Source organism: Pleurodeles waltl, chromosome 9 (assembly GCF_031143425.1).
Source record: "Pleurodeles waltl isolate 20211129_DDA chromosome 9, aPleWal1.hap1.20221129, whole genome shotgun sequence".
NCBI lineage: Eukaryota > Metazoa > Chordata > Amphibia > Caudata > Salamandridae > Pleurodeles > Pleurodeles waltl.
The window spans coordinates 755,407,300-755,551,478 of record NC_090448.1 but is presented as its reverse complement, the minus strand read 5'-3'; the positions used below and the strand labels follow the sequence as shown (position 1 = coordinate 755,551,478).

Here is a 144,179-nt window from a genome sequence, read left to right as displayed (position 1 = left end):
GGCATGTAAGAATGTTTTGCGACCGGTAATGCGGTTGCAAAACATTCGTAGTTACCACCAACTTCAAACAGTAAGGGGTCCCCAAGGGAACTCTTCCCCTTTGTGAATGGGAGTGCAAACGTTTTTCAAGAGCAGGCAGTGGTCCACAGACCATGCCCACTCTTATAAAGTGAAAAGAAAACTTTTCAGTTTTCTTTATGTAATGCCTCCCGTGCTGCATTACTAAAAAAAGGATTGCTTTAATTAAAAGCAATCACAGACATGATGGTCTTCTGACCCCAGAAGGCCACCATCCCTGTGATTGTAGCCATTCACAATGGGTCGCAAATTGCGGCCTGCCTCATGAATATTGATGAGGCAGGGCCATTTGCCACCCACTACAAATCACTAACACTGTCAAACACACTGTCAGACATTGCAGTTTGTGATTTCCTCATAGTGAATTGCAAAGATTCGCTATTAGGAAATCGCAAAGATTAAGGGCCACATGTACTAAAGTTTGAAACTGCTGGTTCCTATTGGCGATTCTATGTAAATAGCAATTAGGAAATTGCAATTTTAAATGTATGCAACACTTTTGAGTTTCTTTTGTGATTCCCAGTAGGTCGCAAAAGGACCTATCTCATAACAATTAATGAGGTATGTTGCAATATGCGACCCATTAGGAATCGTAGTCATCACAGGGATGGCGGCCTGCGCAGCTCAGCAGACCCCCATATCTGTGATTGCTTTTTAAAAAAGCAAAAAGCAACCTTTTTTTTTACGCATCCCATTTACCTTAAAGGAAAATGGGTGTGTTTAAAAGGAAGAAAATTAAACAATGAAGATTAATTTTTTAAGAGTAGGCAGTGGTTTGTGGGACCACTTGCCTGTTCTTAAAAAATATTTCCCCCACCATTCTCAAAGAGGAAAGGGTCCCTTAGGGACCTCTTCCCATTTGCAAATGGCTTACCACCAACTTTCTAATAGAGGTAAACTGTGAATGTTTTGCGACCGCATTCTGTCGGGAAATATTCCTACATACCTTTCCATTCAGTATTAGAAAGGGACGCCCTCAACACACCGCTCCCTATTATCAAATTCCAAAACCCAAATTGTGATATGGTAACAAGTTACTAAATCGCAATTTGGGCTTTGAACATCCCAAAAAGCATTTTTTTTGGCGCAAACGGGCCGATTCTTTGAATCAGCCCGTTTGCACCTAGAAAATGCTTGGTACAAGTGACCCTAAACCACATACATCTGGCCCTCAGACCAGTAAATTGAAAAGGCATGGAAGGGTGCATTTGCAGAAATAAGTGGCCTAGCATGAAATTGCAGCTGTCAGGACCTCCAAAAACAAGATAGATATGTTTTTTTAAAAAGAGATGTGGAAGGGCAGCTAAGGGAGCAACAGAGAAACAGGAGGGCGAGACAGCAGCTGCCAACCGGCTTGGAGCAACAGTGAGAATGGAAAGTGAGGGAGCAACAGAAGTGCTCGGTAGGGAAAAGGAATATTGAAAAGCTAAATAGGGTGAGGAAGACTGGGGGAATGGATGAACAGGTGAAGGAACAAGACGGATCGTCGGAGACAGGAATGTGAAGGGTGAAGCAGAAAAAGGGGAGAGAGCAAGACAACACTTGCATTCTCGTAGGGTGCAGAAAGCAAAATAAACAAAATCCTAAATGTAAACAGTGGAAGGATATAAATCATCCATTCAAAAGGATGGTAAAGAAACGATGCTTTTGGAGTTCGGCAAGCAGCAGGAATACAAGTCATCAAATGAGAAGCAAGCGAATAGGATTGACAAGGAAGTAGGGTGATCAATTAGGGGGTTTGCACCATTTGATCCAGAAGATTTCAGAAAATTTAGCATATGTCCTGATTTTCCGAGAGTCCATTTAACACAGAGAGAGGTATGTTTTCATGTGTTTCAGTGTAGAATTAGTTGACAGCTTTTGGCAGCATAGCTTCTACACGAAAACTATTTATTTAACACTGATAAAACCTATGTAAAATTTGCCTTTAATTCCCCTTAGTTGCTCGTAGCATTTTCTATGACTTCAAACTTTACCATTGTGTGCTTTTAGGTTGACACAAAATCATAGTCCCACTTCTATGTTTGTGGAATAATCCAGGTATTGCGTTTTAAATTCTATTTGCTGTAAAAGAACACCAACCAATGAGCTGACCCAAAGCCCACTGTAAGTTGTATCTGCCTATTGTCAAAACCTATAGGTGAGACCTAAAGAACAAGTTACTTACCTTTGGTAATGCTCGTTCAAGTGTATAGCACTGTTTCCTCACCTTTTCAAAATTCCCCAGGCATCGGAGTTGATTTGGAAAATCTCTAACAGTACCTCTCTACTCTGGAATGTGCCATTGTGCTGCTTTGCGATGATGTCATTCCGTTCTGGGAAGTGATGTGTGGAGCCACATTCAAGCGCCACCTACATGTGCAGAAGTCAGTTGCTCTCTAGGATGTCTATGCCACCACAAACAGAGCCCATTGGTAGATTGGCTGTGTGACCAGTGTGCTTATCTCTAGACTTGGGACCTCTTTAGATAGAGAAAAGATCACAGACAGGGGGAGGGGGGCATGAGTGTCCTTGAATCTGCAGCTAGAGTATTCACCAGAAAGAGCGTTACAGAAGGTAAGGTTTTTCTGAAGGATACGTCCAAGTGCAAATTCTTCACTTTATGAATAGGTACTAAAGATGACCCTCTGGGTTTTAGGTTTGTAAACTGGATCAGACAAAAGAGTCCTGCAAGACAGGGCAGGCAAAGTGCCCCTCTTGATGCGCCTGACTATCCAGACAGTAGTACTTTGCGAAGGTATGAAGTGATACCCGCGTAGCAGCCTGCCATTTACTCAGAACAGCCCCTCTGCATGCCAGTGAGGTCTTGGAAGCCTAGGGTCTGGTGGAATGAGCCCATAAGGGGGCTGAATCTTGGCCAGTACATTGCACAGTTTGATGCAGAGTGTGGGAAACTGCACTTTGTTGCAGTACCTCCCCACCCCTCCACTTTTTGCCTGGTTTCTGGATGCAACTTGGACTGGAGTGCACTGGGATCCTGCTAACCAGGTTCCCAGTGCCAGTGTTCTTTCCCTAAAAATTGCAAAGGTAATTGGCAACACCGTTAGCTGCCAACAAAAGTCTCTAGCAAAGGGTACTTAGGTACCCAGGGCATGGGGTACTAAGGGTAGGCCCCTGAGAGCAGCAGCACTGATTTTGCCACCCTCTAGGGCCATGCATCCAGTTGAACCCAGCACTGCCATTGCAGGCTGAGTGCCCCGATGCAAACCTAAAAAGTAAACTCGACATGGCACACTGCCTGTGTGCCCTGTCCACTCCGCACTGCATGCGCTATAGGCAAATCACCCATCTGGCAGGCCTTTCAGCCTTAAGACACGGTGCACTATATTATATGTGAGAGCATAGCTGCATGAGCATTATGCCTCCACTGTGTCCTTGCCAAATCTGGGACATAGTGAGTGAACAGAGCAGCCATTTTAACATTCATGTGCTGGACACTGAATAGTGCAAGATTCACAGCAACAGGATGGCCATTCTGTACCGTAGGTTGTTTGGTATCAAACAACTCAGAAAAATAAAACCCCACTGGTACCAGAGGTGGAATTATTATAGAATGTACCCAGGGGTCACCTTAGAGGTGCCCCCTGCAAAAGCTAACTACCCTGGCATGGTTGCTGACAGGTTCTGGATAGCGTTCCACCACCAGACATCCAATCTACAACCTCTGTGGAGATCTGTCGCTCTGGATTGTACAACAATGCCCTTCCTAGGTGGAGGTGCTAACACCCACTCCCTCAGGAATGTGCATTGCCCTGACGGCAAGCTTCAAAGGGCTTGTCAAATGTGAAACTCAACCCCCAGGCCTGCTGCTAGCACCAGATGGCTGCCCCATTGCAAACCCCCACTTTTGGTGGGAGCAACAATGGGAAACTACACTAAGGATATGGGGAGTGGCCCCACCTGCTATGCTCCACTCCTAAGGTGTTGCCTGCGATGTGGACACTCCATTTCATTTTCCTCCATCTTGGATGGAAGGAAAATAGCCAACCAGGTACCGGGTTGTGACCTCTGCCCACCGGAAGTGGTCACTTAGTGGGTGTTTCCACCCTAACGTAGATGACCCATTGGTCACTACTAGGTTCCCCCTAGAAAGCCCCTTAAATGTAGTATTTAGAGGGCATCCCTAGACCAGGAACTCAGATTGGATGGACAAAAGAATACCAGCACCAAGAAGATCCGAAGCCCGACAACGGTGGACCTGCTGCACCAAAGAAAAGGGGTCAAACTCTGCCTGCTGCACCCAAGACCCAACAATTGCTACTGAGGAGCTGCTGGACAACTGGACAACTCTACAAAAACCCCAGAGGACCTCTAGGCTTTGCAAATCGTGAGAGACCTCCCTCCAGAGTTGAGGTACCACTCTACAATTGCATGAAATAAGCAAGCCAGTGAGGGCCACTTCACTGGCCAGCTGCTAACTCCCAACTGGACTCTGCAGCTGAACCAAACCGCACCTCAACAACTGGGAAGACAAATCCTGCTAATGTGTCAAGTTTGGTAGCACTGCGTCCTCCAGTGGCCAAACCATACCAATACCAGATTTATTGGTCAGCCTGCATCAGATATCAAGAAAACCTGCCCGCCCAGGGCTAAAAAAGGACCACGAGGTAGCCCAAGTTGAGGGACTCCAGAAGCAACCTGGACCTCCCACCAGAGTACCCCCATTGGCCTGTGAATGACCCTGGAACCAACTTATCTCCTGCTTCTAGGGACATCCTTGCGCAGAGCTCTTGGCTCACTGATTCGGCCAGCACCGGCCACCCTGTGCCCTGCACCTAAGAACCTGCTGTGCCCTAAAGGTCCCCCACCCTTTGCAACCTCGACACTCCAAAGGGACCCAAGGACCCGTCTTTAAACTTACCTGTGCAGCGCTTTTGCAAGTGGTCCCTCGCAGTGACCCTGCACCAGCTCCAAAGGCCTTCTCCAGCTGCTCCCGCCAGAACCGGGAAACGCCCAAACTTCTCCAGCTCACAGTGTCTGTGACAGCCTACCGACAACCTCGACCAACCTGCAAAAGAAGAACTTGGTAAACCAACTGTACAATTTTATATGTAATTTTTATAGTTTGTTTACAGTCTCCTCCAAAATCTGGAAGTAGTTGGAGAGATTCCCTGATGCACTGGGACTCCAGATCCCACTTCACAGCCTCCATGTATCAACTGTCATGCTTGACCAGCAGAATACAGAAGGCTGAAAGTCCCACCAGCCTCAGAGACATCCTCAAAGAAATCCAGGACTGAGGTTGAAACATCAGGATCATAACCGAATGTACTGGGTAATAAGCTCTGGAGGAATGGCACCTCACCTTGTCCATAATAACACCGATGAAAGGGAGCATATGTGCAAGAGTCATGTATGACTTTGGTATGTCAATAGCGAAACCCAAAAATGTGAAGAGGTCCTCTGTTTTCTGGAGGTGTGTGACAATTGTCTGAGGCAAGTCTGCCTTTTTCAGTCATTGAGGCAGCTGAAAATTTGAACCCCTGACATCTGAAGGTAAGCTGTTACCACCACCAAATTTTTGTGAATTTGTGAACATTTGAGGGACACTAGTGAGGCCAATGAGGTTTCTAATTTCCTTTTCAAATGATCATCGACCTATTGGTGTTTCATCACACTGCTCAAGTGGGTATTAGTGGCCTCTGGGGGAAAGGGCTTTTGAATAAAATGCTATGTCAATATCACTTCATGTTGCAGGACAAACGAATGCTAGTAGGATACATAGGGGGTCATTATGACCCCGGCGGTAAAAAAACACCTACTGCTGCGGCGACAGCCGCCAAAAGATCGTCACCGCGGCTACCAGCCGTCCGCCCGATTATGACCACAGCCGGATTTCCACTAGAAGGATGGCGGAAATCGGGCTGTGGCCATGCCGGCAGATGGTGGTAAGGTGGCGCTGGTGCCAGCAGCAGCACCACGCCAGTAGACCGCCGACGGCCGTATTATGTGAATTATACGGCCTGGCGGTGTCCTGCTGGCGGACACTGCTGCTGGCAGCAGCACACCATCCCGTCTCCTGCCGGAGGACCCCCTGACCACTGGTAAGTCGGGTGCTCCGACAGGGGAGGGGGGCAGGGGTGTTGTGTGCGTGTGTTGAAGTGTGGGTGTATGTCTGTGCATGCGTGAATGCAGGTGTGTGTTGCGTTTTGTGTGTGTGTGCATGTTTGGGGGTGTGAGTACGTGTATGTTGAGTTGTGTGAATGTGTGTGTGCGTGTATGTATGTAAGTGTGTGCGGATGTGTGTGTGAATGGATGCATGAATGCGTGGATGAATGTGGGAATGGATGTGTGTATGCGTGTGTGCGTGTGTGAAGGGAGGGACGTGTAAGAGGGGGGCTGGAGAGGAAGAGGGGTGGGGGGAACCTGTGGAGGGGAAGGGGGTGCAGAAGACCCCTATCAGTTACAGGGAAGGGATTCCCTGTCACTGATAGTGCCTACCACCATGGTTTTCGTGGAGGTGACGAAGCCACGAAAACCATGGTGGTAGGCGGGGTCATAATCCCGCAGGCGGCCAAGTGACGCCCGCCAGGCTGGAGATTGAAGTCTCCAGCCAGGTGGCCATTACCGCTGTGGCAGTCTGTGGTACATTGGCAGTTTGGCTGAAGCCAAACCTCCAATGTCATAATATGGAGGAAAGTACTGCCAGCCTGATGGCAGTACTTTCCTCCATATTTCCACCGACCGCCGGGGGCATAATGAAACCCATAGATTTTTCTAGTCTTGTTAGCAATTGTCATGGAAATGTCCCAAAACACCACCACAAAGGGATTTGTGGTGGATGCAGAGTCAGCCACCCTCAGTCAAGACAATCACAAAGCAATTCTGAAGGGTATTTGATTAAAGATTCTGTTCAAATGAGAACAAGACAGGTTGGTAGGCATTTAACTTCTTCAATGTTAGATACTATTCCAGCTCCACTCTATTACCAGACTTTGCAGTGGAGTAAATGTATCTACCTCTGGAAAGATCGACTATATGTGAAGCAGGACTCCCCTCGCCGAGATCACAGAAAAGAGTTCCACTGGTGACCAGGCGACCTGGAGGCTCAAAATGACAGACCATTTTTGGAAAAAAGCTGGACCTAGTTCTAAAATCAAATGGCAGGTGGTCAGGGCGGGGAGTGAGATGTAGCAACACCGCGACTTGGAAAGGTAAGAGTCTGGCCAGGGATCAGGTGCAATATTACATTCTTCTGAGGATGGACAATGGCTCCACAGTATAGCACTTAAAGCTTCTACGTGGAAGAAACTTACACTCCTATTTGAGCTGATGAAAGATTGTTAACATTCCTGCCCGATATACAAGATTGTTATACTAGCAGAGTAGCTTCCACACCTATTCATCTTAGTTGTTGATTGGAACTCAAGTTACCGATGACAAGGAAATGACTTAGGCCCTCATTAGAACCTTGGCGGTAAATGCCGCCTACCGCCGTGCTGACGGCCGCCAACATACCGTGGCGGTAAACTGCTACGGGTATTATGACCCACACAGAGAAATCCGCCACTATACACACACCCACACAAGTCCGTGATAAAATGGCAGTACCAAAACCCACACCTTTACGCCAACAGGAATACGCCCACAGTATCAGGACCCACGAATCACCGCTGCGGTCTTTCAACCATGGTAAACCATTGGCGGTACACAGCGCCATGCTCAAAATACACACACTTACAAAACGACACCATATTGGACAATTCAAACTACACACACTTGACACACATACACCCACCACACCCACACACTCAGACCACTATAAAACACACACCCACATTACCCACAACCCTTTCAATGAAAAAAAAGATAGCGAATAGAGAGAGAGACAAGCCAGGAGCACCCATTCAATCGGAGCCACAGAACACCATCACCCATACACCATACATGTACCTCACAGCACACACCACAACACATCACCCCACACATCCTCACACATACCACTCACTCCACATCCATGGCACCCCAAAGACACCCCAGGTTTTCAGTGGAGGAACTAAGGGTCATGGTGGAGGAAATCATCCGGGTAGAGCCACAGCTATTCGGATCACAGGTGCAGCAAACGTCCATTGCAAGGAAGATGGAGCTATGGCAGAGAATAGTGTGCCTGTAGACAGCAGCTCTGCATGCCTGTATCACGATGACCAATCTGGTCTATCAGGGACCTCTGGAGAGTCGGTTACCCTGCCACAGTCCCATACCACCACAGAGTCTCACCCCTCAGGAAACACCACCACAGCACCCACCCAGCGGGCCCATACCACTGTCCCCAGGAAACGTCAATCAGCAGTGTGTCCACCACTTCAGGGACCCTAGGCAACCCCACAAACACAGGACAATCAGGGAACTGGGGTCAGTGGCAGTGGGCACATGGTTCAGGGGACAGAGGCACAGGACAACAGGGAAGCTGGGAGGACTGCTGTGTGACAAGGGGAGGACAGGCCCAGGGAACCCACTCTCCACGAGGCACTCACCAACACCCTGGGAGCATACCACCATTCCCAGGAGACCATGGGCCAGATACTGGCCAAGGTGCAGGAGACCCAGCGGCTGCAGGAGGGACAGTACCTGGGGATCAGGGAGGACCTTAAAGACATCCACACCATCATGGTCAACATTGCAGAGGTGCTGGGAGACATGACCAATACCATGAGGGAGGCAGTGGCACAACAACGGGCCCCTGACACGAGCCACACCGGTGAACAGCCCTCCACCTCTGCCAGCGCTAGTGGACAAGAGGCCCCGGCACTAGAACAACAGGCCACCAGCACCCCACCCCCTGCAGAAGGAGAAGCACTCCGCAAAGGGTCCCTGCGATCCAGGCAGAAGCGAGAGAACATTGCCAAGACCCCCACCAGGAAATAGGACTCTTCTGATTGTCACCCTTCTGTCCCACTCTGTCACCCTGTCCACCTTGAACTGCCATTACTCCCCTTCCTATTCCCCATTGGACAATGTACCTGTGATACCAAGAGACTGGACTCTAACTGGACATTCCTCCACCATTACTCCAGCACATTGCACATCCCCCTCTACATATGAGCACTTAAATAAACACCCTTAGAACAAATACAAATCTTGAGTCTGTCAAATGATTGAAATATGTATTAGTACAACATTCTGAAAACATTGCAAATCTTATGTACAGTATTTTATACATTGGTATGACCTGTAGTGGGCTGCAGTAAACATACCAGGAGCCAGAGTGGGGCACAGATATCTGGAAATAGAGATGCCAAAGGGTACAGTAAGTGGCCATAGACATAGGGAAATCATGCTGCCATGTACAATGTCAAACAGAAAACTGAAAAGAAAAGTGAAGTTACAGTGTCTTGCCTGTGTGTTACTGGAAGTACTGCTGTATATTATTATTTCTGTTGTCAACATCTTCTTCCTCTGCCTCCTCTTCATCACTGTCCACAGGCTCCTCCTCTGCCACAAGACCATCTCCAGGCTCATCCTCCTGCAGAAAAGGCACCTGGCGTCTCAAGGCCAGGCTGTGCAACATGCAACATGCAACGATGATCTGGCACACCTTCTTGGGTGAGTAGTACAGGGATCCACCAGTCAGATGGAGGCACCAGGACCTGGCCTTCAGGAGGCCAAAGGTTCTCTCAATATTCCTCCTTGTTCGCCCATGTGCCTCATTGTAATGTTCCTCTGCCCTTGTCCTGGCATTCCTCACTGGGGTCAGTAGCCATGAGAGGTTGGGGTAACCACGGTCACCTGCAAATATCGAGGGACAACTGTTAGACACACACTAACCCTTAGGGGCAACCCAATACCCAGACACCAACAAAAAACTGGGTGGGGACCTTGGGCTCACCTATTAGCCACACCCAGTGCCTCTGGAGTTGAGCCATTACATATGGGTTGCTGCTATTCCTCAAGATAAAGGTGTCATGCACAGAGCCAGGATACTTGACATTAACATGGGAGATTGACTTGTCAGCCAAACACACCATCTGCACATTCATAGAGTGATAGCTTTTTCTATTCCTGAACACCTGTTCGTTTCTCCGGGGGGGGGGGACAAATGCTACATGTGTACCATCAATGGCACCAATGATGTTGGGGATATGTCCCAGGGCATGAAGGTCAGCTTTCACTGTGGCCAAATCCTCCACCTGGCGGAATACGATTTAGCTGCGCATGTGTTTCAGCAGGGCAGACAACATTCTGGTCAACACGTTGGAGAACATTGGCTGAGACATCCCTGATGCCATGGCCACTGTTGTTTGGAAGGAACCACTTGCCAGGAAATGGAGCACTGACAGGACCTGCACTAGAGGGGGGGATACCTGTGGGCTGGCGGATAGCTGACATCAGGTCTGGCTCCAATTGGGCACACAGTTCTTGAATTGTGGCCCGATCAAGTCTGTATGTTAGGATAATGTCTCTGTCCTCCATTGTCGCCAGGTCCACCAGTGGTCTGTACACTGGAGGATGTCTCCATCTCATATTCATCCTCAGCGGTTGAAGCCTAGGGAGGAAAACAGTGAGCCGAGGGTCATACTCACACATCAATTGCAATAAAGATGCATCTCTTTATTTACAGAACCAGTATGTGAATCCGAGAGCCAGTTGATGTGCTAATGTCTGCTGTGACGCAGTTAGGTGCAATCGCCTCTGCCCCCTGAAATGGCGGCTGCCTGACCTGTGAGGAGGGACAAGTGGAAAGAGGTAATTCCGTTGGCGTAGTGCGCCGTTGCAGTAGGCGGTCGATGACCGCTGCGCAACTTTGCATTGGTTATCATTGGGCCCTATGGGTTCCAGGAGCCAATGGCGAAGTACGCCGGCGGGGACGGTACGCACCGCCGCGGACGTGACCGCCATTTTCTGTCTGTTCACTCACTTGCTACCTGACCTTCAACAGGAGAGGACCTACACTACACGTGTTGCTGTGACCTGTGTCTGGAAGCAACAATGGCCATGTGTCTGGGGAAAGGGCCCCTGCCATCACTGCAGAGGAGTTGGAGAGACTGGTGGATGGGGTCCTACCCCAGTACACTTTACTCTATGGTCCTCCAGACAAACAGGTGAGTACACTGTGAGCATGATGCGTGAGCCATAAATGTATGGAGTGCTGTGTGTGTAAGCCACATGTGCTGAGGTGTCCTGGGCAGAGTGCTGCATGTATGGTGGCTAATGTATGCGCCTTAGTGGATGGGAGGGATATGGTGGGCCATGAGTGTGACGGTCCGGACGGTATTACTAATCGCTTTTCTGCTGTATTTTTCCTGCAGGTCAGCGCCCATCAGAAAAAGGGTATTTGGCGTGCCATTGCCAAGTAGGTGCGGACCCTGGGGCTCTTTGACAGGTGGAGCACCCACTGCCGCAAACGGTGGGAGGACGTGCGCCACCTGGCAAGGAAGACGGCGGAAGCCCAGCTGGGGTTGGCCTCCCAACGAGGAAGGGTTGCCTGTCATACCCTGACCCCCCTGATGTTCCACATCCCGGCAGTGGCCTATCAGGAGTTGGATGGGCGCTTGAGGGCATCACAGCAGCCAAAAGGGAGTGAGTACAAATTCAGATTCATGAGTTGGCACGCGTTAAGGTTTTACCTGGGTGGGGGATGTGGACTGTGGGTGCCCCTAGACCAGGGCGAACATGGCAGGGTAGGTCCCTTGTTGGGCAGGCTCTGAAGCACTCCAAACTCAATGGTGTTAGTGGGTATCTACTACTGGGCAGGGTCATGTGGGTTTCAGGTGTGCAGTTGATGGCGTTATGCCATGTCCCCCATGGGCTGGTGACTAGCATTGTAACTGGTAGTGCATGGCCTAGTGCATAGGGCAGCTCCCTGTGTGTTGTGTACGCCAACTGTAGTGCTGTTGCTGGCATTGACCAAGTGTAACCTCTGTCTCTCCCCCCCTTTTTGTTTTGTCACCCTGTCCTTGTGTGCATTAGCATCATCTGGCGGAGGAGGAGAGGCACCGACAACGGAGGAAGATGCATCCCACATGGGCCTGGAGGCCGAATCCACCGAGGGTGAGGGCACCAGTGGGACGGAGGGCGAGGGGAGCACCACGACGGAGACAGGAGGGGACACTACAGACAGCGACTCCTCCTCTGATGGAATCTCCCTGGCGGTGGCAGACACCTTTGTGCGCACCCCAACAACAGGACACCCGCCACCCCCCCCTACCAGCACCGCCCTCCCAGCAGCCCCTCAGCGTGTTTCCTGTGCCCGCTCACCCAGGAGGGTGGGCATCTCCTTCTCCCCAGGCACCTTGGGCCCTGCCCCAGTCAGCTCTGCTGCCCTCAGTGAGGAGGCTATTGACCTCCTGAGATCCTTCACTGTTGGGCAGACAACCATACTGAATGCCATCCAGGGTGTCGAGAGGCATTTGCAACAAACAAATGCATACCTGGAGGGCATTCACTCTGGTGTGGCGGCCCAACAGAGAGCATTTCAGGCTCTGGCCTCCACACTGATGGTAGCCATTATCCCTGTCTCTAGCCTCCCCCCTCCAACTTCCTCTACCCAGTCCCAATCCCCTCAAACCCAGCCTATCCCAAGCACACCTTCAGACCAGTATTCACCTAAATCAACACACAAAAGTGGCTCAGGCAAACACAAGCACCACACTTCATCTCAGAGGCACTCACACACGCACCATCATCATGCAGACACACCAACAGCCACTGCCTCCACTGAGTCCCCATCCTCCTCGTCCTCCATCTCCCTCTCAGTAGCGTCTTCTCTCACACCTGCATGCACTACATCCTCATACACTACCTCCATCACCAGCACACCCATCACTACACACCCCTCACTGGCAGTCACCACCCCCACATCCATGCACACGTCCCCTGTGTCCTCTCCCACTGTGTCTGTGACCCCTCCTCTCAAAGTACACAAATGCAAGAACACACCCACCCAACAGACATCCACCTCACAACAGCATCCAGCTCATGCACCTGCACCCAAACACAGCAGACTGACACCTCCTACAACCACTCCCTCTTCCTCCACTCCCAAACCTTCACTCTCTTCCTACCCCAATGTCCCTAATAAGATTTTCCTAGCCAACATTGACCTGTTCCCTACCCCCCTTCCTTCCCCTCGGGCCAGGGTGGCCAAAACCCAGCCCAGCACCTCAGCCACCAAGTCCAAGTCCACGTCCACTGTGGTTCCTGCAGCTGTCAGAGGCTTAAAGGGGGCACTCGTCAGGCCAGCCACCTGGCAAGATGAAGGAGGGGACAGCATCCACTAAGAGGAAGGAGCCACAACCACCCAGCAAGGCCACCTCACAGACTCCAGCTGCCAGACCCTAGGTGACACCCCCATCTGCCAAGGGCAGGAAGGGGCACAAAACACCAGCCAAGGCACTTCAGCCATCGGAGCATGCAAGTGAAGGCCTGGTGGCTACCAGCATAACTGCCAGGCCTGCCACCTGCACCGCGGCCAGCACCGCCACCTGCACCACCACAAGCACCACGCAAGCACTGCCACCTGCATCGCCACAAGCACCATGACTGTCAGCAGCAGCAGCCCTAGTGGGCAGCCGTCTGAGGCTGCAGGAGAAGGGCTGGAGCCTCCCCCCACCACTGGCAGCACCGGCACCTCCACCGCAGCCAGCACCGCCACCTACACAGCCGCAAGCACACTGGGCACAATGCCCCCTCCAGAACCAGTGGAAGAAGCCATCCACTTGAGAGACTGTGGCCTTGTACTCCCCAGGACCAGGCAGTGGACAAACCACTGACTTGAGAAATTGTGGCTTTGCACTCCCCAGGACCAAGCAGTGGGGAAACCACCCACTTAAAAGACTGTGGCCTTGCACTCCCCAGGATAAGCAGTGGGCAACCCACCCACTTGAGAGACTGTGGCCTTGCACTCCCCAGGACCAAGCAGTGGGCAAACCACCCACTTGAGAGACTGTGGCTTTGCACTCCCCAGGACATCGCTGTGGGCATGGAGCCCCCTCCAGGAGCAGTGGCGTTGTACCATCTTGCGGCTGAGGTGCCCCCCCTTCCCTGTCCCCCTGAGGTGCCTGTATGTTTTCAACCTGATGCCCCTGCAGTGTTCTCTCTGTTTTGAGGCAGGAGTCAAGTGTGGGCTTGGCCTATGTGTATGGCCCAGTGGGCCACGGACTATTTTTGTGTGGACATTGTCTCTCATTTTGTATATATTGTATATATTGTACATACTGTTTATTTATTTATGAACGTATTTCTCTTGAATTCTAATGTTACACTAATTTGACTCAATTCCTTTTCTCCTTGCGTTCTTCCAGAGGGTTACGGGGTGTATATGTAATGTTGTTGCATGTGTTTATGTGTATGGTGTTGGGGGTGAGGATGGGGGTGGGGTTGGGGATGTTGCATGTTGCGTGTGTGTGTCACTCTCTTTTTCCTCCTCCCCTACCCTGTCTACTAGGTGCTGTACTCACCGTGGTCGTCGTCGCCGCCGTTGGTGCTCCTGATATATGAGAAGATACACCAGTATGGGCAGATCATGCAGCTCGGGCTCCATGGCATCCTGGTTCTTCGTTGAGTGTCGATAGGTGAGTGCTTTCCCTTCCAAGTACTGTTTCTGCCGTGCTTTTGTTGGCTTGGTACCGCCCCGGAAAAGCTGGCGGATGGACGTGTTGTAATGGGGTGGGCGATACATTGTCTTCCGCCTGTCTGTTGGCGCTGACCGCTGCTGTGTTTGTTAGTACCACCGTGGCAGTCGGAGTGTTAAAGTGGCTGTATGTGTTGGCGGTTTCCACCGTGGTCATGATCCCATTTTTTTTACCGCCGGCCTGTTGGCGGTATTACCACCACTTTAACACCGTCCGCCAGGGTTGTAATGAGGGCCTTAGTATTGGTTTTCAGGATCTTCCAAATTGTCATGGACATGGGAGGGAGAGGTGCTACCTGTACTGCAGGTCCCTCTTTCTTCCATGCCTCACTTGATGCAGGTTATTATTTGAAACCTAGAAGAACCCCATATATGCACAGTGGAAAACTTCCTACACTCCTGCATCCTGGGGATAAACAAAGAGTAGCCAATCAGCTGCTTGAGTGAGTGACTGCGCCTGTCTGTAAGGGGATGTCTGGGGAGGGTCTATAGGACCACCATTTCCCCCTCGAGAGGGATACCACAAGGAGGCTCACTGACAGTGTGCCACCTTTTTTGTGGTGTACTATCAGTGTGCCTCCTGAGAGCTTCTTTGCCTTTGCACCAACATCTATAATACAGCGTGGGCACAGAGACAAAGAGATTCCCTCATTTGCATGGCATCCTCTGATGATAGCGCTGGTGCCTTATGTAGGAGGCTGCCCTGGCTTATAGTGGGTACCTGATGGTACTTACACCTTGTGCCAGGTCCAGTTATCCCTTATTAGTGGATTAGTAGTGTTATAGCAGCTTAGGCTGATAGAGGTAGCTATAGCAGAGCAGCTTAGGCTGAACTAGGAGACATCTAAAGCTCCTACTATACCACTTATATCATATAGCACTATATCATAAGAATCACAATACTTAGAGTTACCAAAAATAAAGGTACTTTTTTTTAGTGACAATATGCCAAAAGTATCTCAGAGGATATACTCCCTTAGGAGGTAAGTAAAATACACAAAATATACACACAAACCAAAATCAGGTAAGTAAAACACTTAGAAAAGCAGTGCAAACACTGTAGAACACAATAGAATGCAATAGGAGACAATCGGCCTAGGGGCAACACAAGCCATATACTCCAAAAGTGGAATGCGGACCACAAATGGACCCCAGGCCTAGTGTAGTGTGTAGAGGGTCACTGGGAGTGTAAGAAAACACTAAGGGTGTCCAAGATACCCCACCCCAAGACCCTGAAAAGTAGGAGTAAAGTTACCCTACTACCTCAGAAAGACAAAAAAGTCGAGATAGGGGATTCACCAAAGGCAACATCTGACTGCAAAGCACTGAAGATGGATTCCTGGACCTGAGGACCTGCAAAGGAAGGGGACCAAGTCCAAGAGTCACGCAAGTGTCCAGGGGGTGCAGGAGCCCACTAAACCCCAGATGAAGGTGCAAAAGGGCTGCCTCCGGGTGGAAGAAGCTGAAGATTCTGCAACAACAGAAGGTGCCAGGAACTTCTCCTTTGGTCAGAAGATGTCACACGGCATGCTGGAGGATGCAGAGTTGTTTTCACGCAGAAAGACCACAAACAAGCCTTACTAGCTGCAAGAGTCGCGGTTGAAGATAATGGGTGCTGCCAGGGCCCAGGAAGGACCAGGAGGTCGCCCCTTGGAGGGGAAGACAGAGGGGGCCCTCAGCAACAGGGAAAGCTGATGCAGAAGCAGGCATCACCCGCAGAAGCACTTGAACAGGCGTTCAAGAAATCTGGGCACGGTGGTCATCTCAATACAACAAAAGAGGGTCCCACGAAGCCGGTGGTAAACTCAGCGAGTTGAGCAATGCAGGATGGAGTGCTAAGGACCTGGGCTGTGCTGTGCATGAAGGAATCCTTGGAAAAGTGCACAGAAGCCCTAGCAGCTGCAGATCACGCAGTACACAGGATTACTGTCTGGCGTGGGGAGTCAAGGACTTACCTCCACTAAATTTGGACAGAAGGACCACTGGACTGTCGGGGTCACTTGGATCCAGCTCTTGTTTTCCAGGGACCATGCTCATCAAGATAAGAGGGGACCCAGAGGACCGGTGATGCAGAAGTTTGGTGCCTGCAGTAGGAGGGGGAAGATTCTGTCAACCCACAGGAGATTTCTTCTTGGCTTCCGGTGCAGGGTGAAGGCAGAAGCCCTCAGAGCATGCACCACCAGGAAACAGTTGAGAAAGCCGGCAGGATAAGGCACTACAATGTTGCTGGTAGTCTTCTTGCTACTTTGTTGCAGTTTTGCAGGCATCCTGGAGCAGTCAGCGGTTGATCCTTGGCAGGAGTCGAAGAGAGAAGTGGAGAAGAACTCTGGTGAGCTCTTGCATTCGTTATCTGAAGAGAAACCCTAAATAGCCCTCAGACGAGGATTGGCTACCTAACCAGGTAAGAGCCTATCAGGAGAGGTCTCTGACATCACCTGATGGCACTGGCCACTCAGAGGTCTCCATTGTGCCATCACACCTCTGCATTCAAGATGGCAGAGGTCTAGGACACACTGGAGGAGCTCTGGGCACCACCCCTGGGGTGTTAATGGACAGGGGAGTGGTCACTCCCCTTTCCTTTGTCCATTTTCACGCCAGAGCAGGGGCTGGGGGCTCCCTGAACCGGTGTAGACTGGCGTATGCAAGGAGGGCACCATCTGTGCCCTTCAAAGCATTTACAGAGGCTGGGGGAGGCTACTCCTCCCCAGCCCTCAACACCTATTTCCAAAGGGAGAGGGTGTAACACCCTCCTTCAGAGGAAATCTTTTGTTCTGCCTTCCTGGGACTAGGCTGCCCAGACCCCAGGAGGGCAGACACCTGTCTGAGGGTTGGCAGCAGCGGTAGCTGCAGAGAAAACCCCAGAGAGCTAGTTTGGCAGTACCCGGGGTCCATGCTGGAGCCCCGGGGATGCATAGGATTGGCACCCCAATACTAGATTTGGCTTGGGGGGACAATTCCATGATCTTAGACATGTTACATGGCCATGTTCGGAGTTACCATTGTGAAGCTATACATAGGTATTGACCTATATGTAGTTCACACGTGTAATGGTGTCCCCGCACTCAAAATGTCCGGGGAAATTGCCCTGAACAATGTGGGGGCACCTTGGCTAGTGCCAGGGTGCCCTCACACTTAGTAACTTTGCACCTAACCTTCACCAAATGAGGGTTAGATATATAGATTACTTATAAGTTACTTAAGTGCAGTGTGAAATGGCTGTGAAATAACATGGACGTTATTTCACTCAGGCTGCAGTGGCAGTCCTGTGTAAGAATTGTCTGAGCTCCCTATGGGTGGCAAAAGAAATGCTGCAGCCCATAGGGATCTCCTGGAACCCCAATACCCTGGGTACCTAGGTACCATATACTGGGGAATTATAAGGGTGTTCCAGTGTGCCAATCATAATTGGTAAAATGGTCACTAGCCTGCAGTGACAATTTTAAAAGCAGAGAGAGCATAAACACTGAGGTTCTGGTTAGCAGAGCCTCAGTGATACAGTTAGGCACCACACAGGGAACACATACAGGCCGCAATTATGAGCACTGGGGTCCTTGCTAGCAGGATCCCAGTGACACAGGCAAAAGCAAACTGACTTATAAGTAAAAAATGGGGGTAATATGCCAGGCAAGATGGTACTTTCCTACACCTTATGTGTGCCAGCACTTTCTGTATAACAGAAGGGGCCACACATGTCTGCGGCCCCTTCTGTAGTACTAAAGTGCCCTGGGGTGCGAAAAGCATGCACAAATGCCCTTTGCACCCCGGCGACACTTTGTGTAACATGGCTCCATATCGGTTTCTCTTTCCCTCTTTCTTTTTTTGCATTAAAGTTTATGCTTTTCTGTAATTCTGATTGGTTTGATAACCATGAAAGGAAGTAGGTGTCATTAATTTACAGTAAGAATAATGAGAATAAGTTACTGGTAACAATTCTTGATGCCCCTGGTCAATCTATATTAAAACCTACTCTCAGACAGCATCCTAACTTTCCAGAGTTGGTACCCCCTAAAAATGTTGCTACAAATATAGAGGCTTATTTGAGATTGCCTCTGAAAAAGACTTGTAGGTCAAAAATGAAGTCTCAATGTTTAAGGCCTACGATTCTTGACAAGGTGGCAGCTACTACAGTTCTTGATCAAAAGACAGTTATGTATCTGACTAGAGGTGGTTGGGACCCCAGAAAAGAAGCAGACAGTGTGTGATCAGCTTGCTAAGATAAGTTGCTGGGTGCGATTGGTCCTCAGGCTAGGTTCCTAAGCTTAAGCCAAAGAGGGAAGCATACTGTCCCTGATATTCTTTCCAGATGGGCACAGAGAGTGATCTGTTTCTTGGGAAATACAAAGTCAGATATCTCTAAGGAAAGATGTAAAAGACTGTTAATCAAATTTGATTTGAAATTTATGAAACTTTTCACTTTGGAAACAGGCCCACGTGAATAGGGTTTACTTTTTGGATACCAAATTATCAATGAGGTGAGCAAATATGACCAGACCCCTTCCTCAACAGATAAGATGCAACCCGCTTTAGAGTAGGCATGGTTTTGCATGGGCCGGCAGATTCAAGGGTTGATCTGTGAGCCAATTTTTCTATAATAGGTTCCAATGTGGCACGCAGTTCCCTCGGTAACCAGCGCTCTTTGTCCATCCCTCAGCAGAGAAGTGGAGGCCACGTGCTCCTCAAACCTTTTCAAAAAGTCAAAGGAGAGTTGAAGTCTCCCAAAGTAAGCATTGTTTCTTCCTTTCCTATTATTACCGGAGGAAGAATTGCACATTTCCTTCAAAACAAGGTCCAAATTTACAAAGATTCCTGTGTTCTTTAACAAGTTCATGGGCATTGAATAGATTTCTTTTCTGTCCTGTTTCAGGATTATTTTCTAATTCCTGTCTGATTTTCTGCAGAACACAGAGACTTAGGGGGTCATTCTGACCTCGGCGGTAAAAGGCGCCTACCGCCGGTCAGAAATCCTCCATAATCCCGCCGCGGTCGCGGAAACCCGCCACGGTCATTCTGACCCGCAGAAGGCAAACCTCCGAAAATCCGACCGCCACAACAGACCGCCAGACCAGCGGTCGGCGGAAAGGTGGAGGTGACCAAACCTCCACCGTCACGCCAACAGAAATACGCCCATCCCATTACGACCCACGAATCCACGCGGCGGTCATTCAAACGCGGTATTCCATTGGCGGGACACACCGCCGCGGTCAGAATACACACAAACGAACAAAACTCAGCCACATTGGACGATTTGAATCCCACACACCTGATACACATACACACACCACTCCCACACACACAATACAATATAAAACACACACCCACATCACCCACAAACCCCTACGCCAAAAAATTCGTCAAGAAGGCAAGAGCGAGACACCAGCATCCAAAAAATAACAGCCACAGCCACTCAACACCATCACCCACACACTATCCACACACAAAACAACACACACCACCACACTCAACTCACTTAAATACACATACTCCACCCCACACATCATACACACCACCCCATGGCACCCCAAAGACAACCCCGCTTCACAGACGAAGAACTCAGGGTCATGGTGGAGGAAATCGTTCGGGTAGAGCCCCAGCTGTTCGGCACACAGATACAATACACCAGCATTGCCCGGAGGACGGAGCTATGGCAGAGGATTGTCGACAGGGTGAACGCAGTGGGACAGCACCCCAGAAATCGGGAAGACATCAGGAAGCGATGGAACGACCTACGGGGGAAGGTGCGTTCCATGGTATCCAGGCACAACATCGCCGTGCAGAAGACTGGCGGAGGACCCCCACCTCAACCCCCACAATTCACATCATGGGAGGAGGAAGTCTTGAACATCCTGCATCCTGACGGCCTCGCAGGAGTCGGCGGAGGAATGGATACTGGTAAGTTGAAGCTTCAATACTGCTTCCCCCCCACCTGCATGCCAAATCAGACCCCAAACCTCACCCCCATCCTCGAACCCCACCCTCACCCCCACCCCCATCGTCACCCCCACCCTCACCCCCACCACCATCCTCACCCCCACCACCATCCTCACCCCCACCCCCAGCACACCTATTCCCCGCCAATGTCTCACCATCACAACCCACACATCCCAAAACCTAGGCCTGCATGCGTCCACTAAGCATGGACACCCATCACCAAAGCATGCCCAATGCATATACACATCCCCCCCACAAGCCACCCTCACCAAAGCCCCCACACACGAATGCCAGCACTTGGGGACACGAGAACCCACAGATACACCCATATGCCACACATTGAAACTATAACCATACCTCTATACCCCTGCAGGACCCGACCGTCAACACACCGCGGCGGAGGGGCCAGAATTCTCCACACCCCCCACCCAAGAGGCCGTCAGCGATGACAGCAGCTCTGTCGACCTGGACACCGATGACCAGCCCGGACCATCGGGGACCTCTGGACAGTCGGTTCCCCTCACACAGGCCCAGGCCACTACAGACCCAAACCCCTCTGGGAACACCAGCACAGCTCCCACCCAGCGGGCCCATGCCTCTGTCTCCAGGGCGCGTCAATCTGCGGTGTGTCTACCACTACAGGGCACCCAGGATAACCCACCACCCCAACAACAACAGGGACCTGGGGGCAGTGGTAGTGGGCACACCGGCCAGGGGGCAGAGGCCCAGGGAAACAGGGGAACTCGGAGGGCAGCTGTGCGACAGGGGGGGAGGAGAGGCCCAGGGAACCCACTCTCCACGAGGTCCTCACCACCATCATGGGAGCATACAACCGCTCCCAGGAGACGATGGCGACGGTACTGGCCCGGTTCCAGGAGATCCAGGTGCTGCAGGAGGAACACTATTGGGGGTACAGGGAGGACATCAGAGCCATCAACACCACCCTGGTTACCATGGTAGGGCTGCTGCAGGACCTCGTCAACAACAGGGCGGACACTGAACAACACCCAAGGGCCCCTGCCACTAGCCTGGACCAAGAACAGCCAACCACCTCCGCCGGCGCTAGTGGACAGGAGGCCCCCGCACAGCAGCAGCCCACCAGACCCCCACCTCCTGCAGGAGAAGAACCACCCCGCAAGAGGGCCCTGAGATCTCGCAAGAAGACAGAGTAGGATGTCAAGACCCCCGCCAGCAACGGATACCACCTGATGTCATCCCACTGTCCCACATTGTCACCCTGTCCATCCTTGAACTGCCCATGCTCCATCTCTCCACAGGCCTCTGGACAATGCACCTGTGTGACTGTTACTCTGGACTCTGCCATGGACATTCCTTCACCATAGCCCCCACCCACTTGAAACCACCCATCCCATTTTGAGCACTTAAATAAACACCTATTTTGCACCAAAATATCTGGAGTCTGGCTGTGATTTCAATAGATTGTAATTGACATGACAGTGCAAATATGTCCTTGTACATGGTGAAGTCAACAAACAGCTGCCACAAAGCTGTAGTCCATGGGGAAACGAAGCACAGGACTCGTAGTGGGGACCCCAGATCTGAAATAGGGAGGGAAAAGCCAAAACTCAGTCATCATACACTGGGGGAAATAGACAGGCAGCAGAGATGCTGGAGAGTAGTTAACATTTACTAAATTATCTTTGAAATGTTACCTGTGTCCTATTGGAAGTACTGTTCAATGATTCTGTCCCTGTTGTCTGTTTCAGCCCCGTCGTCTTCCTCCTCGTCACTCTCCTCAGGTTCCACCGCTGCCACAACCCCACCGTCTCGACCATCCTCCTGCAGAAAAGGCACCTGGCGGCGCAAAGCCAGGTTGTGAAGCATGCAGCAGGCCACGATGATGTGACACACCTTCTTAGGTGAGTACATTAGGGATCCACCTGTCATATGCAGGCAGCGAAACCTGGCCTTTAGGAGGCCAAAGGTGCGTTCGATCACCCTCCTAGTACGCCCATGGGCCTCATTGTACCGTTCCTCTGCCCTGGTCCGGGGATTCCTTACTGGGGTCAGTAGCCACGACAGGTTGGGGTACCCAGAGTCCCCCACTAGCCATACACGGTGTCTCTGTAGCTGTTCCATCACGTAAGGGACGCTGCTATTCCTGAGGATGTAGGCGTCATGCACTGACCCTGGGAATTTGGCATTTACATGCGAGATGTACTGGTCAGCCAAACACACCACCTGGATGTTCATTGAATGGTAATTTTTTCTGTTCCTGTACACCTGCTCCCTGTCTCTTGGGGGAACCAAAGCCACATGGGTCCCATCAATGGCACCAATTACGTTGGGAATATGTCCAAGGGCGTAGAAATCACCCTTCACTGTAGCCAATTCGCCCACCTCAGGGAAAATGATGTAGCTCCTCACGGATTTCATCAGGGCAGACAACACTCTGGATAACACCTTCGAAAACATGGGCTGAGACATCCCAGAAGCAATTCCCACGGTTGTCTGAAATGACCCACTTGCCAAGAAATGGAGTACTGACATGACCTGCACCAGAGGGGGAATCCCTGTGGGTTGGCGGATGGGGGACATCAGGTCGGGCTCCAGCTGGGCACACAGTTCATGGATAGTGGCACGGTTAAGACGGTAGGTCAGGATAATGTGGCGTTCTTCCATTGTCGACAGGTCCACCAGCGGTCGGTACACGGGAGGATTCATCCGTCTCCTCGCCCAACCCAGCGGACGGTGCCTAGGAAGGACAACATGGAGCACACAGTCAAGCAACCCACAGGTACGTACTCACAGCTAGCACAGTAAACGATTCTCTATGCAGTGAATGGCGTGTCTGAGTGGCTATGCAAGGCCTAGGCCTGTGTGACGCAGTTGAAATTGAGCCATGTGGGCCCTGGAAATGGCGGCTGCCTGACCTGTGAAGTGTGACAATGGGATGTGAGGTCAATGCGCTGGCGTGGCACACCGCGGCGGGCGGCGGGCGAAGACCGCGGCGCAAAGCCGCATTGGTTAACATTGAAGCCTATGGGTTTCAGGAGCCAATGGCGAAGGGCGCCGGCGGTGGCGGGACGCACCGCCGCGGTACGCACCGCCGCGGACGTGACCGCCATTTTCTATCTACTTATCCACTTGCGACTTGAACTTTCACAGGAGAGGACCTATACTGCAAGTGTTGCTGTGACCTCGGTCTGGAAGGGACAATGGCTGCTGCGGCTGGGGAAAGGGCCCCTGCCTTCACTGGAGAGGAGTTGGAGAAACTTGTGGATGGGGTCCTCCCCCAGTATGCCCTACTCTACGGTCCTCCAGACCAACAAGTGAGTTTAATTCAATATGGATTTGGGGCCACTGGCTGGCTTGGGGGCCTGGCGGGGGGCATGGCGGGGGGCCTGGCGGGGATGGGGGGCATGTTGGGCCTGGCGGGGGGCCTGGCGGGGATGGGGGGCATGTTGGGCCTGGCGGGGGGCATGGCGGGGGGCCTGGCGGGGATGGGGGGCATGTTGGGCCTGGCGGGGGGCCTGGCGGGGGGCCTGGCGGGGATGGGGGGCATGTTGGGCCTGGCGGGGGGCATGGCGGGGGGCCTGGCGGGGATGGGGGGCATGTTGGGCCTGGCGGGGGGCATGGCGGGGGGCCTGGCGGGGATGGGGGGCATGTTGGGCCTGGCGGGGGGCCTGGCGGGGATGGGGGGCATGTTGGGCCTGGCGGGGGGCATGGCGGGGGGCCTGGCGGGGATGGGGGGCATGTTGGGCCTGGCGGGGGGCATGGCGGGGATGGGGGGCATGTTGGGCCTGGCGGGGGGCATGGCGGGGATGGGGGGCATGTTGGGCCTGGCGGGGGGCATGGCGGGGGGCCTGGCGGGGATGGGGGGCATGTTGGGCCTGGCGGGGGGCCTGGCGGGGGGCCTGGCGGGGATGGGGGGCATGTTGGGCCTGGCGGGGGGCATGGCGGGGATGGGGGGCATGTTGGGCCTGGCGGGGGGCCTGGCGGGGATGGGGGGCGTTGGGCCACTGGAAAGGAAAATGCTGAGAAACTTGAACGTGGTATTTCTCCCTCCCTGTACGTGTCACATAGGTCCGCGCCCATGAGAAGATCGGGATTTGGCGTGCCATCGCCAAGGAAGTCCGGACCCTGGGGGTCCACCATCGACGGGGCACCCACTGCCGCAAGAGGTGGGAGGACATCCGCCGCGGGACCAAGAAGACCGCCGAGTCTCTGCTGGGGATGGCCTCCCAACGTAGGCGGGGTGCCTGCCGTCAACTGAGCCCCCTGATGTTCCGGATCCTGGCGGTGGCCTACCCTGAATTGGATGGGCGCGTGAGGGCAGCACAGCAGACACAAGGGGGTGAGTACAAGCATTATCTACTCTGTTGTCGCGCAGTGGAGGTGTCTGGGTGGGGGAGGAGGGCTGGGGGTCCCCCTAGGCCAGGGCGATATCTGTAGGCTGGGCACCCCCGTAAGCCCCTGTGTCCCCAGCCACCACCCTCAGTAGTTTGTCAGTACAGCCATCCCTGGGCCGTGTCATCCATGGGTGCAGTTGTCAACTCTAGGCGTGTAGGGCATGTTCCACGGAATGCGTAGCGGACCCCAAGTGCGCAACTTAGTGCAGGGGGCATCTGTGTCTGTCATGTCCGCTAACTGTACCGAAGATCCATGTACTCAATATCCCTTTATTTCTCTCTCCCCCCCCCCTTTTTGTTTGTCTTTCTGTGCTTGTGTGCATCAGCATCATCAGGCGGAGGAGAAGTGGCATCGGGGCAGGAGGGAGCTGCATCTCACATGGCCCAGGAGGGCCATGCCACAGAGTCAGACTGGACCAGTGAGACGGAGGCCGAGGGGAGCTCCACGACGGGGACGACTGGACCCTGCAGCGACACGGACACGTCCTCGGAAGGGGGCTCCCTTGCGGGGGTGGCACCATCCGTGCCCCCCGCCATTACAGGTACAGCCGCCACCCAGCGCACCATCTCCGCCCTCCCAGCAGCCCCTCAGCGTTCGCCCCGTGCCCGCTCTGCCAGGAAGCCGGGCATCTCCTTCGCCCCAGGCACCTCAGGCCCTGCCCCTGTTACCCCCGCTGCCCTCAGTGAGGAGGTCATTGACCTCCTCCGAACGCTCATTGTTGGGCAGACTACCCTTTTGAATGCCATCCAGGGGGTGGAGAGGGAGGTTCATCGCAGCAATGCGTACCTGGAGGGCATTCATTCGGGTCAGGCTGCCCATCAGCGATCGTTCCAGGCTCTGGCCTCAGCACTGACGGCAGCCATTGTCCCTGTCTCCTGTCTGCCTCTACTAACTCCCTCCTCCCAGTCTCCTGTTCCTCTGCCTGTCCCACCCACACCATCAGACCAGCCTGCACACACCTCAACACCCAAGAGAAGCTCATCCAAACATAAGCACCACAGATCACGCAGACATTCACACACGCAACATTCCGATGCAGACATGCCAACAGTCACTACCACCTCCGTGACCCCCACCTCCTCGTCTCCCTCCTCCCTCCCTGTGACGTCTACACTCACACCTCCATTCACCTCACCATCAGCCAGTGTTTCCATCACCAGCACACCCTCCACTCCAGTCCGCACACGTGCAGTCACCACCCCCACTGCCAGTTACACGTCCCCTGTGTCCTCTCCCACTGTGTCTGTCACCCCCTCTTCCACACCACACAAACGCAGCCACCCACCCACCCAACAGCCATCCACCTCACGACAGCCTATCCCTCCTGCACCTGCACCCAAAGACAGCAAACGTGACTCACCTACAACCACATCCTCTCCCTCCACTCCCATTCCCACTGTACCTACCACTCTCCTTTGTCCCAAGAAGCTCTTCCTCGCCACTACTAACTTCTTTCCTGACCCTGAGCCCCCCCCTCCTTCTCGTCGGGGTAAGAAGAGCACCTCAGCCACCACCAGCCCTGCAGCCCCCTTGACAAGGGTGCAGGGGTATTGGAGCCCGCCAGCCCGCATGTCTGGATCTTCGCCCAGCAGCAAGGGGACAGCCAGCCCACCCCCTGGGAAGAGGAGCAGAAGGCGGAAGGGTCGCCGCAGGAGCCCGCCTTCTACATCCCCCCCCGGACACCACCCAGAGACAGTCACCAGCCACAGCTCCAAAGGGAGGAAAGGGCCACAGGCCCACGACTAAGGAGGGCAAGGGCAGCAAGTCGGAGAGGTCAGGCAGCAGGCCTGCTGCCCAGGAGGAGCCCACAACCCCCATAGCCGCTGCCCCGGGAGGAACCGGCACAGCTGCCCCGGGAGAGCCCACCACCCCCATAGCCGCTGCCCAGGGAGGACCCAGCCCAGCTGGCCAGGAGGGCCCCACCACCCACAGCCCAGGTGGGCAGTGAAGGAGCACCATCCCCGCTGCCCAGGAGGGCACCACCAGGAAATTAGCAGTTGGCCATAGACCGTCCGCCGTCTCAAGAACCGCTGAACTGGGCCCCGCCGTCTCAAGAACCGCTGAACTGGGCCCCGCCGTCTCAAGAACCGCTGAACTGGGCCCCGCCGTCTCAAGAACCGCTGAACTGGGCCCCGCCGTCTCAAGCACCGCTCCGCTGGGCCCCGCCGTCTCAAGAACCGCTGCACTGGGCCCTTCAAGGCAAGGAGCGCTGAACTGGGCCCCGCCGTCTCAAGAACCGCTGAACTGGGCCCCGCCGTCTCAAGAACCGCTGAACTGGGCCACGCCGTCTCAAGAACCGCTGAACTGGGCCCCGCCGTCTCAAGAACCGCTGAACTGGGCCCCGCCGTCTCAAGAACCGCTGAACTGGGCCCCGCCGTCTCAAGAACCGCTGAACTGGGCCCCGCCGTCTCAAGAACCGCTGAACTGGGACCCGCCGTCTCAAGCACCGCTCCGCTGGGCCCCGCCGTCTCAAGAACCGCTGCACTGGGCCCTTCAAGGCAAGGAGCGCTGAACTGGGCCCCGCCGTCTCAAGAACCGCTGAACTGGGCCCTTCAGGGCAAGAACCGCTGGCCCTTTGGCAGACGTGGCAGGGCAGGATCTATCTCGGGCAGGGCTGCAGGATGTCCCCTGGCCAACTTGCCTCCTCCAGTGGCAGTGGGGTCTGTTATGGACTGTATGGACTGTGGCTTTGCTCTCCCCAGGATGGCCCAGTGGGCAGGCCACCCACTGTATGGACTGTATGGACTGTGGCTTTGCTCTCCCCAGGATGGCCCAGTGGGCAGGCCACCCACTGTATGGACTGTATGGACTGTGGCTTTGCTCTCCCCAGGATGGCCCAGTGGGCAGGCCACCCACTGTATGGACTGTATGGACTGTGGCTTTGCTCTCCCCAGGATGGCCCAGTGGGCAGGCCACCCACTGTATGGACTGTATGGACTGTGGCTTTGCTCTCCCCAGGATGGCCCAGTGGGCAGGCCACCCACTGTATGGACTGTATGGACTGTGGCTTTGCTCTCCCCAGGATGGCCCAGTGGGCAGGCCACCCACTGTATGGACTGTTTGGACTGTGGCTTTGCTCTCCCCAGGATGGGCCAGTGGTCATGGAGTCCCCTCGTGGATCTGGCGTCGTGTACTCAAGTGGCTGAGGTGCCCCCCCTTCCCTTCCCCCTGAGGTGCCTGTCCTATTTTCTTTCTGATGCCCCTGCAGTGTTCTCTCCGTGGAGTTCTTGTCGTGGGACTGGGCCTTGCCCCTTTGCACAGGACCCCTGTGATCCACGGACAGTGGTTGGACTACATTTAGTAGCTGTATATATTTTGTACATAGTTTATTTATTTATTGGGATTACTGGTGTACATATTTCAATATATCTGCCCGTTTATGATCTCTTCTTTTGGTCTTTGCATTATTTCGGAGGGGGGTGGTTTGTGGGTTGTGACAGTGATCTGTGGGAATGCATTGATGTGTGTGTTGTAGTGGGTGTGGGTGGGTGGGTGTGTGCCGGTAATCTTTTCCCTCCCCTGTGTCGTAGGTGCAGTACTCACCGATGTCTTCCGCGCCGCCGGGCGTGCTCCTGGTATATGAGCAGGAATAGGAGTGCGGGGATGACCTGCAACTCTGGCTCCATACTGCCGGAATCTCGCGTGGAGTGCGTAGAGGTGAGCGTTTTCCCGTTCGTAGTCTGTTTCCGCCGTGTTCTTATCGGCGGTGCTCCCGCCCCGGAAAAGGTGGCAGATTGGTGGGTCGTAATAGGGTGGGCGGTACATTGTCTGCCGCCGGGCTGTTGGCGGGAACCGCCGCGCTGTTTGTTTGTACCGCTGTGGCGGTCGGAGTGTTAAGTTGGCGGGCTGTGTTGGCGGTTCCCGCCAGGGTCAGAATTGCATATTTTAGACCGCCGGCCTGTTGGCGGCTTGGCCGCCGCTTTATCACCGACCGCCAGGGTCAGAATGAGGGCCTTAATATCAAATAAGTGTGCGATCTATTATCCAAAATGGCATAGAGTGCTGTTTTCCACATTCTAAGGAATAGAAAAGCATTATTTTCTTTGTCAGAAAATGAAATAAGTTTCATCCAGTTATACAGTTGAAACTTGAAAATGAATTTATATCCATTTGTTCTCTGTTGTCATTTCAAGATGAAAAGCATTGTACTGCTAAGAGATATACTTTTTCCTGGGAATTAGGTGGTGAGGTTGGATCCCAAATCTGTCTACCTCACAGTTCCAATTTTCCAGGGCCAAAGGAGGATTATTCAGTTTGTGAAATATTCAAGGTGATGTTCCTGTACTGGTCCTAATCTACTCTCCTTGGTGCTTTACTATGTTTCTCAAGCATTTGCCTTGATAAATGAACCAGGATCTCTAATTAGAAATCATATTAGAATATTAGATTATAACAAATGTTCAATACAAAAACATAACAAAAAAATAACATCTAATCAAATTCAAAGTTGTTTTTTAAAGTGGCATTGAGGACAAACATACTGGGCGCATGTAAATTGTGACACAGAGATATTAAATACATTATATAAGTGCACCTTCAATTGATACATTATTTCACAGCCATTTTGTGAACATGTATAGACCATGGGCTTCCAAAAAGCAACCCAAGGGCCTTCTTCCTTCTGTGTCAGTCAAACATGCACAATGTGTGTAACAGGTAGACCACAATAAATACACATATATACATTCCCGTTTCAGATATCTGCACAGAAATCCGGGTCCACCTGTTGCAGTTGAACATTACATGAGTGGGCCAGTAGGCCACCACTACTGTGACACAGATAAAAAAAGGTTTTTCAGACTGGGATCACAAAAAACTAGGCATGCTGCAACCACAGACCTACACACTTGAACCTGTGACAGGGAGTGTGGTCTTCAGTCACTCTAGAGAACGTGCTTAGTGCATCCCTTTAGGTCAAGGATAGCTCCAGGACCCCCATCACCTAACAGAACAGGTATAGGCCTTAGCACACACTAGATAAGCTTGAGGCTAACTATCCACAATAAGAAACCGGATACCCCCACAGGAACACTCACAGCAGATGACACAACTGTACATCGTGAGAGGACATTCCTATCACAATATGCACACACTTTTTGAGCTTCCTGCAGGTTTGTTAGTAATTCACAGTTTCACAAACCAAAAGGCAAATTGTGCAATGCTACTATTCATGGACAATTTCTCAGCACTCAGGTAAGGGTGGTGTAAGTCCAGACTACTAGAAGAGATGGCAAATAACTTTTAGTATTTCTGCCTCTGTCAAGGCAGAATACCTTGTGGGTATTCACAGCTCTGTTGCAGATGGCATTCACATCATCAAAGGGCCTACAGAGATTGGTGTGTGGACCTGAAAGTTTCCAAGAATAAAATTGCCTTTGAGGGCCACTCTCTATAGATCTAGATGCTTCCATACTGAATTTGCAATTGGGTCATTTCTTCAGTTGCAGACTAGATCCAGAAGCATTGGCTTCTGATATTTTCTCACAGAATTCGTCTGCATGTCACCTCTAGGCTTTTCCGCCATTTGCCACAATATGTAGGTGATTGACTCATATTCGGAAATAGACAGAAGAAGTAGTTGTGACTGCTTTTATTTGAAGGTCTCAGCCTTGGCTCCCTCCCTCTCCTGGTGTTGTTCAAACACCTTTGGATAATTCTTCCAACTTATCCTCAAATGTTATTGAACTCTTGAAGGTTTAGTTACATGTTTTTTTTCCAGGCAGCTCCAGCTGATATTAGGGGACTTTTTAAGGCATCCTGGTCCTCCTTTGGGCATTCAACAAATGCTTCCAATCTCATCCAACCACCTTGAGATGCAGGAACTTCCAAGCTTCCATGTCAAATTGAAGACTTTGCACTGACTTTTGCTTGGGAGGGAATCTTGAGCCCACTTTGGCAAATGTTGCACCAGTTCTAAACTTTCTAGCCTCTATGGCCTCCAAAGAAAAGTCTTCCCATACTATTAATGGGTATAGGTCTGCTAGTTCTGCTGGAAATGAACAGGTTGACAATAAGCTACTTGAGGAAGATCTGCAAGTGTGCTTGTTGTGAAAGGGTTTTAGATATTATAATGTTTCTAAATCATATTATTCTTCTCTTTTTATCTATTCTCTTCTTCTTTTCTTTTCCATAATGAGTTGTATAAGCCATTAATCACATTCTGCTGAAAATTCCTATTTTTCCTTGTCCAAAATTACATGTTGTATGCAGCCTAAAATAGTATGTGTCCAGGTTCGCTTGGTTAAGAATGTGTTCTTCTCAGTTGTTGATTTCTTTTGAGAAGCCTTTCAATCCTGCCACCTCTCCCAAATTGGCAAGGTGGGTCAAATGGGTAATGCTGCTGCCAGGCATTAATACTAGAAATGTCGTGGCATATTCAGTTAGGGGTGCATTGGCCTCGAAAACCTTTTGGACCAGAGTAAGGTTTAAGGAAATAAGCTGAATGGTCCAGAGTGTCTATGCAAGTTTTTCTGTAATCTAGTGGCTCTTGTTTCATTTTTACGTTCTTGAACTACTATAAATGCGCATAATAGAGCCACCTTCCATGCAAGCAAATACTTATTTCCGAGCTATTTATAAAAGGGAACTCCTGATTTTGTTAACAACACAGATGTGAATATTGTCCCTCCTCCTTTGGTTTCATATTTCTCCATTTGTTGGCAATGCTGTACAATAATCTGTGCTTTTATGTCCTCCCAATGGATATAAATTTGTGACGTCCCTAACTGTTCCTCTTTCTTCAGTGCTCGTCAGTTAAGTCACTGCCTGCTTAACTTTTCCTCATTCACGTGATTTTGAATATTTGCTTTGTGGTGTAATTAATTAAGGTCCTTTATTGTCTTATATAAAATGTTTGGTATTATCTGCACAGGTAGTAGGCATTTGCCCGAGAGCAATTTACTGATAGCACACGGGTCCTGAAGGGGCGCTATTTGCACTGACTTCATTCCTGTCAGACATGTCAGGGCAGGTGGAGGCAACTTTCGCCCACGTGTTCCGGAGAAGATTCAGTGAAGTAATTCCCTTTGGGATTCCCTCGCGGGTTTTTCTCCTGACCACAACTCGCATTTTACACTGCTCAGAGTTTTTTTCCCCTCATTGCTGTATGGCCCTAACGCCACCTGGCAGTGAATACATTCTAATACAACACACATGGTGAACTAGCATTTGCAAGGGGGCTGCCCAGTGTACTATTATCTGGACGTAATAATATTATTTTACTGTTGTGCTCACACCCTCATATTAATATGGATCAGCCTAGTGACCATGAATATTCCTCTTTTCAAGAGGCAGAGGAAGAATAGCCTCCCTAACGTCTTCCTGCAGGGGTAGACCAGGCAAATTCTCGAACAATTTCTAGAGAGCTGGCCCCTCTGCATGATAAAGTAGATACATTGGCTAGAGTATCCCAGGGGAGTTCACTAATCCTTCATCCTTAGGTGCAGGCCCTAGTGGAACTGCTGAGGGTGGAAAAAGCATTCAAGCATGACGCAGGGCACCTGAAAGGTTTTGGAAAACTTGGAAAGCTTCCGTAAGAGTGCGCGCACGCTAAAACATGTATCCTACCCAGGAGGAAGATAACCCCAGAGAACTAGTGATACAGTCGTACCAAATCTATACCCCAATAGTGGGGCTCACTATAGAGGGGAGGGTGAATTGGATGAAGACAGCCCCTCAGATGAAAATGGGGACTCGGGCAGACCATGGCACCCGGGATCTAACTCCCTTGATTCCCTAGTTGGGGACGCCAAACCATCATATATGTTTGACCCTAAAGATATATATCACCCCAGATCATCTGAGTGGACACCAGACCAAAAAGTAGCAGATTATGGCCCTCATTCTGACCCTGGCGGTCGGTGATAAAGCGGCGGCCAACCCGCCAACAGGCCGGCGGTCCAAAATATGCAATTCTGACCCTGGCGGGAACCGCCAACACAGCCCGCCGCATTAACACTCCGCCCGCCACGGCGGAACAACCAAACAGCGCGGCGGTCCCAGCCAACAGCCAGGCGGCAGACAATGTACCGCCCACCCTATCACGACCCACCAATCCGCCACCTTTTCCGGGGCGGGAGCACCGCCGATAAAAACACGGCAGAAACAGACTACGAACGGGAAAACGCTCACCTCCACATACTCCACGCGAGATTCCGGCAGTATGGAACCCGAGTTGCAGGTCATCCCCGCACTCCTATACCTGCTCCTGTACCAGGAGCACGCCCGGCGGCGCGGAAGACATCGGTGAGTACTGCACCTACGACACAGGGGAGGGAAAAGATTACCGGCACACACCCACACACCCACACCCACTACAACACACACATCAATGCATTCCCACAGATCACTGTCACAACCCACAAACCCCCCCCTCCGAAATAATGCAAAGACCAAAAGAAGAGATCTTAAACGGGCAGATATATTGAAAAATGGACAGCAGTAATCCCAATAAATAAATAAACTATGTACAAAATATATACATCTACTAAATGTAGTCCAACCACTGTCCGTGGACCACAGGGGTCCTGAGCAAAGGGGCAAGGCCCAGTCCCACGACAAGAACTCCACGGAGAGAACACTGCAGGGGCATCAGAAAGAAAAAAGGACAGGCACCTCAGGGGGAAGGGAAGGGGGGGCACCTCAGCCACTTGAGTACACGACGTCAGATCCACGAGGGGACTCCATGACCACTGGCCCATCCTGGGGAGAGCATAGCCACAGTCCATACAGTCCATACAGTGGGTGGCCTGCCCACTGGGCCATCCTGGGGAGAGCAAAGCCACAGTCCAAACAGTCCATACAGTGGGTGGCCTGCCCACTGGGCCATCCTGGGGAGAGCAAAGCCACAGTCCAAACAGTCCATACAGTGGGTGGCCTGCCCACTGGGCCATCCTGGGGAGAGTAAAGCCACAGTCCAAACAGTCCATACAGTGGGTGGCCTGCCCACTGGGCCATCCTGGGGAGAGCAAAGCCACAGTCCAAACAGTCCATACAGTGGGTGGCCTGCCCACTGGGCCATCCTGGGGAGAGCAAAGCCACAGTCCAAACAGTCCATACAGTGGGTGGCCTGCCCACTGGGCCATCCTGGGGAGAGCAAAGCCACAGTCCAAACAGTCCATAACAGACTCCACTGCCACTGGAGGAGGCATGTTGGCCAGAGGACATCCTGCAGCCCTGCCCGAGACAGATCCTGCCCTGCCACGTCTGCCAAAGGGCCAGCGGTTCCTGCCTGGAAGGGCCCAGTTCAGCGGTTCTTGCCTTGAAGGGCCCAGTTCAGCGGTTCTTGAGACGGCGGTCCCCAGCGGAGCGGTGCTGGAGACGGCGGGGCCCAGTTCAGCGGTTCTTGCCTTGAAGGGCCCAGTTCAGCGGTTCTTGAGACGGCGGTCCCCAGCGGAGCGGTGCTGGAGACGGCGGGGCCCAGTTCAGCGGTTCTTGAGACGGCGGTCCCCAGCGGAGCGGTGCTGGAGACGGCGGGGCCCAGTTCAGCGGTTCTTGAGACGGCGGTCCCCAGCGGAGCGGTGCTGGAGACGGCGGGGCCCAGTTCAGCGGTTCTTGAGACGGCGGTCCCCAGCGGAGCGGTGCTGGAGACGGCGGGGCCCAGTTCAGCGGTTCTTGAGATGGCGGTCCCCAGCGGAGCGGTGCTGGAGACGGCGGGGCCCAGTTCAGCGGTTCTTGAGACGGCGGTCCCCAGCGGAGCGGTGCTGGAGACGGCGGGGCCCAGTTCAGCGGTTCTTGCCTTGAAGGGCCCAGTTCAGCGGTTCTTGAGACGGCGGTCCCCAGCGGAGCGGTGCTGGAGACGGCGGACATTCTATGGCCAACTGCCCATTGCCTGGTGGTGCCCTCCTGGGCAGCGGGGATGGTGCTCCTTCAATGCCCACCTGGGCTGTGGGTGGTGGGGCCCTCCTGGCCAGCTGGGCTGGGTCCTCCCTGGGCAGCGGCTATGGGGGTGGTGGGCTCTCCCGGGGCAGCTGTGCCGGTTCCTCCCGGGGCAGCGGCTATGGGGGTTGCGGGCTCCTCCTGGGCAGCTGTGACGGGTCCTCCATGGGCAGCAGGCCTGCTGCCTGACTTCTCCGACTTGCTGCCCTTGCCCTCCTTAGTCGGGAGTCTGTGGACCTTTCCTCCCTTTGGAGCTGTGGCTGTTGACGGTGGCTGGCTAGTGTCCTGGGGGGATATAGAACCCGGGCTCCGGCGGCGGCCCTTCCGCCTTCTGCTCCTCTTCCCAGGGGGTGGGCTGGCTGTCCCCTTGCTGCTGGGCGAAGATCCAGACCTGCGGGCTGGTAGGCTCCAATACCCCTGCACCCTTGTCAAGGGGGCTGCAGGGCTGGTGGTGGCTGAGGTGCTCTTCTTACCCCGACGAGAAGGAGGGGGGGGGCTCAGGGTCAGGAAAGAAGGTAGCAGTAGAGAGATAGATTTTCCTGGGACAATGGATAGTGGTAGGTACAGTGGGAATGGGAGTGGAGGGAGAGGATGTGGTTGTAGGCGAGACAAGTTTGCTGTCTTTGGGTGCAGGTGCAGGAGCGGGAGGCTGTCGTGAGGTGGATGGCTGTTGGGTGGGTGGGTGGCTGCGTTTGTGTGGTGTGGAAGAGGGGGTGACAGACACAGTGGGAGAGGACACAGGGGACGTGTAAATGGCAGTGGGGGTGGTGACTGCACGTGTGCGGACTGGACTGGAGGGTGTGCTGGTGATGGAAACACTGGCTGATGGTGAGGTGAATGAAGGTGTGAGTGTAGACGTCACAGGGAGGGAGGAGGGAGACGAGGAGGTGGGGGTCACAGAGGTGGTAGTGACTGTTGGCATGTCTGCATCGGAATGTTGCTTGTGTGAATGTCTGCGTGATCTGTGGTGCTTATGTTTGGATGAGCTGCTCTTGGGTGTTGAGGTGTGTGCAGGCTGGTCTGATGGTGTGGGTGGGACAGGCAGAGGAACAGGAGACTGGGAGGAGGGAGTTAGTAGAGGGAGGCAGGAGACAGGGACAATGGCTGCCGTCAGTGCTGAGGCCAGAGCCTTGAACGATCGCTGATGGGCAGCCTGACCCGAATGAATGCCCTCCAGGTACGCATTGCTGCGATGAACCTCCCTCTCCACCCCCTGGATGGCATTCAAAAGGGTAGTCTGCCCAACAATGAGCGTTCGGAGGAGGTCAATGACCTCCTCACTGAGGGCAGCGGGGGTAACAGGGGCAGGGCCTGAGGTGCCTGGGGCGAAGGAGATGCCCGGCTTCCTGGCAGAGCGGGCACGGGGCGAACGCTGAGGGGCTGCTGGGAGGGCGGAGATGGTGCGCTGGGTGGCGGCTGTACCTGTAATGGCGGGGGGCACGGATGGTGCCACCCCCGCAAGGGAGCTCCCTTCCGAGGACGTGTCCGTGTCGCTGCAGGGTCCAGTCGTCCCCGTTGTGGAGCTCCACTCGCCCTCCGTCTCACTGGTCCAGTCAGACTCTGTGGCATGGCCCTCCTGGGCCATGTGAAATGCAGCTCCCTCCTGCTCCGATGCCACTTCTCCTCCGCCTGATGATGCTGATGCACACAAGCACAGAAAGACAAACAAAAAGGGGGGGGGAGAGAGAAATAAAGAGATTTTGAGTACATGGATCACCGGTACAGTTAGCGGACATGACAGACACAGATGCCCCCTGCACTAAGTTGCGCACTTGGGGTCCCCTACGCATTCCGTGGAACATGCCCTACACGCCTAGAGTTGACAACTGCACCCATGGATGACACGGCCCAGGGATGGCTGTACTGGCACACTACTGAGGGTGGTGGCTGGGGACACAGGGGCTTACGGGGGTGCCCAGCCTACAGATATCGCCCTGGCCTAGGGGGACCCACAGCCCTCCTCCCCCTCCCAGACACCTCCACTGCGCGACAACAGAGTAGATTATGTTTGTACTCACCCCCTTGTGTCTGCTGTGCTGCCCTCACGCGCCCATCCAAATCAGGGTAGGCCACCGCCAGGATCTGGAACATCAGGGGGGTCAGTTGACGGCAGGCACCCCGCCTACGTTGGGAGGCCATCCCCAGCAGAGACTCGGCGGTCTTCTTGGTCCCGCGGCGGATGTCCTCCCACCTCTTGCGGCAGTGGGTGCCCCGTCGATGGTGGACCCCCAGGGTCCGGACTTCCTTGGCGATGGCACGCCAAATCCCGATCTTCTCATGGGCGCGGACCTATGTGACACGTACAGGGAGGGAGAAATACCACGTTCAAGTTTGTCTGCATTTTCGTTGCCAGTGGCCCAACGCCCCCCATCCCCGCCAGGCCCCCCGCCAATCCCCCCGCCAGGCCCAACATGCCTCCCATCCCCGCCAGGCCCCCCGCCATGCCCCCCGCCAGGCCCAACATGCCCCCCATCCCCGCCAGGCCCCCCGCCAGGCCCCCAAGCCAGCCAGTGGCCCCAAATCCATATTGAATTAAACTCACTTGTTGGTCTGGAGGACCGTAGAGTAGCGCATACTGGGGGAGGACCCCATCCACAAGTTTCTCCAACTCTTCTCCAGTGAAGGCAGGGGCCCTTTCCCCAGGCGCAGCAGCCATTTTCCCTTCCAGACCGAGGTCACAGCAACACTTGCAGTATAGGTCCTCTCCAGTGAAAGTTCAAGTCGCAAGTGAATAAGTAGATAGAAAATGGCGGTCACGTCCGCGGCGGTGCGTACTGCGGCGGTGCGTACCGCCACCGCCGGCGCCCTTCGCCATTGGCTCCTGAAACCCATAGGCTTCAATGTTAACCAATGCGGCTTCGCGCCGCGGTCTTCGACCGCCGACCGCCGCGGTGTGCCACGCCAGCGCATTGACCTCACATCCCATTGTCACACTTCACAGGTCAGGCAGCCGCCATTTCGAGGGTCAGCATGGCTCAATTTCAACTGCGTCACACAGGCCTAGGCCTTGCATAGCCACTCAGACACGCCATTCACTGCATAGAGAATCGTTTACTGTGCAAGCTGTGAGTACGTACCTGTGGGTTGCTTGACTGTGTGCTCCATGTTGTCCTTCCTAGGCACCGTCCGCTGGGTTTGGCGAGGAGACGGATGAATCCTCCCGTGTACAGGCCGCTGGTGGACCTGTCGACAATGGAAGCACGCCACATTATCCTGACCTACCGGATTGACCGTGCCACTATACATGAACTGTGTGCCCAGCTGGAGCCCGACCTGATGTCCCCCATCCGCCAACCCACAGGGATTCCCCCTCTAGTGCAGGTCCTGTCAGTACTCCACTTCTTGGCAAGTGGGTCATTTCAGACAACAGTGGGAATTGCTTCTGGGATGTCTCAGCCCATGTTTTCGAAGGTGTTATCCAGAGTGTTGTCGGCCCTGATGAAATACATGAGGAGCTACATCATTTTCCCTGAGGTGGGCGAATTGGCTGCAGTGAAGGGTGATTTCTATGCCCTTGGACATATTCCCAACGTCATTGGTGCCATTGATGGGACCCATGTGGCTTTGGTTCCCCCAAGAGACAGGGAGCAGGTGTACAGGAACAGAAAAAGTTACCATTCCATGAACATCCAGGTGGTGTGTTTGGCTGACCAGTACATCTTGCATGTAAATGCCAAATTCCCAGGGTCAGTGCATGACGCCTACATCCTAAGGAATAGCAGCATCCCTTACGTGATGGAACAGCTAGAGAGACACCGTGTATGGCTATTGGGGGACTCTGGGTACCCCAACCTGTCGTGGCTACTGACCCCAGTAAGGAATCCCCGGACCAGGGCAGAGGAACGGTACAATGAGGTCCATGGGCGTACTAGGAGGGTGATCGAACGCACCTTCGGCCTCCTAAAGGCCAGGTTTCGGTGCCTGCATATGACAGGTGGATCCCTAATGTACTCACCTAAGAAGGTGTGTCACATCATCGTGGCCTGCTGCATGCTTCACAACCTGGCTTTGCGCCGCCAGGTGCCTTTCCTGCAGGAGGATGGTCGAGACGGTGGTGTTGTGGCAGCTGTGGAACCTGTGGAGAGTGACGAGGAGGAAGACGACGGGGCTGAAACAGACAACAGGGACAGAATCATTGAACAGTACTTCCAATAGGACACAGGTAACAATTCAAACATAATTTAGTAAATGTGTACTACTCTCCTGCATCTCTGCTGCCTGTCTATTTGCCCCAGTGTATGATGACTGAGTTGTGGCTTTTCCCTCCCTATTTCAGATCTGGGGTCCCCACTACGAGTCCTGTGCTTCGTTTCCCCATGGACTACAGCTTTGTGGCAGCTGTTTGTTGACTTCACTATGTACAAGGACATATTTGCACTGTCATGTCAATTACAATATTTTGAAATCACAGCCAGACTCCAGATAGTTTTGTGCAAAATAGGTGTTTATTTCAGTGCTCAAAATGGGATGGGTGGTTTCAAGTGGGTGGGGGCTATGGTGAAGGAATGTCCATGGCAGAGTCCAGAGTAACAGTCACACAGGTGCATTGTCCAGAGGCCTGTGGAGAGATGGAGCATGGGCAGTTCAAGGATGGACAGGGTGACAATGTGGGACAGTGGGATGACATCAGGTGGTATCCTTTGCTGGCGGGGGTCTTGACATCCTACTCTGTCTTCTTGCGAGATCTCAGGGCCCTCTTGCGGGGTGGTTCTTCTCCTGCAGGAGGTGGGGGTCTGGTGGGCTGCTGTTGTGCGGGGGCCTCCTGTCCACTAGCGACGGCGGAGGTGGTTGGCTGTTCTTGGTCCAGGCTAGTGGCAGGGGCCCTTTGTTGTTGTTGAGTGTCCGTCCTGGTGTTGATGAGGTCCTGCAGCAGCCCTACCATGGTAACCAGGGTGGAGGTGAGGGCTCTGATGTCCTCCCTGTACCCCCGATAGTGTTCCTCCTGCAGTACCTGGATCTCCTGGAACCGGGCCAGTACCGTCGCCATCGTCTCCTGGGAGCGGTTGTATGCTCCCATGATGGTGGTGAGGGCCTCGTGGAGAGTGGGTTCCCTGGGCCCGTCCCCCCCCTGTCGCACAGCTGCCCTCCGAGTTGCCCTGTTTCCCTGGGCCTCTGCCCCCTGGCCGGTGTGCCCACTACCACTGCCCCCAGGTCCCTGTTGTTGTTGGGGTGGTGGGTTATCCTGGGTGCCCTGTAGTGGTAGACACACCGCAGATTGACGCGCCCTGGAGACAGAGGCATGGGCCCGCTGGGTGGGAGCTGTGCTGGTGTTCCCAGAGGGGTTTGGGTCTGTAGTGGCCTGTGCCTGTGTGAGGGGAACCGACTGTCCAGAGGTCCCCGATGGTCCGGGCTGGTCATCAGTGTCCAGGTCGACAGAGCTGCTGTCATCGCTGACGGCCTCTTGGGTGGGGGGTGTGGAGAATTCTGGGCCCTCCGTGGCGGTGTGTTGACGGTCGGGTCCTGCAGGGGTATAGAGGTATGGTTATAGTTTCAATGTGTGGCATATGGGTGTATCTGTGGGTTCCCGTGTCCCCAAGTGCTGGCATTCGTGTGTGGGGGCTTTGGTGAGGGTGGCTTGTGGGGGGGATGTGTATATGCATTGGGCATGCTTTGGTGATGGGTGTCCATGCTTAGTGGACGCATGCAGGCCTAGGTTTTGGGATGTGTGGGTTGTGATGGTGAGACATTGGCAGGGAATAGGTGTGCTGGGGGTGGGGGTGAGGATGGTGGTGGGGGTGAGGGTGGGGGTGAGGATGGGGGTGGGGGTGAGGGTGGGGTTCGAGGATGGGGGTGAGGGTTGGGGTATGATTTGGCATGCAGGTGGGGGGGAAGCAGTAGTGAAGCTTCAACTTACCAGAATCCATTCCTCCACCGACTCCTGCGAGACCGTCAGGATGCAGGATGTTCAAGACTTCCTCCTCCCATGTTGTAAATTGTGGGGGTTGAGGTGGGGGTCCTCCGCCAGTCTTCTGCACGGCGATGTTGTGCCTGGATACCATGGAACGCACCTTCCCCCGTAGGTCGTTCCATCACTTCCTGATGTCTTCCCGATTTCTGGGGTGCTGTCCCACAGCGTTGACCCTGTCGACAATCCTCTGCCATAGCTCCGTCCTCCGGGCAATGCTGGTGTATTGGATCTGTGTGCCGAAGAGCTGGGGCTCTACCCGAACGATTTCCTCCACCATGACCCTGAGTTCTTCGTCTGAGAAGCGGGGGTGTCTTTGGGGTGCCATGGAGTGGTGTGTATGATGGGTGGGGTGGAGTATGTGTAGTTAAGTGTGTTGAGTGTGGTGGTGTGTGTTGTTTTGTGTGTGGATATTGTGTGGGTGATGGTGTAGTGTGCCTCTGTGTGATGGTATTCTGTGATCGCTGATGTGTCTCTCAGTGCTTCTTTTCGGATTTTGGTCGAAGGGGTTTGTGGGTGATGTGGGTGTGTGTTTTATATTGTATTGTGTGTGTGGGAGTGGTGTGTGTATGTGTATCAGGTGTGTGGAATTCAAATCGGCCAATGTGGCTGAGTTTTGTTCGTTTGTGTGTATTCTGACCGCGGCGGTGTGTACCGCCAATGGAAAACCGCGTTTGAAAGACCGCCGCGTGGATTCGTGGGTCGTAATGGCATGGGCGTATTTCTGTTGGCGTGACGGTGGAGGTTTGGTCACCTCCACTTTTCCGCCGACCGCTGGTCTGGCGGTCTGTTGTGGCTGTCGGATTTTCGGAGGTTTGGCTGCTGCGGGTCAGAATGACCGTGGCGGGTTACCGCGACCGCGGCGGAATTATGGAGGATTTCTGACCGGCGGTAGGCGCCTTTTACCGCCGATGTCAGAATGACCACCTATGTTGCTAGTAAGAGCCATCAACCCATAGAGAGGGAGGTTAGAGCAAAACTTAGGGCTGAGTATCCCAGACCATCCATAAAAGGGAAGGTGGCAGCCACGCCGGATATTGATGCCAAAATGTGCACTTTTTTGGCATATACATGCGAGACCCTAAGAACGATATAGACCGATCTAGGAGGACATGCCAAGATAAACCTCTCTATGTAGTGGGCCCCCTCACCCAAATTATTCAGATGGCAGAACAATCTAAACAGTCAGGTGTTCTCATGTCTAGAGAAATAGTGGCTGGTTGGGCACAGAGAGCTATCTGCTTGCTTAACAATACAAACTGTGCACTAGAGGCCGAAAGAAGGAGATCCCTCCTCATCAAGATAGACTCACAAGCTTGGTGAGCTTGCAACTTCAGAAGCTGGAGCTGTAGCTCACGGTAACCTGTTTGGAGAACCTTTTGTCAAGGAACTCAATAAATCTGTGGCTAGTTTCTGAGCACTCGACAAGGTACAATCCTCTATTAAAAAAAAGATCTTTCCTGGGAAAATTTTTGCAGGGGCCGGACGAGGCAGGGGCACTTCTCCGGCTGTTCGTATCACCAAGGCTCCTCTAAAGGCCAGTTCAAGAGGAACAACGGCTGGAACAGCAGCCCGCAGAGAACCTTCTACCCCAGCAGAGGCTCCGGCAGAGGAAAGGGCAACTGAGCCAGCAGAGCAAGCGCAAACATGCCGGGAGGAAATTCGGGTAAGCAATATCCTTTCTTACCCTCAAAATCTAGGCGGGAGGCTTCTAATGTTTGCACACAACTGGGGGAAGGTTACAGTGGACCTAGGAGTTCTCCAGTCTGAGGCTACCACATAGAGTTTTATGGATCTCTAGTCCAAATGGTACGCCCAAGACCCCTAGGGCCTCATTATGACCCTGGCGGGCGGCGGAGGCCGCCCGCCAGGATCCCGCCCTCCAAATTACCGCGCCGCGGTCAAAAGACCGCGGCGGGTATTACGAGTTTTCCCCTGGGCTGGCGGGCGGTTCCAGTAAAACCGCCCGCCAGCCCAGGGGAAAACGACCTTCCCACGAGGATGCCGGCTCGTAATCGAGCCGGCGGAGTGGGAAGGTGCGACGGGTGCAGTGGCAGGTCAGTACTTCATCCAAATGGCTTTCTGAGCAATATATTCCTCGTAAAGAAAAAGGACAAGGGCTTCCGGCCAGTAATAAACTTGAGAGAATTCAATGCATGACGAGTATACCGCCACTTGAAGATGGAGGGTATCCATCTTCTAAGAGACATTCTGTTAACAGGGGATTGGATGGTCAGGCTTGATGTCAAAGACTTCTACCTCTTGGCACCCATCTTCCCTCCTTATTGGAGATTCCGCCAGTTTGATTGAAGGGGACAGATTTATGAGTTTCTGGCTCTCCCCTTTGGCCTCACATCAGTCCCATGGTGCTTTACCAAGCTCCGCCAGCAGGTGTTGGAGGTTCTACGCAGAAAAGGGGTACGGATGATCAAATACCTGGAGGACATCCTCCTCATAGACCAGTCCCAAGCTCATCTCAGACACAATCTGACCATGACTATTGTGTTACTTCAAGAATTGGACTTTGTCATCAACAAATGTGTTAGACCTGACAGCTCTAGGTTGGTCATCCCCCAACTTTTTGCCTGCCTCCCTCTACTTTTCTGAGACTACTTTTGCTGGTTTTAGGACTCTGCGCACTTTACCAGTGCTAACCAGAGCTAAAGTGAATATGCTCTCTCCCTTAAACATGGCAACATGGTTAATCCCCAGTTGTCATATCTGATTTACTTGTAAGTCCCTAGTAAAGTGCACTACATGTGGACAAGGACTGTACATTAAATGCTACTAGTGGGCCTGCAGCACTGATTTGCCACCCAGATAAGTAGCCCCTTACCCTGCCACTGCAAGGCCTGTGTGTGCAGTTTCACTGCCACTTCGACTTGGCATTTAAAAGTACTTGCCAATCCTTAAACTCCCCTTTTTCTACATATACATCACCCCTAAATTAGGCCCTGGGTAACCCATAAGGCAGGGTGCTATGTTGATAAAAGGCAGGACATGTACAAATATGTTTTATATGTCCTGGTAGTAAAAAAAAAACTAAATTCGTTCCCCACTGCTGTGAGGCCTGCTCCTTTCTAAGACTAGCATTAGGACTGTCCTCATATACGTTTTGAGTGATAGATTCTGATCTGAAAGGGGCAACCCAGTCATATTTAGTATGGCCAGAATGGTAATAGAAAATCCGGCTTATTGGTGAGGTTGGATTTTACATTACTATTTTAGAAATGCCACTTTTAGAAAGTGAGCCTTTCTCTGCACTTAAATCCATTTGTGCCTTACAGCCTGTCTCCAACCAACATCTGGTCTGTGATGGTTGACAGCTCCCTTGTGCATTCACCCAGACAACCACAAACACAGGACACTCAGTCACATCTGCATTCATCTGCATACTGAATGGGTCTTACTGGGCTGGAAGGGTGGTGGGTCTGATACTTACATTTCAAAGGCCAGTGGTCTGCCCTCACACAAAGGACTGATAACCCCCACCCACAGGGACCCTGGTGGACAGGACAGGGCTGAAAGGGGAACTTGTGTACTTCAAAACCACTCTTTGAAGTCTCCCCCACTTCAAAGGCATTTTTGGGCATATAAACTGGGTCTCTGACCCCACCGACTCAGACACTTCTGGACCTGCACCTGAACTCTGTCAAAAGACAAGTCAGGCTGCACAAAGGACTCGCTGGACTGCTTTGCTGAGAAGGACTGCTGCCCTGCTGTTGCCCTGCTGCCCTGCTGGCCTCTGACTGTGCTGGAAGGACTCTGCCTTCCCCCAAAAGTGCTCTCCAAGGGCTTGGACTGAGCTTGCCTCCTGTTTTGAAGTCTCAGGGACAGCAAAGACTTACGGCTACAGATATCTGTTCACCATATAATGACACACATACCATTCGTCAGAATACAGCCACATACACAAATCCGCCAGCCTAAAGGTCAGTGATAAAGTGTTGGTATCAAAACCCACACCGTTACGTAAACAGAACAACGCCCATCACATTATGACCCACAAATCACTATGGCAGACATTCAACGGCGGTAAACCATTGGCAGTACATACCGCAGCACTCATAATGGACACCCACAGACAAAACAACACCACATTGGACAATTCAAACAACACGCACCTGACACCCATACACACACCACACCCACACCACTATAAAACACACAGTACCCACAACCCTTTATGAATACCAATAAGCGCCACCAGACTGACACCAAGATCACTGCGACAACTAGACAGACACACCACATATACCCATACATCCCTCACGCACCCCACTTCACACACCCCAACACATTTCCCAACACACCCTCGCCAACACATATCACATAACACCCATGGCACCACAAAGGCATCCCCGTTTCACTGAAGAGGAGTTAAGGGTCATGGTGGAGGAAATTGTCAGGGTAGAGCCTCACCTCTTTGGAGCACAGGTGCAGCAGATATCAATAGCAAGGAAGATGGAGCTATGGCAGAGAATCGTGACAGGGTCAATGCCATGGGACAGCACCCAAGAACGGGAGACGACATCAGGAAGAGGTGGAACGACCTACCGGGGAAGGAACGTTCCATAGCAGCAAGACACCAGCTCGCTATCCAGAGGACTGGCGGTAGACCCACACCTCCTCCCCCACAACTCACAGCATGGGAGGAGCAAGTCTTGGCAATACTGCATCCTGAGGGCCTAGCTGGAGTAGGACTGGACTCTGGTAAGCCAACTTCCATCAATTATCACCCCCATACCTGCAATGGTGATGTACGCCGGCGGTGACCCCCACCCTCACTCCCATCACTCGTTTCCATTCCACACACTCCACCATCACATCTCACTAATCACAATGCCAAGCCCTGCATGCTGTACCAATGCATGAAAACCCCTCACAGCCCTGCATGGACAGTCATCATTAAAGCATGCACAGCATAGGGAAACTAACAATCCCACCATATACCAACATACACAAGTAGAAGCTTGCAGGGCAACACCAGCCATAGAGGGGAAGCCAGGGATGTACAATATGTCATATATATGAACCATAACACATCATTTACATCCCCACAGGTACCCCTGGCAATGTCACTGGACAGGAGGGGCCAGCACTATCCAGTCTCCCAACAGAAGAGGCCCACAGTGATGACAGTAACTCTGGTTTTCAGGATCTGGACAATTTACCTGGCCCATCAGACCACTGGACAGCTGATTACCCAAGCACAGTCACAGACCACCACAGAGCCTTCCCCATCAGGAAACAACACCACAGCACCCACCCGGCGTACCCAAACCTCTGTCCCCAGGACACGTCAATGAGCAGTGTGCCCACCTGTACAGGGACCCCAGGCTACACCTCCCACAAAAGACAATCAGGGTCCTGGGGTCAGTGGCAGAGGGCACACGGTTCAGGGGACAGAGGCAAAGGCCAACAGGGAAACTGGGAGGATTGCTGTGTGCCAGGGGGAGGACAGGACCAGGGAGCCAACTCTCCAGGAGGCGCTCTCTGAGATCCTGGGAGCCTATCAACATTCCCAGGACACGATGGGCCAGATCCTAGACAACGTGCAGGAGAACAGGCGGCTGCAGGAGGGACAGTATCAGGGGATCAGGGAGGACTTGCATGCCATCAACAACACCCTGATCTCCATAGCAGGGGTGCTGGCAGACATGGCCAACATTATGAGGGAGGCAGTGTCACACCAGCGGGCCCCTGCCACTAGCTAGTCATCTGAACAGCCTTCCACTTCCGCTGCTGCTAGTGGCCAGGAGGCCCCGCCACAGGCCACCTGCACCTCTCCCCCTGCAGAAGGTAAACCACCCCGCAAACGTTCCCTGCGATCCAGACAGAAGCCAGACACACTTTCCAAGACCACCGCCAGGAAATGAGATCCTCCTGATTGTCCCCCTCGTGTCCCACTCTGTCACCCTGTCCACCATGAACTGCCATTGCTCCCCTTCCTATGTCCCCTTGGGCAATGCACCTGTGCTAAGAACAGACTGAAACAATACCCTGGACTTTCCTCCATCATCACCCCATCCCATTGCACTTCCCCCTCTATATATTAGAATTACAATAAACACCCTTTGATATAAATCGATTTCGAGTATGTCATGTATTTCAAATATGTATTGATTGAAACAGGTACAACCATTGCAAATGGACTGTACATAGAATAAGCATAGAATCAATGACCTGTAGCTGGCTGTTGTGATCACACCAGGAGTATTTGTCAAATCACCAACATCTGCAAAATGAATAGCCAGAGGTAATAGTAAGTGGGCATAAAAGTCCGAAATGTCTGCATGTTAATGCCACACAGAATACAATCTTTGGATGGTATTCTGCATATTAAATCAAGAGTAAATAAACTATCCCATAAGGCTAAACCCTGGTTCTCTCCTTTGTTATTAGAATTGAGAAATAAATGTAAAAAATTAGAAAGAATTTGGAGAAAGAACTACAGCCCCTCTGCCAGAGAATTTTATAGGCAATCCATCAGACTTTATCACCAAAATATGTTCTGTTGTCCACATCCTCATCCTCTGCCTCCTCATCCTCACTATCCACAGGGTCCACTGCTTCCACAGGGGCATCTCCAGTCTCCTTCTCCTGCAGAAAAGGTACATTGTGTCTGGGGGCCAGGTTGTGCAACATGCAGCATACCACGACTATTTGGCAGACCTTCTTGGGTGAGTAGCACAGGGATCAAACTGTCAGATGGAGGCACCGTAACCTGGCCTTCAGGAGGCCAAAGGTCCTTTCTATGATCCTTCTGGTTCGCCCATGTGCCTCATTATAACAGTCTTCTGCCCTTGTCCTTGCATTCCTCACAGGGGTCAGCAGCCATGATAGCTTTGGGTAACCAGAGTCACCTGCAAATATTGAGGCACAACATTTAGCCACACACTATCCTATATGGCCAACACCATAAGCATAAGTCAACATATACTGGGTGGGAACCAAGGCTCACCTATTAGCCACACCCTGTGCCTCTGTAGTTGGGCCATCACATTTGGGATGCTGCTGTTCCTCAGGACAAAGGCATCATGCACTGACCCTGGATACTTAGCATTGACGTGGGAGATGAACTGGTTCACCAAGAACACCATCTGCACATTCATGGAGTGGAAACTCTTACGATTACTGAACATCTGTTCATTCTGGCGGCGGGTACAAATGTAATACGTGTTCCGTTAATCGCACCTATTATATTGGGGCTATGTCCCATTGCATAAAACCCGGCCTTCACAGTGGCCAAATCCTCAACCTGGGGGAATGCAATGTAGCTGCACATGTGTTTTATCAGGGCAGACAACACTCTTGTCAGCACTATTGAGAATATTGGCTGTGACATTCCTGCTGCCAAGCCCACTGTCACTTGGAAAGAACCAGTTGCCTGGAAATGGAGAACTGATAGCACTTGCACAAGAGTGGGGATTCCATTGGGTGGCGGATAGCAGATATCAGGTCAAGCTCCAATTGGGCACACAGCTCTGTGATTGTGGCTCTGTTTAGTCTATAGGTGAGGATAATGTGCCTGTCCTCCAGTGTAGCCAAGTCCACCAGGGGGTATGTCTCCATCTCCTATTCATCCACAGTGGTAGGTATCTAATAGACAAAAGAGTGAGGAGGCTGTCACGAACTGAACAATGGAGCCACAATCTGTAAACATGTAATGGGACAGTGCAATTTGTCAAGTATGTGCCTATTTATCCTGTGACGCAGCATTATTCCATAGGCCAGTTCCCCCCCCTGAAATGGTGTCTGCCTGTCCTGTGTGGAGGGACAGGTGGAAGTGAGGTAATGCAGTTGACGTTGTGTGCCGTGGCTGTAGGCGGTCGGGAACCGCCGTGCAACTCCTCATTGGTTATAATTGGGCCCTATGGGGTACTGTGGCCAATGGTGATCTACGTCAGCGGTGACGGTATGCACCGCCGCGGACGTTACTGCCATTTTCTATTATATTCCTCACTTGTTTCCTGACCTTCTGTAGGAAAGGACCTGCACTACTTGTGCTGCTGTGAACTGGAACCTACCAATGCCCGTGTGACCGGGGAAAGCGCCACAGCCTTCACTTCTGAGGAGTTGGAGAGACTGGTGGATGGGGTCTTGCCCCAGTACGGACTGCTGTATGGGCCTCCAGACCAACAGGTGAGTACACTGTGGGCATGATGCATGTGGCATGAATGCATGGAGTTGTGTGTCAAGGCATCGGGTAAGGGGGGTGGATGTCCTCTTGGCAGTGTACATGTTGTGTGCTGGGCTATGTGTGTGCCAATGGTGATGGAAACAGGAATGGTGGGCCATTCCTGTTAATGGCTGGACTGTTTGTCTAATGGTGTTCTCCTGTCTGTATTGCATCTGCAGGTCAGCGCCCATTAAAGGAAGTGTATATGGCGTGCCATAGCCAAGGAAGTGCGGACCCTGGGGGTCTATGGCAGGTGGAGCACCCACTGTCGGAAACGGTGGGAGGACCTGAAACGCTGGGCACAGAAGACCAGGAAGGCCCAGCTGGGGATGACCTCCCTATGAGGAAGGGGTGCCCGTTGGACCCTGACACCCTGATGGCCTGCATACTGGCGGTGGCCTTCCAGAGATGGATGGGCGCTTGAAGGCATCACAGCAGCCACAAGGCGGTGAGTACAGTGGCTCTCATTACAACTTACGGCTGGTGGGGTGGTATCCGGGTGGTGGTTGTGTGTCAGTAGGTGCCCCTAGGCCAGGCCAGACATAGCAGCGTAGGCCCTCAGGTGGCTAAGTGTCAGAAGGGGAAGTATTGCCTACCTAGCTTGTTAGCATCCACTACTGGTCAGGGCTGCGTGGGTCCCAGGTGTGCTGCAGTTGGCGGTGTGTGCTCCTCCTCATGCCTTGGTGGCTAGCAATATCACTGGTAGTGCAATGCAAAGTGTGTAGGCCTGTACTCTGTGTGTGAGGGTGCTGTGCGAGATCTGCAATCTAGCTCTTTAACCTCTGGATGTATCTGGTCAAAGCTGGTTTCCAGTGAGTGGCGCGCTGCTCTTCAAGCTTCCCTTAGGTTCAATAACTTCCCTGCCTCTGCCTCTGCAGATTCATTTGATGAGTGGATTTCCTCCTCTTTGGATGGTATTCTGCATATTAAATCAAGAGTAAATAAACTATCCCATAAGGCTAAACCCTGGTTCTCTCCTTTCTTATTAGAATTGAGAAATAAATGTAAAAAATTAGAAAGAATTTGGAGAAAGAACTACAGCCCCTCTGCCAGAGAATTTTATAGGCAATCCATCAGACTTTATCACCAAAATATTAAAGCCGCCCAGTCCACCTACTATGGCACTAAAATAAAAAATTCTTCCTGCTCACAGAAGGAAATTTTTCAGATCTTTAAAGAACTCACCATAATCCCCATGCCAGCCCCACCCACAGAAGCCTCCATTGAATATAGCAACCGTTTGGCATCCTATTTCCATGATAAAGTCATCAAGATATATTCTGGGTTCTCTTCCTCCCTTCCCCAGGAGTCCTTAGAAGATCAAGCTATGGACTCCGCTTTTTCTGGGATTTCATTGACTGCTTTTGCACCTCTTACGGAAGCCGTAACAGCCAATTTCCTTCTCAAAATTAAATCGGGCTCTCCCATTGACCCCGCTCCCCCAGCCATTCTTTCGTGGGTTTCAGATATTATTGTCCCTCCTCTCACAAAAATACTGAATCACTCCTTATCTTCAGGTTCTCTCCCTTCATCCTTCAAGCACGCCATTATTAAGCCTCTTTTAAAAAAGCCCAAGTTGGATCCTTCTTTACTGGAGAATTATAGACCTATTGCTCTTCTTCCCATCTCAGCAAAAATCCTGGAGAAACATGTTAACTATCAATTAATCAGTTACCTGGAGAGCCATGATCTCCTCCATCCTACTCAAATGGGCTTTAGAGCTCATCATAGTATGGCGTCAGCTCTCCTTACGGTGACTGAGTCAGCCCATCAACTTTTGGATCATGGGGCTTACGTGGCCATCATTTTACTTGATCTTAGCGCAGCTTTTGATACGGTGGACCACAATCTTCTCTGCTGCAGGCTCTTTGAATTAGGGATAGGAGGTTCAGCCCTGTCTTGGCTCTCTGCCTTTCTTAAAGGAAGATCTTTTCAAGTTTTGGATCAAGCCTTCTTCTCTGAGATTTTTCCATTGACTTGTGGAGTCCCTCAGGGCTCCTCCCTGAGTCCGACTCTTTTAAACGTTTATCTATCTCCACTGGCTAAAGTGATTGCTCCTTATAACTTTTCCTTGGTCACCTATGCCGACGATACCCAGCTTGTGGTATCGCTATCTAGCTCTGGGGACTCATCCGCGGCAATCTTTCTTGCTGTATGAAGGACATTGGAGACTGGATGATTCAATCTAAACTTAAATTTAATGATGGAAAATCTGAAGTTATTGTCTTAGGTCAGTGGTTCCCAAACATTTTCGACCCACGGCTCCCTTGATCTATTGGCCACTGGCTGCGGCTCCCCATTATGTTACTTTTTGTTGGCGGGTGGGGGATGTAAGCCTGGCCTAGGGAGTACATCCATTTTTCTCCCTGAAAAGAATTGGGATGACGCCAATGAAGGTATTGTAATTCTATATATAACTGTAAAAAATAAAAATGTAACAGTTGTTTCATTACAGCATGCATAGGGTTTTTTAGTAAGGGGAAAATATTGGTTGACGGTAACCCTAGTAAAATGGGCAGGTCTCATTTTTATGTAGTTATAACATAACTGTTTAAATATTGTGAAATGTAGAATCCCTTTAGTTGTGTTTAACCACCAGAGGGCGCTCAAGGACAAAATTAAAAAAGAGCTGCTACAACTGAGTAGTTTTATTTTGTACGAACTGGCCCAAGGGCTATAAATAGCTCAGTGGTTCCCAAACTGTGTGCGGCGCCCCTGGCTAGTTTTGATGGCGCACCAGCGAGCCGCGGCGCACAGATTGGGAACCACTGTCTTAGGTAATGGTTCCCCAGCCTCCCCCCTCTCATCGTACTCAGAAGCTTTTAACAATCTTCCTCATCCCAAAGCTCAGGTAAAAAGTTTGTCTTCTTGTTGGATGTTCGCTTGACTATGGATTTTCAAGCTAACAAAGTCTCTTCTACATATTTTGGCCTCTTAAGAGTCCTTAGGAAGATTTTTAACCTTCTACCCTCCGCGGCCAGAGGAATCCTTGTTCAAACCCTGATTCTTTCCCGCCTTGACTACGGGAACTCTCTGTTTCTCAGTTCCCCGGCCTATGTGATAAAGAAGTTGCAGACAGTGCAGAATGCAGCAGCCAGGCTTCTCACTGATCTTCCCAGATATCTGTCTGCGAAGCCGGCTTTTTCAATACTTCACTGGCTCCCTATCAAGCAGCGCATTCATTTTAAAGCCCTGTGCATTGTTCACAGGGTTCTCCATGATAAGGGTCCGATGTTCTTTAGAAAACGGATCCTTATCTACGCCCCCTCAAGAAGTCTGAGATCTTCTTCCTTCCGACATGTTAATATCTCTCGGTTCAAGAGAGCCTGGGAAGCCAACTCTTTTTCCATCAAGGCCGCCCGCCTTTGGAATGCTCTTCCCTCTGAGCTCCGTCATGCACCCTCAGAGTGGCTTTTCAGGAAGACACTAAAAACTATTCTTTTCTGTAGCTAATTTCTCTGGATCTTCCTTGTTTCTGGTAGTAGTCATGTTATGTTAGCGCTGGGATGCCTTAGGGTAACTACGCGCTTTATAAGTCCATAAAACGAAACTAAACTAAACTGTGTACGCCAACAGTGGTGTTGGTGCAGTCATTGACCAAGTGTATCCTTTGTCTCTCTCTCTCCCCCTTTCTTGTTTTGTCATCCTGTCCTTATGTGCATTAGCATCATCTGGCGGAGGAGCAGAGGCACCAGCGACACAGGGAGCTGCATCCTACAGGACCCTGGAGGCAGAGTCCACTGACGCTGAGGGCGCCAGTGGGACGGAGGGCGAGGGGAGCACCACAGTTGAGACTGGAGGGGACAACACAGACTCAGATACCTGCTCCGATGGGAGCTCACTGGTGGTGGCGGACACCTCTGTGACCACCCCAGCAACAGGTACAGCCGCCATCCCCCGTACCAGCACCGCCATCCCAGCAGCCCCTCAGCAAGTTGCCCGTGCCCGCTCACCCAGGAGGGTGGGCATCTCCTTTGCACCAGGCACCTCAGGCCCTGCCCCAGTGAGTTCTGCTGCCCTGAGTGAAGAGGCTATTGACCTCCTGAGATCCATCTCTGTAGGGCAGTCACCCAGGTGCTGGCAGCCCAGATGCAGCAATCTAAGGCATTCCTGGAGGGCATTCACGGTGGATTGGCTGCCCAACAGAGATCGATCCAGGCTCTGGCCTCCTCTCTGATGGCAGCCATTGTTCCTGTTTCAACCATCCTCTCTCCAACTTCCACTTCCCATTCTCATTCTCCTCAACCCCAACCCATCCCAAGCACACAGCCAGACGAGCATGCACACAAGACCACACCCAAGAGTGTCACAGGCAAACACAAGCACCACACTTCATCCCACAGGCACGCACACAAACACCATCCAGTTGCAGACACAGCAACATCCACTATTTCCACTGTCTCCCCTACTCCTCCACCTCCCACCCCGTTATGTCCACACTCACACCTGCATGCACTACATCACCATCCACTACCTTCATCATCACCACACTAAGAAGAACACACACCTCACTGGCAGATACCTCCACAACATCCATGCACACGTCCCCTGTGTCCTCGCCCACCGTGTCTGACTCCCCCTCCTAAAGTACTCAAACACAAGCACTCAGACCCCAACAGGCATCCACCTCACAACAGCATACAACCCATGCACCTGCACCCAAATCCAGCAGACAAACACCTCCAACAACCACTCCCTCATCCTCCACTCCCATTACTCCTCCCTCTTCCTGTCCCAATGTCCCTAAAAAACTTTTCCTTTCCCACTTCCCTCTTCCCTACCCCCCACCGTCCTGCACGTATGGCCAGGGTATCAAGGACCCCCAACAACCACCCCCTCATCCTCCACTCCCATTACTCCTCCCTCTTCCTGCCCCAACATCCCTAAAAAGCTTTTCCTTTACCACTTCCCTCTTCCCTACCCCTCCTCCCCATCCTGCACATATGGCCAGGGTATCAAGGACCCAGCCAAGCACCTCAGCTAAACAGTCCACAGGCACAGTTTTAGCAGCACCTACTTGTGGTAGAAAGGATTCCAGGCCACAAATACTGAAGGGGAAGAAGCCTGCACCAGCCACAAAGAAGGGGAAGGAACCTGCACCAGCCACAAAGAAGTTAAAAGGAGCCTGCACCAGCCAAAAAGAAGGGGAAGGAGCCTGTACCAGCAGCTGTCACAGAGCCCCCACTGCCAGACATGGTTGTGCAGCCATCAGAGAGTGCAGGGGCCGAGCAGGAGCCTACCCCAACCACCACCACAGTGCAGGCATCAGAGGGTGCAGGGGCTGAGCAGGAGCCTCCCACAACCACCACCACAGTGCAGCCATCATAGGGTGCAGGGGCTGAGCAGGAACATCCCACAACCACCACCACAGTGCAGCTGTTACTGCCGGTGGATGCCATAGAGTCCAGCCTCCATGGGTTGCTGTGCGGCCTGCCCCCACCTGAACTAGTGGGTCATCACCCACTCGAGAGACTGTGGCCTTGCACTCCCCAGGACCAAGCACAGGGCATGTTGCCCCCTCCAGAACCAGTGGGGTATTCACCCACTCTAGAGACTGTGGCCTTGCACTCCCCAGGACCAAACACAGGGCATGTTGCCCCCTCCAAAACTAGTGGTGGCTTTTTGTGGTGTTTTCACTGTGTTATGATATAATTTCTGCATAACTACTTTACATATTGCCTTCTAAGTTAAGTCTGACTGCTCAGTGCCAAGCTATCAGAGGGTGGGCACAGGATAATTTGGATTGTGTTGTGACTTACTCTGACTAGGATTATGATCCCAACTTTGACAAGGGTATATACCTCTGCCAAATAGAGACCACATTTCTAACAGAATGGAAATCAAAACTGATACCAGCCCAACAGATGATATTCCTGGGATTTCTCATTGATTCAGTCAAGACATCTCTGAGTATCCCAATTCCGAAGGGCTCCAAAAAACGTAAGGAACTCAAAAAGGTCCTGAGAAGAGACAGAGGTGGTCATTCCAACCCTGGCGGTCGGTGTTAAAGCGGCGGCAAAACCGCCAACAGGCTGGCAGTAAAAAAAATGGAATTCCGACCCTGGCGGAAACCGCCAACAGAAACCGCCACATCAACACACCGCCCGCCACGGCGGTACAAACAAACAGAGCGGCGGTCCCCGCCAACAGACAGGCGGGAGTCAATGTACCGCCCACAGTATCACAACCTACCAATCCGCCACCTTTTCCGGGGCGGTAGCTCCGCCGATAAAAACACGGCGGAAACAGCCATTTCGAAGGGAAAACGTTCACCTCCATACACCCCACGAGGAATCAGGACAGCATGAAACCCGAACTCCACATACTCCCAGCGATAGTCTTCCTGCTCCTCTACCAGGAGAACGAACGCCGGCTCAGAAGACAACGGTGAGTACTGCACCTACGACACAGGGGAGGGAAAAAATTACGGGGACACACATACGCGACACACCCACCCCCACCCTCACCCACTACAACACACACATCAATGCATAGCAATACATCACAGTTACCCCCCCAAACCCCCTGGAAGAATGCAAAGACAAAAGGAAATGATTCTAAACATTGGAATATATTGCAATACAGCCATAAAAATGTATATACAGTACACATCAAAAACTCTTATATACAGAAATGTACAAGTCCGAGCATTGTAGCAGGCATTGTCCGTGGACCACTGGGCCCAAATCACATGGGCAAAGCCCAGACAGGATACCTGACTCCAACGGAGAGAACACTGCAGGGGCATCAGATAGCAAAACTACAGGCACCTCAGGGGGAAGGGAAGGGGGGGCACCTCAGCCAGATGAGTGCACAACGCCAGATCCACGAGGGGCCTCCATGGCCACTGGTCAATCCTGGGGAGTGCAAAGCCACAGTCTCACAAGCCCAGACAGTAGGTGGGCTGCCCACTGCTCAATCCTGGGGAGTGCAAAGCCACAGTCTCACAAGTGGATAACAGTCTCCACTGGTTCTGGAGGGGGCCTGGTGCCCAGAGTGCCTCGTGCAGCCCTGCCCGACACAGATGCAGGCCAGCCCCTGCCGCTCATGGGCCAGCGGTGCCTGCGATGGAGTGGCCAGTTCAGCGGTGCTTGAGACGGCGGTGCCCAGTTCAGCAGTGCTTGAGATGAAGTGCCCAGTTCAGCGGTGCTTGAGATGAAGGGCCCAGTGCAGCGGTGCTTGAGATGAAGGGCCCAGTGCAGCGGTGCTTGAGATGAAGGGCCCAGTGCAGCGGTGCTTGAGACGGCGGTGCCCAGTTCAGCGGTGCTTGAGATGGCTGTGCCCAGTTCAGCGGTGCTTGAGATGAAGGGCCCAGTGCAGCGGTGCTTGAGACGGCGGTGCCCAGTTCAGCGGTACTTGAGATGAAGGGCCCAGTTCAGCGGTGCATGAGACGGCGGTGCCCAGTTCAGCGGTGCTTGAGACGGCGGTGCCCAGTTCAGCGGTGCTTGAGATGAAGGGCCCAGTTCAGCGGTGCTTGAGACGGCGGTGCCCAGTTCAGCGGTGCTTGAGACGGCGGTGTCCAGTTCAGCGATGCTTGAGACGGCGGTGCCCAGTTCAGCAGTGCTTGAGACGGCGGTGCCCAGTTCAGCGGTGCTTGAGATGAAGGGCCCAGTGCAGCAGTGCTTGAGACGGCGGTGCCCAGTTCAGCAGTGCTTGAGATGAAGTGCCCAGTTCAGCGGTGCATGAGACGGAGGTGCCCAGTTCAGCGGTGCTTGAGACGGCGGTGCCCAGTTCAGCGGTGCTTGAGACGGCTGTGCCCAGTTCAGCGGTGCTTGAGATGAAGGGCCCAGTTCAGCGGTGCTTGAGACGGCGGTGCCCAGTTCAGCGGTGCTTGAGACGGCGGTGCCCAGTTCAGCGGTGCATGAGACGGCGGTGCCCAGTTCAGCGGTGCTTGAGACGGCGTGCCCAGTTCAGCGGTGCTTGAGATGAAGGGCCCAGTTCAGCTGTGCTTGAGACGGCAGTGCCCAGTTCAGAAGGTGCTTGAGATGAAGGGCCCAGTTCAGCGGTTACGGCCATGGTGGAGAGGTCATTTGCCACCTGTCCTGTGGCTGGCGGGGCCCTCCTGCCCATCTGTCCTGTGGCTGGCGGGGCCCATCTGTCCTGTGGCTGGTGGGGCCCTCCTGGGCAGCTGTGCCGGGGCTGTTGGTGGCCTCCTGCCCACCTGGGGTGGGGCTTGCGGCGCCCTCCTGGCCAGCTGGGCTGATGGCGGTCTTGTCGGGCGTGCTGCCCTTCCCAGCCTTCCCTGATCGCCTGTGGCCCTTCCCCACCTTGGGCGGTGTGCCAGCTGTCTCCACACTCCCTGCCGGAGTCCTGGTAGGGGTTTTAGTCCCTGGTGTTTTCACCCTCTTGCGCCGGCCACTGCCTATCTTGGGATGTTTCTCCGGGGGTGGGCTGCCCGTGCCTTGGCTTCGCACCAAACTGGCTGGCCCGGAGGGTGGGGCACTCCACTGTCCATGGCAGACTGTGATGACAGGGGCCGGTTTTGTCGTGGCTGAGGTGCTGACTCTAGCCCTATGACATGGACTGGGTGGGGGAGTTGGTGGAAAGAGGTTGAGTTTGGATAGGAAAAGCTTTTTTGGAGCAGTGGGACGGGTAGGTGTAGTGGGTATGGGAGTCGAGGAAGAGGTTGTGGTTGTAGGAGTTGTAATTCTGGTGGCTTTGGGTGCAGGTGCTTGGGCTGGAGGCTGTCGTGAGGTGGATGGCTATTGGGTGGGTGGCTGCCTGCGTTTGTGTATCTTGGAAGAGGGGGTCACAGACACACTGGGAGAGGACACAGGGGACGTGTAAATGGCAGTGGGGGTGGTGACTGCACGTGTGCGGGGGGTTCTGGTGTGTGTGCTGCTGAGGGACGTAGTGGCTGAAGATGTTGTGCATGCAGGTGTGAGTGGAGACGTGACAGGGAGGGAGGAGGTAGACGAGGAGGAGGGGGACACAGTGGAGGCAGTGGGGGTTTGTATGTCTGTATGTGGATGTTGCTTGTGTGAGTGCCCGTGTGATGTGTGGTGCTTATGTCTGGCTGAGCTTCCCTTGGGTGTTGGGGTGTGTGCAGGCTGGTCTGATGGTGTGTCTGGGATAGGCAGAGGTACAGGTAATAGGGTATGGGTGGAGGAAGTTGGAGGGGGGAGGCTAGAGACAGGGACAATGGCTGCCATCAGTGCCGAGGCCAGAGTCTGGAATGATCGCTGAAGGGCCGCCTGACCAGAATGAATGCCCTCCAGGTATGCATTACTCTGGTGCACCTCCATTTCTACACCCTGGATGGCATTCAAAATGGTAGACTGCCCAACAGTGAGCGTCCTCAGGAGGTCAATGACCTCCTCACTGAGGGCAGCAGGGGTGACAGGGGCAGGGCCTGAGGTGCCTGGGGCGAAGGAGATGCCCACCTTCCTGGGTGAGCGGGCACGGGCCAAACGCTGAGGGGCAGCTGGGAGGGCGGTGCTGGTGCGGTGGGTGGGGGCTGTACCTGTTGTTGCGGGGGGCACAGATGTTGCCGCCACCACAAGCGAGCTCCCTTCAGAGGACGAGTCAGTGTCACTGATGTCTGCCCGAGTCCCCGCTGTGGAGCTCGCCTCGCCCTCCGTCCCACTGGTGAATTCGGAGTCCGTTGCGTGGCCCTCCATGGCCATGTGGGATGCAGCTCCCTCGTGCTCCGATGCCACTTCTCCTCCGCCTCATGATGCTAATGCACACATGAACAGGAAGACCACAAAAAAGGGGGGGGGAGAATAAAGACATGTTGAGTGCATGCATTGGCGACACCGTTGGTGGACAGGACAGACACAGAAGCCCCCTGCACTATGCCGCGCACTTGGGGTCGACTACTCAATTCGTGGGACATGGCCTACAAGCCTATGGACGACATCTGCACACATAGATGACACAGGGCCATGAATAGCTGTACTTGGCACCCTACTGAGGTGGGGGGTGGGGGCACAGGGCCATGCCTTACGGAGGGGCCTAGCCTACAGAAATCGCCCTGGCCTAGGGATACCCACAGCCCTCCTCCCCCACCTAGACACCTCCACTGTCCGCAAAGTCAGCAGAATGAGAGTGTACTCACCCCCTTGTGTCTGCTGTGATGTCCTCACGCGCCCATCCAAATCGGGGTAGGCCACCGCAGGATCCAGGACATCAGGGGGGTCAAAGTCCGACTGGCACCCCTCCCACGTTGGGAGGCCATCCCCTGCTGAGCCTCCGCCGTCTTCCTGCTCCTGCGGTGGATGTCCTCCCATCTCTTCCGGCAGTGGGTGCCCCGTCTGTGGTGGACCCCCAGGGTCCGGACGTCCTTGGCGATGGCACGCCAAATATCGATCTTCTGGTGGGCGCTGACCTATATGAAATGTACAGGGGGAGAAGAATAGTCATCACCTTCTGCACCCTCAATGTGAGTGGCCCCCCATCCCTACCCTTGGCATGTGGCACATGCTCTCACCGTCGTTTGATGCATGCCTCAATCGCTCCCCTCCCCCCCATCTTTCATCCACCCCACTCAACACAGGCATAGCCCATAAAGCATGCTCCCAGTGTATTTACCTGTTTGTCTGGAGGACCGTAGAGTAGCGCGTACTGGGGGAGGACCCCATCCACAAGTTTATCCAACTCCTCTGCAGTGAAGGCAGGGGCCCTTTCCCCAGTCGCATGAGCCATTGTCTCTTCCAGACCGAGGTCATAGCAGCACTTGCAGTGTAGGTCCTCTCCTGTCGAAGATCAGGAATCGAGTGATTAAGCAGATAGAAAACGGTGGTCACGCCCGCGGGGAGCGTACCACGACCGCCGGCGCACATGGTCATTGGCTCCTGAGACCCATAGGGTTCAATGTTAACCAATGCTGCTTTGTGCTGCGGTCTTCGACCGCCTACCGCCACGGTGTGCAACGCCAGCGCATTTACCTCACATCCCATTGTCGCACTTTACAGGTCAGGCAGCCGCCATTTCAGGGGCCCACATGGCTTACTTTTTACTGCGTCACACATACCTAGGCCTTGCATCAACACTCATACAAACCATTCAATGGATTGAGAATCGTGTTCTGTGCAAGCTGTGGTTACGTACCTGTGGGTTGATTGACTCTGTGCTCGCTGTTGTCCTTCATAGGCACCGTCCGCTGGGACATGCGAGGAGATGGAGGCATCCTCCGGTGTACAGACCACTGGTGGACCTGTCGACAATGGAGGAAAGACATGTCATACTGACATACAGGCTTGACCGTGCCACTATTCATGAACTGTGTGCCCAGCTGGAGCCAGACCTGATGTCAGCAATCCGCCAACCCACAGGGATCCCCCCTCAAGTGCAGGTGCTGTCAGTGCTCCATTTCCTAGCAAGTGGGTCATTTCAAACAACAGTGGCCATATCATCAGGGATGTCCCAGCCTATGTTTTCCAAGGTGTTGTCCAGAGTGTTGTCTGCCCTGCTGAAACACATGCGGAGCTACATCGTTTTCCCTGAGGTGGGGGATTTGCCTACAGTGAAGGGTGATTTCTATGCCCTTGGACATATCCCCAACATCATAGGTGCCATTGATGGGACCTATGTGGCTTTGGTCCCCCCCCACAGGAGTGAACAGGTGTACAGAAACAGGAAGAGTTATCATTCCATGAATGCGCAGATGGTGTGTTTGGCAGACCAGTACATCTCCCATGTTAATGCCAAGTTCCCTGGCTCAGTGCATGACGCGTACATCATGCGGAATAGCGGCATCCCTTACGTGATGGGTCAACTCCAGAGGCACCGTGTGTGGCTAATTGGTGACTCTGGTTACCCCAACCTGTCATGGCTACTGACCCCAGTGAGGAATCCCAGGACAAGGGCAGAGGAACGGTACAATGAGGCCCATGGGCGAACTAGGAGGGTGATCGAGCGGACCTTCGGCCTCCTGAAGGCCAGGTTCCGCTGCCTCCATATGACAGGTGGATCCCTATTCTACTCACCAAAGAAGGTGTGCCAGATCATCGTGGCCTGCTGTATGCTTCACAACCTGGCTTTGCAACGACAGGTGCCTTTTCTGCAGGAGGATGGTCCAGATGGTGGTGTTGTAGCAGCTGTGGAGAGTGAAGACGAGGAAGCCGAAGAAGACGACATAGACAACAGGAACACAGTAATACAGCAGTATTTCCAATGACACACAGGTAAGAATACACACCGGCATATTACATATACTTAAACACTACTACCTCTCTACTGTCTGTCCTTTTCACCCAGTGTATGGTAACTGAGTTGTGACTTTCCCTTCCGATTTCAGAGATGTGGGCCCCACTGTGTGACATCTGCTTTGTTTCCCCATGGACTAAAGCTGTGTGACATTGGTATGTTGGCATCACAATGTAAATAAGCATTTTGGAATGGTAATGTCTAATACATTTGTTCAAAATCACAGCCAGACTCCTGATTGTTTTGTGCAATAACTGTGTTTATTACAGTGCTCTATATTGGTGGGTGGTTGCAAATCGGTGAGGGGTGATGGTGGAGGAATGTCCATGGCAGAGTCCAGACTATTAGTATCACAGGTGCATTGTCCAAATGCCTGTGGAAAGTGGAGCAGGGGCAGTTTAAGGATGGACAGGGTGACAATGTGGGACAGTGGGATGACAATCAGGGAGGTATCCTTTCCTGGCGGGGGTCTTGGCATCTTACTCTGTCTTCTTCCTGGATCTCAGGGACTGCTTGCGGGGTGGTTCTCCTTCTGCAGCGGGTGGGGTGCTGGTGGCCTGTTGGTCCTGTGGCGGGGCCTCCTATCCACTAGCGCCGGCAGAGGTGGTAGGCAGTTCTTGGTCCATGCTAGTGTCAGGGGCCCTTTGTGGTGCCACAGTGTCCCGCAATGTGGTGACTACCAGATTCAGAGCCCCTACAATGGTGCCCAGGGCGGAACTGATGGTTCGTAGTTCCTCCCTGAACCCCAAATACTGTTCCTCCTGCAGGAGCTGGATCTCTTGAAACCTAGCCAGTACCGTCGCCATCATCTCCTGGGAATGATGGTAGGCTCCCATGATGGAGGAGAGGGCCTCGTGGAGAGTGGGTTCCCTGGGCCTGTCCCCCCCCCTGTCGCACAGCAGCCCTCCCAGTTCCCCTGTTTCCCTGGGCCTCTGTCCCCTGGACCGTGTGCCCACTACCACTGCCCCCAGGTCCCTGTTGTTGTTGGGGTGGTGGGTTAACCTGGGTGCCCTGTAGTGGTGGACACACCGCTGATTGACGTGTCCTGAGCACAGAGGTATGGGCCCGCTGGGTGGGTGCTGTGCTGGTGTTCCCAGAGGGGGGAAGGTCTGCTGTGGCCTGTGGCTGTCTGAGGGGAACCGACTGTCCCGAGGTCCCCGATGGGCCGGGCTGGTCATCTAGATCCAGGTCGACAGAGCTGCTGTCATCACTGTGGGCCTCTTCTGGGGGTGGAGTGGAAATTTGTGGACCCTCCTGCGCGGTGACGTGGCGTTCGGGTCCTGCAGGGGTATAAAAGCATGATTATTGCATAGGTGTGTGCCATGGTGTGCAATGGGTGGGTGCCCGTGTACCCCAGTGATTGCATTCCTGTGTGAGGGCTTTTGTGACGGTGGTTTGGGGGGGGATGGGTATGTGCAGTGGGCATGCTTTGGTGATGGGTGTCCATGCTTTGTGGTCGCATGCAGGGCTTGGTGTTGGGATGGGTGGGTTGTGATGGTGAGACAGTTGCAAGGAGTAGGAGTGATGGGGGTGAGGGTGGGGGTATGAGTTGGCATGCTGGTGGGGTGGGGGGGATGAAGTAGTGAAGATGAGACTTACCAGAGTCCATTCCTCCAGATACTCCTGCGAGGCCCTCAGGATGCAGGATCGCCAAGACCTGCTCCTCCCATGTTGTAAATTCTGGGGGAGGTGGTGGGGGTCCGCCGCCAGTCCGCTGAACCGCGATGTTGTGCCTGGATACCGTTGAACGCACCTTCCCCCGTAGGTCGTTCCACCGCTTCCTGATGTCATCCCTATTTCTTGGGTGCTGTCGCACAGCGTTGACCCTGTCGACTATTCTGCTCCATAGCTCCGTCTTCCTGGCAATGGACGTCTGCTGCACCTGTGTTCCGAAGAGCTGTGGCTCTACCCGTACGATTTCCTCCACCATGACCCTGAGTTCATCCTCAGAAAACCTGGGGTGTCTTTGCGGTGCCATGGGGTGGTGTAGGTGATGTGTGGGGTGGATTGTGTGGTGCTAAGTGTGGTGATGTGTATTGGTGTGTTGTGTGAAGTGCGTGGTAATATTGCTGGGTGATGGTAATATGCGCGTCTGGGTGCTAGGTTCTCTATTTCTCTGTGCGCGGTCTCGATTCTCTAGGAGTGGGGGTTTGGGGGTGATGTGGGTGTGTGTTTTATATTTAATTGGGTGTGTGGGAGTGGTGTTTGTATGTGTATCAGGTGTGTGTATTTTGAATTGTCCAATGTGGCTGTGTTTTGTAGATGTGTGTGTATTTTGAGCGCGGCGGTGTGTACCGCCAATGGAATACCGCGTTTGAAAGACCGCCGCGTGGATTCGTGTGTCGTGATAGTGTGGGCGTATTTCTGTTGGCGTGACGGTGTCGGTTTGGTAATCGCCAGTTTCTCGCTGGCCTTTGGTGTGGTGGACTTTTGTGGGTGTCTGTATTTTGGCGGATTGCATGTTGTGGGTCAGAATGACCGTGGCGGTTTACCGCGGCCGCTGCGGTATGTTGGCGGTCTTCTGACAGCGGTATGCGCTTTTTACCGCCAATGTTGGAATGACCCCCAGAATTTCCCTATGATAGCTGGCCAGAATAGTGGGACTCCTCTTGTCATCCATACATGCCATCTTCCTTTTGCCTTTTCATTATCGAGCCTTACAGAGATTGAAAGCGGCTCACCTCTGAAGGTGACTAACTTATTCAGAACTAATCTCCCTATCTCCCTAAGCCACGACAGAGGTACAATGATGGATAGACCACATGGAAGCCTGGAACGGGAAAGCAATCTTCGGGATAACACTAGACATTGTCATAGAACCGATGCCAGCTGACTGGGCTTGGAGGCTAGATGTGTCAATGGGAGATAGATGGTCAGAAGAGGAGCCTCAGCTCCACATCAACTGCCTTGAACTCCAGTGGGATCCTTCTCAGTCAAATCCTTCACCAAGAACAGAGTATCCTGTTGTATTCTGCTATGGATGGACAACATCTCAGCAGTACAGTATATCAACCGGTTGGGAAGTACCCAGTTGAAGACCCTGTCAAATTTGGCGAAGGACTTTTGGCGTTATTGTCTATAGAAGCAGATTTTGGTGACTGTGGAATACCTTCTGGGATTCAGAATACGATTGCGGACTAGAATTCCTGGATTGCACAGTTTTTCTGACCCTGATGGACAGATAGGGCCCATACGACTTGGACCTTTTCGCATCCTGACAGAACCATCAGTTAACACAATCTGTGACCGGATCGGATCCAGAAGCAATAGCAATGAATGTTTTCCTCCAAGACTGGTAAAAAAGAACAACCTATGCGTTTCCATTATTCATGATGATTCCCAGAGTAGCAGCTCAGATCAGACGACAATCAGCATCACTGGTGTTAGTGATGCTGATATGGAAGTTGCATGCATGGCTCCTGAAGCTGTTGGATGCTATCATGGGATTTTCCAATAAAACTGCCCTCATGCCCTTTGATTCTCCATGTCCATCTAGGTTGTCCACATCCCATGGTTCTGCAGGGACATCTCTCCCTCGTGAAATAAAGGATTCCTGGGAATGTTGGAAAAACAACCACCTTTTAACAGATGCTGAAAATGTTATCCAACAGGCATGAGCTACAGCCACCACCAAGAGTTATCATTCAGCTTGGGGATGATGGCATCATTGGTGTTTGGAGAGACATCTCGATCCCTTGGGGGCAGAAGTTACTCATATTTTACATTTTGTGGCAGAATTGGCAAAGTCAGGGTTAGTGTACAGTACAATCAATTCCTTTAGATCAACCATTTCAGCTGGACTTGATACCATTGACAATAAGGCAGTTGGGGAACACCCTTGGGTTTGTACATTTATGAAGGGTATTCGACTTTCTAAACCACCAGAATCCAGATATTCGAGTCTATGGGATGTTAATTTATTATTAAGAATTCATTTTAAGTTGGCAAGGCACTGGACATCACAGATAGAGATTTCACTCCTGAAGGAGTCACATTTACCATATCCAGGAGAAGTAAGACTAATACCCAAACAGTATCCTATCCTTTTTTTTCTTCGAACAACTCTAAATTATGTGTGGTAAGATCCATTAAAGCATACTAGGAGATGACAAATGATGTCAGACCAGCAGGTGAGAGGTAACTTCTGGTCGCTATGCAGAAACCTTTCAAAGCGGTATCCCCACCTTCCATTGCCAGGTGGATAAGATGAATTGTGGCAGAGGCCAGTGTGGCTATACAGAGATCTGGGGCTCACTCCACGAGGAGAGTCATGGCATCAAAAGCCATACATGTAGATGGCAGACTGGAAGATGTCATGAATGCGGTGGATTGGTCATCCAAATCAACCTTTAAGAAGTTTTATTTCAAACCCATTTCTGAAGCCGCAGCTCTGATAGTAAGTAAGCTTTGAACATGCATAATCCTCACCTCCGGTCCTGACATAGAATGAAAAATGTTCTAGCTAACGAGAAGGAAAGTTTAATTTATATTAAGGACAAGGAGGCAAGGATTATCCCACCCAGAATCATCACTATGTGATCTTCTGCCCCTCCGTATGGTGCTTTGTTACCAGTAAGTAAAGTTTTGTTGCTTTCAGTCAGATATAGGCAACTTTGGAACATGGTTCTGTTGTTTTTTCTCTCTTATGCTGTTAAGAACCAATGTATGAAATCATAAGTATGACAATTATCCTGGTAAATCGTTATTAAGGACTGGATAATGAGGTTAACCTTTCTGTTTTTTGCAGGTTATGATCAAAAATTCAAATAGGACATACGCTCAACGTTAACTTCCTCCAGTGAAAAACAGGAACAGGAAGGGATGTCACACATTTATATACATTGGACTGTGTTATGATTTGAATGTAGTTGTTATGGAGACTCATTCACAGGGATTCATGGGATATGTAGTCAATGTTTTTTTCTTACTTATGTTCTTTGAAGGCTACTGATTTAATAAAGTGAAGAAAGTAATGCATAACCCCTGCCTCCTTGTCTGTAATAGAATTGAAAATGTCCTTTTTATTAGCTAGGACATTTTTTATTCTGGTTGATGTCAAAGTCAATAAATTACCTGTTTCTTAAAAACATAGATACTTTGCTTGGTGTTCGCTGATTTACTGTGCTTTTTATGGGCTGTCTCAGTGTCTCTCCCGCCACGCTGCTCGTGGTTCCCCAGCCCCAGGCACCTCCCCCTTCCTGAGACCTTAGAGAAACCAAGCAGATCCAACTCCTTTGCTATGTTGAGGAGGAGCATTTTGATGCCCACCCCTGTCAGGAGTACTCCATCGGCCACATAATACCTGGTGTTCTCAAGTTAATGAGAATCCCCACTCGTTTGCCCTCCAAAGCTTGGACATTGAAATGTTCAGTTTCCTCCTAGATCGCTCCAACTCCCCACGACCCCTAGCCCCTCTACATTCTGCTCTAGCATTGATCTCAGACCATAACATGTCCTCTGGGCGTAAGAGTCTTTCTGCTGCTGTAAGTCCAGAGGCCATGGCTCTTAGGAGATCCTTCCTGCCTAGACATGCCAGATCATTCCCTCCAGAATGTATGACTATCGCGTCAGGTCTGCGTTTTTTGGTCATGCGCCTTGTAGCATTGGGAGCAGTTTGTCCCATCTCATTCCTGGGCAGCCCAGCCACACCAAGTCAGTGTTGTGCAGCCATAGGCCCTGGTAGTCCCTCCTGGCTTCCACCCACTGATTGGCTCTGGATATGTAAGAGTGGCCTTATGTCTTATGTAGCTCCTGCAATTCTCCAGATTCGCATTGTCCTATGTGCTTAATATGCCCTTCACTCAACCCGCACTCTGCTGCAGTGGTTGCTGCCCCTATGCAGAACAAGTGACACCCAAACAATTTGGGGGGAAGGCCCACCTTCTCCATGGCAAGCCTCAGGACGGAGATGAATTGGAAGCAGCTAAAAAATGAGCCATCTTCATGCCTGAACAGGGGCAGACCCTTTTTGAAACCCATTGCAGTGTACTTGCACAGCTGGCAGACTAGGCAGATTCCCCCATATCTGTGCAATTTAGCCCTGATGATTTCCCTTTTCTGTCCTGATCAGTTTTTGACCTCCCAAAAAGAATTACCACATGCCTTTTGCCCAGGGTTATAGTCCACTCTTGGATGCATGCCGTGCCAGTGTGTCTCCTGGACAGGGCTACGAACTCTCTCACTCTAAAGGCCCCAAAGAAGGCTAAGGTGAACGATGCTGTAAACAGTGTCAATTCCTGCCTCCCGCTGCACTCCCCAGGGAGTCTAAGTATGGGAAAATCAATAGGACATCTTTTATCCATTGGCCTGGGGTGCAATCTTTCCCCACCCTTCATGCTCTGCATATGACTGAATTGGTAGGGTCCGCCCCCCCCCCCCAGCCAGCTTAGTGTAGTAGGCTACTGCAATGAGGTGGATCTGAGACCAGGTTTTCATCATACCCGCGGGGTATGCCTAATTTATGAACCTTTAGACATCCTAGCCTGTAACCTCGATCTGTGTGCCCAACCCCCTTGCCTTCTTGAATGTGTACCAGGACTTACGGTATTTAGTGTTTGTCTTGAGGGCAAGAGCGTTGTCCACTATCCATATAAGGCCTGCTCCACCAGTTCCCACAGGTGGCCTAGTATCTGTGTCCCCTCTGGCTCCGCTTGCAGAAATGACTCCTTGAATCTCTGCCATTGAAAATAGGACAGAACATCAGCCTTACTATTCATGCTGCCTGGGATATGCCTATCCAAGATTTCCATCTTTTCCCTTAGGTGGCAGCCTACCAGATGCCTCAACAGGCGTATCATGGCCATACATTTACCTGTACCCAAGTTGATCGTCTGCACTACTGTGAGATTGTCTGACCAAAGCGTGATTTGCTTATTCACTAGTTGGGCTCCTCACACAGTGAAGGCGACTATGATTGAGTAGAGTTCTAGGAGTGTGATGTTGCATGTTATCCCTTTTACGTGCCAGCGGGGAGGCCAGCTGCCCCAGCCCATGCGGGGCCCAGTATTGCCCCAAAACCTTTGCCTCCTGCTGCGTCTGTGAAGAGCTCCAGCTGACGAGGGAATATCCATGGGACCCTCCACATCAAGTTCCCATTAAAGTTGTCAAGAAACCCTACCCATTGTTGCAGGTGCTGTTTCGCCTCTGTGTTCACCCTGACTCTGTCATGTTTTTTAACAAACCTTTCATCAGCCATGTTAGCCTTCTGGCAAAGGGCCGGCCTGCGGGGATTACCCAGCTGGGAAAATTGAGTTTCCCTATCAGCTATTTCAGTTCAACCCAGGTGGTCTTCTTTTTGTTGCCTAATGCCTGCAGGCCCTTCTTGAGTTCTGTCACTTTAGCTTGTGGGAGCCAGGTGATGCCTGCCACCGTGTCTAACGCAAAACCCAGGAAAAACAGATTTGTAGTGCTAACTTGTAGAAGGACTGCAGCAGTGACTCGCATTCAGAGGAGGCCCTTCTTCCAATAAATAGGAAATCGTCTAGGTAATGTGTACATTCCCCCTGCATGACTCAGAACCTCAGCAGCCATTCTACGAAATCACTGAAAGCCTCAAAATTTGAAGCAATAAATAGAGTACCCCATTGGGATACACCTGTCGTAGTATTATGACTCCCCAAATTTGAAGCCCAGGAGGTGGTAACTATTTGGGTGCACCGGTAGGAGCCAAAACAAGGCTTCAATGTCTGCTTTTGCTAATAGGGCACCCCTCCCCGCTGCTTTTATCAGGTCCATAGCATCTTCTACCTTTATGTATGAAACAGAGCAGCTACTTTGGTGTAGCCCATCATTCGTAGACTCCCTCAGTGGGCAGACAGGTGATGATCATTCTGAATTTTCCTTCCTCCTTCTTGGGCAGCAAACCCAGGGGAGAGATCATCAGGTTGTCCTTAGGTGGCTCCAAGAAGGGGCCCGCTACCCTACCTAGCAGCACTTCTTTTTCTACTTTTTGGCTTGCCACATTGTCCCTGACTGATTTCAGATTCTGGCATAGCCGTCGCTTGATGGGACCATGGAATGGTGTGGTTAAGCCTGTCGTAAAACCCTCTGCTAACAATTGTCTGTCCCTCTTCCTTGGATAGGTGGTGAGTGCCCGAACCAGCCTCCTAGTCTTGATGGGGGTTTGGAGGGATGCTGCCCGGTCCTGTCTCTCCTACCTCCTATTCCAGGGGCGTTAATTCTTACTGTCCCTGTGGTCCCCGCCCCTTTCTGTTTTTTAGCAGTCCACTGACGGCTGAGGCCCTACGCAACTGCTGCAGCAATGTCTGAATTTACATGCCTGTCCCCATTCACACTAGTCCTTGTCATATCTCCAGCATGTTGCTGGCCCGCTCCTCTGAGGCTTACTCCTTGTTTTATTCTCCGCCTTCACCCCTGTGAGAAATCATATTTCTTCTCCCCCTAGAGGGACGAAAATTTGGCTTCCCATTGATCACTTCTTCCCTGACAGCTGCCATGTTGTTGGTAAACCCCTCAAAGTCCTGCTGGTCCCATTCTACGGGCCAGGTCTACATTTTTTCTCTGAACCCTTCATCATAATACAGTCAGACGTCCCCTTGGTATTTTTGTTGTGCTGCGTGCACCCTCTGCTGATGTCAAAACAAGGCTGTTGTGCTGCTCAGGAATTTTTCCACGAATACACACACTAATATTCTAAATGCCCGTAGCCAGTTCTCAATGGTTCTCTCCACCATTGGCTTGCAGCTATCCTTCCTGTCTTTTTTATCTTGTGCTGTGAGGTCAAGGCCTGCCTTGTGTTCTTCTAAGAGGGAGAAAATATCTATGAACTCTTTATGCCATATCCTCTCCTTTACTGCTAAGGGGATGAGGCTCACTAGGCCTGTCTCTTTTGCCATTACCTGTGGCGCACTTGGGGATGGCCTAATGTATGCACTGGCTGGCTTCTCCTGCTCTGCTGAGCCTGTCTTTGCAGGCTCGTCGTCCTTTTCTCCCTCCTTCTTACCCATGCCATGTTCCCTGCCACTTGATGAGCTATCTTGTGCTGGGTCCTTGTTGCCACCCTTATTTGTGTCACCTTGCGCATTGCTTCCCCCTTCCCTTAGCATATGTGTGGGTGCTATGGTGTTGGGTCCAGCCCCCCACCCATGCTTGGCTGGGCCATGGGAGCACTCCAGGCCAACAAAAGGGGGGGGGAAACATGTTGTGATTCCTCCCAACCCCTGGCCAAGCCCACTAGAGGGAATTTGCCTGATGTGCCTGCTTCACCCAGGGGGCCCACCCACATGCCATGAGCTTGCCCGGCTACTTGTCGTGGGGTTTTGCCCATTCCCCTCTGCTTGCAAACCTTGCTGCATTGTGTTAACCACCCCTACTTGTGTCCCAAAGTTTGTTATAGCCCCGCTGGCTTCCCCCGCCTTGCTGCACATGCCGTTCTGGCTGCAAGCATTGCTCGCCATTTTTGTCCTGCCCCGACTCAGCCGCCGTGCATGCCTCAGGAGACGTGGGTTCATCGGTATCCTGTCCTTCTTCATCGCTGCCCCGTCGTCATCGCTACTGTTCCAAGCTGCTGTTGCCATACAGTATCTGTCCCTTCCCTGTCTTGTCTTCATCCCATTGTGTTGTCTTGCGGCACCCCCGACCCAGTGGCACCGTGCTTGACATTGGGTTTGCTGTTCTGGCTACATGCCTCTTGTGCCAGGGGACCTGCAGAGATTGGTAGTGAGGGGAGCGGGCTTCTGTTGCATTTGCCTTGCTGGTCAGAAATCCATTCAGCTCGGGCTGTACCAAGTCGTGTGCCCTGAGGAAAGCGTCTGACCACCAAGGGACCTGAATCCTCTGTGCTCCGATCCAACAGCAGTCACCTTATCCAGTAGGCCTCGTGGTCACCAGTTCCTATCGGCCACCCCGGACCAACTCCATGGCCCTGTTTGCTGTGCTGCCCTGCCTGATTCAGTGCTTAACACCCATGTCGGCTCTTCCCGAGCGTGACCTTACGACCGCCCCTGGGAATGCATCTCCGCAGCACTCAGGGAAGGCTCCCCTACCAATACTGCTCACCTCCTCTCCTTCCGATGCTGGGTTCAGCCTCACAAGGATTGCCGCTGCTCCGGGGCTGGGCAGAATCCCATCACTGCAGACCAGTGGTCCTCTGCCAGCGTGCTGATCCTTCCCATGCACCGCCGTTGGATTCAGCTTTTTATCCCGCTCTTCACACCGCTCCTCTTCTTCCTTGCCTCTCAAAGATCACTGGTGCTCTATTGGCTATGCAAAGTCGCATCACTGCAGGCTGTAGTGTTGCATACCAGTGATGTAACTGGCATTGGGACACTGCCATTTCTAGTGTTTTTCACGTGATTTTCCCCCCCACGTTGTGTACGTTCTCATGTGGCTTGCCCTGATGTCATCAGGGCGGGTAGAAAAATAAAGAGGCGTGCCCATAGGACGACAAGTAAGCGAGACGGATCGGCACGTAAAGCCGCAGCCGGCATCCGCTCTTTATTTCACCGTCCTGGGCCGCAAGAAGCATGAAAACATGGGTCGGGAGTATTTTTTTATTATAGAACTGTGTTGGAGACTCGCCGACACAACACTGGCGACGAGGGTGTGTGGTACGAACCACTGCTCTCCCTGGGTGGCAGACGGTTTTTGTTTGCGGTGCTCGTACCACGTGGGTTTGCTGGTGGAGGTGTTGTCTGCCTGCCACACCCTCCTGCCGCGCCCTCTCCGGTGAATGTCCTGAGGGCAGATTCTCCTTGCGGAGGTCCTGCGATCCTTGTCTGACGAGGTAGGAACCTCGTCCTCTCTGATTTCAGCATGTTGCTGTTGCCAGGGGATGGCCTGCATAGCAGAGGCCCCGCCCACTCACTGTTTTCAGCGCTGGTGACTTTCTGCCTCGTTGTGTTGCTGCCGGTGGAGCCTGAGTGTCAAAGGCTCCGCCCACTGAAGGTTTTTTTTGGCATTAGGAATCTTCCTGCCCATGTTTGTGCCCTCGAGGAGGGTTAGATGTGTCTGAGTTTTTTTCTATCTTCCTCTTACTCTTAATGGCAATTCCTGCCTGTCTGTATGCTTGTTTTCATGCTCAGATGGCTCTGACGATGCCTGGTGAAGGTTTTTGTCGGTGACTCTCTAATTATATTGCTCAGTATTGGCGCTGGTTGCATTGACAACGGTCCAGTGAGAACCTACGTTTCTGGATCAAGACTGTTTTTGCATTTTCTACGTATACCTATCTGTTGCTGTCATGTCCACCATACCCCCCATCGAGCATTTCATTGTGGAAGGGGCTCCGTCTGCACAGGCCCCTAAGTGGAAAGAATGGGTGTGTTAACGCGTCACTTTATGATAATTTATTATACATCAGGACTCGTTTTAGGCCAATGAATCTTTTGACCCAGTTGAGAGACACCTTAGGATGAGATAGCTGATCAACATGTCAGTCAATACATCAATAATGTCATCAATATTTATCACAATACATTTCACTTTAGTCAAAGTCATTAATCAATTCAAAGACGCTACGATGACCTTTCAGCTATGAATAACCACACCTTGTTTAGTAGAATTTTATAAGTTTTATTCCCTATTAGTTACAGTCTAAAAGCAGATGCGTTAATCTCAACACCAAGAAACATAATAGCATAGTCACGATATGGCAACTCTGATAAGATTTCATTAAAACGAGAATCACAAACATCAGGATATAACACGGCGTGAACATAGATCGATTTTAGCAGAGTGTCAATAACGCGTCAGTTCAACAAAGCATAGTCTTGGTCGTTTGTCTATTTGCGTCAGTTTTGGTGAACACCTGTCCTAACCTCTGATTAGCACTCGCATGTTGGACTGCATGCAAAACAATTTAGAACACTAATTTGGAAAACATCTATCTAAGTTCTCTGTCAAAAGTAAGCAGTTGGTACCTAGAAAGGAAAAGCAAACAGACAAATCACAAATGCATTTTCATAATTACCCTCCAAGGTTTAGGTCAGCGCACAGGTTCAGTCTTTGTCTTCAGGACTTCAGTCAACTCACCATCAGTCAAAACTCAGCTCTGGGGCAAAGGGGCACTTTCCTCAGAAGGAGTTAAAGTGTAACATGGACAAATCTAAGGGCAAGGATGGTTTTAAGTAAACCACTAAGTCACCAAACAGAGTGACAGAGTTTCTGGATAAAATCAACAGCATTCCCTAACCCACCTAAATGACTCCCTGTGACATGGGTTTTTATCCCTTTTCCATTGTACATTCCCCCAAAATTCTATTGGACATTTGTTATACCCCACTATCTTTATCCTATCAGAATACACATTAGGTAACCCAACTCTTCACCCCATATTATTTGATTTGTCTTCATAATTGACGTCTTCCGAAGTGGCACGTCCGGTATGATTTCATCTTTCTGTAATTCTTTGTACATCTTTTGGTCAGCAGTTCCTTTGTCTACACCGATTTGAATGACCTTGTACATTACATTAATCTACACTGTTTCAATTTGCTTTTAACATTTACTCTGCACACAGTGAACAATGCTTGAGAACCGTTCTAATATGGTTACATTCGTCTTCTAATTTGAAGAAAAAAGAACACGCAGGGTCGTGTCCCTTTGTCAGGTCAGCACACTGCAAAATAGAAAAATGCATTAATATGAGAGCCAGGCAGGTAAGCTTCGGCTCATGCTAACTTAAGGCCTATGAGGATTTCAGCACAAACTCAATATCGCAATCATTAGTATAAACTTATTTAAACATAATATAAACATTTTAGTCATTATTATTAGTCTACGTATACATTGGAGGCCACTCCCCGTGGTCACAATTCAAGTGCACGTCTAAGCAACATTACTATCATTATAGTTTCTATGCAGCATTATCACACATTGATTCATAAACATTTCATGTTAATATAGATTATATAAGCTATGCTCTCTCAGTCCCTCTTCTGATAACGTTCGTCATCACGCAAACCTTTCCCTTTGACCTTTCACTTTAATTTTTCACTTTACGCATAATGCGCATTTCAACATCTTGTCCCTTATGTGAACTCTCCCAAATTTCATTAAACATTTTCTCCCTTTCACTTTCCTCATTTCTCTTGTTTCTCTTTGTCCAATTTCTTTTAATGTTATCATTTATTTTGCATGCTCCCCATAATCCTAATAGACAGGCCAGAACAATTAATAGACCTCCTAATATTTTTGCAAGTATCCCATTCCAAATATTGCTAAACCAGCTCCCTACTCTGGCAATTCCTTTTCCTAATTTCTCCCACACTCCAGGTTCCTTCAAATCCTTCAGATCTGTACTATCTTTAGTTAGGTTAGTAAGCATACCTCTAATCTTTTTACTATTGTCAGGTATATATGAGCAACAATGACGCTCGTTGAGCATCTTGCAGACTCCGCTACTCTTTGTTAAAAGAATGTCTAAGGCAAGCCGATTTTGAAGAGTCATAGCTCTTTCCGCAGCAAGTTCAGTATCCATCAGGAGTATAGCCCCTGTAAAATTTGTCAGCATGTTATCCACAATAGTAGACAACTTTTGAATCTTTATGGAGTTTAAGATAACCCCTACTGAAGGAATTATGGCTCCAAATATGTCTCCAACGACAGCAGCCGCTGTCTCTCGTTTTTGTCTAGCATGTTGTAATTCAGATGTTTTAGGTATTTGCTTTAAGTCATCAATCTGGTAAATCTTTGGGAAAACTATTCCCAAATAACATGTCCCATACCATCCCTTAGGAAGACGGTAATAAGCATTTAGTCCACAGATATAATAGATCCCAGGGATCGCTGGATCCTGTCCATTTAACATGAATGTCCATTTACTCTGAAACAAAAACACATGCCTGCATTCACTCTTTCCCACAAATAAAGTGTCATGTTCAGATTTTGGCCTATATATACAGAGCCTTCCTACATGCAATGCATCTATAGCTAATTTGCCTTGCGTCTTTATTGCAGTGTAAGCATAATAATTTGCATATGTGCGTTTCTCTAACCCTTTTTCTAATCTTTCTTTCAATGCTTTGCGTCTATCATCAGTGTGATCTAAAAAGCTTTTCTCTACAGGTGTCAATAAGCAAGTCAGATTATTGCGGTGTGCATAAGCTGTCCCAAATGTAAGCATTGGTTCAAAGAAACCTTTGACTAATTTTATACTATGCTCCTTAGATAGCTTGTTCAGAAACTCAATCATAGGCACAAAAGAAAACACTACATCCAAATTTGAATAGAAATATTGCGCATGCTCTTGATTATAGAATCTTGTTAATAGCAAGCTACAACTTATCCCATAGGTTAATGGAAGACTATGATAGGTGACCCCTTCTTGCACTGATGAAGGAATCTTTGTGCACACATAACAGTTTTTCGCATCCATGGTCTCAACGTACTCATTCAGCAAACGATAGAAAACATTAGTAGAAAGTTCCCCCTTTGAGTTAGTTCCCTCATGCAAGTGTCTTGCATCCTGCTCAAACTTTTCCCCCGGTGTTAGTGTTGTAGTCTCAGGTTTTGAAGCATTTTTAGTTGCTTTCTTATCCAACCACGGCATTCCCACAATCACTCCCACAATTATTATTGCACACACAATACCTAATATAAGACTCAACCAACCACACACTTCACCCTTTTTGTGACTACCTCTATTATAAGCCATGTCTGTAAAGAAACAGATAGCAGAACAACAATCAACTTGAGGATGATATAAACTTTTTTTTTTTTTTTTTCTCCTTTTTTTTTTTTTTCTTGATGCGAAAGTCTCCTTCTCTCTGCGTGTATTTACAGAGTTTCACTCTCTCAAAGGACCCCTTTGTCAAATTAGGTTAGCAGCTTGTCGTAATCGGGTTCTCAAAGTCAAATCAGGATATCAGTGTCGCATCCGGTAATTCATAAGTCTCTTTCTCAACTTTTCAGTTTCAATATTTTAGTTCCAACACAGTCTCTTTCCCTGATTGTTTTCAGGTACTGTAGTACTGGCCTGGTACTTCTCGATCAAAACAGAATGCTAAGAATTATTGTTGCCATTCAGATGTTGTTGCATACGCCCATTCAGAACCTGCATACCTTCTATTTGAGGTTCTTTTCCTTTTCAGTCTGCATTCGCCTTGCAATTCTCCTTCACTTAGATCTTCTGTCTTTGTGGTATCGGTTTCTTCTGTTATTGTTTCACCTGGTACAGCCTTTTCTTTTGCAGGCTGCTTCTCTGGCCAGTTATCTCCCTTATGCATCTTTTTCCTGCTTGTCCTTTCAGGACGCTGAACAGCACCCTCCTCTTGTACTATGGTGTTTTCTCTTGATGGACCTGCAACTGGCTCAGGGGATGCAGGTGTACTTTGATCTCTTTCTACTATTTCCCCTTCTTCTTCTTCTGGATCTGTAACGGGTTCAAGCTCTAACCCGTATCCGTCTGCTTCTGGGAGAACCTCTCCTTGATTTAGTTCTCCTGCTGCCTCTACTGAGATATGCACACTGTCACCTCTCTCAAACTTGTTTACTGTTTGAGGGACAAGGCTGTTCTCAGTGGGCTCTCCTGCAGTCTCAGTTCTCTCTTGGCTATTTTCAGGCCCTGAAACTTCCCTCTCTGGAACTGTTGAGTCGGAAACTTCAAGTTACTCATCAGTTGGACACGTTATCTTCTTTGTGTGACTGGCATGTATCCAGTTTGGAACGCCTGCACATTTCACAGCAGTGGTTGTTGTCAATATTACTTGATATGGCCCCTTCCAGCGCGGCTCCAAACACGACTTTCTCACATGCTTCTTGACAACCACCCAGTCACCGGCTTGCAGGGTGTGACCTGGATCACTGATCGGTGGCAATGTGTTAGCTTCCACCTGGTGAGAAAAAGATCGAACCACATCAGCCAAACCTTTGCAGTAGTCCAACACCATATCATCCGTGATATTCACAAGAGCATTTGCAGGTACTGCGGGCAGCCTCATAGCTCTACCCATAAGGATCTTGTGGGGTGATAGTCCTGTCTTCTTAACAGGGGGGTTCCTCATCGACATCAGCACTAAGGGCAATGCATCTGGCCATTTCATATTGGTAGCTGCGCACATCTCCGCCATTCTCGATTTTAAGGTACCATTCATTTGTTCTACTAGTCCTGATGCTTCAGGGCGGTAGCTACAATGCAGCTTCTGTTCAATGTCTAATGCGGCACACAAGAGCTTAATCACCTTATTGTCAAAGTGTCTGCCCCTATCTGATTCTATAGAGACCAGGAACCCGAACCTGGGTATTAGTTCCCTAAGCAGCAGCTTTGCGACTGTGAGACTGTCGTTTCTACGTGTGGGGTAAGCTTCAATCCAGTGGCTGAAAACACACACAATCACCAACACGTACTTGAATCCTCCACAAACAGGCATCTCAATGAAATCCATTTGCATCTTGCTAAATGGACCACCAGCTCTCCCTATGTGGCTCAGTGTTACCACAGTCCCTTTTCTGGCATTCATCTGTTGACAGATGATGCACCTGTGACAAGTAACCCCTGCGGCATGTCTGAATATTGGGTTAAACCAGTCAATCTTGAATGACCTGATCCTTGCATCTCTCCCAAGATGTAGCTGTCCATGGTAGAGCCTCGCAAATTGTGATAGAAGACTGTTTGGCAAAACCAGTTTCCCTTCCTCTGAGACCCACAAGTCATCAGCTCTTTGTACACATTGCATTCTCTGCCAGGAGCGTTTTTCTTCTTTGCTAGCACGACCCTGTAGTGTTTTTAGCTCATCTAGTGTATCAACCACCCTTAATGCAAGATTTAAACATGTATCATTTTCAGTTTGCGGTAACAAATCCCACAGATCCTTGAACGATATACAGTTCAATGCACAAAATCTTGCGACTTGATCTGCATAGCCGTTTCCCATGGACACAAAGTCTTGTGACTTAACAAGAGCATTGCATTTCGCCACGGCAATTTCAAGAGGTAACTGAATCGCATGTAACAAATCCTTAATTTGTTCACCATTTTTCACAGGAGAACCAGAGGAGGTCATGAAACCTCTCTGTGACCACAATTGGCCAAAGTCATGTACAATTCCAAATCCGCATCTGCTGTCAGTATAGATAGTGACTCTCAGATTTTCAGCTGCGTGGCATGCCTTAGTAAGGGCAATTAGCTCTGCCACTTGTGCGGAATACACTCCCTCAAGCCAGGAAGCTTCAATGATACCAGCTATAGTACATACAGCGGAACCGGCTCTCAGCATTCCGACTGAGTCTCTCAAACAGGATCCATCAACAAACATAATGCAGTCATTTTCTTTTAACTGCGTATCTTGAATATCAGGTCGGGGCTTGGTACATAGTTCTGTTACCTCAAGACAATCATGCTCCACTTCCTCTTCATTATTAATCTCAGTATTCTCAAAAGGAAGCAAAGTTGCCGGGTTTAATACAGTACATCGCTTCAGTGAAACATTAGGTGACCCTAATATAATTGTCTCATATCTGGTAAGTCGGGCATTTGTCATGTGCTGAGCTTTGGTTCGAGTCAACAAAATTTCAACTGAATGGGGAACCATTACTGTCAAGGAATGTCCCATCACTATGCCTTTACACTGCGTGAGGCTTTTACCAACTGCTGCAACTGCGCGCAAACAACCCGGTAAGGCTGCTGCGACGGGGTCCAAGGTAGCTGAAAAATATGCTACAGGGCGGTTTGCACCTCCATGGACCTGTGTTAAGACAGACAAAGAACAAGCATCACGTTCATGACAAAACAGTAGAAAAGGTTTCGTGTAATCAGGCATACCTAAAGCTGGTGCCCTGCACATGCACTCTCTCAATTCCATGAATGACTCAAGCTCTTCTTTGGATAAAGTTATGGTGTACGGTTCATTTTTAATCTCTTTGCCTGTTAGCTTTATCAATGGTTTTGAGATAATTGAGAAGTTGGGTATCCACTGGCAACAGTAACCCACCATTCCCAAAAACATCCTGACATCTCTCTTTGTTGTCGGGGGGTTCATTTGCAAAATGGCTGTCACTCTTTCCTTCAATATCCTCCTGGACCCTTTCTCAATCAAGTGTCCTAAGTACTTTACTTCTTTCTGACAGTACTGCAGCTTCTTTGGCGACACTTTATGTCCGTTCTTTCCCAAATGGTTCAGTAAGGCAATTGTATCATGCCTACAGTCATCTTTTGTCCTAGACGCAATCAGCAAGTCATCAATGTACTGCACAAGAGTCGAATTGAAAGGCAGTACTAGGGATTCTAAGTCCTTTTTCAATATCTGATTGAAGATGGAAGGTGATTCAGAAAACCCTTGAGGAATTCTGCACCAACTGTACACCTTGTCCAGGAATTTGAAACTGAATAAAAACTGGCTGTCCTCATGAAGAGGTATCGAAAAGAAAGCTTGTGACAGGTCTACAACGGCGAACCATTCAGCATCACACGGAACCTGAAACATAATCACTGCTGGATTGGGCACTATTGGGCAACACTTTACCACAATCTTGTTTATTTTTCTCAAGTCCTGTTCAATTCGAACCTTCCCACAAGGCTTTTTCAGACCCATTATCGGTGAATTACATGGGCTGCTCAATAATTCGTTCAGGACACCCTGTTTCACAAAGTCCGCAATTATTTGTGCCACCTGGATAAGAACATCTTGTGCCATATGATATTGTGGCACCTAGGGAAATACTGCATTTGGCTTCACTTGAACTTTAACTGGTTCCACTCCTTTTATTAGTCCCACTTCTTTTCCTGTCAAATCCCACACTTTTTCTGTCACCGTTCCCTGTAATTCGGCAGGTAAGTCAGTCACTGTAAGCATCGGGAACAATGTTATCAAAGGGTAATCTTCATTTGCAGTTTCTGTCTCTAACTCTGAGAACTGACCATCATCCCCTTCATCATCACTGTTTGTCTGCACCTCAATTCCATCATTGGAACAGGTAATCAAGCATTTCATTTTGCACAGTAAGTCTCTTCCCAGTAGGGATACCGGACTTGAATCGCAGACTACAAATGTATGCAGTCCGTGGAAGTTGACAATCTCACTTGCACTGGATCTGTAATTGGATTCGTCAAGTACTGGTTAGCTACTCCGACCACTCTTATGGTGCGCCCCGAAAGTGGCAATTTCAGAACCTCTGCACTCCTGACTGTGGAGCGTGTAGCTCCGGTATCAACCAAGAATGAAACCTTGTGACCCATTACCTTTCCCTCTATATAGGGTCCCCTCTGATCTACTTCTAGGGACGCTGCAAGCCTGCACTCTTCTCTGTCTGAACTGTCATCCAACCATTCTTCATTCATTCCATCTTCACCACGCAATAGGAATTGCTGTACTGTGTTATTTTGACTCATCACTTGACCCATGACCTGCTGAGGAAACATCACCTGTTGCTGTCCCATTGGAGCCATTGGTAGTTGCATTTGCTGTCTAGGTACCATGTGAGCCTGCTGTTTTACTTGCTGCATTTGCGCTGGCTGAACACGCGGCATTTGCATTTGCTGCATGGGCTGTAACCCTTGCATCTGAACCATGTTATTTTGGAAGTTTGGATTTTGATTTCTCAATTTTGGACCTCTCATATTTGGCAATGTACCGACATTAGTGCTTTGTTGAACAACACCATCCTGCACCATATTTGGGCATTCCCGCTTCCAATGCCACACGCCCCCGCACGCGTGACATGGTGACATCTTTTTCATCCCTTGTACATCATTTTGAACTACAACAGTATTCAAGTCTGGACCGCGATTCACGAAACCTCGACCTCTTGGTTGTGCCTGAAACACGGCATTCCCTTGCAGTTGCTGCTGTATCATCTGCTGAGTTCCATTTCCCTGCTTTCCTGCCTGTGCAGCCCTTATCTGCATCACCATCACTTTCTCCTTCAACCTTTTCTGCTGCAGCTCAATCTCATCACTTCAGTATTTTGCATACTGTAACACCTCGTCAATCGGCTTCGCTTGCCAACAGATCAAATGATTCCTAATCATCTGGCCAACCTCTGGTCTCAACCCTTCAACAAATCTGTACACAAGATGGTTCATGTCTTTCAGTTCAATGGTCTCAGTACCACTGTAATGTTTGAATGCCTTTAACAACCTCTCATAGTAAGCATGTATTGATTCCTTAACCTCCTGTGAGGTCCGGTCGATTTTCTGCCAATCAGTCACTTTCGCCGACACTTTCTGCTTCAAAAACTCAATCACTTTATGATAGTACTTCATCACCTCCTCAGAGGGTGCTCCGGTCACCTTATCCCTTGCCGGCTCCTGTGTCGGCCAGTCTACCCCTCTCTTGTACTCAAGCCATAAATCGGGCGGCACAATGATTTCAAACAAGGTATTCAAGTCTTCCCAGAGACACGTCGCAAGCTTCACAAACCTATCTGTTTGTTGGTACCACTCGATCAGTTTGTCCCTCAACCTGGGATAATCATTTGTAAAAGATAGGATGCCTCCTCTGGACCACGGTACATGAATTAGAACCCCACCAGCTGTCTCTCACATTGGTAGCATTTTTACCGATTCCGTATCTTGTGTAGTTTTAGCTTTACTTGCTCCTGGGCTGTCACCTTTCTCCTTGTCTCTTTTCTTAGCCCATCTGCCTTCCCACTTTTCTAATGCTCCCCAGATTTGCCCACTTTGCAATATTTCTTTTAAATGTGCTTTCATTCCGGCAGACCTCATGTGCTCGAAGTCTTTTGAATCAAAGTCTAATCTGTAACTTCTTTTCAAATGTTTAGTATTCTCAATATCAATATTGTATTTGTCTGCCAGGTTCGCTAATTTCTGATGTACCTTGCCTACTTCCTTAGTAATCTTAGGGCACAGATATCTCAATTCTGCTTCTGTGTATGACTCTAATCTGTTTACCCCCATTGTTCCACCCACTAATTCAGCAGCTTCCACGCCCAGTCTCACAAAGTTCAAGTAATCATCTTTCTCTGACCTTTCCGGTTCCACTGCAGTTACTGCAGTCTTTTGCGTAGTAAAGGCCTTCTCTAACCACTCATTCAACTGGTGTACCATAAAACCTTGGAATGAAATGTTCCCTGCATGCATCATCTGCAACTGTGAAGCATTCGTACTTGTTGTTTGTGGGGTTAACACTCCTAGCCCTGCCTGTCTCATTGTTTCCAACGGTGCTCCAACTGGGCTAAGGTCTATCAGAGACCTTGGTTTTTCAACCGCTTGCTCTCCCGGGGCCATTAACTTGGGGGTTCCCATGGACCCTCCTCTTATTACATCTTGGGTCATTAATCCCTGATCACATACACCAGGCTTACCTTGTGCATACAATGGCACCGGTGGACCAACAGTAATTGGCAATGATATTGCAGCTGGTGTCTGATCTGGTCCCAAACCTCGTGGAGCAGCAACTCCAAAGGTCTGATCCATTGAAGCCGGGGCAGGTATTAATGGAGGTCCTGCTGCTGCACTAACCTCGATTTTGTATATATCGGGTCTGGCAGCACTATCAGGTTTGTAGTAGTCTCTAGTACCGGGACGTCTGGGTAGATTCCCTGTATCTGCGGTGGAGGTTGCAACTGTATCTGCATGGCTGTTGCAGTGGGTACACTGACACCATTCTGTATCGAACCCGTATCACTAGTCTGTGCTGTATCAGTAACTCCCTTCTCCTGCGTCTGGTTCCCAGGACCTGCACTAGTGCTCGAAACATTTTCGCTTACTGCATAAGGTGGCGGGCGATCATGATATATCCGATCCAGAAATTCTTTGTTATCTGAATCTTCTTCTTCTTCCCAAGCTCTTTTAGTCTCTTTAGGCTTACTAGAGTCCTTGTCTGTTTTACATGTGGATTTATTTCCCTGTGTCTTGTCTCCCTGTGTTATTGCTGGGAACAATTTTAATCCATCAACTATTCCCCGTCTCCACATTTTGCTTTCATTATCCCACCTAGCATCCGCATAAGTCTTTTCTGCCCTTTTTATTCTTCTTTGGAATTTGTCTTGCCACTGTTTAATAGCCATTATATCCCAAATTGCTAAAGCCTCATACTGCGCGGGCCTTGGAGGTGGTTTCTGTACACTTAACATCCACCTTCAATTTTCTAGAACTCTCGTATTGAACGTCCCATGTTCTGGAAATGCCAAACATCCTTCTTTTTCTGTCAATTTGCGCCACTGTTTCATCCACAAACAAGGCGCAACACCTTTTTCCTCCATGACTATGTAAGCTGGAGTACCCTCAGGCGGTGTAGGCTCCCCTTCACTCGCCATAATGTATGTGTCTCCTTTCAGAGCACTCTTAAAAGCTTTGACAAAGTTCATCTTTGCGTCTTTTCTTTTGTTTGTATATAATCAAAAAGTGACTTTAATTCCCATGACACTCTTCACCCACCTTTCTCAATCTATTGCCCCTCACGGACGACAGCCAATCCGTGCGCGACCCCTCTCGATAACTGACCTATCTCAGCGCGGCACCACTGACGTCACACTCACACACTGCAGCTGACAAAGTCTGGCGGCTCCTCCGCCCCTCACTGGATTCACACCAAACTAATGCAAAATTACTGCGAGCACCTTTAACAACAACACAAATTTGCCGGTTTACTACAGGAAGGGTAACACATTTGCTTCAAAACTTTACAGAGATTTCACTTGAAGCCTCGGCCGCTACTATCTCCTTCTCAGTTCCTGCACCCGCAAGCAGAATTCGACCCGCAAATCCTACTCTCGACTTGTCAATGGTTCGTCCTAATGCACTTTAGAACTTGCCAGATCTCCATCGAAGGTTTCATACATACAATTTGACTCAAACTCGACTTGTCAACCACGCCCGATTGACCTATTAAACCGCACAAATTACAACATAAACCCAAGTGTCCCCTACACTTGTCAATATACTCCGGAGTCTTAGACCACGACGGGTCCGTACATGAACATCCAACCACGTGGATAATTTTGAGCACAAAGCGCCACACTCATATGAAGTACGCCGACTTCCCTACTCTCATACTGCAGAGTACGCCCACTCCTACTAAAACAACGTTTACCTGGCCTAAATACACACAAACTTCACAAATCACCTGCAAAAATGCATAAGCTGAGCAAGCACAAACCCTATACCACACATACTATGACGCCGAAAACATTCCCAACTCACTTAGGCAGGCTCCGAGATCCCGGGAAAGTCATGGTGAATTTAGAAACACCTCATACCTCCAATTTGCATTATCTCAGAAAAACTGTCTAAACAATGATTCTCCGTCCTAGGGCCCCAAAGAGACAAACCGTCCCTCTGCTACCAGAACTGTTAACGCATCCCTTTATGATAATTTATTATACATCAGGACTCGTTTTAGGCCAATTAATCTTTTGACCCAGTTGAGAGACACCTTAGGACGAGATAGCTGATCAACATGTCAATCAATACATCAATAATGTCATCAATATTTATCACGACAATACATTTCACTTTAGTCAAAGTCATTAATCAATTCAAAGATGCTACCATGACCTTTCAGCCATGAATAACCACACCTTGTTTAGTAGAATTTTATAAGTTTTATTCCCTATTAGTTACAGTCTAAAAGCAGATGCGTTAATCTCAACAACAAGAAACATAATAGCATAGTCACGATATGGCAACTTTGATAAGATTTCATTAAAGCGAGAATCACAAACATCAGAATATAACACGGCGTGAACATAGATCGATTTTAGCAGAGTGTCAATAACGCGTCAGTTCATCAAAGCATTGTCTCGGTCGTTTGTCTATTTGCGTCAGTTTTGGTGAACACCTGTCCTAACCTCTGATTAGCATTCGCATGTTGGGCTTCATGCAAAACAATTTAGAACACTAATTTGGAAAACATCTATCTAAGGTCTCTGTCAAAAGTAAGCAGCTGGTACATAGAAAGGAAAAGCAAACAGACAAATCACAAATGCATTGTCATAATTACCCTCCAAGGTTTAGGTCAGCGCACAGGTTTAGTCTTCGTCTTCAGGACTTCAGTCAACTCGCCATCAGTCAAAACTCAGCTCAAGGGCAAAAGGGCACTTTCCTCAGAAGGAGGTAAAGTGTAACATGGACAAATCTAAGGGCAAGGATGGTTTTAATTAAACCACTAAGTCACCAAACAGAGTGACAGAGTTTCTGGATAAAATCAACACCATTCCCTAACCCAGCTAAATGACTCCCCGTGACATGGGTTTTTATCCCTTTTCCATTGTACATTCCCCCAAAATTCTATTGGACATTTGTTATACCCCACTATCTTTAACCTATCAGAATACACATTAGGTAACCCAACTCTTCACCCCATATTATTTTACAAGCCTTTAATTGGTCTTCATAATTGACGTCTTCCGAGGTGGCACGTCCGGTATGATTTCATCTTTCTGTAATTCTTTGTACATCTTTTGGTCAGCAGTTCCTTTGTCTTCAGCGGTTTGAATGACCTTGTACATTACCTTACTCTACACTGTTTCAATTTGCTTTTAACATTTACTCTGCACGCAGTGAAGAATGCTTGAGAACGGATCTAATATGGTTACATTCATCTTCTGACTTGAAGAAAAAAGAACACGCAGGGTCGTGTCCCTTTGCAGCGCACTGAAAAATAGAAAAATGCATTTAATATGAGAGCCAGGCAGCTAAGCTTCGGCTCATGCTAACTTAAGGCCTATGAGGATTTCAGAACAGATTCAATAACGCAATCATCAGTATAAAATTATTTAAACGTAATATAAACATTTTGGTCATTATTATTAGTCTACGTATACATTGGTGGCCACTCCCCGTGGTCACAATTCAAGTGCACGTCTAAGCAAAATTACTATCATTATAGTTTCTATGCAGCATTATCACACATTGATTCATAAACATTTCATGTTAATATAGATTATATAAGCTATGCCCTCTCAGGTGGAAAGGGTCATGCTGTATTTTGAGACCACCAAGGTCGAACATGCTCAGAAGCGCGCTTTGATTTTGCATTTGGGAGGAAAAGACATCTACAAAATATCTAAGAACCTGGTGGAAGATGACCCCAAAACACACGCTACTCTAATTGCCGTCCTAAGTAGACATTTCGAACCTATGGCCAATACAGAGTATGAAAGGTTTGTTTTTAGGCAAGCCCGCCAACAAGCGGAAGAATCGATAGACTCTTTCCACATGAGGCTGAGAGATCTTGCCAGTACATGCAGGTTCGCAAACGAAGTGGAAGAGATAAGAGGGCAAATCATTCAAGGTTGTTTGTCAATAAAGCTGAGAATGTATTCTGGAGGAGTCCGGAAGATCCCTGCCTGACATTCTCCAAAGGGAAGAAGTGTGTTGGATGTGGGAAGCTAAATCTTTTTGTGAAAGTATGCAGGTCAGGCAAAATTCGAGCTGCTGCTGCCAACGTTTCCGTTAATGTGACTGCAAGCCCGTCTGAACATGGTAGTGACATGGATGATGATGAAGCTGAAGTACATGTCATATATTCAATATTCACTATCGCAAACGCCTCTCATGTGTCGACAAAGTTGCCAAAATGCCAGTCCAATTAGACACCCATGAGGTTCTAGCAGTGGTTGATACAGGAGCCTCAATTAACATTTTAGCTGCCAGCGAACACTGCAAAATGACTCCAATTCCAGTACTATCTAGAGCTAAAATCAAAGTCTACGCCTATGGACAGAATACGCCACTGGCCCTGAGAAGAGTGTTTAACACTACCATTACCCATGAGTCCAGGTCCATTCCAGCTAAGGTGTATGTGGCAGAAGAAGGACGCAGGATGTTACTGGGTTGCAAAGCTGCTGAGGACTTGGGGGTTGTCACCTTCACACTCAGTATACACCAGGAATCGATAACAGAACTTTTGAGCCAGTATCAAGGAGTGTTTGAAGGGATCGGTTGTCTAAAGACCAGAGAAGTGCGACTTCATATTGATAAGACTGTGCAACCTGTAGCCCTTCGCCATAGACGCATAGCGTTTCATCTAAGACACCAAGTAGAGAAGGAGCTGGATCAATTGGAGAAGGCGGGCATCATTGAGAAAGTAACCGGGCCCACTCCGTGGGTTTCTCCAATTGTAGTCGCCCGCAAACCTAAGCAACCTGGCGAAGTTCACATTTGCATGGACATGCGCCTCCCTAACGTCGCTATTAAGTGTGAGCGACATCTAACTCCCACGATTGATTACATCATTGGTGAGCTTAGCGGGTCGTGCTGGTTTTCAAAACTTGACCTGCGGTCTGGATACCATCAGCTGGGATTGTCGAAGGAGTCCCGATACATCACAACTTTTTCCACTCATGTAGGACTATGGAGGTACAGGCGGTTGAATTTTGGAATCTCCAGTGCCGCTGAAGTGTTCCAAAATGTAATACACTAACTGTTGACAGATTTTCCAGGAACACTCAATGTCAGTGATGATATTCTATCAATCAATCAATCAATCACATTTATAAAGCGCGCTACTCACCCATAAGGGTCTCAAGGCGCTGGGGGGCAGGGGGTCAGTGCTCGAAGAGCCAGGTCTTGAGCTGCCTTCTGAAGGGGAGGTGTTCGGGTATGGCGCGAAGGTGACTGGGCAGGGAGTTCCAGGTCTTCGCTGCCAGAAAAGAGAAGGATTTTCCTCCGGCGGTGGTTTTGCGGATGCGGGGAACGGCTGCCAAGGCCTGACCGGTGGAGCGCAGAGTGCGCGGAGGGGTGTAGAAGGAGACGCGGGAGTTGATGAGTTTGGGTCCGAGGTTGTAGAGGGCTTTGTGTGCGTGGGTGAGGAGTCTGAAGGTGATCCTCTTGTTGACCGGAAGCCAGTGGAGTTTTCTCAGGTGTCCGGAGATGTGGTGGTGGCGAGGTATGTCCAGGATGAGTCGTGCTGCGGCGTTCTGGATCCGTTGAAGTTTCCTCTGCAGCTTGGTGGTGATGCCGGCGTACAGAGTGTTCCCGTAGTCCAGGCGGCTGGTGACGAGGGCGTGGGTGACGGTCTTCCTGGTGTCGATGGGGATCCAGCGGAAGATCTTGCGGAGCATGCGGAGGGTGTTGAAGCACGCTGAGGTCACCGAGTTGACCTGTCTGGTCATCGAGAGGGAGGAGTCCAGGATGAAGCCGAGGTTGCGTGCGTGGTTGGTCGGTTGGGGAGTGCTGCCTAGGGCGGGGGGCCACCAGGAGTCGTCCCATGCGGGGTAGGGCCGAGGATGAGGACCTCCGTTTTATCTGTGTTCAGTTTCAGTCGGCTGTCTGTCATCCAGGTCGCTACTTCCTTCATGCCGTCGTGCAGTCTGGTCCTTGCTGATGTGGGGTTGTTGGTGAGGGATAAGATGCGCTGGGTGTCGTCAGCGTAGGATATGATGTTGAGTCCGTGTTTGCGTACGATGTTTGCCAGGGGGGTCATGTAGACGTTGAATAGGGTGGGGCTGAGGGAGGATCCTTGGGGTACGCCGCAGATGATCTCCGTGGCTGCGGATCTGAAGGGGGGGAGGCAGACTCTCTGGGTCCTTCCGGAGAGGAAGGAGATGACCCATTCCAGGGCCTTGCCTCTGATGCCGGCGCTGCAGAGGCGGTCTATCAGGGTGCGGTGGCAGACCGTGTCGAAGGCTGCAGAGAGATCCAGGAGAATGAAGGCCACGGTTTCACCCTTGTCGGTCAGGGCTCGGATGTCGTCCGTGGCTGCGATGAGGGCGGTTTCGGTGCTGTGGTTGGCCCTGAATCCGAACTGAGTGGAGTCGAGGGAGTCGGAGGTTTCCAGGGCGGCGGTGAGTTGAGCGTTGACGATTTTCTCAATCACTTTGGCGGGGAACGGTAGGAGGGAGATAGGCCGGAAGTTTTTGAGTTCGGTGGGGTCTGCTGTAGGTTTCTTTAAGAGGGCGTTGAGTTCTGCGTGTTTCCAGCTTTCAGGGAAGGTAGCAGTGGTGAGGGAGGCGTTGATGACGTCTCGGAGGTGGGGTGCGATGATGTTGTCGGCCTTGTTGTAAATGTGGTGAGGACAGGGGTCGGAGGGTGATCCCGAGTGGATCGAGTTCATGATGCGGGTGGTTTCCTCGGTGGTGGTAGGGTTCCAGGCGAGGATGGTGGAGATGTCGTTTGCGGCTTCCGGGGGCGGGTTCATGTTGGTGGTCGTGAAGCTGTTGTAGATGTCGGCAATCTTACGGTGGAAGAAGGTCGCGAGGGAGTCGCAGAGGTCCTGTGAGGGAGGGATGGGGTTGGTTTCTGCGTCCTGGCTGGAGAGCTCTTTGACGATGCCAAATAGTTCCTTGCTGTTGTGGGCGTTGTTGTCAAGTCTGTTCTGGTAGGCTGTTTTTCGTGCGGTGCGGAGGCGTTGGTGGTGTTGGCGGGTGGTGTCCTTGAGAGCTGTCAGGTTTTCCTCTGTTGGGTTGAGGCGCCATGTCTTCTCGCGGAGGCGGCATTCTTTCTTGGAGTTTTTGAGTTCGGTGGTGAACCAGGAGTTTTTCTTGTGGTTGTTGGTGTTGGTTTGGGTCTTCAGAGGGGCCAGGAGGTTGGCGCAGTCGGAGATCCAGTTGGTGAGGTTGTTGGCGGCCTCGTTGGGGTTGCTGGTGCTGGTGGGTTGGTTCAGGGAGAGCGTTGCTGCGAGTTGTTCTGTGGTGATTCGGTTCCAGTATCTTTTTGGTGGTTGCCGGGTGTGGTGATGCACAGTGGTTTTCTTGAAGCTGAAGTGGACGCAGCTGTGGTCCGACCATGTGAGTTCGGTGGTGTGGCTGAAGGTGATGTGTTTGCTTGAGGAGAAGATGGGGTCGAGCGTGTGTCCGGCGTAGTGGGTGGGGGTGTTGACCAGTTGTTTCAGTCCCAGGTTGGCGAGGTTGTCTAGAACGGCGGTGGTGTTGTTGTCGGTGTGGTTCTCCAGGTGAAAGTTGAGGTCTCCTAGGAGGATACACGCACCTACTATTGCCGAACATCATTCCCGCCTCAGAGGTGTTTTGCAGAGGATCCAAGAGTCGGGTCAGATGCTGCATCGACAGAAATGTGAATTTTTGAAAAACTATTTTTCGGATACATATTTTCAGCAGACGGCATCGCACCTGACCCAGCAAAAGTGCTTGATGTCAAAGATGCACCTCCACCACCTGCATAGCTGAGGTTAGAAGTTTCTTGGGAATAGTGAATTATTGTGGCAGGTTCATCAAAGGCTTATCAACTCTCATTCAGCAGCTCCGGAATCTGACCAAATTATCTGAATCATGGACATGGGGTTCGACTGAGCAGTCAGCGTTCAAAGCCATCAAATATGCTTTATCCAGTGACACCACACTGACATATTTTGACCCCAATAGAGAGACCAAGGTCGCAGTTGACGCGGGTCCAAAAGGCCTGGGGGCTGTGCTGTTTCAGGAACAAGGTAGCGTAAATTGGTCCCCAGTAGCATATGCCAGCAGATCATTATCCAAGACTGAACAAAGGTATTCACAAATAGAAAAAGAAGCAATTGCAGTGCATTGGGGTTGCAGACATTTCCACATTTACGTCTATGGACGCCCTTTCGTAGAAACGGCTGACCACAAACCCTTGTTGCCATTGTTCAACAGCACTGCTTCAAAACCTCCTCCCAGGATAGAATAGTGGATGCTCCAGTTACAGGACTACCATTGCCCGTTAGAGTATCGGCCTGGGTCCGAAAATCCGGTGGATTATCTATCCAGACATCCACGCACCGCTTCAGACAAAGAGGTATATGATGCCCAGGAGACGGAGGAATATGTCAAGTACATCTCAGAACGATCAAGACCGTTGCCTATCTCAGTCAGTGAGATAGTTGAAGCTACAGCTACTGATGAATGTTTCCAAAAAGTGATTACTGCAATCCGAACTAACCAGTGGTATGTGATCAAAAGACAACTGCCAAGTCTAAACCGTGCTTCTCAGCGCATTCTTGGAAGTCTGTATAATGTCTGGGATGAACTTTCCGTAGATGCGGATGGGTGTCTGCTCCGAGGATGCAGGTTGGTTGTACCATCGTCTCTCACAGCCAGAGTGGTGCTGCTGGCTCACCATGGACATCAGGGCATGGTTAAGACCAAGAGCCGTTTGAGATCTAAATTATGGTTCCCTCTCATTGATGAGCAAGTGGAGGAAGTAGTGAGGTCCTGCATGTGGTGCCAGGCCTCTGGAGAACCTAGTCGCCCTGTCCCAGTTGAGACTGAACCCGTCCCTGATGCGCCATGGGAATCAGCCAGTCTCAATTTTGGGAGCCTCCCCAATGGTCGCCACACTATGGTTGTTATTGATGATTTCTCCAAGTATCCTGAAGTGGAAATCATAACTGCTCTCACAGCTGAAGTGGTGATATCTCGTATGGAAAAAATTTTAGGCACCCATGCTCTTATCACCGAAGTTAAAACTGACAATGGCCCGCCTTTTCAGAGTCAAGAAATGGCAGAGTACTTTATAAACACTGGAATACGACATTGGCGGATAATGCCCCGCTGGCCTCAAGCCAATGGAGAAGTACAACGTTTCATGAGAACCCTAAAGAAAGTGATCCGCATTGCTCATGCAAGTGGCCAGGCGGTTGACTATGCTATTTATTCTTTTTTACGCAACTATCGTCAGACTCCTCACTCCACTACCAACCGAGCTCCGGGACATGTAGTTTTTGGGCGAGCCGTAATTGATTCGATTCCGCATCACCAGTCTTGGGTCCCGCCAGGTATACACAAGGACCAAGGGGGTCATTTTGACCTCGGCGGTCTTTTTCCAAGACCGCAGAGGGACCGCTGTGCGGAAGACCGCCAGTGGTGGCGGTTTGCCGCTCGGCCTATTATGACCGTTGGCAGCTCTCCGTCCTATTACAGACGGAGAGCCGCCAACAGCCATACTGGCAGGAGGCGGGGAAGTGGAGGTTGCTCCACCGCCATGCCAACAGAACACCGCCCAGCGAATCACATCCTGTGATTCGCCGTGGCATTGTTCTGTTGACGGTGTGGTGTCGGCGGAGCAGCCTCCATGGCTCCCGTCCCCTCCCGGAGGATCGTCAGACCAGATAAATAGATCGTCCGTGAGGGGAGGGGGGTGGGCGGGTGTTGTGTGTTGTGTGCGTGCATGGGGGTGTGCATGTGTGTATGTAGAGGGGGTGTGTGAGTGCGTGTATGCCTGCGGGGTTGTTGTGTGTTTGGGAATGAATGCGTGTATGTCTGTAGGTATGCCTGTATGGATGTGTGCGTGTATGTTTGAATGTGGGTGTGCATGTCTGACTGTGTGTGTGGATGTTGGCATGTATGTCGGTGTGTGTGCGTGTATGTGTGTTGGTGGTGCCTGCATGCGTGTCGTGTGTGTATGAGTGATGTTATGTTGGGGGTCGGGGTGGGGAGGGGGGTCCTGCCACCTTTGGGGGTGGCAGGGGTGGTGGGGGGGTAGGGGAGGGAGTCAGGGTGGGGGAGACCCCTATCAGTGTCAGGGAAGGAATTCCCTGGCACTGATAGTGCTCACCGCCATGGATTTCATGGCGGTTTCAAACCGCATGAAATCCATGGCGGTCAACCGGGTCCAAATACCGCCGGCGGTATAGTGACGGCCGCCGGGCTGGAGACCCAGGTCTCCAGCCCAGCGGTCATCTCCGCCCTAGCGGGCGGAACGGAGAAGCGGCGGATGACCATGGCGGTAACCGCCATGGTCATAATACAAAAAAATAAGACCGCCAGCCTGTTGGTGGTCTTACCGCCACTTCTCGGCCTTCCGCCAGGGTCATAATTACCCCCTATGTCTTTAAATGACGGTCGGCAGCCAATCACTATGGCAGTCGCAGGAGGCGTGCTGAAAACTCAAACCTCAAAGTTGGTGGCAAAGTACTGTTGAAGGAAGTGTCCTCTGGCAGTAAATTCTGAATGCCTTTTTGTATGGCTCCTTGGACTGTTATCCGTCAGAACGGATCATCAGTTGTGGCACAGAGGGGAGCTGTAGTGGTCACGCGTAACATATCCCTGTTTAAAAACTTCTATCCTCCAACCAATGATGCTCCCTACCCAAGCTCCCCAATTCTGAGTGATGACATGGAGTCCATACCTGGAGATGTTGGTGGTGACCCATATTTGCCAGTCTCAGATGTTACAGGGCAGACCCCTGTCCAGGAGGACGTTTCTTGTAGAGACTCTAGCCAAAGCCCCGTCCTTGGATGGTCAGGTGCTACAAAATACAATTTGCGCAGCAATGCGGCTCCTTCAAAAGGCTGCGTGATCATCTCGTTAATTAGTGACTTATGCTTAATGATGTGTAGTGTGTTTTCTTCGTTTGATTTTTGGAGGAATGTAGTGTTTCATACCAGTGATGTAACTGATATTGGGACACTGCCATTTCTAGGGGTGGACGGGGTGAAGAGGTTTGAGGGCCCACGTGTTTTCCCCCCACGTTGTCTACGTTCTCATGTGGTTTGCCCAGATGTCGTCAGGGCGGGTATAAAAATAAAGAGGCGTGCCCGTAGGACGGCAAGCAAGCGAGACGGATCGGCGCGTAAAGCCGCAGCCGGCATCCGCTCGTTGTTTCGCCATCTTGGGCCGCAAGAAGCATGAAAACACGTGTCAGGAGTATTTTTTAATTATAGAACTGTGTCGGAGACTCGCCGACACAACACAGACCAGTGGTCCTCTGCTGGCACGATGATCCAGGTTCCCCCGCGGCATCTTCAAACAGGTCTCGATCCTTGCTGCAATCTGAGTCCAGTTCTGCAGGTCTGTGTGGCCGCAGCCACTACCCTCTTTTAGTCTGGTCCGCAGTGCTGTGGTTAGCTGATTTTTAAAAGATGCTGGCCAATCCCAGCAGTGCCTGCTTTTCATTCTGCCTTGCCGCCCCTCCCCCTGCCTCTTCGGGAGGCATTTGGTTGCGAGCCCCTGTCGGGTCCAGCTCTGCCTTCCCAGCCCGCGCTCTTCCTGGTTGATGTCAAAGCCAATAAATTACTGGTTTCTTACAAACACAGGTACTTTGCTTGTTGCGCTGTGTTATTACAATAGAAGGATGAAATCAATTTGTGAAAATAAACATTTTTACAACTCATAAGCACTTAGGGCCTGATTATGACTTTGGCAGAGGGGATTACTCCATCCTAAATGTGACGGATATCCCGCCCACCGTATTACGAGTCCATTATATCCTATGGAGCTCGTAATATGGCGGGCGGGATATCCGTCACATTTGGGATGGACTAATCCCCTCCGCCAAAGTCGTAATCAGGCCCTATATGTGTCTTTTTAACCTATTGGAGGAGTCCTACTGTTTTAGAGAGCACGTATTTCTGCAACTTGTAGCATCTTGAACAATACATTTCTATACATGCCAACATTTTAGAAAAGGGAAGTTTGGAGTTCTGAAAAAAAATCAGGGCAAGTATTTTACCTATTCACAAAGAGGCAACTTCAGGCAGGAGACAGCTAAAATAGGGGCATTTTTCCTTCAAATATTAAGGAGATGGAGGTGAGGATTATGCTTCTCTTTATCCTTACTGCCCAAACACAGCAGCCAATGAAACATTTTTAACCATTAAAATGAAAAACATACTACATGGTATTTCAGTGACATAACACTATTCATCCAATCATGTCTCTCAACAGCATATATAGGGGGTCATTACAACATTGGCGGTAAAAGCCGCTTACCGCCGTGCAGAAGACTGCCAATACACCTCCGCGGCCACGGAATTCCGCTACAGCTATCATGACCCACATCTCGGAATCCGCCGAAATTCAGACACCTACACAAGTCCGTCACACCAAAGGTCAGTGATAAACTGGCGAAAACAAATCCTCCACCTCCACGCCAACAGAAACATGCCCATGCTATTACGACCCACGAATCCACGCAGCGGTCTTTCAACCGTGGTATTCCATTGGCGGAACACACCGTTGCGCTCAAAATACACACACATCTCCAAAACACCGCCACATTGGACAATTCAAAATACACACACCTGATACACATACAAACAACACTCCCACACACCCAATACAATATAAAACACACACCCACATCACCCACAAACCCCTATGACCACAATTCACGGACGAAGGCCAGATAGACAGCACAGCAAAAACAACCCCACCATACAGAGACACACAACCCCATCACCCACACAACATCCACGCACAAAACACCACATACCACTACACATCACCACACACATCAACACTCACACCGCCCCACACATCACACTCACCACCCCATGGCACGCCAAAGACACCCCCGCTTTTCCGAGGAGGAGCTCCGGGTCATGGTGGAGGAAATTGTCCGGGTAGAGCCACAGCTATTTGGCTCATAGGTGCAGCACACATCCATAGCCAGGAAGATGGAGCTATGGCGAAGAATAGTCAACAGGGTCAACGCTGTGGGACAGCATCCAAGAAATAGGGAGGACATCAGGAAGAGGTGGAACGACCTACGGGGGAAGGTGCGTTCAACGGTCTCCAGGCACAACATCGCGGTTCAGCGGACTGGCGGCGGACCCCCACCTCCTCCCCCACAACTAACAACATGGGAGGAGCAAGTCTTGACCATCATGCATCCAGAGGGCCTCGGAGGAGTCGGTGGAGGATGGGACACTGGTAAGCCAAATCTTAACTATCCTATCCCCCACCCTACCTGCATGCTATCACACCCCCCACCATCACACCCTCCCCTATCACCCCAACTCCTCACTAATGTATTCATAACACAAACTACACATCCCAACACCAAGCCCTGCATGACACAACGAAGCATGGACACCTATCACCTAAGCATGCCCACTGCACATACCCAGAAAAACTCCCTAACCATCATCACACAAGCCCCCACACAGGAATGCTTGCACTGGGGTACACAGACACCCACCCATTGCACACCATCACACACACACATGCGATAATCATGCTCTTATGCCCCTGCAGGAACACGAAGGACCGTCACCACACCAGAGGGTCCAGACAACACCACTCCACCCCCAGAAGAGGCCCACAGTGACAATAGCAGCTCTGCCCTACTGGATCCTGATGACCAGCCCGGACCATCGTGGGCCTCGGGACAGTCGGTTCCCCTTGCACAGGCACAGCCCAACACTGACCTTCCACCCTCTGGTAACACCAGCACAGCACCCACCCAGCGGGCCCAAACCTCCGTACCCAGGACAGGTCAATCAGCGGTGTGTTCACCACTACAGGGAACCCAGGATAACCCGCCACCCCAACAACAGGGACCTGGGGGTAGTGGTAGTGGGCACACGGTCCAGGGGACGGAGGCACAGGAACACAGGGGAACTGGGAGGGCTGCTGTGCGACAGAGGGCGGACAGGCCAAGGGAACCCACTCTCCACGAGGCCCTCACCTCCATCATGGGAGCATACCACCACTCCCAGGAGACGATGGCGACGGTCCTGGTCAAGTTTCAGGAGACCCAGCGCCTGCAGGAGGACCAGTATTTGGGGTTCAGGGAGGAGCTCAGGACCATCAGCTCCGCCTTGGGCACCATTGTAGGGGTGCTGAAGGACATACAGCAGACCCTGAGGGACACCGTGGCACTCCAAGGGGCCCCTGACACTAGCCAGGACGATGAACTGCCCACCACCTCCGCCGGCGCCAGTGGACAGGACGCCCTGCCACAGGACCACCACACCAGCACCCCACCCCCTGCAGACGGACAACCACCACGCAAGCGGTCCCTGAGATCCAGGAACAGGACATAGCAAGATGGCAAGACCCCCGCCAGGAAATGAGACCACCCTGATTGTCCCCCCACTGTCCCACTTTGTTACCCTGTCCATACTTGAACTGCCCCAGCTGCACTTCCTATGCCCATATGGGCAGTGCACCTGTGAGACTAATAGACTGGATTCTGCCATGGACATTCCTCCGCCATCACCCATCACTATTTTGCCACCCCCTTCCATTTCTGAGCACTTCAATAAACACCCTTGAAACACAAAACAATCTGTAGTCAGTCTATGATTTGTTAAAATGTAATATCTATTACAGTGTCAAAATGCGTTGTGAGATGTAAAGGCAACATACCAATGTCACACATCACAAGTCCTTGAAGGATGCAAGTAGATGACACACGTTGGTAACCACACCTGTGAAACCGTAATAGAAAGAAACAAGTCAATTACCAAATAATCCCCTTAAATTACACACAGGATAGAGGAAGACGTGTGACAGTGAATGTAATGGTAAAAATGAAAATGTTCTCACCTGTGTGTCACTGGAAATATTGCTGTATGACTGACTCCCTGTTGTCGTTGTCTTCTTCCTCAGCTTCCTCCTCATCACTGTCCACAGGCTCCACAGCTGCCACAACACCGTCATCCGGACCATCCTCCTGCAGAAAAGGCACCTGGCGTCGCAAAGCCAAATTATGAAGCATCGAGCAGGCGATGATGATCTGGCATATCTTCTTCGGTGAGTAGAATAGGGAACCACCTGTCATATGGAGGCACCTGAACCTGGCCTTAAGGAGGCCGAAGGTGCGTTCGATCACCCTCCTAGTCTGCCCATGGGCCTCATTGTAGCGTTCCTCTGCCCTGGTCCTGGGATTCCTCACTGGGGTCAATAGCCAGGAAAGGTTGGGGTAACCAGAGTCCCCTAATAGCCACACACGGTGCCTCAGGAGTTGACCCATCATATCAGGGATGCTGCTATTCCGCAGGATGTAGGCGTCATGCACTGAGACAGGGAACATAGCATTAACCTGGGAGATGTACTGGTCTGCCAAACAGACCATCTGTACGTTCATGGAATTATAACTCTTCCTGTTCCTGTACACCTGTTCACTCCTGTGGGGGGGACCAGAGCTACATGGGTCCCATCAATGGCACCTATGACGTTGGGGATATGTCCAAGGGCATAGAAGTCACCTTTAACTGTAGGCAAATCTTCCACCTCAGGGAAAATGATGTATCTCCTTACGTGTTTCAGCAGGGCAGACAACACTCTGGACAACACGTTGGAAAACATAGGCTGGGACATCCCTGATGCCATGGCCACTGTTGTCTGAAATGACCCACTTGCAAGGAAATGGAGCACTGACAGCACCTGCACGTCAGGGGGGATTCTAGTGGGATGGCGGATTGGTGACATCAGGTCTGGCTCCAACTGGGTACATAGTTCCTGGATTGTGGCACGGTCAAACCTGTAGGTGACGATTACATGTCGCTCTTCCATTGTCAACAGGTCCACCAGTGGTCGCTACACCGGAGGATTCCGCCATCTTCTCACATGTCCCAGCTGACGGTGCCTACGAAGGACAACAGTGACGATAAAGTAAATTTTCCTCCAGGTATGTACCCACAGTTACACAGAAGACTACACCAAACACAAAACCCTTCCTGTATGTGTGTTGAGTGTAGGCCTAGCTATGTGTGATGCAGAAGTAAATGAAGCCATGTGGGCCCCTGAAATGACGGCTGCCTGACCTCTAAACTGGGACAATGGGATTGTAGGGTAACTGCGCTGGCGTTGCACACAGTCGCGGTAGGCGGTCGTAGACCGTGGCGCAATGCTGCATTGGTTAACATAGGACCCTATGGGTCCCAGGAGCCAATGAACAGGTGCGCCAGCGGTGATGATACGCACCGCCGCGGACGTCACCGCCGCGGACGTCACTGCCATTTTCTATCTGTTCAATCACTAGATACCTGATCTTCGACAGGAGAGGACCTACACTGCAAGTGCTGCTGTGACCTCGGTCTGGAAGCGACGATGGCTGCTGCGTCTGGGGAAAGGGCCCCTGCCTTCACTGCTCAGGAGTTGGAGAAACTGGTAGACGGGGTCCTCCCCCAGTACACGCTACTCTACGGTCCTCCAGACCAACAGGTTAGTACACAGGGAGCACGTTGTATGGGCTAGGCCTGGGTGGAGAGGGCTGGTTGTAAGAGGGAAGGGGGCAGAGTTCAGGGAACATTAATGCATGTGAATAAATGGGCCACATGGCTAGAGTAGGGAGGGGGCCACTCACATCGACGGTGCAGTTGGTAATGACTTTTCGTCTTCCCTTGTGCATGTCATGTAGGTCAGCGCCCACCAGAAGAGGGACATTTGGCGTGCCATCGCCAAGGACGTCCGGACCTTGGGGGCCCACCAGAGATGGGGCACCCACTGCCGGAAAAGATGGGAGGACATTTGCCGCTGCAGCAAGAAGACGGCGGAGGCTCAGCTGGGGATGGCCTCCCAACGTGGGAGGGGTGCCCGTCGCACCATGACCCCCCTGATGTTCCGGATCCTGGCGGTGGCCTACCCTGAGTTGGATGGGCGCTTGAGGGCATCACAGCAGACACAAGGGGGTGAGTACAACCTCATTCTGCGGACTTTGCGCGCAGTGGAGGGGTCTGGGTGGGGGAGGAGGCCTGTGGGTGTACCTAGGCCAGCCAAAAATACGTAGATTAGGCCCCTCTGTAATACAGCCCATGTGGCACTCTACACCACCGCAGTAGAGTGCCAACTACAGGTATATATGCCCCTGTGGCATCCATGTGTGCAGATGTCCACCATAGCCATGTTGGCCATATCCTAGGAATTGCATATGCAGAGGCCAGGAGCACGGCGTAGTGCAGGGGGCTGCTTTGTCTGTCTTGTCCACCAACGGTAGCGGTATGCCATGCACTCAACCTGTTCTTCTTCTGTCTTCCCCCCCCTTTTTGTGCTTTCGCTGTTCTTATGTGCATCAGCATCATCAGGCGGAGGTACAGTGGCACCGGAGCACGAGGGAGTTGCATCCCACATGGCCATGGAGGGGCACACCACGGACTCAGAAAGCACCAGTGAGACGGAGGGCGAGGGGAGCTTCATGTCGGCCACCGGATCACCAAGCAGCGACACGGACTCGTCCGCCGATGGGAGCTCCTTTGTGGTGGCGGCACCATCTGTGCGCCCCACTTCTACAGGTACAGCCGCCACCTCCCCTACCAGCACCGCCCTCCCAGCAGCCCCTTAGCGTTCGCCCCGTGCCCGCTCACCCAGGAGGGTGGGCATCACCTTCGCCCCAGGCACCTCAGGCCCTGCCCCAGTCACCCCTGCTGCCCTCAGTGAGGAGGCCATTGACCTCCTCAGGTCCCTCACTGTTGGGCAGTCTACCATTGTGAATGCCATCCAGGGTGTAGAAAGAGAGTTGCAACATGGTAATGCATTCCTGGAGGGCATTCATTCTGGTCAGGCTGTCCTTCAGCGAACCCTGCAATCTCTGGCCTCAGCACTGATGGCAGCCATTGTCCCTGTGTCTAGCCTCCCCCCTCCAACCTCCTCCACCCAGACCCAATCCCCTGTACCCCAGCCCATCCCAAGCACACCTACAGACCAGCATGCACACAAGTCAACACACACAGGTAGCTCAAGCAAACATAGGCACCACACAACCCACAGGCACTCACGCAAGCATCACACACATACAGACACAGCAACATCCACTGCCTCCACTGTGTCCCCCTCCTCCTCTTCTCCCTCCTCCCTCCCAGTCTTGTCTACACACACACCTGCATGCACTACATCTACAGGCACCAGGACTCGCAACAGAACACCCAGCACCACTTCCCGCTCACCTGCACTCACCACCTCCACTGCCATTTACACGTCCCCTGTGTCCTCTCCCAGTGTGTCTGTGACGCCCCCTCCAAAAGTACACAAACGCGAGCACCCACACACCCAACATCCATCCACCTCACGACAGCCTCCAGTACCTGCACCTGCACCCAAAACACCTAAAGTGACACCTCCTACAACCACCTCCTCTTCCTCCACTCCCAGGCCCCCTCCAACTACCCATCCCAGTGTTCGTCAGAAACTGTCCCTCTGTAAAGTTGACCTTTTTGCCCCCACCCCGACCTCCAATTCATCAGTCCTGTCGTAGCGCCTCAGCCAAAAAGCCTCCAATACCAGTGGTGCCTGTTCAAGGTGTGTGGAGTGCACCGGCCACCAGGGCAGGCAGTATGACCCGGAGCCAAGGCACTGGCAGCCCACCCCCTGTAAAGGCTCTGAAATTGGAAAGTGGACGACGGGACCGTGTGAAGACTCCTGGAGGGAAAACAACTCACAGGGGTCCCAAGGGGATTGGAGAGTCAGTTGTGACTCCACCAAAGGTGGGGAAGGGCCAGAGGAAGTCTGCCCAGCCTGTTGTGAGTATCACGGCGGAGAAGGGCGGCATCCTTCCCGGCGGTCGAGACGCCACCGCCAGCACCGTCGTGACTGGTCCGGAGACCACCGCCAGAGTCATTGCCCAGGAGGGCCCAAGTATCGTGACTGGTCCGGAGACCACCGCCAGAGTCATTGCCCAGGAGGGCCCAAGTTTCGTCACTGGTCAGGAGACCACCGCCGGAGTCATTGCCCAGGAGGGCCCAAGTATCGTAACTGGTCAGGAGACCACCGCCACCACCGGAGTCAGTGCCCAGGAGGGCCCAAGCATTGTCACTGGTCAGGAGACCACTGCCAGAGTCATTGCCCAGGAGTGCCCAAGTATCGTCACTGGTCAGGAGACCACCGCCACCACCGGAGTCAGTGCCCAGGAGGGCCCAAGTATCGTCACTGGTCAGGAGACCACCGCCGGAGTCAGTGCCCAGGAGGGCCTAAGTATCGGCACTGGTCAGGAGACCACCGCCACCACCGGAGTCATTGCCCAGGAGTGCCCAAGTATCGTCACTGGTCAGGAGACCACCGCCACCGCCGGAGTCAGTGCCCAGGAGGGCCCCGGCTGCCACAGCCCATGTGGGCTATGAGGGAATGTCATGCCACACACCAATGCCCAGTCTAGGGAACGTCATGCCACACACCAATGCCCAGTCTAGGGAACATCATGCCACACACCAATGCCCTTTCCAGAACCGCCATGGCAAAGCACCGCTGAACAGTCCAGAGACCGCCATGGCAAAACACCGCTGAACAGTCCAGAACCGCCATGGCAAAGCACCGCTGAACAGTCCAGAGACCGCCATGGCAAAGCACCGCTGAACAGTCCAGAGACCGCCATGGCAAAGCACCGCTGAACAGTCCAGAGACCGCCTTGGCAAAGCACTGCTGAACAGTCCAGAGACCGCCATGGCAAAGTACAGCTGAACAGTCCAGAGACCGGCATGGGAAAGCACCACTGAACAGTCCAGAACCGCCATGGCAAAGCACCGCTTTACAGTCCAGAGACCGCCATGGCAAAGCACCGCTGAACAGTCCAGAGACCGCCATGGCAAAGCACTGCTGAACAGTCTAGAGACCGCCATGGCAAAGCACCGCTGAACAGTCCAGAGACCGCCATGGCAAAGCACCGATGAAGAGTCCAGAACCGCCATGGCAAAGCACCGCTGAACAGTCCAGAGACCGCCATGGCAAAGCACCGCTGAACAGTCCAGAACCGACATGGCAAAGCACCGCTGAGCAGTCCAGAGACCGCCATGGCAAAGCACAGCTGAACAGTCCAGAACCGCCATGGCAAAGCACCGCTGAACAGTCCAGAGACCGCCATGGCAAAGCACCGCTGAACAGGGCATGCACCGGGTAAGAATGATAAGACCGCCACATCAAGCATCGTTATCCCATGTGCAGCTGGGACAGTGACGGGACAGGAACTTTCATGGGGAGACTAATCCAGTCTGGGCACCAGTCCCCCTCCAGAGCCAGTGGTGGCTGTTATCTACTCGCGAAATTGTGGCTTTGCACTCCCCAGGATGGTCCAGTGGGCAAGCCACCCACTGTATAGACTTGAGAGACTGTGGCTTTGCACTCCCCAGGATGGAACAGTGGGCAACCCACCCACTGTAGAGACTTGAGAGACTATGGCTTTGCACTCCCCAGGATGGTCCAGTGGGCAAGCCACCCACTGTATAGACTTGAGAGAATGTGGCTTTGCACTCCCCAGGATAAATCAATGGGCATGGAGCCCCGTCGTGGATCTGGCTTTGCAGTCATCCGGCTGAGATGCCCCCCCCCTTCCCTTCCCCCTGAGGTGCCTGTAGTATTTCTATCTGATGCCCCGGCAGTGTTCTCTCCGATTGTGGACAGGTATCTACTGTGGGCCTCGCCCATGCATTTTTGGACTAGTGGTGCACGGATATTGATATGTGCATATCTGCACTACTTCTCGTAATGTATATATTTCTGGCTGATTTTATTATATATCTGTATATTTTTGACAGACATGTATATTGCTACATTACAATGTTTGAACTGATTTCGCTTTGTCTTTGCATTCTTCCGGGGGGATTGTGGGTTGTTACTGTGATTTTTGTGGATGCATTGGTGTGTATGTTGTAATATGCGAGGGTGGGGATGGGGGTGTTTCGTGTGTGTCCCCTTAACTTTTGCCTCCCCCATGTCGTAGGTGCAGTACTCACCGTTGTCTTCGGCCGCGCCGGTGTTGGTCTTCGTAGATGAGTAGGAATACAAGGGCCGGTAGAATGTGTATTTCGGGCTCCATGGAGTCCTCGTTCCTCGTGGGATGTGTTCAGGTGAGCGTTTTCCCATTGCAGTAACTGTTTCCGCCGTGTTTTTATCCACGGTGAATCCGCCCCGGAAAAGGTGGCGGATTGGCCTGTTGTAATACTGTGGGCGGTACATTGTCTTCCGCCTGTCTGTTGGCGGTGACAGCCACGCTGCTTGTCTGTACCGCCGTGGCGGGCGGTGTGTTAAAGTGGCTGTCTTTGTTGGCGGTTTCCGCCAGGGTCATAATTCCCTTTTTTTGTCTGCCGGCCTGTTTGCGGTATTACCGCACCTTTAACACCGTCCGCCAGGGTTGTAATGACCCCCTTAATCTGCTGTGGCCATCTTAAATCCTCTTTCTTTGCAAGATATCCTTGCACCACAGATCTTTTTGCCAACTCAACTGGAGATACAACTGTGACCTCCTCCAGAACTCTTGCATCCAAAAAACTGAAACTTTTTAATCCAACGTACCAGCAATCAAGGATTGGTCAACCTCCTGCTTCATCCTTGTTTGCGTTCCACACCTAGGACAAAGAAAACATCCCATAACACCAATCTATCACCAAGAATGTGTCAATAGAAACAAAGGGGAAAATAATAGCAATAGGAATACAATATAAATATCAATTATAATGAACTTTCATTATTCTCGATTTGAGTGGGATAATCCTTGCCTCTGTGTCCTTAATAGAATAGAAAATTCTTTGTTGCGATTGCTAGAAACATTTTTATTTTATGGCAGGACCAGAGGCTTCAGATTCTGCTTGTTCAAAGCTGTCCCACAACAAATGACGCCACATCCCCAATAGGTTTGTGATAAAACATTTTGAAAGTGGCATCTGAAGACCAATCAGTTGCTGCCATGATGTCTTCCAACCTAGAACCTAGTGCAAATGATTTGGATGCCACCACCCCTCTTAAAGAATGGACACCAAAATGGGAAGTGTCAATGCCTGCTTCCATCAACAACCATTTAACCCACCTTGGTAAGGTGGCTGAAGTGGCAGGTTTAAACAGTTTTTGCATGGAAATCGGTAACTGACACCCTGGAGATTGGCGAAATTCTCTGGTTCAATCTTCATACGCTTTTTAACATTTTACCACACAGGGTTTATGATTATCTGGAAACGCGGAAAGGTGACACAACGAGCATGAGTTTCAATTAAGTTAGCTATAAGAAAAAGAACCCCTGTGGGGGAATATACTCTACCTGTTAGGTCTAAGACTTGTACATCTGAAACCCTTCTACGCGATATGAGGCATGAACACAGTGAGTTTTTCAGACAGTTGTTTCCATGAGAGGTCATCATTGTCGTGACAGCCCCGAAGGAAGCGAAGAATTACTTCCACATCCCACAAGTCTGCATATTTTGGTTAAGGGGGTTGAGTGAGCTGAATCCCTCTCAGTAATTTACAAACAAGGGGATGTTCACCTACTGGTTTTCCTTCCACAAGTTGATGTCCTGCTGAAATGGCAGATCTGAAATTGTTGACAGATCTATAAGACAAGCCTTGATCCACTAGAAACTAAATCAAATTCACCACAACAGACAAGTCTGCGACCAACGGATCTACATGCCTCTCGTCTCACCAAAAGCCATCGCCACCAGGCTGAGGCATACCGTTTGTGTGTACCAGGGGCCCAGGACTTTTAAGGCAGAATGAAGATCTGTCTGATAGACCTGGCATTTGCCAACATCTCCCGAAACACTCCAAGCTTTCAGGTTGAGTTGGTTGGACAGAATCAATGGATGTGGTTGGCCAAGGGATCTGAAAGAAGGTCCCGGAACATTGGAATCCGAATCGGATTCTGACAAGCCATCTCCAGTAACAAAGGGAACCAAGGCTGAGTTGGCCACGTTATGAGGATCAGTTCGGTCAATTGTCGCTTCATATGGGAAAAAACCTGAGAAATCATGGGAAATAGAGGGAAGGCATAGTGAAGGTTGCCAAACCAATTCTGGAGGAATGCATCTGACTTTACTGCCATGAGATCTGTCCTCCAACTGAAAAACATCAGGAGTTGGGAATTCAGATGGGACGCAAACAGATCTATCTTGCAATGACCCCACAGATTGTTGATCTGTAAAAAGATCGAGGGATGGAGTTTCCAGTTGCTGGAATCTGACAATTATTGAAAACGACAATCTGCTATCACATTCATTTTCCCCAAAAGATATTCCACAATCACTGAGATCTTGTTTTGAAGAAAAGAAATAACAAAATTCATTGGAAATCTCCATAAGGGATGGATTTGGTGCCCCCCAGTTTGTTGATGTACTGGACTGCAGAGATATTGTCCATTCTCAGAAGGATACAACATTGTGATGGATATAGGAAAAGGTCCAGAGTGCAAAGGAGCCAGCGAGAAGCTCCAGACAATTTATGTATAGGTGTAGTTCCGCTGCAGACCAGCGATCCCCTGTGGGCAGAGGACTGCATCGTGCTTCCCATCCCCACTGACTTGCGTCCGATTCGATCACCACATCTGAAGTACAACCACATGCCTCCATGTGATCTAGCCACCAGGAGATCTCTGTCCTGGCCTCTGTGGACAGGGAAATTAGTTCAGAATGGGACAAACCCTTCCAAAGATGAAGGATCTTGGGCCGTTGTAGGGCCCGGTAGTACAGCGGACCCAGGAAAATTGCCTGAATGGATGAGGCCAATAGTACCACCAACCGAGCCAGGGAGCTCAAAGACACTGTTGAAGAGGACAATGTTTATCTTAACTCCCTCTTCATTGATAGGATTTTCTGAGAGGGAAGCTGTAATGTAGCTTGGCAAGGATTCGCAGTGAAACCCAGACATTCTGTCAATTGGGATGGAAACAGACAAGATTTCGGAATGTTGATTATAAATCCTAGATCCTATAACAAGTTGACTTGTTCCCCTGTCAGCAGCTCCTCTATTATAAAGTGAACGCCGTACTCTTGTGTTTGATTTAGGTTCTATATATAGGGAGATAAGTACAGTTGCGTTCCTTCTGATTTGTACTAAATGCAATTCTTCTCTCCCTGACTCTCTTTATGTGTTATGATGCCTAGTGTAGATGACGAATCACTTTGTTCCAACTTTGGGCCATGATGAGCATGTCATCTAGATAAATAATAAGACGTACGGCTCTGGGTCTGAGAGCTTTGACCACCGGATTCATCAACCTGGTAAAGCACCAAAGGGCGGAAGACAGTCCAAACGGAAGGGCGGTAAATTCGTACCATTGGGATCCCCAGCAGAATTGAAGAAATCGGCTGTGTGGTGGGAACATCGGGACTGACAGGCAAGCGTCTTTCAAATCTAGACCCACTAACCTATCGTGGATTTGTAACAGGTCTCTGAGGAGATGGATCCCTTTCATCTTGAAGTGGCTATAAACCACACACTTTCTTCTGCACCAGAAAGATAGTGCTGACAAAACCTCGAGGGTGAGGTGTCCTCTGCACTATAGGCCCTTCCTGTAAAAGACTTTGGATTTCTTTGTCAATGGAAAAACATCTCTTGTTGGAAAAAAAGACAGTGATGGGGGACAAGTGTTTTGAATGGGATTGTAGTAAAACTCTATCTTGAACCCTTGGACTGTCTGTATAACCCATGAGTCGTTTGAATTTTTTTGCCATTGAGATAGAAAATGACGTACCCTCCCCCCTAAAACCACTTAAAGGGGAAAAATTAAGTTTAAGTTTACCTGTGGCATCTGCAGATCAAGCACAGATACCTCTGAAGGTGTTTTTGTGGTAATTGCCTCTGGCTTGTCTCTGTCTGGAGGGGTAGAAGGTGTTTTGCGCTTGGGTGGAGTTGTAACCACCTCTCCCTCTGGGTTGGAAGCCTCTTATAGAGCTCTTATAGAGCTGATTATATCTGCGGCCTGTTGCTCGACCTCTATAGCACCCGGCCTTACCACAAAGAGAGCTCTGGAAAAAAAAAATCATAGAGGATTGAGCTTTATCGAGTTTCGAATGTAGCAACATATTTTGCCAAATCAGTCACAAAATGGTCCCCAAACAATTGGCCATTTGCCAATGCACCTGTGTCGGCCGGATCCTTTTTCGCCAATTTAGTATTGATCCTCATGAGAATGGAGTGCCTCCTCTATGAGAAAATGGTGCTGTTCGCATTCCTCAGCATACAAATGGAGTGTTGGGCCCAACCTAAAAAAATATCTGGGTCTACCGGAGTTTGTGATTCTTTTGCCAGGGTTGTAATTTCCAGAATTTCGGTGAGTGGGCCCACCAAATCTAGCACCTTATCATGGCACCCTTTCCAGGCCCTTTCTATACCTTTTTTTATGGTCCCTGGTGGATCTGGCTAGAAATACCTCCATACTGTGGTCCATCTCTGGCGTATCTGCCACTTTACCTTCTAGTGAGGGACGACGGTACTCTGTGAGTAGTTTTGCTCCAACATCTTTCTCAAAGCTCTTGCGGAGTCTCGACTGCACATACTCCGCCACTTCTTTGGATGGGCACCATTCAGTGGACCTGGGATGCATAATGGAATCCGGATCGAAATCCAAAAGGCGGTCTGAGTGCGGGCTCTCAAAATTTGTTTCATGACTGCGTTTCACCAGAGGCGGGGGGAGTCTCCCCCACTAAAATTTGATGAAGCCCTTCATTCTGCATCATCTTGTGTCACATCTAATGGTTGTGATGAAGTAGAGGGGCATGAGTTTCCGGCAAATCCATAGGTGTGGTCTGGCAGTTGCTGAATTTGTGCAAAGTCTTGAGCTCTACGCTCTCTATATCTGAAGGTAAAGTTCGTTAGAGGGTGTCGAAAGGGCCTCAGAGCGGCCGCCAAGGCTCTATTCACCGACTCTTGGACAGTGTTATTAATGGCCCTCACCAATCTGTCCTCGAATTGAATTTCAGTGGGATCATTATATTCATTATATTTCCCATAATCATTTACATACTGTTCTTGTGCATACTCTGCCATCATTGATCAACTTTATTGGCCAGTTATTAATAGGGAATAAGTGAGGGGGGGGTTGTCACAGGAAGGCACGTGCCAGCAGCTTGAGGCTCAAGCCTAAGCACAAAGTAGGGCCCAGGTGATGGATAACCAGGTACTGTGCTGGGGGAGGTGCCTAAACCCCTCAAGCAGTGCTCTGAATGTATTGTGCAGCCTCCTCATACGTATGAAGGAGCAGAGGTAGCGCTTGTGAAATCGAATTCTATGTCAGGACCAGAGGCGAGGATTATGCATATCTTTCTTCGCTCTTTATTTAACAGCAAGTTCAAAGTTCAACAAAACCACAAAAGAACTACAACACACATGAAGCTACGTTCCCGTGGTAACCAATGTCCAATCATCGCTCCTTCCGACTATATGTATAAATATCCCTTGCCGCCGTCATCCACCCTCTTTCTTCACTGCTCCAGTGTCAGTTGTCTTGTTGCCCTTACTGCCTCTTCAGTACTTTTTTGTTATAACGTGATTGTCTGTTGAAGCTGTGCTTGTACACGGCATTGATTTGCTCTTCACTTGCTTGTTGCTAGGGAAGCTCACCGTGTGCAGTAGGCTGTTTTGCCCAAGAGCTGATTTGACGCGCGGTGACGCGTCAGCTTCACAAGAAGGCACTCTTTTGCGCTGCTCGGTTCTACAGCGCGTTTCTAGCGTTTGAGTCGCGGTGAGCACTCAATCGTTATAAATTCAGTGCAAAAGGGTTTTTTTTTAGCCAAGGCTCATATTTAATCCCTCCAACCACCAAAACACCGCTTCGTGGTAGACAGAACACCGCGTTGCGGTATGACCAATTCCCTCTGGGAAACGACGCGCAATCTTTGGAGAGCGTTTTATGGCCGTTTGGTCCCTTATTTTACTGGTTTAGCTACAGGAGCGTGGGGGCGCTACCCTTCCTATTTTGCAGGGTGTTCTTCTGTCATAACTTTCCTCTCGAGTCCCATGATGCAGTCCATTCAGGACCATGATTTATTTCCCCAACATGTCCCCAGGCGAGGGCCCTTCACAGCGCACTCTACCCCCTGGGGTAGATGTTTTGCTCTCTCAGGCTATAGTCCAGGCCCTGGCCCCTATTAAAGAGAGTGTGGCACAGTTGGCAGAACAGGTGTCCAAGGGGACTGGCATGACTTGGGGGACGGGGGTTGGACTAAAGACTAGGAGTGTCACAGCTCACAAGAAATTGTGTAAGCGCGACGCGGGGCAGCTAGAAAGCTTCAAGCGCCTTGCTGATGCCTTTCGTAAGAGTGCACATGCGCCTAAGCGCCCACCCTTCCGGGAGGAATCTCAGCCCAGAGTGACTGGTGAAAAGGTTCACCACATATTGGACCCTGCTGTGAGGTCACCCAAACGGGTCGAAGGGGACTCTGAAGGGGATTCCTCCTCTAAGGAGGAACAGGACTCCAGTCACCCCTTGCACCCTGGGGCCACCACGCCAGATCTGCGATAGGCAGATAACTCTTGTTCGGACATGGTTGGACCCGAGGGCATCTATCATCCTAGATCATCGGTGTGGCGGCCGGAGCGGAAGGTGGCCAAATATGTGTCCAGCAAGATTCAACAACCTCTTGACAACGAGGTTCGGGCCCACCTAAAGGCCGAGTGTCCGTGTCCTACTTTGCCAGGTAAAGTCACAGTGACTCCGGACATAGATCCGAAAATGTGTACCTTTTTGGCAAAGTACACGAAGGCCCCCAAGAAAGATATTGACCGGTCTTGGAGGGCTTGCCAGGACAAGCTGCTAGACGTGTTAGGACCCGTAAACACAAATAATTCAGTTGGCCGAGCGTGCAAGACAGACAGACACCCCCCTGCCGACAGATGTCGTGTCCTTGTGGTCCCAGAGGGCAGTCTGCCTCCTGGGCAACGCTAACTGCGCCATCTCGGCAGAGAGGCGCTGTTCCTTACTTATTAAGATAGACCCCAAACTGGGGGGGAATTATCTAACTCAGAGACATGGGCGGTCGCCCCCAGGAATTTATTTGGCGACCCGTTCATCAAGGAACTGGACAAATTTGTCGCCACTTTTTCGGCGCTGGACAAGGTGCAATCTTCCGTCAAGAAAATCTTCCCTGGGAAGGTTTTTTGGGGGGGGGCAGACGAGTCAGGGGCCGCTCCTCCGGCCACCTCTATCAGCAAAGCCCCAACCCCTATGGCTACAGGAATAATGGATGGTGAGACGGTCGTCAAGGCGCCTTCTTCCCCAATCGGGGCAGAGGGAAAGGCAGAGCAAGCAGGAACGCCCGGGGAGGAGCGAACGCTCCAGGAGGCCCTACTGGTAAGGAGTACCTTTTATTCCCCTCAAATTATCAGAGGGAGATTACATTTATTCGGGCACAAATGGGCACGTATACCTTCCGATGCCTGGGTGTTACAGACAGTGACAGGGTTTCACATAGAGTTCTGGGGAACAGCGGTCCAGGAGTGTCTTACGAGACCCTTGGTTTGTTCAGAAGAGGATTCCGTTCTGATAGACTCAGAAGTTCACGACCTCTCCGGAAGGCGGCCATATGCAAGTCTCTTCTTCACCCCAGGGGTTTTGTGAGAAATCTCTTTTTGGAAGAAAAAAAGGACAAGGGTTTTTGCCTGATTATCAACCTCAGAACATTCAACGATTGGTTGGTCTACAGACACTCCAAAATGGATGGCATTCATATGCTCAGGGATCTCCTGTTACAGGATGCTTACCTGACAGTCCCAATATTTTCCGCAGGTTTCTCATCGCAGGTTTCTACAATTTCTTCGGAGGGAACAGGTGTTTGAGTTCACGTCCCTCCCTTTTGGCCTATCTTCGGCACCGTGGTGTTTCACCAAACTGCTCAATCCAGTGGTGGAATACCTTCGGTCCAGGGCGATTCGCCTAATCATTTACCTCGATGATATCCTCCTCATGGATCAATTCCGGGCCCAACTTCTATCCAATGGGACCACGACTAATGCACTCCTCCAAGATTTGGGGTTTGTGGTCAATCAGCAGAAATTGGATCTCCTGCCCTCGCAGTCGATTACTTTTCTAGGGTTTCTCATAGACTCCCAATCAGCTTCCCTCAGCCTCCCGAACGCGAAGATTTCCAAGATCAAGAAGGAACTGATGAAGGTCATGAGACGCAATAGGATCTCACTCAGACAATTAGCCGGAGTAGTGAGACTTCTCTCATCCTCGATTCAGGCCATTTTTCCAGTCTCGTTTGGTGGATGATGGACCCCACAGGAGCTCAGTCTGCACATCAATTGCCTGGAGCTCCTGGCGGGTTCCTTTGCGGTCAGGTCTCTAACTCAGGACAAAGTCTCCTGTGTTGTTCTTCTGAGGATGGACAATGTGTGCGCAGTGCAGTACATAAATCGCCTAGGGGGCACGCGTTCGAGGGCCCTAGCAGAGTTGGCAAAGGATTTTTGCAATTTTTATCTCCGGCACCAGATTTTGCTGACGCCGGAGTACCTTCCGGGTTCCCAGAACACTCTGGCGGACTGGAACTCTAGGTTTCTGGGGGACTCCAGCAATTGGCAGCTGGATAGAGTCGTTTTTCAGGCACTCATGGAACGCTGGGGTCCGTGTTCGGTGGATCTTTTTGCGTCCAGATAGAACGCCCAATTACCGATATAATTTAGTTGGCACCCGGACCCGGGAGCAGCAGCAGTGGACACGTTCTTGCAGGACTAGGGGAGAGATCAGGGGTATGCGCTCTCCCCCTTTCCTTCTGAAACCGAGGGTGTCGGCCCAGGTATGTCATCAGGGGGTGACAGTGGTACTGATAACCCCACTTTGGAGGTCACAAGTGTGGTTTCCGTCCCTGCTGGAACTCTCTTGCGACTTTCCAGTTCTTCTCTCGGACTCTCCATCAATTCTCCGGGACCCCACAGGGCACTTTCATCCTCTGGTCCTTCAGGGCCACCTCTCTCTGGCGTCTTCGAAGATTTCCGGGCTCGCTGGAAGGACTGCCGACTTTCACAGAACATCGAAAAATTCATTAGACAAGCATGGGCTCCGGGAACATCTAAGCAGTACAAGGAATTGATGGGCTCATTGGTGTTTGGAAAAACATATCGATCCCATGGGGGCCCAAGTTACGGATATCATTAATTTTCTTGCGGAGCTAGCGGAGACTGGTTTATCTTATTGCTCCATAAATTCCTTTAGATCAGCGATTTCGGCGGGTCATCCCCCACTGCAGAATCGGCCGGTGGGAAAGCACCCTTGGCTGTGCAAATTGCTTAAAGGTATCAGAATATCCAGACCTCCGGAACCCAGGTATTCAGAATCATGGGACGTCAGTCAGGTGCTGCATCTCTTATCCTCGTGGCAGGGTAACCGATATCTCTCTAAGAAGGAGTTGTCAGCTAAACTGGCTATATTGCTATGCCTTATATAGCGCAAAAGGGTGTCAGATGTCAGAGCCCTGGATGTCTCTGCACAGGTTTTTTTCCCAGAAGGGGTGACCTTCCCTGTATCCAGGCGGACTAAGTGTAATATCCGGTCAGTAACCTACCCAACTTTCCCTCACGCACCGAAATTGTGCTTGGTAAGATGGCTCAAAACTTATGAAGAGGTGACGGCCGAATTTCGGCCACCTAGAGAACGACAATTGTTGATTTTGCTAAAGAAACCTTTTCAGGCAGTTTCCTCTCCTTCGATAGCTAGGTGGATCAGATGGATTTTGGCAGATCCGGGCATCAATGTGCAAGTTTTTGGGGCACACTCCACTCGGGTGCTATGGCCTCCAAAGCCGTCAACGTAGGTCGCAGGTTGGAAGACATTATGAATGCTGCTGATTGGTCGTCAGAGTCTACCTTAAAAAATATATATTTTTAACCTATTCATGATGCAGCCTCTTTGGTGGTAAGTAAGATTTAAACTTGCATAATCCTCGCCTCCGGTCCTGACATAGAATGAGAAATTTCCTAGCTAGCAAGAAGGAAAGTTTCAATTCTATTAAGGACACGGAGGCGAGGATTATGCATATCTTTCTTCACTCTTTATTTAACAGCAAGTTCAAAGTTAAAAAAAACACGAAAGAACAACACCACCCATGAAGCAACATTCCCATGGTAAAAAGACGACGCGCAAATAACTTTGACCACATGCCTCTCACCGAGCTCAGTGCCTCTGGCGTGTGCCGTGAGAAGCGCAGTTATGTGAAGTTAAAAATTTAATAGATAGCAAATTCGGAGCACATACCAGTTGCATGTTGAGCAGCAAAGAAAAAGGATTTAAGATGACCACAGGAGATTATATATGCTGTTGAGAGACATGATTGGATGAACAGTGTGATGTCACTGAAATACCATGTATTATGTTTTTCATTTTAATGGTTAAAAAAGTTTCATTGGCTGCTGTGTTTCAGCAGTAAAGATAAAGAGAAGCATAATCCGAAGTCTCCGGTCGTGCCATAGAATCGGGTCCGATGGCATGTAAGCATTTCCCCACATGTGCAGCTACGGGAGGGAAAATATATAAGGATTACATTGCTTTTTTCCAGCATAATGGTGTTCAATGTGGCCAAAACATAAAACAAGGGTAGCGCTCTAGTTCTTTCTCAGCGCTGGCGGGTGAGTCAAACATCAAATCCAAGACGATAGGCATTACTAGACGCTGTGCAGGAATCTAGGTCGCTTTGTCGCACTAGTCCGTCCTCTATTTTAGGTAATTCTGTCTAAACCGGAAGTAAGTAGAAAAACAGCCCTCTGGCAGCTCAGAAGGAAATCCCGTCCTGATGCCCTGGTATGTAGCTGCCTGATTGGCTGCCTCTCTTAGAGTTACCTGGGAAACGGTGGGTACAGAGGGCAGTCTGTTGAAATATCGGAGTTTACTGTGAAGGCGAACAAGAGGAATGTGCAGCAGGGTAAGTGAACTAATCCTTTTTCAAATATGGAATGGACGCAGAGTTCGTGTTGGTGTAGAACTAACATCCGTGGAAGGGTAATAAACACCGGTTGTGGGTATAAATGGTAACAGGCTCGATTCAGGCTGGAGATTTCAGACTGTTTAAGCCCGAATTTTTAATAAATGTCTTTATTTTAGGTGTCTCCCGCCTAAAACATCATCTGCTTCAATGTAAGTGAATGGGAAAATTAATTTCCCCCATTTTTTTTTCAAAATCTCCCACTAACCAGCTTCAAAATGTTGTAACGTGATCATGGGTGATACTGATGCTTCCTTCTGTACGCATTTCCAATGGGAAATCTTAATGTTATACTCCGAGCATGTCTATTATCGTCCTTCAGAAGTTGCGCAGAAACGTTTGGTACATATTTTCAATGTTATTTCGCCCTTAGGCGTTCATCTTCAACAAGATTATTCGGTGACCATTCGAGGAGTGTTTTTCGGTGGAGACAGAAACAAACTTGTTGAAAAAATCTAGACACCGACACTCTTCGTGCCTCGTTATCACTTGGCATTTCGTCAGGGAAAGGTCTGCGAGACCATGGCGACTGCATTCCAGCTCGGCGGCGATGACGACTCAGAGGAGAACCCCAGTGTCTTCGGCCCAGGCCCTCAACCAGTGCGAGTGCGTTCAGGCGGCAGGCTGCAGATGGGCAAGCAACACCTCACGGCTCCAGACCTGCATCACCCAAGCACACTTGAGACAACCACCAGCAGCAGTAAGTATCGTTCGACGAATTGGTCCTTTAGCGATAAACCAGGACTGCTTAGGCCTCTGTTTTGAAGGAGTTGTCAGAGCTTCTTTACCTTTACTCTAAAATATGATCCCCCCTCTCACAGACAAACTAATAAAGGCTTCTTTTCCGTGCTTTTGTACTTCATCGTGTTTTTTCCATGAGGCACAGGTTCCAAGATGCATTGTTATTAGACGTTAAAGGAAATGTCCAGTAATGTTCACCTTTTTGTTTGGCAAATCATATAGAATCACATGTTGTGAACCGTCTTCAAAGAAATGTTATTTCTCTTACTGTAGAGGCGGAAGTGTTTGTTTTTTTTAGAACTGCTCGTACTACTGCTGACTTTTACCTTCAATTCATATTAGGGCATTCATTTTGCACGAAAGTATGCTCTGAATTATTTTTCTTTACATACATCTCATAAAGATATGTTGCAATAAAAGCGGGCGTGTCATCTTGTTGATAGTGTGCCCCTTATCTGGTCATCAGTTATTTTCATAAGCCCGGGTTTAACATGTTTTAATGCAGGTCGCTGCCCATCTCCAGACTAAGGTATTCCAATATGATTTCCTTGGTGTTGCAGTTTGAAAGCTATAAAGTTGCACTGTTACTGAAGTTTCTTTTCTAAATAATGTACTTGTGCTCTCATTCAAAGAGTGATGTGTCAGTTGGTTAATGTTGGTTAGAAACAACTTAGGCAACTTTCGTTTGGCTGAAAAGAAACATTCCTAGAAGTTTTGGGTGAGTTCTGAGAAAGTACATTTTTATCTCGCACATCGGAAAGAAAAGCGAGAAAAGAGCATTTCATAAGGTTGTGATGCCACTGTATTGTTTCCTATTTGGTTTGTTTCGAGTGCTGGGACTTTGTCATCCATTGCTCTTATTATGGATGTCTAAGATAATAATGTCCTGTGTATACAGTGCAAACGTAGTCAAAAGGCAACAGAGCGATGTACATGGCCCAAAGCAAGCGTGAGGCTGCACTAATAGGCTAAGTTGGGAATGGTTAATACATTTTGATATAGTGCTTTTCGTAGAAGTGAAGGAATTCACTAAGGAGAACAACATTGGGAGTTTGAACCAAGGCTTTTTAGCATCATCGGGTGTCCCCCTGTTGTCATCGAGAGAGTCAAAGAACATAATTGTGCGCTCATATGTGGACGTCAGCACTCAGGCAGGAAAACCCTAGTGTAAAGAGATTATCGCTAAAGGGGTTCCGGTTGAAAGCCCAGTGGACTCAATACGTTTTTTATTTTTTACTCTTCCTCCGTTAAGAGTAAGCAGTCCGTAAATTCTGCATTCCATAATTATTTCCATTCTGATACAAAGTGATACAAAGGCTTTAACATATCACACTATGTACTATAAGGTTTAATTTCTGAGGCACCCAAGTGAGAAAAGACCATGGAGCAGATTGATTTTTTTTTTTTATTTAATGTTTCAATTTATTTATAACGCAAAAGAGATCTGATCTCTAGTATGGTCATTGATGAATTGGATTTGAAAAGATGGCATCCAGCAACAACCTCTCAAAGAAATGAAGCATGTGTTGTGATGGGTTTATCAATTTTACAGTATGTATGAGCAGCACATTTTAAATACGCTGCAATCCATCTGTGAAACACAGTCTAGGTGTGGGTGACATTTTAATTAAGCTGACAGGGTAGGCATAATTTTGATAACTTTGCATAACAAACTTTAACTAGAATTTCCGAAATTACACTAGATCGTATCATTTAGGTGAAAGATTTTAGTACAAGATGTACAGTTAGGGTAATTTTTGAAAGATGGGAGTATTTCAGGTATAATATGGGCAGCAGTGTTTTGCACGCAAGCTGCAGTTCCTTCAGTTTGTGTCATCAACAAACTTTTTTTTTTTTTTTTTTTAAGCTCAAAACTACAAATCTAAATGCGAGCATTGGTGTTTTGAATGGTCGTGACCAGAAATAACTCAAAATTACATTTTTGAAGGTAATTTTTTATGTGTGAGATACATTTTGCATAACCTTGCTGTATTTACACTTAACTACATCTCACATAATTAAGCACACCCATAATATAGATTGGATGTATGCTGCAAAACCAAGCTGACAAGACACTGCTGAACAGGACATATTCCCAATTTTCAAAGCATTGTCTAACCAGAAGAATAGTATCCCTGCATTAAAAAACAGACCTTCCAATTCCCTAAGTTTTGTCATGGTGAACAAAATCAATACAACAGAAAGTCCATGACCTTTGGCTGGGTAGTCTCTCTCGATTTCCTTATTTCATCTTATATAATGCCAGGCCTATTCAACTTCCAGAAATGGATAAAATAGAAATTATGATGCAGCCTGAAATAAATACACTGCATCTAGCCTCCCAGATTCTCCACGTCCTCGTTTATTGTGCTAAAATGTAATTTCCATAAACTACAGACCTCCTGGCACATGCCTGTCCAAAAAAAAAAACCCAGACTCTACGTAGTGATTGCTGTCTTCTTTGAGGCATTCTGCCATCCTCTTTTCTTCTTCTTTCCACAGCTGAAACAGTGAATGCGAGGGTGCGCTTGGCCTCTGACCCCCCTCCCGCTGACACAGAGATACCAGAGGAGGCTGGGGGTATTAGGACACGATCTCAATCTGCACCACCCAATCTGTGGAAGGCTATGCGCTATGGGCGTGAGCTGCGTAGGATGAGCGACGAGTTTGACATGACTTTCAAGGTGAATAGAAATGTATTTGTGTATGTTATTATTATGAAATGTTCTTGTTATTCATTTAATTCATTCTTTCCTTGTATATCTTTGAAGTTGGCTCTCTTTTCCTCTTGATCCTTTTTCCATGCATTTGTTTTTTCGTATGGATGAAGTTGTTGTTGCCATGCTTGTGGGCTTTCTCATGCTTTGAATCAACACTGCCTTTTTACGGGAAGTTGTTATCTCTTTCTTTCTATGCAGTATTTTATCTCCTGTCGGACACATGCAGTGTTTGTATCTAAAGTGTTTTATATGAGGAGTGTGTGAACAGTGTCTGTTAAGTAGTTAGGATATTATTTGCAGGCAATACCTGGCTTTGTAAAATTATGTGGATGTAATTTATGTGGTATTTTGCTGGCGCTGTTTGAATTGTTTTTTAATATTACATTTTTTATAATTTATGAAATATCCATTAGTTGTTCGTATGAGAAATAACTTAGTAAACCTTTTAAGTTAACAAACGCAAATGATGGACGAATGCAAATCCAATAAAACATTCACCCCCCAGTCACAGATATGGGTTTATCTATCAATTCTTTTTAAGTGAAGCCTACAAGCACTGTCTGTTGAAAAACATATTGTTGGGTTGCCATTTAGGGTCTCTCAGCTTACCCATTGCTGACCATTGGTTTGCTTCCTGTCACTCGTTTTGGTTGCTTCTTATTCAATAGCTTGCCCTGCTCCTCTGGAGCATTTCCAATTTACATGTCCATCCATTGATCACTTTTCTCCCCATTAAGCACTCTGCGAGAGTGCATGTTTTTTCCAGCTCTTACCCTAGTGCTTCTCTTGCCCCCACCACTCCGCTCTCAGTGTTGCTTTCTTATACCCATGTACTTTTTCCTGTACAATATGGTTAAAAAGAATTTTCAAAACAAATAGATCTCATAGGTGAGAGCCATTGGCTTTGCCGCTGCCTGTTTACAATATAGTTGCCTTACTGTTTATTCTGCCATTTGAGCAAACATCTCTCCTGGTCCTGCCCGCTGTTTGTCCCGATTCTAAGGTAATCAAAAGGATTAATTCACCATTGTAGCAATCTCAGTGCTAAAAGTTTTTGTAATGTTTTAAAAGCCTAAGTTTAAAATATCTTTTATCCTCTTAATAGCATTCAGAAATGAGTACTTTGGCAACTCTTCACATTACAGGTGCTACAACGGATTCAGTACACTCCCCGCTCCCGACCCCTCAGATAACTGTGTCAACTACAGAACCTCACAGTCGTGACACAATTTACATTCTAACCCTCATTGTAACTTCCATACTGAGTCTTGGCGAGAGGGGCAGGAGTTTGCAGGTGGGGGGGAGTTGATTGACATGGAGACACAGTGACATACCAGCACAACTGCACAGATGCAGAGCAATACAGATGCACAGTGCATTACACACCATGGCCACGGAGCTAGTACAAACACTGTCACAATCCTTGCCCATACAATTACCAACCACTGTCTAGGGAGCACACACCTTCTTAGAGGATAATATATACAATACACAGTTTGCTATGCAGATGCACAATCCTTTCACATAACGAACAATACAGATCAGTTGGAGCATACTTTATTTTTCATACCCTCCTTCATCACTGGCATGCATCTCCCACCGCAACTCAAGGAGTCACTCCATTCCCAAGTAGCTAATACCCCAATAGAGGCAACTCACTTTCACAGAGGAAGGCCGTCAGTGTTTGCTTTACATTATTAACATCAGGTTGCAGATAGCAGAGCCTGATGATGAGCAGTGCTCAGTCAGATTTATGGGCCAGTATGGGGCACATAAGTAAAGAACTGAAGTATTGAACTCTTAAATAAATCTCAATATTGCTTGAGTATTGGAGTGTGAGAACCAAAAATGCTTTTCAATGGGAGAATATTATAATGAAAAGTTACCATAATGATGAATTCTTTATTTTAATTTTCTCCTATTTCAAAGTGTCTCATTTATAAGTTGCAGGCCTTTTTGATCCCAGTGGACACTGCCTTTTTTTAGGGTCGAGTGCACAAGTTCTTCGTCCCTGTTGTAATCTCTCTTTGGGGTTTTAACCATGCCCATGTCACGCCTGTCACTTTCATTGGTTCCTGGGCTTGCTTTTTAAGAGCCGCTTGATTTCATTCGTGAAATGCATGCATATGTTATGCCCTTTTCGGTGTTTACCCCTCCTCAAGTGCACCGGCCAACTACTGAAAACATACGAGGCTCCATGTTTTCAGCATAGTTTCCGGACTATTTATCTTTTTATTTTCCACGTGGCACAATCGCGTTGAGTTTTACATAGTGTAATCGCACTCGTTTTTTTTATTTTTCAATTTCAGCGTGAGCGCGCTGTGTTTTACATAGCATGCTCATTTTTTTTTCTCCTTTTGTGTGGCAAGAAAAGTCTATTTGTTTAGGAGTTTACAACGCGAATAGCTCTAACTCAAATGCGAGACACGTTGCATTGCAAATGCTTGTTTTTAACTGTAAACTGTCCATTTTAGGTCGGGCGCACAAGCGCTTTCCAACCTATTCTTTTCTGTCTGGGGTGGGGTTTAACCACGCTCATGTCCCACCCATCACTTACACTCCTTTGTATGCTTGCCTAAAATAATCCCTTGATGTCATTGGTAAATATTTTACGTTTGTCCCACGGTGGGGCGACTTGTGTTACCGCCTTGCAGACAGACCCCGTTACATGGAGTATTGCACGATTACCAATATACTTCTGTGTGGGGAGCTATTTCTTTTCTTTTCTTTTGTCCCTCCCCCCCCCCTTCTTGCTCCATGGCGCTCAAAGCCCAGAAAGCACGCTGGTCACATTGATTCCCCCGTTACTTAATCAGAGGCATTTCTTTTGGCTCTCCCCTAAGTACGTTCTCTCTCCAGAAAGAACATCAATTGCCACAGTTATTTTGACATTTTTACATTGCACTCTGATCTGCTTAGTACACGCAACAACAACATAACTTGTATGGGGGAAGCTGTGAACAAGCAAGTCTGGCCCGTTCAGTTCATCATCAGAAATATAGGTGGTCTCACACACATTGTAGTGTCATGCTTTATCATTTGACCACCTATCCCCATTAAAAATCATTGAGACACTCCTGAATATAATGGCTATTTAGTGAGCAAGCGGCTGGGACAGGGACACACCTAGGTCATATTAAGGACTGCCACCTTTGAGGAAAGTGTGACTATAAGGGGCAACCACCATCTCCCTCCTCCCCCTCTCACCCCCTGCCCTCCCCCCCCAGCTCCCAGACCTGGGGCCAATTGCCCTACTATAACAGGGCCTTCCTTTACTGTAATTCCTTTCAGTTAGGCCCAGTGTGCATTTTAACATAATTGCTCACTAAATAGCTTATTTAGCTACCCCCCACTCTTATGAGGGATCGTAGGCCCTGACGAATGCCCCAGACCATTTTGGCTACATGAGAGGGCAGAAACATGTTGGTCATATAACTTTTCAAATGACACCTTGAACCATTATATTCAGGAGTGTTTCACTGATTTTTAGTCTTACCAACAAACCCCGCCATTAAAGTATTAGGATATACCGGTGATTTGCTAGGTAATTTTAGCTTTTTCTTCCCATTCAACTGGACCCCCGCTTTATCCAGCAAGATTGAATTTCAGCACTCCCTCAGAGTTCTTTTAACAACGAGGTTGAGTCCTCCCAGGTGGTACCATCCTACCTGGGTGGGGATAGGTGGTCAAATGATGAAGCATGACACTGTAATGTGTGTGAGACCAACTATTCCGTAAGAGGAACCCCCCTTCTTTATTTAGAACACTGTCACCATTACCATATCCAATGCCGATAACTAGATCACCACGTTCGTGTCCTGATGATGAACTGAAAGGGCCAGACTTGCCTGTTCACAGCTTCCCCCATACACGTTGTGTTGTTGTTGGTTGTCTCAAGGATTTTGTATGGGGACGATACACTCCCTTTTCTTTCTTTGTGTGTAATACTGCTTAGTACACGTTCTTTGCAGCAGGCGCATTAACCCTGTGTGCTACCTTATGATGATTCCAAGCTTCCACTAGACAAAGTACGTTCTCTCTCCAGAAAGAACATTAATCACCAGAGTAATTATGACATTTTTACATTAGATGCACTCTAAACATGACAAATAGAAAAACAGATGTAACAGTGAGCTGAAGGGGATGGAGTTGGCTGGACATGGAATATATAGGCCCCATATAACTTAAAAATTACGTTGCCTCAGTATTTAGTGCTTCAACATTTATATGTAGCAGCTGTGTTACTGCAGAGCGCTTTGAAGCTATTTTCTGCTTTGAAGATGTTTGTATTTTTGGGCCTCCAGGAATAAAGAGTTGTTTGTTTGAGCACAATATTACAACTTTACGGAACTCCTTAAAAAATAGCTTTGAAATTTTTGCACTGCGTCCCCTTCCAAACCCTGTACACGCAGCCAGCCCCAGCTCATGAGCTTTAGCTGCAGTCCGTGATGGAAACAGTCAGATAAGTAAGGTGCTGAAATCCTGGCTTTGGTGTATTTTTACTGTGATACACTACTATTCAAGATGGCATTCCAACTGTAATATTGTAATATACAGCCCTTGGAGTAGTATTCGTAGAGTTGTCCAGCTCCCTAGTTCAAAACGTGATTCCCTCATTCAGTTTGTTTCTGCTTTGCATTCGGGGACTTGTAGTTTTACAAGCTGCGAATACAAAGCAGAAGCCTTCAAGGTGAATAGAAATGTTGTATTTGTGTATGTTAATATTATGAAATTTTATTGTTATTCATTTAATTCATTCTGTCCTAGATGACCTACACACGTTGGAGTTTGTGAAACTTTAGCTGTTTGTGCGTGTATTTATAAAACTAGCCCCAAGGAGAGCATACAGTTGATTATGCTGTACAGTGGTCAGTATTTTATAACTCGTATTTTAGTTCAAGACTGACTAATGATCATTATTATCCTGTGAGATGACTCTCCTCAAGCGTATAAAAAATCATGGGAATTTTGTTCGACTCCCCAGATTGCAGTATTCCATATTATGAACATTTTTCTGCACTTTAAATTTCTCCCATTAAAAAATAATGGTTTTATGTTTGTGTTATACATGTAACGGTGCCACCTATGGTGAAAGTTATGTTCTGTGCCAAAAGTACATATGACACAGTCTTTCAGTCTCCTGTACACTTATATCTCATTCATATGCACACGTTTATACATGCCTAAGGAGCATGCTGTCACTGACACACATGGCAGCCCTGTCATAGAGCCCATAGTCAAAGTATTTTGTTCAATCCATAATATCTGTCTCTAAGGAAAGTCATTTAAGCTGGGCATGGGGGCGTCTGGTAGGAGTGCATGCGTTGCTTAGCCTTTAGTAGCTCACAATGATTTTCACTGATCAGAAGTAGCTCTCACTACAGAAAAGGTTGGAGACCCCTGATCTAGATAACTCAAAATCAGCATCTGGCACATATACCAGGCAAACCAATGTATATCATGCAGATGAGGCCAACAGCAAAGGATATATGCACTGAAGAATGTATCTGTGTGGTGCATGGATACATAACTTCACAACCAACCTCCTTTGTACATATTTTAAGAGACTGTTCCAAAACATATGCCAACTTTTTTTATCCACTTACAGTGACTTACATAGACCTCAAAAAGTGTTTAATACTGCAACACCTGCTGGTAACTTAAATTATCTTTTCTGTGTCAAGTACCCTTGACAAAGATTTCAATTTTTAGAAGTTAGAAATGCTGGCCGTTTGTTCATACTTTGAGATTCAGGAGGGCCCAAGAGCTGGTACTTCGATAAGAATTCTGCACAAAATCCTCAGTACTTATTGTTAAGACGACATTTTCGCCCGGTTGGTTTGAAAATTGCATGAGAATAATTTAAACAGCTTTAAGTACACTGAATACATTTCCTCTTGTATTTGCTATTTTAGCTTTGTTTCAAAGGGGACACATTGTGCTTTTGCTGATTTTCACAGTATGTTTATGGACTCTGAAATGAAAATACCCTTCATATCGGTAAACTACTAATCTGCTTCATCCATACCCCCAGCCGATGAGCTGGAGTTACATATTTTGTATTAGTTGAAGAAATGTAAGTAGTAGGGTCATGTGTAGTGTTTCCTTAATGCTTGCAGAGACTGCATGTAAGTATGCTACATATATTCACTCTGTTTAACTTGTAACACCATATATTTGTTGTTAGGATATTTAAAGCTTATACAGGCAGATTTGGTAATGGGGGTGCTTCCTTTGTAAAATAATGTTTGTTCGTTTTTAAGAAAGGTCTTGTCCCTACCTAACCTCCCATTGCCAATATCTCACTTTCTGATTCTGCTCTCTAGGGTTTACCTCGACCGAAGAGTGCTGGATATGCTGACGAAATAAAGAAAGGGGGTGGCTGGACTGCATTCTTCCGTGAGATATTTGGGCATAACCGACGGAAAGAGGAAGCTGTGAAACCTAAGAAATTCTGATTACGGCAGGAAGCCACTTTGTTCCTTTATCATTATAAATTTACTGCCAGGTGTTAAGGACATAGCAACACCACAGAATCACAATGTGACATTGGGGGTCAATGCTTGATGGATGCCTGTCTTAGATTAGGAAAAGTGAATCCACAAATCTTGTGCCTTGTCCTCAACCAGGAGATCTGAGTTCTAGAATGCCTTCACAATGAATATTGTTTTTGCTCCTACAGTTCCTTGTTTGTGAGGTTAAATGAGGGTTAGAGGTGTGCTTTAGTACTGCAGGCTCCTGAAATGTTGGACATTGTTGATTTTGCAGAAGTGTTATAACCCATGATTGACACTAAACAATTATACTAGCCTTGTGTAACAGTTGCTGCTCCAAAGTACACAGCACTGGAAAGTGCTTCTTTTATAATACTATTTGCTGACATAACATTTGCAGCCTCGCAAATTGAGTTTAAGTAACTGCTCCTTCAATCATGGCTGTTTGGCGTGTTGCTGAAGTAACAAACTATGGGAGAGCTAAGTACTTCTTTTAAAGTGGGTGTTGCGCAGCATGGATTAGATTTAATAGTGCCTTCTGGAGGGAGAGCCAAGGACTGATCTCAAAATGATACTCGTGCAATGTTCTGCTGAATTAGGACCCTGGAATAGAAAGAAAAATGGCTGCTCATGAACACAAGCATGTTCTTCAATGGTGCTAAACGAACAAACTCTGTATGAAAGGGAAGCCATCTTTCTGTTTTGGTGACGCCAGCTGGCACACAGATGTAATCAGAAACAATTTGTAATAGCTGAGGGTCTTCCCTAACAAAGAACAGAGCTGACGTCTGGGATGATGACAGAAAGAATGGAAGTAGACGTGGCCTGAAAAGAAAAAAGTTACACAGGGCAATGTTTTTATCTATATTGATATTTAAAATGTTTTAATTGGGGAGGAAGAGTGGGCAATCTGCTTTTATCTTTATATGACTTGAACCTGTATTTTACATAGCAACACTTATCGTCCAGCTGTGTGTGCTTTGCAAGTGTTCATTAGAAATATCTGTACCCTCTAAGCTGTATAGAACGAAGCAATTGGTTAACACCCCAGCCCTCTTACACACTCTTCTTATTGACAGTTTTGCATGTCAGTAGAGATGAGTGTCCCAAAAAGCAGGGTCGCAGCAAGGAACACCAACAGACACTGACGCTGTGGATCTGCTCACCACAGTACATTTAGCTACAGTCCCACCTCCCCCGCACTACTAGAGTCAAAGACCTTCAGATTTTGACTTGCTTAACTGAGGTGCTAACACACTTAAAACATATTGATATAATCCATGTTTCACCCAGACAATCTGACAAGAGGTGCCTATCGTGGGATTTTCATTGAGAGTTGAGAAGAATGAATTGTAAGTGTGGGGCTCCCAGAAAAACGTCAATGTATCTTTTCTCTAAAATAACCATTTAAGCCTGCCGTGTTTGTGAGTCTACTTTGGTCTTGTCATTTTTTTCACCCCAGCGTAGCAGGTCTTCGCTCGCATTGTGAATCCCCTGCTTTCTTGAAAGTGCACTGTGTGTCAAAATGTGTCAAGGTGGACATTGACAGGCCCCGACTGGATATGCCTTGGAGACAGGGGGCATTTGAGAGCTTTTTTCTACAGTAGCTTCTAGTTCTACTTTTTCTGAGACCGTTTTTATTTTGTTGAAAAATGGCGACAGGAAGTCTGATTGTTCAACGGTAAACTTTGAGCAGTATGATGTAGTAGAAATGGAGGCCCTGATGGATTTGGAAATCAGGATCATTGTCAAGCACTCTGTCAAGTTGTTTGTGAAGATAAACCCCCAAACCTTTCGATGTTGAGGCAGTTAACTAAGAGGTGTATGCCTTTGTTTACTACTCAATAGTATCTCACAGAGTAAGAGGAGTTTCCTGCATTTCTAGAAGAACTGGTCTGCCACAGGAAGCACCCTGGAAATGGCAGGCACTTACGTTCACATGCTGTGGCTTGGTGTTGACATCAAATGTACCGTAAAGATTAAGGAGTGTAATGCCAGGGTGATGCATTTTCAGAATTATATTTTGATGTGCTGCTTATGAAGCAGAACCTGATAGGTTATTTAAATAAGATTCTGAAGGAAATGGGTTTAACAATAAAATTGAAACATGTAAAAGTGTAAAGAGTACTTTATTATACGCATTAACGAAAGCAGATATCAAACTGAAAAAAATCATTGGAGACTGTGTTAATGAGTGCAGATGATAAAGATCAATTAAGACTGACTCTAGAGCTAATAGACTGGTATTTCAAGTTTAAAGGTCAGTTTTTCTGGGGAACATTGTTATGAGGTGATTGTACGAGAAAGGGAAAACATGTTCGGATAATTTTCAGAAACTGAAGAAAGACTGAGGAGTCTACTACTAGTTATTAATGTAATAAGGAGTCTCTTGCTGGCAGATATCAGGCTGGAACATTTTGAGGGCTGTTGCCACTCAAGGACCGATGTTGTGCAGAAATGGTTTCTCATGCATTAAGGGCTTAAATGTTGTGTGAAATAGTCAGATTAATTATGATGTATTTACATGCATCTGTGGTTTGATTCTCTTCAGAATCTCTTTGTAGTTCATGTAATTTAATCATTACTCAGATCAGAACCTGTTGATGTATTTGCTGATGCCAGTGTGTTTGGGTTGTACCTCGTCTAGGTTTAAGAAGTGGGTAATAGATAAGCAGGAAGTACAATCCTAGCATAGGGAGTTGTTGTGCCAGACTGCTTATCCAGGGTTTTAGATACATGGGAAGGGATCAATGAGAACAACCTGGAATGATTATAAAGGGGTAGTTATTTTCACAAATAAATTATACCACACTTGGGAAGAATGGAATATAGCGAGTTAAAGTATTGGGAAAGGATCAGATGAATTTACAGAATGATTGGAAGCTAAAGGTGAGATCATTTCACATTGTTGTAGAGTCGCTATCTGTATTTCGGTTGGGTATAGGTAGTTGTGAGAGGTATATGCACCGCCCGATGCACTAGTACTTTAGTAAGTACAATAATTGTGGTTCGGCATGAGTGAGAAGTGAGGTATATAACACAAGTCTAGAATAAGGGAAAGTTATTGGTGACCAGATTAGGATGAACAGATGAGGAATGTTGTAAATAGTATTTGATTTGCAACGAGAATAAGTGGAGAAACAGATTCATCAGTGTAGTGATTGCTTTTTTCATTTAAAAAAAAAAAAAAAACATTTTGGAGGTAAATATTGTGAGCAAAATATCAACCAAAGAGGAGGCTGGTCTTCTGGTTTTAAAGGAGAGTACACCGAAGGAAATTCTGTTTTGACCATGAATTGAATTTTGTTTCTTCTAAATTAAATAATTTTTTAAGGCGCTTGATACGGCCTGTGCACTTTGTTCTACACCCCCAAGTGCAAACCGATTGTGATGGTGAGGGTGAATGATAGGAAATGTAGAAATGGGCAACTAAGGTTGTGTAATGGAATGAATAGTGAGAGAGTACTTGAAGAATTGGTATGGTCATGTAGCGTGATGGCAGCAGTGTGATAAAGCTTCATCTATTTGATGTAATGAGAAGGTAAACTGCCGGATAAGAAAATGAATCCTTCATGGATGAAAAAGAGTAACTAAGTGTCAAAGTGTAGGAGGTAACTAATACGATTTATAAAATATTAGGTGCAGCGCATTGAAGGCATGAGATTGAAGTTAGGAATATGGTAAAGGTGAAAAGCTCCAAATGTTCACAAAAAGGGTGGACTTAATTCAGACGCTGTAATGAAGTTGAAAATCGAGTTAGCGGTAAACACAACTAGGTGAAAGTTCTTTGCTGTATGTCAATAGTTTGCCTAAAGGCATGGCAAGGTTTTTATAACATGGTTGATGGCACTTTTGGATGTCGAAGGCAGTAATGAGACCGAGGGTGAAAGTCGGAGAGCCAAACAATTAGGAAGTATTCCTAAATTGATTTCAGGAATGGATTATGAATTGTTTTAAGAGGGATCTGCAATATTTTTGCAGTATACTTGCATGTAATTCCAATTGAAGTAGTTTTTGTTCTTGCTGTATGTGAATACATAGAAAGCTTTTGTTAGAGCGTCCCATGCTTCAAACAGTGTACAACTGTTGGAAAATGAGGGAGACAATTCCAGGCCAATAGGTTTTTGTATAGAAAAATATATTTTCTTAGTTTATTTTAAGAACCACAGGTTCAAGATTTACAAACAATACTTTAAATGAAAGGTACTTCACTTAGGAACTTTGAATTAGCAAAATAGCATATACAGTTTTCACACAAATGACATATAGCTATTTTAAAACTAGATACAGTGCAATTTTCAACAGTTCCTGGGGGAGGTAAGTGTTTGTTAGTTTTTGCAGGTAAGTAAACCACCTACGGGGTTCAAAGTTGGGTCAAAGGTAGCCCACCGTTGGGGGTTCAGGGCAACCCCAAAGTTACCACACCAGCAGCTCAGGGCCGGTGAGGTGCAGAGGTCAAAGTGGTGCCCAAAACGTATAGGCTTCAACGGAGAAGGGGGTGCCCCGGTTCCAGTCTGCCAGCAGGTAATTACCCGCGTCTTCGGAGGGCAGACCAGGGGGGTTTTGTAGGGCACGGGGGGACACAAGTCAGCACAAAAAGAACACCCTCAGCAGCACGGGGGCGGCCGGGTGCAGTGTGCAAACAAGCGTCGGGTTTGCAACAGGTTTCAATGGGAGACCAAGAGGTCTCTTCAGCGATGCAGGCAAGGGGGGGGGGGGGGGCTCCTCGGGGTAGCCACCACCTGGGCAAGAGAGAGGGCCACCTGGAGGTCGCTCTTGCATTGGAGGTCGGACCCTTCAGGTCCTGGGGGCTGCGGGTGCAGAGTCTTTACCGGTGGTCGGGTCTTTGAAGCAGGCAGTTGCGGTCAGGGGGAGCCTCGAGATTCCCTCTGCAGGCGTCGCTGTGGGGGGGGGGGGTCAGGGGGGCCAACTCTGGCTACTCACGGTCTTGTGGTCGCCGGGGAGTCCTCCCTGTGGTGTTTGTTCTTCACAAGTCGAGCCGGGGGCGTCGGGTGCAGAGTGCAAAGTCTCACGCTTCCGGCGGGAAACGTGTGTTGTTTCAAAGTTGCTTCTTTGTTGCAAGTTGCAGTCTTGGTGGAACAGAGACGCTGTCCTCGGCAGTTTTTGGTCTTTCTAGATGCAGGGTAGTCCTCTGAGGCTTCAGAGGTCGCTGGACCCTGTGGAGCGCGTCGCTGGAGCAGTGTCTTTAGAAGTGGGGAGACAGGCCGGTAGAGCTGGGGCCAAAGCAGTTTGTGTCTCCGTCTTCTCTGCAGGTTTTTCAGCTCAGCAGTCCTTCTTCGTCTTAGGTTGCAGGAATCTATCTTGCTGTGTTCTGGGAGCCCCTAAATACTCAATTTAGGGGTGTGTTTAGGTCTGGGGGGTTAGTAGCCAATGGCTACTAGCCCTGAGGGTGGCTACACCCTCTTTGTGCCTCCACCCTGAGGGGAGGGGGGCACATTCCTATCCCTATTGGAGGAATGGAGGATTTCTAAAAGTCAGAGTCACCTCAGTTCAGGACACTGTAGGGGCTGTCCTGACTGGCCAGTGACTCCTCCTTGTTTTTCTCATTATCTCCTCCAGCCTTGCTGCCAAAAGTGGGGCCGTGGCTGGAGGGGGCGGGCAACTCCATTAGCTGGAGTGCCCGGGGGTGCTGTAACAAAGGGGGTGAGCCTTTGAGGCTCACCGCCAGGTGTTACAGTTCCTGCAGGGGGAGTTGAGAAGCACCTCCACCCAGTACAGGCTTTGTTACTAGCCACAGAGTGACAGAGGCACTCTCCCCATGTGGCCGCAACATGTCTGGTGTGTGGCAGGCTGCTAAAACTAGTCAGCCTACACTGGTAGTCGGTTAAGGTTTCAGGGGGCACCTCTAAAGTGCCCTCTGGGGTGTATGTTACAATAAAATGTGCACTGGCATCAGTGTGCATTTTTTTGTGCTGAGAAGTTTGATACCAAACTTCACAGTTTTCAGTGTAGCCATTATGGTGCTGTGGAGTTCGTGCATGACAGACCCCCAGACCATATACTCTTATGGCTACCCTGCACTTACAATGTCTAAGGTTTTGCTTAGACACTGTAGGGGGATAGTGCTCATGCACCTATGCCCTCACCTATGGTATAGTGCACCCTGCCTTAGGGCTGTAAGGCCTGCTAGAGGGGTTACTGACCTATACCTATAGGCAGTGTGAGGTTGGCATGGCACCCTGAGGGGAGTACCATGTTGACTTAGTCTTTTTATCCCCACTAGCACACACAAGCTGGCAAGCAGTGTGTCTGTGCTGAGTGAGGGGTCCCCAGGGTGGCATAAGACCTGCTGCAGCCCTTAGAGACCTTCCCTGGCATCAGGGCCCTTGGTACCAGGGGTACCAGTTACAAGGGACTTACCTGGATGCCAGGGTGTGCCAATTGTGGAAACAAAAGTACAGGTTAGGGAAAGAACACTGGTGCTGGGGCCTGATTAGCAGGCCTCAGCACACTTTCAAATCATAACTTGGCATCAGCAAAGGCAAAAAATCAGGGGGTAACCATGCCAAGGAGGCATTTCCTTACAAGAGGTATAAGTTCTTAAAGGGTAAGCCCTGCAGCCACTCTAGGAACTCTATAGTGACTATGATAAAAGGAGTTCCATTCCAAAAAGAACACTTCATTATTGACAGTAAGTACAGATGTTCCATTCCCTCTTAGGAGGAAGTTGAATCATTTTGGCCTGTGGCAGATTCATAGGATGTGGTCCTAAAGTGACCTGTTGTAGCACATAAATATGATGAAACTGCGTGTTGTTCATGTTCCTAGAAGGTCCTTTTGGTCAGCACTAAACGAAACTCTATGTTGATATAAACAGAAAATAAAACAATTGCATACCAGCAAAACAAATATTGACTAGTAAGGACCCACAGGAGTAAAGCTTTGGCCACCTGACATTCGCTATTATAGGCAACCTCTCCATCGTAATAGTCTGCCTTCTAGGAATGTAGAACTAGCAAGAGCAGTCTGATAGAGAATCATCAGAGATTCACACATCAGTCATATACAGCGGTTCTCATCTCTGAGCCAAATAATGGATGGGCCTTTTTGGAATGGCTGAAATTGCAACATTACAAAATTTTGTGTCCAGGACCATCAGGCTAGTTCCAAGAGCATTCACTTTTGAGGAAATATTTAACGACTTTCTCTACACCTTTCTAATAATTATTCTAATTCTCAAACGGATCAATGAGCTGCAAATCAAATCATTAGCATTTATAAAGCGCGCTACTCACCCGTGCGGGTCTCAAGGCGCTAGGGACAAAGGGGGTGGTTATCGCTGCTCGAACAGCCAGGTCTTTAGGAGTCTCCGGAAAGCGGAGTGGTCCTGGGTGGTCCTGAGGCTGGTGGGGAGGGAGTTCCAGGTCTTGGCCGCCAGGAAGGAGAAAGATCTCCCACCCGCCGTGGAGCGTCGGATGCGAGGGACGGCGGCGAGTGCGAGGCCAGAGGAGCGGAGGGGGCGGGTGGGGACGTAGAAGTTGAGGCGTCTGTTGAGGTATTCCGGTCCCTTGTCGTGGAGGGCTTTGTGTGCGTGGGTGAGAAGTCGGAAGGTGATCCTTTTGCTGACTGGGAGCCAATGCAGATGTCTCAGGTGTGCGGAGATGTGGCTGTTGCGGGGTACGTCGAGGATGAGGCGGGCTGAGGCGTTTTGAATGCGTTGCAGGCGATTTTGGAGTTTGGCGGTGGTCCCAGCGTAGAGGGTGTTGCCGTAGTCCAGGCGGCTCGTGACGAGGGCGTGGGTCACGGTTTTTCTGGTGTCGGCGGGGATCCAGCGGAAGATCTTGCGGAGCATGCGGAGGGTGAGGAAGCAGGCGGAGGACACGGCGTTGACTTGCTTGGTCATGGTGAGAAGGGGGTCCAAGATGAAGCCGAGGTTGCGGGCGTGGTCTGCGGGGGTCGGTGCGGTGCCGAGGGCCGTGGGCCACCAGGAGTCGTCCCAGGCGGACGGGGTGTTGCCGAGGATGAGGACTTCAGTTTTTTCAGAGTTCAGCTTTAGGCGGCTGAGCCTCATCCAATCTGCGACGTCCTTCATACCCTCTTGTAGGTTGGTCTTGGCGCTGGCGGGGTCCTTGGTGAGGGAGAGTATAAGTTGGGTGTCGTCGGCGTAGGAGGTGATGATGATGTCGTGCTTGCGTACGATGTTAGCGAGGGGGCTCATGTAGACATTGAAGAGTGTCGGGCTGAGTGATGAGCCTTGAGGTACGCCGCAGATGATCTCAGTGGGTTCTGAGCGAAACGGAGGGAGGTAGACTCTTTGGGAGCGGTTTACGAGGAAGGAGGCGATCCAGTCCAGGGCCTGGTCTTGGATCCCGGTGGAGCGGAGGCGGGTGATTAGGGTGCGGTGACAGACGGTGTCAAAGGCAGCCGAGAGGTCGAGAAGAATGAGGGCGACTGTTTCACCGTTGTCCATCAGGGTTCTGATGTCGTCTGTGACTGAGATGAGGGCGGTTTCAGTGCTGTGGTTGGTTCGGAATCCGGTCTGTGAGGGGTCGAGCAGGTTGTTGTCTTCCAGGAAGGTGGTCAGCTGTTTGTTGACGGTCTTCTCTATTACTTTGGCTGGGAAAGGCAGAAGGGAGATGGGGCGGAAGTTTTTCAGGTCGCTCGGGTCAGCCGTAGGTTTCTTTAGTAGGGCGTTGACTTCGGCGTGTTTCCAGCATTCGGGGAAGGTAGCAGAAGAAAAAGAAGAGTTGATGACGGTCTGGAGGTGCGGGGCGATGATGTTGTCGGCTTTGTTAAAGATGAAGTGCGGGCAGGGGTCCGAAGGGGCGCCGGAGTGGATAGAGTTCATGATGGATTTGGTTTCTTCCGTGCAGATGTGGGTCCAGTTGTTGAGGGTGATGGTCGGGGATGTGGGTTCGGTGGTGTTAGGTTGGGTCTGGTGTCCGAAGCTGTCGTGGAGGTCGCTGATCTTGCGATGGAAGAAAGTGGCGAGGGGTTCGCATAGATCCTGTGAGGGCGTGACGGCGTTGGCGCTGGGGTTGGAGAACTCCTTGACGATGCTGAAGAGTTCTCTGCTGTTGTGGCTGTTTTTGTTCAGTCTGTCGGTGAAAAAATTCCTTTTGGCAGTGCGGATCAGGTGGTGGTGTTTGCGGGTAGCGTTCTTGAGGGCGGTCATGTTGTCAGCGGTGCGGTCCTTGCGCCAGGCTTTCTCAAGTGCGCGACAAGTTTTCTTTGATTCTTTGAGGGTGTCAGAGAACCAGAGGGGTTTCTTGGTGTTGTTCTGTCGCTGCGAGCGTTTGAGGGGAGCAAGGTTGTCTGCGCAGTTGGAGATCCAGTTTGTGAGGTTGAGGGCTGCGACGTTGGGGTCGGTGGTGAGGGTGGGTTGGTTGGCGGCGAGTGCGGCGAAGAGTTGCTCTTCAGGGATCTTGTTCCACTGTCGGCGAGGGATGGGTTGAGTGCGGAGGTGGCGGGTCTCAATACAACAGGCCACAATAAAAAAAAATCACTCCTGCTTAGCCTTATCAATTTTAATAAATGTGCTTCTAATAGTGGAGAAACCATGTACACGATTGATGTTCAGATTTTACCTGATATCCAGGGAGCAAGAGAAAGGGGTGCATCTCGAGTTGTAATGACTGAATTTAGCTGCCTGGTTCCTGAAATCTTCAGTTATGGACATTAAATCCTGCCACTAGATGTATGGTTATTTTACTAGAAAACAAGAGGTATGTGAAAAGTCCTCTGACAAGGAAGAAAATGCATTAAAAAATTGTGAGAACTTAACAACACAGTGACCCTATCTAACCATATAAATATAAAATATCGGTACAACCCAGTTTATGGACTTCATGTACTGTCCTTTGGCAGATGGAAAGCAGAGTATGCTTTTTCTGCGATTCGTGCTCATTATCATCATATCAGTACATTTCTTGGCTGCAATCATTTAAGTCACAGGTCCATTCTACTTGGTGTTTTATGGAGAATAGTCTAACTTAAGGGCAGCATCTGTTGGATGAAATGTTAGTTTCCGACGAAGTAAAGGAACATTATTGACTTGAGCAACAGATTAAATCAAGCGCGGAGGTGCCCACTTGTAGTGATTGAAGATGGTACGTGATTGTTCTCTACCATCACAGTCATCAGATCCTAGATAGCAGTACTGGAATAGTATTCAATAAATTCCAAGAATTTTGAAAGGGTACTGAAATTCCAGTCTAAAGCAGACTATTTGTTTTTAAATATGAAATAGTGCGTCAAAAGTGTTGTGTTCTACTCAATAAAAAATATATTTCCCATTGCATTTTAGGAACACTTTAGTGCTGCTCCAGAATTTTGGCAACTTGTTGTTTTGCAGGCAGAATTGATAATTTTACTGTGCTTGTCTATAAAAGAAGTAAAATGTTTTGCTGTGTAATACGGTTCTAATGAAAAACCATAGCGCTAACATTCTGTGTGGATGGTGAAACTAATGTAGACCGAGAGATACAATGACACTGTTGGAACTTCGGATTTTGAACTGTCAGCTTTACATGGAGTGAAGGGTTCACGCTATCGGCTAGCTCTGCTGCTAAATGCATGGTTGAATCATTATGGTTGCCCTCAAGGAGAGAATTACTATTTCAGATGCATAGGTGTGTGTATCGGCTTAAGGACTCCTGACTGGACCAGCTGTCCCTTTACTGAAATGTTTTCCTTAATCAATTAAGGTTCTCTATTTTTCCCTTTTGTCTCAGTCTGAGGTGGCCATAATCATAAATGTCCCTTGTGGGGAATCTAAATCTAACCTCCTAAACTGGCCCCAACACACCATGGTCTCAAGGGGTACCCTTGGCCCCCTAACCCCAAGTCTTTGCTGGTGGCAGTATTTACAATAGTGACGCATACTGCCAGTGAAAAAGAAATACACTGACCTCTGGTGAAGGGACTTTTTAACAGCTGCCCATGTTTGTGATCATTGACTGATTGTGCTCGCACCAATAATTGTGAACATCTGACCAATACTGAAGTAGAGAAGCCATTGTAATATTCTCTGATAGTTAGGCATGCCTATAATTCGTTGGAGACATCTTCTTTTTAACAGAGTGGATGATACTCACAGTATTGGTGCCCACCTTTTCTTCTCATTGCCTGGCTTCCATGATACCCATTTTTTCCACCAGAGCAGCCCAGAGAACCTTTGTTGTGATTACACCTAGTCACCAGCACTGTGGTGCATGTGGAAAGCAGAGAACACCTGCCCCTATTCAGAGTTGAAAAAACCTGGTCTCATCTGACTGGTAGGCACATCAGAGTTTTAAGATGCAGCACTTACGAATGGGAGTGGAAAACACAATGGAGAGTCAGTCCTGCAATTTGCAGTATAAAACTGACGCAGCCTAGGTTTGACTCTGATGCGATATTTCCTGAATGTGGTACTGAGTCTTGCCCAGGTCTTTGCTGCTTGAAGTCCACCTGTTTAGAATTGAAATCACAAATAAGCCCTTCCCCATGCCTTAAAAGAGATTGGAGGAGGGCTGCCCATGATCAACCTGCCAGTGCAGATGACTAGAGTGGTGACCTCCTGACCGCACACTCCCTCCATAGATCTAGGTATGTTTGTTTAATCTGTCTCCACTTTGCTTTTTCCATTACCCCACTAGCAAATTCTTGTGTACAGGCGCATGACCACCTTCAGCATTGTTCATTCTGGAAATGTGTCCCTAGCTGTACTTCGTGATGGGAGAGGGGAATTGTAAATATCTGCCTAGCGGCTGGCGTGCTTGCAAGACATATCCACAGCCCAAAAAAGGCCCCAAATGGTCTATGTATATGCCCTGGTGTATACACCAGCTATATCGTCTGAGTGTCGGAACCCTGTGAGACACAATCAGTCATTTTTGTAACCACATAAGTATCTCTAATGTCTTACAGAGGACAGCTATGTGGTTATACTTCAGTCAGTATCATAAGTAGGGTGTTCAGGTTTTCAATTATAACAAATAAAACACCACCAAAGGGAACGTTTTCTTTTTGCTAGAAACTGGAAAACACCTGATTTTGCTGCACACTCAGTGCTCTTGTGCCTTTCTGGGCAGGATATCCCACTATGGCCATTGTAAGCCCCTTACAATGCAGTTTTGAACATACAAGGTTCCTGGACCCACTGATCCCATTCCTGTTTTGGGAGCATGGCTTACTTATATGGCTTTAGCTCACACTTAACTGCACATCGATCTGTAGTGGCTAGCAGGTTCTCAGGTGAACTATGAGTAGTGTCTCACTATTGGGTAGGGGGTGCCAACATGTCACCCTCCTTCACTGAGAGAGGGATGGAGCTTTGCTTTTTTAATACTTTAGTATAACAATTGCGGCAACAAATATGGCTCTGTGTATGAACACATCTATAATCAATGTCCTCCATTTAAGCAATGTACCCAACCGATCTGTTATTAGTTTCACATTGTGATGGTCTAAAAAGAATGTCCTTAGGAGCCGCACTCCCTCCTACAGAATGACAAGGAACATTTCATGAACATCTTCAGCAACCTCGCACAAGCCAAGTCTGCTGTTATTGCTGAAACTGACCTGCCTACAGAGCATACATTAAATCAGAAAAACGACGTTAGTTTAGGAGCTGAAGACAGTGCTCGAGGAAGTAGCGACTGCTCTGCGTTTCCCAGTTTGTGCTTTAGGCAGCACAATTCACACAAACATAGGTGCATGAACGCAGCCGGAGCCTGTGCGCTGATGTTCAAGGTACGGACTAAGGACCATCAATTTGAACTTTCATTCCTACCGTCTTCCTGTCAAGATGAAGCTTGGAACCTGTGATGCCGAATCAAGGCCTAATACTTAGTAATATCACCCGCACAAACCGCTGTGAACGTACTTAATGGAAAACTATTGAACTGTGCGCATTCTTGCCCCAAGACTTAAAATGCGTCAGAGTGAACGCAGTGTAATAGAATACAAAGGTAAGGTGCCTTCGGCAACGCACACGCACGCCCCAGCTGAAGCACATTCTTCACACTGCTTTTAAATTAATAATCACCCACGTGCTTGGTATACATCAATGCCTGGAGGCCGGGTGCTGGCTTTCAAATAAATGTGCTATCCCATAAGTATGGCCCAACAATGTGAAATAAATGTCACTCGCCCTGTCAACCGCACAGCTAAACTGACCAGTGCATCCGGCTAGTCTTTGTGGGCCAGATTTACTAACATGTTGCGTTGCGGTTGTGCCACTTTCGTGTTGCAGCCACCATGCGAAATGCTAGTAGATATCTACAAAGTCACGGAAAACATAATTTGCACCGCCTTGCCAGGCTTTGAAAAGAAATGTAGTGCAACGTAGCAGCTTGCTCTGCATTGCATTACATTACATATTGTTCGGGGAGGCGTTCAATGAGTGGAGTGTGGCGTTCCCAGGCATCTCATGGGTTTAGCGCAGTCCCAGATGAAATTGCCGCGACTCCCAGAGGATGTCATAACTAGGAGAACATATTTTTTTTCTCCTTGTTATTTTCTCGGTGTGCTGCATTCTGCAGCATGCCTAGAAAGAGAAAAATGTCTTGAAAAATGTTTTTTATGCAGGAAGGTATCCCTTGTTAGTAAATCTGTGCCTGAATTCCCACCAATGAGCTTGAGTCACATATTGATTCTGTTTATGTGTATGTACATAATAATATATATTTATTTGTTTTTCTGCCTTCAAAGATGTGCTAAGGTAAGAAAATACAAAACAATACAACTAATTAACAAACAATTATATCATGTTTCGAGGCAAACAAAACACACTCCACCCACTTAGGAAACAGGTTTCCTGTTTATTTAAAACAAAGTAGCATATCCTTTCACACCACTTTATTCAGAACCGCTGGTGATAGAACTGTTTAAAACACTGTAACGATTGAACAGCCTTTTCCAATACTAATGAATTACTCATCCAACTCCTCTTTTTCTCACTAAGGCTGTGAAGGGTAATAAACCATTATTTTTCTATATCTTCTCAAAGACTAACTGGTCATTGTAATTTTGATGGTGGCAAGGAACAGCATAACCTGGCACCCAAAACCATATATATGTCTGTCCAGATATAACCCTGTTAAAGTTGGAATCAATGCATTCATCACGAATCTTATCAGAGAATGTCGTAATTCAAATATCATGATTCGTTATTACTGAATCTCACACATGATGCCCTCTCTCCAACCACCCGTCAGCTGTTGTTTATACCTTACAATCCTAAATCACAAATGAGAGTACGGGGTTCTTGTAGCGTAAGTAGGTCGAGAGTGTAACAATTGTGACACTAGACCACTCGTATACCTCGACTAGAGGTGAAATGTAAGTGAGCTGTGGAGTGGTGTAAGGTCTGTAAGGGGGATTTCCTTTACGGACTAGGTGGTCTCACACACTATATAGTGTCATGCTTCATCATATGACCACCTAGCCCCACCCAGGTAGGACAGTGCCACCTGTGCGGACTCAACCTTGCTGTTAAAAGAACAGGAGGGAGTGCGTAAATTAATTTAATTTCTGGAAAAGGGGATCCAGCTATGCTAGGGAAATAAAAACACCTACTCAGATACCCGGGTGAATTTAATAGAGGGTTCTGTGTGGTGTAATTAAAAGAAATGGGGAACCAGTGTGAGAGCAATGACTCACAAGGTCACCTATCTAAAAGAAGTAGCCGACATGTTTCTGCCCTTGATTATGAGCTATGGAGGGTCTCTGGGCATTCATCAGGGCATTGGATCCCTGTTGTATATGCTTATTAAGCGCTGCAGAAATAATCACAATAGAAAATGGGTTGAGGCAGGGCCTACCTTAACCGAGGAAATACCTGGGGAGGACCTATGGTAGATAGGGTAAAAACAGACCAGAATTGATAGTGAAAAAGTAATACACAGCAAACCACAACACACGTGACAAAATTCATGCAAGACACAGGAGTACTGGTTGCAATTATGAATAACAGTTGCATCAATGCTAGCTATGCAGGGCGGACAATAGGCAAGGGAAGACGTTTTCTTACCCTAACACTCGAGGCTAGTGGCCTCTGGTATCCTGGAGAGGGAGCGTCCCCTTATAGTCAGACTCTAGGGTTCGAGGGAAAAGGAAGAAGGGAAGAACAAAAATGAAGATAGATGGAGAAATACAAAGGAGGTTCCCAAGTAGGTGGAATTATTCGACGGGGGAATAAGAAAGAGAAAGGAAGGTAGTCCATAATGGAGGAATGGTAGAACCCAAGAAAAGGGTTTAAGACAAAAGAAGAAATCAGAAAAGAGGGTGAAACAAAGTCACTGGAGTGGGGGAAGAAGTGGGGAAAGAAAGGGAAAAAAAAGGGGGGGGAGGGGAGGAATGGAGAGCAAAGGGAAAAAATAGGAAAAGGGAAAAGAAAAAAGAAACAAACGAAAGAAAGAGAAAAATAGAGGAAAAAAAGGGAGAAATAGAGAAATAGGAGAGGAGAGGTGTCTTATCTGTGAATCCAACGTTGGCCGACTCACTGCATCAAAGGTGGGCGCTCTCTGTGCGCCTATACCGACCTCTCCTTCAGGACCGCTTGAATGGAGTGGCCTGGTAGTGAGTAGTAGATATAGTGATCTTAATTAGGTAGGATAAGCTGCAGCTGCTGATAATCACCGTTGCGGCCCGGGGGTAGGCGGAACCGGAAGTGCTGCGAACTGCCTTTGTTTGTAGCTTATGGCCAAATGAGCACCGGCCAAGTCCCGGACATGCCGGGAGCCGGAAGTGACCATCGGCGAAGGGGAGCGCCCTGAAGTGACGCTGCCTTCGCATTGTGATCCAAAGGGGATCGGCTGAGCCGCCGAGTAGGGTGGCCGTGGCTCAGGGAGATCCCTCGCGCTGGACGGTGACGCCCAAACCGCGAGTGTTGACGGGAAACGTGGTTTCCCGGCAGCACTGCAGGCTGCCTAAAGAGCGAGTCGCTGGGAAAAGTAGTTTCCCGGCGGCATGCAAGGCTGCCTATAGTTCGGTGAGGCCGAAAAGGGGAGCGGGGAGGGATATAGGGGGGAGAAAGAAAGGGAGCAAAAGGGGAAACCAGATAAAGAGCATAAAGGAACAGGAAAGACAAAGGAAAGCAAAAGAAAAAGCAAAAAGCGAGAAAGGAAAAGGATAGAAGGGGGATAACAAAGAGGGGGGGAGAAGAAGGGGGAGAAGGGGAGAGAGAGAGGGGAGGCAGGTGAAGGGGAGGGGTGGGTAAGCGAGGGAGATGGAGATGGGGGGAAAAAGGGGGGGAAGAGGGGGAGAGGGAGGAGGGAGGGGAAGGGAAGGGGAAGGAGAAAAAAGGGGGGGGGAAGAGGGAAGGGGGAAAGGGAATAACAAGGGAATAAAAGGGGGTGCCAGTGGTTTGGGGAGCAGGGGGACATAAGAAGGTGAAGTGAGTGATGAGGTGTGAAAGAGGGGAAGAAGGGGGAAGGAAAAAGAAAAACAGAAAGAAAAAGAAAAGAAAGGAGAAAAAAGCAAAGAAGGGACGGAAGAAAAAGAAAAAGAAAGGAGAAAAAGGCAAAGAAGGGAAGGCATAAACTAATCAGGGTAGGGAAGGAACCTAATAGGGGGAAAAAAAGGGGGGGGGGTTTAAAAAATGGGGGTTCTAAGTTTGAAGAGAGAACCAAGGTATCTCATCATTTAGTCCAACCGTGTCGGTGTGTAACCTCCAAATCCAGCGTTGCTCAGCCCTAAACAGTTTTTCAGACACGTTAGGGGTCCAAGGAGAAAAATGTTCCAGGACCGTCCATAACATGTAATCTGGGGAGTGTTTTTTTTGTAGGAAATGGCTAGTGAGTTTTGTTGCATCTCGTTTGCACCTAATCGTGCTTCTGTGCTCACAGATTCTGGTGCTAACCTTCCTCGTAGTCATCCCCACATATTTGAGTAGGCAAGGGCATTTGATTAAATAGACTACGTTTTTGCTGTTACCGTTCGTAAGTGATTTTTGCACCCATGGGGTTTTTAGGTCAAGATTGATGGTGGTAGATCTGTGGGTAAAAGGGCAAACGCTGCAATTGCCGCATGGATAGTGACCTGCGGGGGAGCCATCTGCCAAAGTGTCATCTGTGCGGGACGTCGCTTCTCCTTTGGTCTTGTGTGGACCACCATGTCGCGTATATTGTTGGCTCTCTTATGCGCGTATAGTGGTGGTTCAAAGGGTAAACCACCTGATGTTAGGATTCTCCAATTGTCTCTTATAATCTTCTGGATTTCATTGGATAAGGGATTGAAAGTGGTAACACATACGATCTTGTCCAAGCTTGGTTTCAGTTCTCGGGGCTGTAGCAGCTGGTCCTCATTATTGTTGCGTGCTCTTTTTCGTGCCCTACTAACCAGATGTGGGGGATAATCCTTGATGTGTAGCTTGGTAGTTAGTTTGTCTGCATGTTTGCGGTAATCGATAACGGATGAGCAGTTTCGTCTTAACCGTAGGAACTGCCCGACTGGGAGGTTATCTCTTAGGGCTAGTGGGTGGAAACTCTGGTATTGTAACAAATTGTTGCAGTCTGTTGGTTTATAGTAAACTTCTGTGGCTAACCGGCCATCATGTTCATAGATGAGTAGGTCGAGGAAAGGTAGCTTGTTGTCGCCTATGCTCATTGTGAAGGTAAGAAAGGGGTTGGCTCCGTTAAGCCAAACAGCGAATGCCTGGGCCTCTTCCTTACTACCAGTCCATATTAGCAGTACATCATCGATGTATCGCTTCCAGAGTTTGATCTGGTCTCGGTAGGGATTATCCTCATGCAGGACCGTATGTCTTTCGAAGTGGTCAACGTATAGACATGCTAGACTGGGGGCAAATGTGCTACCCATCGATGTGCCTTGTGTCTGCAAAAAGAAGCTATCCTCAAATTTGAAGTAGTTTCTGGTGAGAGCGAGGTGTGCTAAGTCCAGTATAAAACCAGGGGGGGTTGGGATTCACCCATATGTATTTCCAGCAGGTTGCTTATCACTTCCAGGGTGGCCTCTTGCGGGATGTTTGTGCAAAGTGATTCCACGTCGAGATTGATCAGGAGTTCCTTGGATTTGTCAAAGGCTATAGATTCCAGTAAAAGGAGGACATGGGTGGTGTCCTTAAGGTAGGTCGGGATTCTTTTAACTAACGGTTGTAGGAAGAAATCCACGAACTGTGACAAAGGCTCTAGTACTGAGCCTATACCGGAAACTATGGGTCTTCCGGGGGGAGGAATCTTCTCTTTATGTACTTTTGTTAAAATATAAAAGTACAGAATTTTTGGGTTGGTCTGTATCAGATATGATGCCTCATGATCTGTGATCCAGTTGTTTTCCTTCCCTTTTGATACTAGGAAAGCGATTTCTTCTTGGACATCAGTTGTAGGATCACGTGCCAGACGCTTATAGTGTCTGGTATTACCCAGAAGTCGCTCACACTCGTCTCTATACATTTTTTGTGGAAGAATCACTGTAGCCCCGCCCTTGTCTGCTGGTTTGATAATGATATTTGGATCGGCTGTAAGGTTCTTCAGTGGCTCTATTTCGCTTTTGCTCATATTGTGGAATACTTTGTTGGGTGCTTCAGTAAGCCCATTGATCTTAAGGGATACTGATTTCTCGAAAGCCAGTACCTCAGGGGGCATTTGCCCTGCTGGGGGGCAGAAGGTGGACTTAGGACGTAGTCCTGTATTCTGTGCGGGAGTATCATATTCCTTCCCAAGAAAAAAGGTTTTTAGGCGGATCTTACGAAACAGACCTGCTAGTTCTGTTCTGGTTCTGAATAAATCAACTTTTGGGGTAGGCACGAAATTCAGGCCTTTATTTAATGCTTGGGTTTCGGTTTGGCTCAGAGTCCGGTTGCTTAGATTAATGATGCTGACTGTATTCTCTGAGCCGGGTTTCACTTTGTCTTGCTTGTCCCTGGGATGGCCTCCCTGTGTGTTGGGTTTTCCACGGCATCCTCTCTTGGGCGCCACTGTACTTCTTTTCTACTCCCTCTGTCCCTCCCGTGACCTCTGTCTAAAAAAGGGGGTGGGGGTTCAGAGAAGGACCATTGGGCAGGGTGCTGCAGGTAGGGTGCTTGGTATTGTGGAGGGGGGCCATACTGGTTGGGCCAACCCCATTGTTGGTTGAAGTATGGGGGGTATGGAGGAGGTAAGGGTGGATAGTTCCATCCTCCTCGACGTTGCCCACGTTGTCCGCCCCCCCCCCCCTCTCGCCCCCTCTGCCACACTATGGCAGAAGGTCTCTCCTTCAATGACGAGGAAGTATCAGCTATCCTCGCAGCCCCCTTACTCCTTGGGGACACGGCTTTGTCAAAGAGTTTGTCCCAGCTTGGGGACTGGGATACCCTAGTGGAATTGAAACGCTCCCAGGTTAAGACTATACTACACAGGGCTGTCCTCACAGAATACCTCCGCAGTAACTCTGCACCACACGGACTACTTGTCACCAACGAGCCTCGCATATTCCTAGATGACCTTGAGTTTCGAAAAGATTGGTCGCTTATAGCATGGAAATCCACACGAGATTGGCTGATATTAATTATAAAAACCGCCACTAGGTTATCCGAAACCCTACTGATCCAGATAAAAACCAGTGAAAATAACCTGAAGTCAGGTGTGAGCATTCTCTCCTTCAAAAAGAAACTGGAGGAGGTAAATAAAAACATGAATGAATATAAAGAATACCTAACTCAGCAAAAAATAGGAAAATTTCAAAAATACCTAAATCGGTTTTCCTTAGAAAGGATATACCCCTACACCAAACCTGACTATGTATCAAAGAATCCCACTAACACATCTGATACTTCTTCAGGTAGTAATATCAGCTCAGATAGTGATAGTAACTCGTCAGGGAATATACGACAACGCCGCGGACGACGTGGGCAACGTCGAGGAGGATGGAACTATCCACCCTTACCTCCTCCATACCCCCCATACTTCAACCAACAATGGGGTTGGCCCAACCAGTATGGCCCCTCTCCACAATACCAAGCACCCTACCTGCAGCACCCTGCCCAATGGTCCTTCTCTGAACCCCCACCCCCTTTTTTAGACAGAGGTCACAGGAGGGACAGAGGGAGGAGAAAAGAAGTACAGTGGCGCCCAAGAGAGGATGCCGTGGAAAACCCAACACACAGGGAGGCC

At 49.5% G+C, this 144,179-nt stretch overlaps 1 protein-coding gene across 4 annotated transcripts; it reads left to right on the top strand.

Annotated features, from left to right (window-relative positions):
• The first annotated feature begins 71,452 nt into the window (after window positions 1–71,452).
• On the top strand, window positions 71,453–126,237 carry BAD (BCL2 associated agonist of cell death). 4 transcript variants are annotated; one of them, XM_069207912.1, is made up of 5 exons: window positions 113,944–114,107; window positions 114,287–114,319; window positions 114,541–114,867; window positions 117,411–117,592; window positions 123,955–126,237. In XM_069207912.1, exons 3-5 carry the CDS (start codon window positions 114,690–114,692, stop codon window positions 124,084–124,086), a joined length of 492 nt encoding a protein of 163 aa, XP_069064013.1. In that variant the 5' UTR covers window positions 113,944–114,107; window positions 114,287–114,319; window positions 114,541–114,689; the 3' UTR covers window positions 124,087–126,237. The 4 variants fall into 4 exon arrangements, with proteins under 4 accessions (XP_069064016.1, XP_069064013.1, XP_069064014.1 ...); XM_069207914.1 differs by lacking the exon at window positions 113,944–114,107 and adding an exon at window positions 114,136–114,184; XM_069207915.1 differs by lacking the exons at window positions 113,944–114,107; window positions 114,287–114,319 and adding an exon at window positions 71,453–71,806.
• The last annotated feature ends 17,942 nt before the right edge of the window (window positions 126,238–144,179 follow it).

Coding starts and splice junctions, on each gene's coding strand:
- BAD (XM_069207915.1), top strand. CDS start 114,690: ATGGCGACTGCATTCCAGCTCGGCGGCGATGACGACTCAGAGGAGAAC. Junction 114,868..117,410: donor TGAGACAACCACCAGCAGCA/GTAAGTATCGTT, acceptor TTCTTTCCACAG/CTGAAACAGTGAATGCGAGG. Junction 117,593..123,954: donor AGTTTGACATGACTTTCAAG/GTGAATAGAAAT, acceptor TCTGCTCTCTAG/GGTTTACCTCGACCGAAGAG.